This window comes from Pelobates fuscus, chromosome 11, assembly GCF_036172605.1.
Source record: "Pelobates fuscus isolate aPelFus1 chromosome 11, aPelFus1.pri, whole genome shotgun sequence".
NCBI classification, from domain to species: domain Eukaryota; kingdom Metazoa; phylum Chordata; class Amphibia; order Anura; family Pelobatidae; genus Pelobates; species Pelobates fuscus.
Window position 1 is genome coordinate 2,300,635 of NC_086327.1, and position 144,179 is coordinate 2,444,813.

The window sequence follows — 144,179 nt, forward strand, 5'->3', positions numbered from 1 at the left end:
GTTTACACTGGCTAACTGAGTGATGGCTGAGTTTACACTAGCTAACTGAGTGATGGCTGAGTTTACACTAGCTAACTGAGTGATGGCTGAGTTTACACTGACTAACTGAGATATGGCTGAGTTTACACTGACTAACTGAGAGATGGCTGAGTTTACACTGGCTAACTGAGTGATGACTGAGTTTACACTGGCTAACTGAGTGATGGCTGAGTTTACACTGGCTAACTGAGAGATGGCTGAGTTTACACTGGCTAACTGAGTGATGGCTGAGTTTACACTGGCTAACTGAGAGATGGCTGAGTTTACACTGGCTAACTGAGTGATGCTGAGTTTACATTGGCTAACTGAGTGATGGCTGAGTTTACACTGGCTAACTGAGTGATGCTGAGTTTACACTGGCTAACTGAGAGATGGCTGAGTTTACACTGGCTAACTGAGAGATGGCTGAGTTTACACTGGCTAACTGAGAGATGGCTGAGTTTACACTGGCTAACTGAGAGATGGCTGAGTTTACACTAGCTAACTGAGTGATGGCTGAGTTTACATTGGCTAATAACACCTTCGTGGGTGCTCTTGTGAAGATTAAAAATCATTTTATTTTTAATCTTCACAAGAGCACTTTAATCATGCACGTTTGGGGTAATTAAACCCCTCTCTTTTTGTTTGTAACTCTTCCTGTTTTCCACTTGGAGCGATATTTTGGTATGGATGAGTGTGAATGGCCATATGTTATTTTAGAAATAGCTGAAGCATAGAGCACCCACGAAGGTGTTATTAGGAGACTTAGGGAAAAGAAATAGCGGTCACTTCGTAGACCAAATGAATGAATGCTTCCATCCTCTGGTGTGGACGCTACGGAGTATATATAGATAGATTTCAAATGGGAGCTCAGTAATTACGGCACTTCCAACAAGCAGGAGAGGTCGCCATAAGCCCCCTAAGTTGTAATATACAGCCTCATCAAATTTATGGATAATAGATCTGTAGCATTGCAGTATTCAGCAGTATTACTATTATGTCTTATATCTTATGGAGGTCATCCTGTGAGTTTGCTTCATAGCAGGTTTTGATGGAAATCCAATTGTGACTACTTGGTGAACAATCCCCTTGTCAATATATATGAGCACCATAAATAAACTGACTATAATAGAAACACATTGCTACATTTAGACCTCACATAAGAAATTCAATGGAGAATACAAGTAGTTTCACTCACTAGTATCATTTTTTGTTATGTTTGCTGCTATTGTATCCTTTAGGAATATAAAGTCAATAAAGGATTACATTGTGTTGGATACACATGAGAACTGTATTCCTTCCCTCTATTCATACCAATTACCTCCAAGCCAGTCAATATGGTGTAATATGGTGTAATATGGTGTAATATGGTGTAAATAATGGATGTGCTTTTAATACCCATACCAGCACTGAGTATCTCCCCAGCTGGGGGCCACTACCTTCTCCTTGTTGTTTTTGTAATTCAACTACGGGTCCAAGCCTCTTGGTGGAGCTGGTACCACCACCCTGACCGCATTTCCCAGTTTCTGTTCTAATTTATTTTGGAAATAGAGATAGGAAATTTATATTTTTTTCTGTTCGATTACTGTGACTGGCCACAAAACATTTTATTTATCTCTCCATACTTACCAAAGCCGGGGTTCCTCCAGTTCCATTTATTCCCCGACTGGCTGTACCTGTTGTCCACTGGATGGTCCCATAGTTGAACAGAACAAACGTGGTATTCCCATTGGTGGTCAGAACTACTTGGAATGTGTTCGTCTGTTGCTACACACAGAAAGCTGGGGTAAATAAATGGCTGATTTTCAACTATTGACAAAATATTGACTTTATATTTTTACCTGGTTGACTAAAGAGCCATAATAAGCGACTCTGTCCCACGTGGCCACAAACAGCCATCGAGAAGTGAAGTCCGGGTAATTGAAGTAGGATCTGATATCAGACGTGACCCGTGATAGGAGGCTCAGATCTGTACTCTGACGATAATAAATATCTCCTGATATGTTATTGTTTACATCAGCCCAAAAAGGTGCCAAGAAGGGATTTCCAGACAATAAGGGGATGTCACTGGGCGTGAATGTATTAACCGGTTGGCTGAATGACAGCAATCCATTGTTATCAACCTGTTATAAATATTAACATAATATTAAATATGTTCTGCTTTCATGCCACCTGGAAGTCTTACTTTATACTCTGAATATAAAATTATTTTTAGTACGGGATCCCCAAGGAAGTACAATGAAAGGTCCTGGAGCTATTCTTTGGCATACGAGAACTCTGTATGAGATTCATTCTGCCTGATTTACTGAATAAAAGATCTCTAGCTGGTATACGTACATACAAATATGAGTACAAATTGCCAAACAGTGGTATCTGGGTGGAAAGTATTATTTGCGGTGATGATCCATCATCAGACAGTTGACTGGTTGTGTCAAGTGCTGGTCCATATGGATACAGGAGGCCTGTGGAGAGATTACCTGTTAGATTACATGGAAGATACAGCACTGGAATTCATTATCTGGCTATGTTTTGTTATTGCTTCAACCTGGCGTAGATAAAGGACCACTCCAGACACCATAGCAACTTCACCACGATTAATTTATTGTGGTGCAAAGAGGTTCCTAAGGGTTTAAACTGCTAATGAATAGTTTAACATAAAAATCTTCAAGACGGCACTCGATTGCTCTGCCCGTCTTCTTCCTAAGCAGATTTAAGGCTTCAATCCAAAAGCCTTGTAACAGGTGCCGATGATAGACTGAGAGCGTAAGCTGGCTCTACCAGCCAATCACTAGCTCCCCATTCAGAATAGTGAGTGAGCATGATATTTACACTTTTTGTTTACTGACTTTTCTGAATATGGAGCTAAGGAAAGTCTGAGAGTCCCTGATTGACGCCTTGGACCTGCTTAGAAAGTGGACGGGCACTGTTTGCAGTCTATAGACTTAAAACTTTCATTCACGGTCTTACTCATTAAGCTAAGATGGCACTCGGGACCTCCTTGCACCATAACAACTGAGCGAGCAGGCATGACTATGACATGAAAAGTTTGCCCAAAAAAAATCAAACAGGAACTGAATTGTGGAACTCTAAATGATTCAATATCTTTTCGCTTAGCTGTCTAATGTGAGTAAAGTGTATCCAAGATATAATGCAAACCAGCTCACAGAGTCACCAATCCTCGGATATTTATGTGGAGACTATTAAAGTATGTAAAGGGACACTGTGGAGGACCGCCATCACTAAGTATCATGCCCACTGCTCATTCGTGTGTTTCCCCTGTGCATTGTATGTTTCCCCATGTATTCCTATGTATTTCATGTAATATGCCCATTCGACTGTTCAGGAACGCCCATGCAAATGGAACCAGTTTGTCTCCCGAACGCAAACCACCCCGGTAACCCATTAGAATGTTCACACCAATATATCACAATGTTCAAACCTGCAACATAAGTGTGAAACCGCAAGGGAAGTAATTAATGAGTGCTTCCCTGGGTGGCCACTATTTGTATAGGCGAACACCAAACAGGAAGAGCATTTGTATCCCGAAAGTGGAGGCAGCCACCAGAGAGCTGTGTGAGCTCCAGCGGAGGCCCTGGTACTGTGAGTCGGGTACACAGCCACAGAGGTCCAGTTGGCCGCCTGGAAGTCCAATCAGGAAGAAGGAGAGCCCATTCAAACTGGGTTTGTGCAATTTTTCTGATGCAAAATAGAACAAAAAAAAAAGGTTGCGCCTAAAATATACAGTAAAACATATAAGAGTGTATATAATAAATAATATAAAATAATACAATTTAATATTGAATATTAAATGAAATATAAATGGATAATTGGCAATAGTCCAAAGCACTTATCATAAGTCCATAATGGTAGATGCCGTGTATAAGAACAGGGATCCTGAGGCGTAAAATGGGGTGTGTCTTCACAAATGGGTACTTGCAATCCAGGGAGGTAATATGTGAAGAAAAAAACAAGAGGAACTCCAATGGCACAGTATATAGATGAATAAAATGGTAAATAAAATAAAATAAAAGTAGTCTTACTCACACTTTTCAGAGCTAGAACCTAGCTCTGATATAACGCACGTGAAGTGGAATAATCCCCACTCAAGGATATGCGGCGTAATATTGATTGGCGAGTATCTGGCTCAGATTCAACGTCCAAGTTGGTATTATTCGACCCAGGGAGATAAAATAAAGTATATAGTGCTCTCTGTATAGTAATTAAAAGGTATAAAAAGAGAATAAATATACTACTCACAGTACATAGAGCAGGCTTGTACTGCTCAATGTAGGCGCTTGGGTGGTATCATCCCCACCTAAGGATTCTTTAGGCTTCTCGTCAGGTAGATAGTATATGTATAGTCCGGTGAAAAAGAAATCAAAATGGCTATAAAATGTTTTATGCCAAAGTATTTTCTTTATTGTAAAATAATAAAATTAATATCTAAACGCGTTTCGCCGCAAGGGCTTCTTCAAGTAGATAATAGTAAAAGAGGGACACACCTGACATACAATGGTTTATATAAGATACAGTAATGTTTGTAATTTTGAAAATCCCGCCAAAATGACGTCATCAGTAGCATAATATAAAGATACAAATAATATAAAGATACAAATAATATAAAGATACAAATAATATAAAGATACAAATAATATAAAGATACAAATAATATAAAGATACAAATAATATAAAGATACAAATAATATAAAGATACAAATAATATAAAGATACAAATAATATAAAGATACAAATAATATAAAGATACAAATAATATAAAGATACAAATAATATAAAGATACAAATAATATAAAGATACAAATAATATAAAGATACAAATAATATAAAGATACAAATAATATAAAGATACAAATAATATAAAGATACAAATAATATAAAGATACAAATAATATAAAGATACAAATAATATAAAGATACAAATAATATAAAGATACAAATCAAATAGCTGAATAAAACATAAATTATTGTACATATAAAGCATATAATATGGGTACATTCATTTAAACACAAAAACGAAGGTTTAAAAGACTTAAAATAACTATTTAAAAATAACTATTTAAAAATGATCACGTGACGCGCAGCTAAACAGCACTTCCGCGTCACGTGATCGCAATGTGGAACGCATGTTACATTAGAGGTGGCTATTTAGTCTGATCAGGAAAAGATAAGTAAAGCTGTTTGCACAACCACAAAGACCGCAGGAACGGTGGCTCAGGAGATAAGCTATCTGCCTGCATAAGGGCTTCTGATGGGTCGGCACCAGTGAGCGCTGATTGTTTGCTGCAGGGAGCAAGAGACCAATCAGAGAAGATGCACGCTTTCAAAAAAGGTTTCACACCCTTTCTACTCATTAGGTGGCGAATAGTTCCTGGCGAACATAGCGTGTTGGCGTTCGCCACGGCGGGCGAACACATGCGCGGTTCGATCCGCCCCCTATTCGTCATCATTGAGTAAACTTTGACCCTGTGCCTCACGGTCAGCAGACACATTCCAGCAAATTAACAGCAGACCCTCCCTTCCAGACCCTCCCACCTCCTGTACAGCATCTATTTTAGATTCATTCTGAAGCTGCATGCTTAGTGAGAGGAGGGAAAGTGTAGCTGCTGCTCATTCGATAGGGAAATTGATAGCTAGGCTAGGGTATTCAGTGTCCACTACAGTCCTGAAGGACTCATCTGATCTCTGCTGTAAGGACAGCACCCCAAAAAGTCCTTTTTAGGGCTAGAACATCAGTCTGCTTTTTATTTTTTTTTATTTTTTTTATGTGTAATGTAATTGTAGTTGCCTGCCTGCCAGCTTCTGTGTCAGGCTCACAGTGGATACTGTGCCCACTTGCCCAGTGCCACCACTCATATCTGGTGTCACAATAGCTTAAGCTTGCATTTAAAAACAAAAAATTTTTTTTCACTGTAATAGATTGAATAGCAGTTAGTTGTATGCCAGCTTCTGTGTCAGGCTCACAGTGGATAATGTGCCCACTTGCCCAGTGCCACCACTCATATCTGGTGTCACAATAGCTTAAGCTTGCATTTAAAAAAAAAAAAATTCACTGTAATAGATTGAATAGCAGTTAGTTGTCTGCCGGCTTTTGTGTCAGGCTCACAGTGGATATTGTGCCCACTTGGCCAGTGCAACCACTCATATCTGGTGTCACAATAGCTTAAGCTTGCATTTAAAAACAAAACATTTTTTTCACTGTAATAGACTGAATAGCAGTTAGTTGTCTGCCAGCTTCTGTGTCAGGCTCACAGTGGATACTGTGCCAACTTGCCCAGTGCCACCACTCATATCTGGTGTCACTATAGCGTGCCTTTAAAAAGCAAAAAGGTTTTTCACTGTAAGCTAATAGCAGTCAGTGTCCTTCAAGCGGGTGTCAGGTCTTCAGCGTGCACTTTGCCACTCATATCTGGTGTCACAATAGCGTGCCTTTAAAAAGCAAAACAGTTTTTCACTGTAAGCTAATAGCAGTCAGTGTACTTCAAGTGGGTGTCAGGCCTTCAGCGTGTACTCTGCCAACCTCTGCAAGTGCACTTTGCCACTCATATCTGGTGTCACTATAGCGTGCCTTTAAAAAGCAAAAAAGTTTTTCACTGTAAGCTAATAGCAGTCAGTGTCCTTCAAGCGGGTGTCAGGCCTTCAGCGTGCACTTTGCCACTCACATCTGGTGTCACTATAGCGTGCCTTTAAAAAGCAAAAACGTTTTTCACTGTAAGCTAATAGCAGTCAGTGTCCTTCAAGCGGGTGTCAGGCCTTCAGCGTGCACTTTGCCACTCATATCTGGTGTCACAATAGCGTGCCTTTAAAAAGCAAAAATGTTTTTCACTGTAAGCTAATAGCAGTCAGTGTACTTCAAGTGGGTGTCAGGCCTTCAGCGTGTACTCTGCCAACCTCTGCAAGTGCACTTTGCCACTCATATCTGGTGTCACAATAGCGTATCTTTAAAAAGCAAAACAGTTTTTCACTGTAAGCTAATAGCAGTCAGTGTACTTCAAGTGGATGTCAGTGTCAGGATCGGGACAGGGATCCAACACGCAGAGTACAAAGAGTAGCAGATACGTATACCGGACCTTAGAATGGCCGGACTTAACGTAAAACTACGTATAGAATGGTCAGGGACAAGCCGAGGTCGAGGGAACGAGAAGACAGGTAAGCGAGAGACAAGCCGGATCAAGGATAACAGAGAAGACAGGTAAGTAATAACAAAGCCAGGTCAGAACCAAAAGACAAGAGAAAACAAGAGCACTGTGTGACTAGGCTGGCTAGAACCACGACAGGGCAATGAGCAAATGCTGAGAGCTCCCTTAAATACCCTGGTTCTAGAGACTAATCACGCCTCCGCCGAGACCTGATTCGTGTCCGGGATTTGACTGACAGGTCGGGCTAGAATAGCGTCATGACGTCGACTATTGAGCGTCACGTTACAAAAAGGCATAGTTCTCTCGCGGCCGGCGTTTACATGCGCGAGGGGACCGCGAGGAACGGGAGAATCATGCCGTCTGGATGGAAAAACGTCTAAGTCTCTACCCGTCTCAGGGGTAGAGACTACAGGTACCCTGACAGTACCCCCCCTCTCAGAAACGCCCACCGGGCGGAAGGAACCGGGACGAGATGGAAAGCGGGAATGAAAAGCCCTGCGAAGACGAGGAGCATGGACATCCTCCTGTGGTACCCAGGTCCTCTCTTCTGGACCATATCCCTTCCAGTCAACCAGGTATTGGATTTTCCCCCGGGAGATTCGAGAATCGATGATGGAGTTGATTTCGTACTCCTCCTGACCCTCAACCTGAACAGAGTGAGGAGAGGAGACCTTGGAGGAGAATCTGTTACAGATCAGGGGTTTTAGCAAGGAAACATGAAAGGAATTAGGAATACGTAAGGCAGAGGGGAGCGCTAGGCGATACGCAACAGGATTAATTCGATTCAGGATCCTATAGGGTCCAATGTAGCGAGGAGCGAATTTCATAGACGGTACTTTCAAACGAATGTTTCTAGTACTCAACCATACCCTATCACCAGGGACAAAACTAGGAGCCGGCCTTCTGCGTTTGTCAGCGTGTTTTTTATACAGTATAGAATTATGTAGGAGAATTTGTCGAGTCTGATCCCACAACTTCTTCAGATTGGCAACATGAGTATCAACCGACGGTACCCCCTGGGAAGAAGGAACCGAGGGAAGAATGGAAGGATGAAAACCATAATTCATGAAAAAGGGGCTAGAGCGAGTTGAATCGCAAACAAGATTATTGTGTGCGAACTCTGCCCAAGGAATCAGACCGACCCAATCGTCCTGGTGTTCAGAAACAAAACAACGCAGATATTGTTCAATCTTTTGATTGGTACGTTCAGCGGCTCCGTTAGACTGAGGGTGATAAGCAGAAGAAAAATTCAATTTAATGCCTAGTTGAGAACAGAATGATCTCCAGAAACGTGAAACAAACTGGGAACCTCTATCAGAAGTAATCTCGGAAGGTATCCCATGTAAGCGAAAGATCTCTTTAGCAAAAATCTCCGCTAATTCAGGTGAAGTCGGAAGTTTAGGTAAAGGCACGAAATGAGCCATCTTGGTAAACCTATCCACCACTGTGAGAATAACAGTGTGCTTTTTCGAAACAGGCAAATCCACAATAAAATCCATCGCCAAACAGGACCAAGGTTTTTCTGGAACTTCCAGGGGATGTAAGAGACCACAAGGAAGCGAATGAGGTAGTTTAGTCTTAGTACAGACCTCACAGGCTCCGATAAAATCCTTAATATCCCTCCGTAAAGAAGGCCACCAGAAATCCTTAGAGATCAAGGAATATGTTTTGCGAACGCCCGGATGACCAGCCACCTTACTCTCGTGAAGACACTGTAAGAGCTCCAGTTGGAGTTCAGGAGGAACAAAGTGTCTAGACGCAGGAGTCAGTCTAGGTGCCAGATGCTGCAAGCTCCTGATCTGATCAAGAAGCGGAGAATGGATTTTGAGAGTTGTGTTAGCGATGATATTACACTTAGGTACTATAGAGGATAAAACCGGCTCAGATATGGCAGAAGGTTCATGTTGGCGAGACAAGGCATCAGCTTTAGAATTCTTAGAACCAGGCCTATATGTGAGTATGTAATTGAAGTGAGTGAGGAATATAGACCAACGGGCCTGTCTCGATGATAATCGTTTAGCCTCCCCAATATAGGATAAGTTTTTATGATCCGTCAAAATGGTAACAGGATGCAAAGTCCCCTCCAATAGATGTCTCCACTCCTTTAAAGCCATGATAACCGCTAGGAGTTCCCTGTCACCAATGTCATATCTGCTCTCAGTACCCGATAATTTTTTGGAAAAATACCCACATGGATGTAATGGTTTATCCACACCCAACCTTTGGGACAGGATGGCACCTATACCCGTCTCAGAAGCGTCAACTTCGAGTAGGAAAGGCAGAGTAGTATCAGGGTGAACTAAAATTGGTGCGGAAGCAAACAGCTCCTTGAGAGTCTTAAAAGCCAGAAGTGCTTCAGTAGACCAATTCTTAGTGTCAGCCCCTTGTCTGGTCATATTGGTGATAGGAGCAATAATAGAGGAGTAACCCTTAATGAAACGTCTGTAATAATTAGAGAAACCAATAAATCTCTGAATGGCCTTGAGACCCTTAGGTAAAGGCCAATCTAAAATGGATTGGAGTTTCTCCGGATCCATTTCAAACCCCTCTCCAGAAATCACGTGTGGCGAAACCAACCTCGCCACTGGGCCCTGGAGAAGCCTGTTTGCTAGCCTCCTACCTACTGACTATGGCCCCTGGGTTATTTGGGGCACATTGTACTGTATATTGCTGCTACTGGCCCTTTTAACAGCATCTATGGACATATTGGGACTTTTGGGACTACTGTCCCTTTAAGACTGTGATACATATTCTAGTGTACTGCCTGTAATATTATATGTGTATTAAGTTTAACCTGGGATATGTATGCAGCATTCATCTGATTGTTCGGTAGAATCACTCCATTTATTATATTGAGTGAAACTACCGAACAACCAGACCACCCAGGAATAAGTGTGCCTCCAATTACAGTTTGCAACAATGTTGCAAACGGGTAATTGGCAATCCGTGTAATGTATTCTTTGTCCTCTGGGTGGCCGCCATTCGGGAAACAAACACGTGGCGGCGGCCATCTTAAACTACCGAACAGCGGTGTTTTGCCGTCGAGTGTCTGGAACTAAAATCGGACACTTGACTAGGCAAACACCGCTGAGACCTCCATACTTCCAGAAATTCGTATGGAAACTACCGAATGACCCGCCGTTCGGTAGAAAGAACCCCACAAACAAGGGAATTCATTCAAACCCTCTCCAGGCTCTATAACAAAGGCAATTCGTCTGTTTTCATTCCCTTGTTTGTGACCGACCGCAGGGCCAAAATGCATGGAACTGTTTTCGGATACTTTACCCATGCGGTCGGTCAAATCTTTGGAACCCCATATCTCCCGAACCATTCATCCGAATTACTTGAATTTTGGATATGTTGTCCCCCTGAATAAGGGCTATCCAGCGATGCTGGATTTAAAGGTGTACCCCCGGGTTTTGGGGTACATCCAGAACTTGGCTGAAAAAGTGTACCGGATAATTGAGTTTAATGTTATCTGAGGGGAGGGGATGTGTGGGCTGAACCATGTATGTGATTGGTTATTTTATGCCTCCCCCTGGGTGTGGCCTGTATGTGGATTAGGGTAATAAAAGCCAGGCTGGATGAGCCAGTCCAGAGTTCCTGTTTTACCCTCAAAGTGATGTGTCGTCTCATTATTGGGGGAAGGATTTAATGTATGCTGTTCCAGTTGACTGCTAGGAGTACAAGCCTATTCGTATGGTTCCTATTCAATGGTCTACAGCATTCATACGCTTGGGAGAATTTAAAGGTTTCTCGTATTCGGTGATTATGGTGTCTGCCAGAGTGCTTGGAGTCCTCAGGAAGCGCTAGGAGCATCCATTAACGGAGGTACCAAGTCGGGGTGCCAGGTGATCCGTTACATTGGTGGCAGCGGTGGGATGGCGTCCTAGTGCGAGGTAAAGCAGCTCGGAGACACAGTACGTTTGGATTTACAAATTGAGGGCAACGCTAGCAGTCGTGCAGCGCCCCTGGGAGCAGACTAGTATGGAAGGTTCTGGCTCTGGAGATGATTGGCTGGCCGAGGTGAGGCAGCGAGTGGCCGAGTATGGGGATGATATACCCATGGAGACACGCCGGGTGATCTGGAACCAGGTCATGGCCGAGCGAAACACAAGGCTGGACCGAGAATTCCGGTTGGCGAAAGAGAGGAAGTATGCTCAGCAGCAGGAGCGTTACAGCAGCCGAGTAGAGGCTGCATCCGAGGAGGTTAGCCGTCTTTCCCTGAGGCGGCGGGAGGAACCCGAAGTGGGGGTCCTCATAGACTGGTCCTGTGAGGAACCACAACAGGCAGGTAGAGATGGGACCAAGGTCTCTCCACCGGGCCCACCGGGATGCTGGGCAGCCGGCCCAGATCCCCAGCAGCAGCCAGAGTTGCCAGGTGGGGAAGCAGGTGGCCCTTACTCACAAATGTTGAGGGGCCTCACGGATTGGTCCTGGGAAGACCCACAGATGGCAGGTGGAGATGGGACTGCGGTCTCTCTACCGGCCCTACAGGGATGCTGGGCAGTCGGCCCAGATCCCCAGCGGCAGTGTGCGTTACAGGGAGCTGAAGGTGCCGTTCTTGCTCCCCAGCGGCAGTCTACGGTGCAGGGAGAGGAGCCTGTTATCCCCTCTCCCCAGTGGCTGAAGGTGTGTAAGGGAGAGGAGTTTGTTATTCCCTCTCCCCAGCGGCAGCGCAGCTCACCAAGGGGAGACAGTAAGCCCCTCACCAGCGCAGATGGGACCGGGGTCTCTGCGCCCTGCCTACAGGGAGTACAGAGGGTCAGCCCTGCTCCCCAGCTGCTGAAAGTGTGTAAAGGAGAGGAGTTTGTTACCCCCTCTCCCCAGCGGCAGCTTAGCACACCAAGGGGAGACAGTAAGCCCCACACCAGTGCAGATGGGACCGTGGTCTCTGCGCCCGAGTTACAGGGGGCAGAGGTAGTGGGTCCAACCCCCCAGCAGCAGCGTGATTTATTGGGAATTGGGAGCCCAGTCTCCACTCCCCAGCGGCAGTGTGATTTGTTGGGAATTGGGAGCCCAGTCTCCATTCCCCAGCGGCAGTGTGAATTGCAGGGAATTGGGAGCCCAGTCCCCATTCCCCAGCGGCAGGCTGAGTTACAGGGGGCAGAGGTAGTTGGTCCTACCCCCCAGCAGCAGAGTGATATGCCGGGAAGGCAGTGTGAAGTGCAGGGAGAGGAGAGCAGCGTCCTCCCTCCCCAGCGGAAGGCTGAGTTACAGGGGGCAGAGGTAGTTGGTCCTACCCCCCAGCAGCAGCGTGATTTTTTGGGAATAGAGAGCCCAGTCTCTATTCCCCAGCAGCAGGACACTGAATTGGGAGGAGAGACAGTCGGTCTCCCTCCACAAAGACTGAAAGTAGGCATGGGAGAGGAGATTGTTACCACCTCTCCCCAGCGGCAGCTTAATGTACCAGGGGGAGACTGTAAGCCCCACACCTGTGCAGATGGGACCGTGGTCTCTGCACTTCCAGCACAGGGGGTAGGGACGGTCGGTCCTGCCCCCCACAACAGGGCTGTTTAGCCAAAGGGGAGACAGTCTGTCTCCAGCAGCAGAGCTGTGTAACTAAAGGGGAGACAGTCGGTCTCCAGCAGCAGAGCTGTGTAACTCAAGGGGAGACAGTCGGTCTCCAGCAGCAGAGCTGCGCAGCTAAAGGGGAGGCAGTAGGTCTCCAGCAAGGCTCCAACCAGACTACTCCCGTAGTAGTGCTGGCACCAGTCTGCCCACTCTGCCCACTCAGCAACCCACCAAAACAGCCTACCAGTCCCCCACACAGCCGGGGTGAGGCACCTGGACCTGGACAAGTTTTTCCATTACTCAGGTGTAGTAACCATTCATTGTGGGTGGACTGTACTGCTGTTTCTGTTTTGTGGGTGGGCTGCTGGACTAACAAGGGCACTGACCGGCAAGAGGTCAGGTACCCTGTTAGTCTGTTTGGAAAAGGGGAGAAATGTGGCGAAACCAACCTCGCCACTGGGCCCTGGAGAAGCCTGTTTGCTAGCCTCCTACCTACTGACTATGGCCCCTGGGTTATTTGGGGCACATTGTACTGTATATTGCTGCTACTGGCCCTTTTAACAGCATCTATGGACATATTGGGACTTTTGGGACTACTGTCCCTTTAAGACTGTGATACATATTCTAGTGTACTGCCTGTAATATTATATGTGTATTAAGTTTAACCTGGGATATGTATGCAGCAGAGAACAAAAGGCATTACAGTATACTCATAGTGCCCATAACGAGTATTGAACGCAGTCTTCCACTCATGTCCCTGCTGAATTCTCACCAAGTTATAAGCACCTCTGAGGTCTAACTTAGTGAAAATCTTGGAACCCTTTAATCGATCAAAAAGCTCGGTGATCAAGGGGATCGGATAGGCATTTCTAATGGTTATCTTGTTCAAACCTCGGTAGTCAATGCAAGGTCTTAAAGAACCATCCTTCTTTTTAACAAAAAAAAATCCAGCCCCAGCAGGGGAGGAGGATCTCCTAATGAACCCTTTGTCTAGGTTTTCACGAATATACTCCTCTAAGACTAAGTTCTCATTCGTAGACAAAGGGTATACATGGCCCCTGGGAGGCATAGTACCAGGAAGTAAATTAATTTTGCAATCAAAAGGCCTGTGTGGTGGTAAGGTATTTCCTTTGTCAAATACGGCCTTTAAATCTAGATACAAGGACGGTATCTGTACTTTAGTAGAGTCGGTAGAGTTATTAAGTGTGTTAACAATACAAAGGGGTGACACTCTCTTTAAACATCTCTCTTGACAACCCTGACCCCACGAGACTATTTCCCCTGATTTCCAATCTATAATGGGGTTATGTCTCTTCAGCCAGGAGTATCCCAGGACTATGGGAACAGAAGGAGATGAAATGAGTAGTAGAGATATCTCCTCCTTGTGTAGAATACCAGTAGTTAAGTTAAGAGGTGTGGTCTCCCGGAAAATCACAGGCTCAACTAAAGGTCTACCATCTATGGCCTCAACAGCCAAAGGTGTCTTCCTTAACTGGGATGGGATAGCGTGTTTGGTGAGAAAAACTTGGTCGATAAAGCTCTCAGCAGCTCCGGAGTCTATCAATGCCACAGTCTCTAAAGTTCCCTTCTCCCAAGTTAAAGAGACAGGTAATAGAAGCCTATGTTCTTTGTAGTTATGAGTAGAGGACAAAATAGAAACACCCAAGGCCTGTCCTCTAGAGAAACTTAGGTGCGAGCGTTTCCCGGGCGATTGGGACAATTCAAACGTAAGTGACCTCTGACTCCACAATACATACACAGTCCCTCCCTTCTCCTGTACTGTCTCTCCTCTTCTGAGAGGCGAGTAAGGCCTATCTGCATAGGTTCTGGAAACTGTGGAGTTTTGGTTTCAGGACTTTGAAATGAAGGAGCTAGTCTAAAGGAAGGTCTACCGGTTCTATCTCGAGTGTTCTGCCTCTCTCTGAGACGTTCGTCAATGCGAGAGATAAAGGAAATTAAGTCCTCCAAATTCTCGGGAAGCTCTCTCGTCGCTACCTCGTCAAGTATTACATCGGATAATCCGTTTAAAAATACGTCTATATAAGCCTGTTCATTCCACTTAACCTCTGCCGCCAAAGACCTGAACTCTAGTGCGTAATCCACAAGTGTTCGGTTCTCTTGTCTAAGGCGCAACAGTAATCTAGCTGCATTGACCTTTCTGCCAGGGGGGTCAAAAGTTCTTCTAAAAGCAGCTACAAAGGCATTATAGTTATAGACTAATGGATTATCATTCTCCCACAATGGATTAGCCCATCTCAGAGCCTTCTCAATGAGTAAGGTGATAATAAATCCCACCTTTGCCCTATCAGTAGGGTAGGAACGGGGTTGTAGCTCGAAATGGATACTGATCTGGTTCAAAAAGCCACGACACCTTTCAGGAGAACCAGCATAACGTACAGGTGGGGTAACTCGGGAAGAAGCACCTACAGTGGCTACCTCTAGCCCTGAACTCACAGGAGGAATAGAAGTATTACGCATCTCCTCAGGTGGATTATTAGGACGTGATAGTAACGCCTGTAGTGCTAGTGCCATCTGATCCATTCTATGATCCATGGCGTCAAACCTAGGATCAGGAGAACCAAGCTGACAGTTTGTACCTGCAGGATCCATTGGCCCTGTCGTAATGTCAGGATCGGGACAGGGATCCAACACGCAGAGTACAAAGAGTAGCAGATACGTATACCGGACCTTAGAATGGCCGGACTTAACGTAAAACTACGTATAGAATGGTCAGGGACAAGCCGAGGTCGAGGGAACGAGAAGACAGGTAAGCGAGAGACAAGCCGGATCAAGGATAACAGAGAAGACAGGTAAGTAATAACAAAGCCAGGTCAGAACCAAAAGACAAGAGAAAACAAGAGCACTGTGTGACTAGGCTGGCTAGAACCACGACAGGGCAATGGGCAAATGCTGAGAGCTCCCTTAAATACCCTGGTTCTAGAGACTAATCACGCCTCTGCCGAGACCTGATTCGTGTCCGGGATTTGACTGACAGGTCGGGCTAGAATAGCGTCATGACGTCGACTATTGAGCGTCACGTTACAAAAAGGCATAGTTCTCTCGCGGCCGGCGTTTACATGCGTGAGGGGACCGCGAGGAACGGGAGAATCATGCCGTCTGGATGGAAAAACGTCTAAGTCTCTACCCGTCTCAGGGGTAGAGACTACAGGTACCCTGACAGTCAGGCCTTCAGCGTGTACTCTGCCAACCTCTGCAAGTGCACTTTGCCACTCATATCTGGTGTCACAATAGCATGCCTTTAAAAAGCAAAAACGTTTTTCACCGTAAGCTAATAGCAGTCAGTGTCCTTCAAGTGGGTGTCAGGCCTTCAGCGTGTACTCTGCCAACCTCTGCAAGTGCACTTTGCCACTCATATCTGGTGTCACTATAGCGTGCCTTTAAAAAGCAAAAAAAGTTTTTCACTGTAAGCTAATAGCAGTCAGTGTTCTTAAAGCGGGTGTCAGGCCTTCAGCGTGTACTCTGCCAACCTCTGCAAGTGCACTTTGCCACTCATATCTGGTGTCACTATAGCGTGCCTTTAAAAAGCAAAAAAATGTTTTTCACTATAAGCTAATAGCAGTCAGTGTCCTTAAAGCGGGTGTCAGGCCTTCAGCGTGTACTCTGCCAACCTCTGCAAGTGCACTTTGCCACTCATATCTGGTCTCACAGTAGCAAAAAAAAATGACAGGCAGAGGCAGGCCACCCCGCAGGGGCCATCGTGGTCATGGTGCTGTGATTCCCTTTGGCCCTAGAATAATGCCCAGTTTTCAGAGGCCACGTACCCTGAACTTGAAAAGTTCTGAGGACATAGTTGACTGACATAGTTGATTAATTATGTAATTTTGAGTTATGTCATTTTTTATAGAGACCCCTTTTTTCTTGTTGAGTTTTATTCCCTATAGAGGATGATATATTTATATTTATATATATATTTTTTTATTGTACTATTATATGTTTTATTATGTGGTTTTTATTATATAATATAGATACTTTTACTGTAGGGGCTAATTCTCTGTGTTATCCCCTTTCTTGTATTTCCATAGGATGTGCTGATTTACATTTTTACATTTAGGAGATCATCCCCTTTTTTCTAAATGTGGTTTTGTTGATGGAATATTTCTTTTATGTGATATGGAAGCTTTCATTTACATATGACTGTATTTACTTGGTGTATGATCATTTCTTAGATTGGCTTATAATATGTATTTAGGTATGTGCTATAGAATATATTTTTTAAAGAATTGCAGGACTATATCGGATGCTTTAACCCCTTAAGGACCAAACTTCTGGAATAAAAGGGAATTATGACATGTCACACATGTCATGTGTCCTTAAGGGGTTAAAATGGAGGGATATCGGACTTTTAATATGAACATTATGAGACTAAAATGCCGATTGGATCACGGCCTGAGGACATCTGATATATAATACGTACTTTAGTGGGAGGAGAATATGCTCGTTTGAGAAAGCCCCAAGAGGCGGGGCGAAACGCGTCACGTGACCACGTGATCGACGCACACGGAAGTGATCGGGAAATAGCCACCGGCGAGAGGCACCATTCTGAACAGGAGAAAGACTAAAGTTTTATCTTTTTCATTACTTCAGATCCCTATATGGTGTTGTGAGCTTGCGGTGGACTCTACCGTTTTTTTTTATATTTTGCTGTTTGGAGCTAGTTTTATGTGAATAAATTTCTTGCGTCTGACACAGTGGTCACTAAGAGCTTTTCTTCGGATCCCACGTACCCAAGGGGCTGATCCTCCCTGGGCATGATAGCCGTGAGTGGGGCTTATACCACTCTATACTTGTGAGTTTTTTATCTTCAGGGATATTTATATATGTATTTATATTTTTAACTTTATTGCACTAGGAGTGCCTCCTGTTGTCCCCCCTCCCTGCTTTTTGTCTCCCTCATTACAGTACCCAGCTGCAATTACTGGCAGGCTATAAGTATATACGTGTCAGTGTTTGGGTTTACACATTTGTTCTGGGTTTCTATTAATACCACTGTTTGCATATTGAGAGTCACTTTAATAGTTTGGAGGTGTCTCTATATGTTTTATGCGCACTAGCACTTTTCTCTTTTTTTTTTATTATTGTGTACCATTTTACCAGGGTATATTGTTGGTGCTGCTGCTTTTATCTATTGTCTATTTTTAAAGATTTTGCGCCAATTTATCTTACTTGTATACCATAGTTGACTGGCTAACACAGGACACCCAATCTTCTACAGCTTCCGCTCGGAACCTTGACGCACCATCCTCCTCCAGCTTAGCTTCGGGCACCTCTCAAGATACCACTCACCCGCCTGCCGCCACCACCAACACTAGCACCACAGCCGCTTCACTTAATATGTCAGGGGAGTTATTCACACATCCGTTTGAAGAAATTAGTGATGCGCAACCATTATTGCCAGAGGATGTAGATAACAGGGATATGTCTCAGTCAGGTAGCATTACACACATGGACGTACGGTGTGATGATGATGATGTTGTACCCACTGCTGCTTACTTTGCTGAGTTGTCAGATACAAGTGAAGCGGTTGATGATGACGATGTGTCCATGGATGTCACGTGGGTGCCCGCTCGGCAAGAAGAAGAACAGGGCGAAAGTTCAGATGGGGAGACAGAGAGGAGGAGGAGGAGGAGACGAGTTGGAAGCAGGGGGAGGTCGTCGCAAGGAGCTAGTGGCACAGTCAGACAGCATGCATCGACACCCGGGGTCAGCCCGACAGCACACCAATCAAAGCATGCTGTGTCCACCAACAGAATGCCGTCATTGCAGAGCTCAGCAGTGTGGCATTTTTTGTGTGTGTCTGCCTCTGACAACAGCGATGCCATTTGCAACCTGTGCCAAAAGAAACTGAGCGTAGGCACATGATCTCACATCACAAACGCCTATGGTATCAACACATGAGTACAAGCAACACACAAACTCAAAGCCGCCATCCTCCTCCTGGTCCAGCATCTTCAGCCACGTCAACCACTGCTGTCCTCCTTGCCCCCTCTCAACCATCCGCCACTCCGTCTCTCGCCTTGAGCAGTTCCTGCTTATCTGCCCACAGTTAGGTGTCTGTCAAGGACATGTTTGAGCGTAAGAAGCCAATGTCAGAAAGTCACCCCCTTGCCCAGCGACTGACAGCTGGCTTGTCTGAACTATTAGCCCACCAGCTTTTACCATACAAGCTGGTGGAGTCTGAGGCGTTCAAAAAATTTGTGGCTATTGGGATGCCTCAGCGGAAGGTACTCAATTGTGCAAAAGGAAGTAATGGCATGTCACACAGTGTTGGGGCAAGGGTCCATCTGACCACTGATACCTGGTCTGCAAAGCATGGTCAGGGCAGGTATATCACCTACACTGCGCATTGGGTAAACCTGCTGACGGCTGCCAAGCATGGAATGCTCTGCTCTGCAGAGGAGTTGGTGACACCGCCACGACTTGCAGGCAGGCCTGCTGCCACCTCCTCTACTCCTCCTACTCCATCCTCTTCCATAACCCTTTGTAGGGGGAACAGTCCCTATTCTTCTCTGTGTCAGTGTGTATCAGGGATCCTTAGGATAGGTGTCAATCCATATCTGCCAAGTGACCCTATGTAGGGGGACCAGTCCCTATTCTGCTCTGTGTCAGTGTGTATCAGGGTCTCTGAGGACAGGTGTCAATCCATATGGCAAGGTGTCAATATGTCCTATGTCAGGTGTCAATCCATATCCATTGTGATTTAGGAATGTTAGGTGATTTATGCCCTTTATGGATTAAAACCAGTCTCTGCATCAACTGTGTAATTTTCCATGCGAGCTTTGCCATGGATCCCCCTCTGGCATGCCACAGTCCAGGTGTTAGTCCCCTTGAAACAACTTTTCCATCACTTTTGTGGCCAGAAAGAGTCCCTGGTTTTAAATTTCGCCTGCCCACTGAAGTCAATGGCGGTTCGCCCGGTTCGCCAGTTCGCGAACGTTTGCGGAAATTCCCGTTCGCCGTTCGCGAACCGAAAATTTGGTGTTCGCGACATCACTACTCTCATCCCTGAGCACTGATTGGGATGATTAGATTTGCGCCCTTTTTTCAGATTAGCTGTTGCTTGGTTTGGGCGTAAAGTTTGAATTCACTGGACTTAACAAATCGTTGCTGTGGAACTGATTTCGGGGATGTACAGAGCCTCGACTTTATACAATGGTTTCTCAGGCTCTGTAAATCTGATAGCTCCACTATTTGCAGGGATCCTAGCTGGGACCTGGGGCTATTCAAGGATGTATGTTTTATGTGTGCCCCATTTCCTTTCCGTTTCCTGCCCCATATACAGTATGTAATGTGTTTTACTGTTTGTAATATGTTTTAATGTATGCTACTGTGTCCTGTCAGTATCTCCCAGAGCGGGAGATGGTTATCTGTAACCCATCCACCTTCTCCTGCCTGAAACCAAGGGAAGTGTGTTGAAAGAGTGGAGACCCCCTGCGGGGGTCTGTGCTTAAAAGCTGTGTGTACCAATAAAGGATTGTCAGTGTTTTTAACTCCAAAACTCTGTGGGGTACAGTTACTGGGGGTAAAATTGATGCCTGCTTGTTGTAAGGGTTCCTGAATGGCTGAAGGAAGGGAATAAGCGGAGGTAACCGGCATAATCAAACCATTGTAATGTATATATTATACAGTATTACAGCTCAATTCTCTGCCATTTAGGAGTTAAATCACTCTGTTTATACATCCTTAGGCACACCTCCCTGCATGTGACTCACACAACCTTCCTAAACACTTCCTGTAAAGAGTCATTTAAAGTCACAGCCAAGGGAGATGTGGCTAGAGCTGCATAAACAAATCAAAAATGATTTAACTCCTAAATGGCAGAGGATTGAGCAGTGAGACTGCAGGGACATGATCTATACACAAACTGCTTCATTAAGAATGAGTTGCTTTGGTTACTATAGTGTCCCTTTAAACAAAGCCACCTATCTGCCTATATTTATATAGCATTCTTACTTTCATATATAACAGTAATTATAGCAATCTATAAAATCAAATTAAAATGTTAAATAAATACATGTTACCATTTCCGAATATTTGTTGTGTAACTGTGTTGATCTGGATTATTGTGAGATGCGTCGTGCTGATAGTTGCTTCACTAGCAAGAACCGTAGAAAGACTCTGAGTTTCTGTTATCTCAGCCATACTAATCGTAGCTTCAGTGCTACCAGGTCTTGTGAAATTTGTTTGTTCTTCTGTCATCCAGCTGTCTGAGGCAGCCCTTGTCTGTGTAGAGGTTTCCCTTTCTGTTGTTGAATAATCGGTTGTCTTTTGATTGGTAACATCCTGATCTGGATTAGATGGAGTGATAACAAGAGTTGTGAAATCTGTATTGTCCTCCGTTATCCAGCTGTCTGAGGATGAAGTGGTTTGTTTAGAGGTTTCCTGTTCTGTTGGGATGTTTGTACTTGTTAGAACAGATTGACTTGTTTCAGTTTCCCCCATCATTACAGCTGTAACTGTCTGATTTGTAAATGTGGCTGGGTTAGAAACCGTAGCGATTTCTGATATCCACTGTGGCGTTGTGTCAGTCATAGGAGCACTGTCCATCGAAATTTCAGAAATATCTAAATAAAAGAGAATTCAGAAATTGAATACAGCACCGATAATCATTGTTCGTTCAATACAATCTGGACCTCATTCACACTCAGTTTTACATTATTGCTACGCACAGAAACTCATCATTATGTTATGCTTTGCAATGTAAAACCATTTTCCAGCTAGCTCTAGTGACATTTCCAACCTTTCATGCATTACTGGCAGAGGCCTTTTTTGCACTTTAACATGTTTGTTCCCCTGTACTTTCACAGTTTATCGTTAGGTACACGCATATATATTATACTTTGTCTATTTTAAAGGACAGGCAGGGGTTTCTGATACCTGTATGTTAACATGAAACTAAATAAGATATGAATAAATTGAAAAAAAACGAAAGAAAAAAAACACACTTTTTCATTATTATGCTTATAATAATTTCTACACACAAGTTTAAGTAGAAAAACAAGTTAAAGATACACTATAGTGACCAAAGCAACGTTAGCCTAATTAATCAGTTTTGGTGTACAGATCATGCCGCTGCTGTCTCACTGCTCAATTCTCTGCCATTTAGGAGTTAAATCACGTTGTTTATTCAGCCATAGTCACACCTCCTGGCATTTGACTTGCACAGCCCACCTAAACACTTCCTGTAAAGAGACCGCTAATGTTTAAACTTCCTTTATTACAAATTCTGCTTAATTTAGAATTTCATTTATCTTAATAAATTGCTAGACCGTGTAGGATCCTCCTGTGTGTGATTAAAGTTTAATCTACAGAGCAGGAGATAAAAACTTTTAAAGTGAGTTACATCTGATTGAAAATGAAGCCATTGTCAGTCACAGCCAGGGTGGCTAGAGCTGCATAAACAGAAACAAAAGCGATTTAACTACTAAATGGCAGAGAACTGTGCAGTGAGACTGCAGGGGCATGATCTATACACCAAAACTGCTTCATTATGTTAAAGTTGTTTTGGTGCATATAGTGTCCCGTTAAAATGTATTCATGTCTAGGTCTTGATCGACGGGCACCCCGACTGGGTACCTCCATTGAAGGATGCTCCTAGCGCTTCCTGAGGACTCCAAGCACTGCAGCAGACACCACAACCACCGAACCGGAGAAGCATGCGAATGCTCTCAAGCATATGAATACTGTAAACAGCTGAACAGGAAAAGCATTCAATCAGCTTACACTCCTGGCAATCAGCATACAATGCAATTCCCCCAATAACGAGACGACACTTCGTTTTGAGGTCAAAGCAGAACTGACTGTACTGGCACATACAGCCTCTTTTATTTCCAATCCACAAACATAGTACTGCCCACAGCGTTTTACAGAACAACCAATCAATCCGTACAATACACACAGACACTCCCACACAAAATCCTCCCCTCTGCCTGTGATATGATTACTGAACACAATGGTTAATATAATTATCACAGGCAGAGAAATACAGTTTTTACCAAATATTAATAACTTCCAAAATATACATGTCACAAACATAAAAATCACATATTCGAACTTAGCACACTTTAATTATAAACATAGTCAAAATTCAGTCAATTCCATCTAGGGGTTAAAAAGTTAAGGGAAAGTCCTATTTGACCAAATGAAGCATGGCTTTTCTGCCCAAAACCAGTTCCACAGAGTCTTCTATCCTGGAGATAATTGGGAAGTAATTCAATTATCTCCAAGGACAGAGGCAACACTCCATTAGCCACATGGTAGCAAAATACAATAAAATACATGAAAAAAAATATATAACTGTGCAGCTATTGCATAAAACATATACATTCAACATATCCCCAGATAGCTTAGATCTGAGTGCACATTATGACTGAATGGCGCTCAGATCACACACATACAGTTCAATTGCCATGGAGCCAAAGTCTTTCACATAGTCTTTCGTTATACGAATGGGCTCCATGGCATAACTATCTGGGGTAAACCTGCTCACATAGGGAAAGTACAGAATGACTCGGCTTTTGGGTCTTTGCAGGGGAAAATCAAGCATTTTAACATGGGGCCATAGTCACAGGGCAGGAGGCTGGCAATCAGTATTCTCCAATGCCCAGTGGCGAGGCTGGTTTCGCCACAGTCCCCTGTTCCAGCTAGGAAGCGGTCCTTTGGCAGAGGTACCCAGTTGGGGTTTTGACTCATTATTATATACCGATCTAAATATTTAGACAGACATTTTTTCTGTCACGATTTCATGTTACTACTGTGTTTTTTGCACATATGATTAGACAAAGGTCTCTAAAAACGTATGAACGGGACCTTTCAATGAGTATACATTGATATTTATTTACCAGGCTAGTTTTTTACAATCCTCTCTTTGATCAGCAACTCGCTTTGTTACATTGTTTAGATACTATAACGTTTGTCTTTTATATCTAGACACAGATTCAGAGTCTATGTAGCTAACGCTACTTTCATACAGCCACGGAGGATCTGAATTTGGACATACCTTAGTTGTTTATTAACGATTTTGTAAATACTTTAGTTAATTATTTATCATGTGCATACTTTGGTTGATATAGATTTATATTTCTGTCCATATCACAGATTATAAATCTAGTGATTTGCAAAATATTTTTCTGCATACATCACCAGGTTAAGGTCTCTGGATACCTTAGAAAGGACGTTCTTTCTTTACTTTGTTTGTTATATACTTTAGTTGATCACTTTCACTCTTAACAGATTTTAAGCTCGTTATTAAAAGTTATATTTGAATTATATTTAGGGCACTAATTTCTCTATTTTTTTCACTACTTCAGGTGGAAGAGGTTTCCAATCACAATTTTATTCCACACCATAACTTTCTTGGTTTGTGACGGACAGACAGACTGACAGACATACGAACGATAGAGAGATTGATTAGAACGATCGATCTAAAGTCTCCTGTGCTCTTTATGTAAATGATGTTTCTGTTTTATTTATTTATTTATTTATTGTAGTTCTGGATGACCTAGCTCTTTGAAACGTTATTTCTATGTGTCTGTTAAAATGCTTCTTGCTCTCTGTCAGAAGTAGTGGAGTAGTGGAGGTAAGGAGAGGGGCCTGGCGAACCCGCGGTATCAAATCAAACTGTTCTAATATGGTTTAACTATGATAGATGGGTGGCACCTTAGCCACTACAGCATGTTGCGGTAGTTATGGTTCGTGGAGTGTCCCATGTATGTGGAATATGTGATAATATTTATAGGTGTGCATAGGGCCATAAAATAAGAGCATAGATCAGACTAAGACTAACAAATATTGGTCATAATAATTCTTCTAGAAGCAAATCAGTATCCCTTATAACTATTATGAAATCTATTTAAAGAAGATAATTTGAAAGTGATGCCTTATCACACAGTTATACAGGAAATGAAAAGGAGAACTAAATACACTAAACATGTGTTTATAAACATGTACCAATCTCATATAGATATATGTATATTGGTGTCTTGATGTAGTAACAGCCAAGACTGATCATAGATCGAATCTCATGGTGAGAGGTGGACATTATTTGAGGCCATTCACAGGAAGCTTGCTGAGATCAGTTTTGATGGCACATTTTAATCATAGACAGGGAAGTGGCGATTAAAGTCACTCTACGTATACGTGGGGGGCAGTGGCAGAACCTTCAGAAGGGAGACGTGATGTAATTTACTGTCCCTTTAGACAGTGAACTTGCCCACGGTTCTGTAGGAGAAATTAGCCTGTGCTAACCGCTCACTGGCTAATTAATTAGGACTTTCAGTTATTGAGTTAATGGTTGATTAGCCTGTCGAGTTTTTTTTTTATTACACAGTATCTTTTGTCTCAATGTACATTTCCCCTCTAGATTGTAAGCTCATGGGCAAGGCTGTCTTTTCCTCATGTTTCAATGTGCCAAATTATTTATCCACTGTTTGTATAATTACCAATTTTATATTTGTATACATTGTGAATGAGAGCTTTACATAAGGCAATTTCCACGGGCATGTACACCTGTCACATTTAATTATAACTTCAACATTGTTCTATGGTTTGTTTTTACATCAGTGATGTGTGCATCAAGTTCTTAGGACAGGTAGAAGCATATTGTTCCATAGCTACATTAAATTGAATAACTATAATTAATATGTACGGAGCTGGTGAAATGAAAGCAGTAAACACAGGCGTGAAAGTAGGACCTGACATTGACTTACCTAGAAGAAGTATCAATATAATGGCTAAAACAACCATTGTAATCAGCAACTGGTGGCAATGGGTCACAGAGAAACCGTTAGACTTGGAATTTCACCTGTTACACATGAGAAACAAGTGGGAATCAACACATTTCTACACATATCCGGCATATTTGTACATTTATGTGCTTTTACGTTGCATTGACATCACATTAGGAATAAATGTTATTAAGGCCAAACCTGTTCTTTATTTATTGCAAATAATGAATATATCACAATATTATATAATATATATCACGAGGGCATATCATTTAAGAAGAAAGTCATATTGTAAACAAAATCTTAAAGTTGACAAACTATTTTCCAACCTGCTGTTTTGTCTAAATATTGTTTGTTTTAAAGACAGTTGTGTCTGTTCCAGAACTCTCTGTAAAGCCAATAAGTGGAATAGAACGCTGGACTATGGGAACATATTAAATAAAAATGGGTGTCAGCAGCAGAAGGTAAAAGGGGTGAAGTGTATATATACATCATAGCATGGACTTTGTACATTTTCTTTCATATGACTCAAAATGACTAAATTCTGAATTAAAAAATAAATAAAACCCAAACATCAAAATTTAGGCAAAATAGCTCATCTGAAAAAAACAAGTCTCCCACTCCGCTATGGTCACAGCTGGAAGATTTAGCTAGAAGTTTTCCAGTTGAATTTATTTTCATATAAGTCCAAGTTTAGTGAATAGCCCTGGTAAACATTAGGACAAAATAACTGATCTGGAAAAAATCACAAATTCTGTGATAATTCAACACTGCAGTTCGGCGTTCAGTGAGTAACCTGGTGGTGTCTGCTCCAGGATTGATGACTTACCTTGACGTGTTTAACTCCAGCTTTTCCAGGTGTCAGGAATAGCTGATGCCTAACACGCAGAACTTAAGTAAATATAAAGGAAAATCCTAAGATGTATTACTGGGCCTTAGAATGGCCGGATTTAACGTATAAACGAAAAAAACACAAGACAGGATCAAGACAAGAACCCAGAAATAACAGAAACTATGAACAAGCAACGAGTCAAGGAATGGAGATATCAGAATAGTCAGGAGCCAAGCCAAAGGTCAAGGAATACAGAGATCGGATAGTCAGAAGGAAAGCCAAGGTCAAGGAGTACATAGATCGGATAGTCAGAAGGAAAGCCAAGGTCAAATACACTAGAATCAATACCAGGAACGCGCTCTCGGATAACCACAATGGGAACCACGACAGGGCACAGGGAAATGGACAAAACAGGTTTATATAGTCTAAGGTGCTCCCTGATTGGCTGCAGGGAAGCATGTGGTCTATAATGAAATGGCACTTTAAGGGTTAACTAGTAAAACCCTTAAATTCAACAAAGCTGCAGCGGCCGGCGTCTCTAATGATTACAGACCTGGTTGCTGTGAAATGAGGATGAGCCACCACCAGGAGAGAATGATGGGCGGCATTCCCATTACCACGTGGGAATGCCGCTGGACCGAGATGTGCCCACTATTCCAGTCCGCTCCCGGGCATGAGCGGACCCAGTGGGCGTCTGCAAGACAGTTATGAATCTGGCGGCATTCCCCTTGATGTGTAGGAATGCCGCAGCAACGATGCGCGCCCGCAGGGACCCATACCGCTCTCTGGCAGGACCGGACCCGGCGGGTGGCGTGACACCAGGACTTTGTGACCATTTACAACTAATTAATGAAACTCCTGAATTAAAACATCATGATATTCCCTAATGGTTTCCCATCTGCTATCATTAAGTTTTGTTTTGCTTGACGAACATCATACCCTTCTCAGTTAATAACAGTTCCTGGAGATATTAGAACGCTTTGAGGTAAATAACGAGCAATGTGTGAAATATAATTACCATTCTCAGACAAAATGTATCTCTGTGGAAGTCAATATCGAGCTGCTCACTCTGGTCATTTCAAGGAAGAGAAGGAAAAAAGTTTTCTTTGCTCTGTGTCTTCAACTGTCACATTGTCACCGTAGACTATCTGTCCAATCCTTGACGATGTTCTTTTACCAAGAATGTCATGTCTACAAACCCTTCCCTCTAAATACCTGAAATACAGCATACGTAATAGTAACCTTAACACGGCTTACAATGAACACGAGCAGTGTATTCTTCCTCTTAACTCATTGAGTGCAACAGGGGTCGAGTTACATGGTTTTAGGGAGAAACCAGCAGAAAACTCGTGTTTCTCTACAAATCACATTTTTACCTAGTTTGTCTTAACTGTGAGCTGTGATGACAACAATGCAACTATGGCAAGAATCTTTCCAATTCTTCGTCTTCATGTTTGCAAGGACTTTGAGTTTGCATTCAGATCAGTCATTTTATTGTATGTATGCTGTGTTTAAGGTATTTACATAGAAATGAGTTATTAATCATAAAATAAAAGCTGGAACAGCAGACACAGGGGTTAAATCTTCCTTCCCTCCAATAACAGGACGAAACACAGTTTGGAGGTTTAAGCACTGAACTCTCTTTATTGCAAACAGGCTTCTTTTATGCACAGACCTCCGGAGGGTGTCTCCATTCAACACAACACAATTCCAGGCAGGAGGGGGCTGGGTTACAGATAACCATCTCCCATTCTGGGTGATACCAACAGCACACAGGGTTACACCTTCAGACACATTACATACAGCAGGGTAAACTTTGGGGCTCAGCGCCCCGGGAAGGGTAGGGGTCACACAGCTAAAACATATATTGTTAGATAGCCCAGGGTCCCCTCTGGGATCCCTGCACATAGCGGGGCTATCGGGTGTACAGAGCCTGAGATACCAGAATCTAAAGTCTGGGGCTCGAGGCTCTGTACATGCCCAAAATCAGTTCCACAGTGTAGCTTGGTTTGGTCCGGTGAATTTAAACTATAGCTCCGTTGGGAGCGGGTAGGACGGTCCCCGACATGGGGACTGAAAACAGGATGCGCAGGCCAGTTCGGGATGCAAATGCTGCCCCTGGTGGGTGTTCTTTATACGGACCAGTGGCCACACAGTGTAATCACGCACCGCTTGTTCTCTTGCAATCTCGTTAGTGAGGTTTGAACATGCCAACTAAACATTCTAAATGGAGTATCGGGGTGGTCCGATTCAACAAGGGAAAATCATAAAAATACACATTGGGGACACAAAATGTAGAACCAAAACATCTGAATATTCAGTGGTCATGACACTTATTGGTGGTGTCCCGCCACACTGTGATAATACAGTGAGCTGTAATAATACACCTAGCTGTAATAATAAAATGAGCTTTAATAATACAATAAGCTGTAGTAATACAATTATTATTAATATTATTATTTATATAGAGTCACCAGATTCTGTAGCGCTGTACAATGAGCTGTAATGATGCAATAAGCCATAATACAATAAGCTGTAATAATACAATAAACTGTAATAATGCAATAAGCTGTAATAATACAAAAGCTGTAATAATAAAATGAGCTGTAATAATACAAAAGCTGTAATAATAAAATGAGCTGTAATAATACAATTAGCTGTAATAATACAATAAGCTGTAATAATAAAATGAGCTGTAATAATACAATTAGCTGTAATAATACAATAAGCTGTAATAATACAATTAGCTGTAATAATACAATAAGCTGTAATAATAAAATGAGCTGTAATAATACAATTAGCTGTAATAATACAATAAGCTGTAATAATACAATGAACTGTAATAATACAATAAGCTGTAATAATAAAATGAGCTGTAATAATACAATTAGCTGTAATAATACAATAAGCTGTAATAATACAATGAGCTGTAATGATTCAATAAGCCATAATACAATAAACTGTAATAATGCAATAAACTGTAAACATACCCTGAGCTGGGATATCAGCTGTAACAGTTGTAATAATACACCAGATTAGAATATTGTTTAGAGAGTATATGATCTACAAGAACGGTTATGCAATGCAACACCTTTCTGCTGATACTGTGTTATCTGTCTCCTAACAAGTTCATCTAAGTGATACATTTGTAAAGCCATGAGATACAAGTCACAGTTATAGTGATACGAGGCCCACGTCATCGTTTTATTAACCACAATGGTGCATACCATAAATATTTGGTGATTTGGGTCTTTTATAAGAATTAAATATTAGCGGCAATTTTAAAAAATACTTACAAATAATTTTCAATATTTCTTGAAAATTCCAAATGGTTTATCTACAGAAGGCTCCATTAAATGATATGGGTAATGTTGTAGACAAATCATTTGAAAAGTTTAATCAAACTGTTAAATCATTTGAAAAAATATTGAATTGAGACATATAATTGTTAATATTTGTTTTGATATTGTTTTAATATTGTGTATATTTTTCTCCAATGAAAGCGTCAGCCATGTTTGTTTTTTAATGTAACTTTGGAAGTGTTAGCACAATCTGTAGGTTTCACATGATTGACAACTGATAGATGTTTTATGGTCATTTATTGTCCTCTGACAGTTGACTAAACTATTTAGAGACACAGTTGAAAATAGATCCTTGTTATGTTTGTTGTTAAAGCACCCACAAGCAAACTGCTAATTGGAAGGTCCAGTGGTAATAATTTATTTTAATTAGACTGCCCACCTAACAAACTGTCTACAGTGAAATCCAAAGATTGTGAGCAACAGAACCACGACAAGGTCCTTCCATTTTCTGTTGAAAAATATTGGTGGAGCTTCACTCCTGGTCCTCTTCAAGGACTTTGCTAACTAGTTAAAATACCTTCGTACTAACCATTGCCAGGAATTATGGTACACAAGCCACAAGGTAACACATTGATCGGAAGACAAAATAGAAAATTGATTACTCACAGGATCTTCCAGGACCTTCAATGGGTATGTAAGCATGAGAAAATGAGCTCTTTGTGATTCCCGAAGACATGTTATTGATCATGAATCCTTAGTGGAATAATGTCAAGAGATTGTGGACACAATGAGCTAAAAACAACGTCTTAGTTAGATAGAAAATAAAGACAAAATACAAAGATGACACATTTTCCGATCTATTTCATGTATTTTTCTGTTACGTTTTACTTACCAGAAACTTCTTCATGGACAGAACACATTTACTTCTTCTAAAACAATCATATTTAAAATAATACAATATAAGGACACTGAGTACAAAAAGTATTTGTGATTTTTACATGTTCATTATTTGTAGTTACGGTAATATTTCATTAGAAAACACCAGCCAAAACTCTTGTTTTACAGATCAGCTTTTAACGTCTAGTAAAATGATACTTCCTTTATAAAATGAAAGAACTTACATCACTTGCAACATCAAAGGAGAGACACGGTAAATGGATAAACTAATCAATAAACGGAAGAATACAAGGAAGCTTTGTAATGTGACCATTATTGGAAGGTTCAGTATAAAACAAACAATTTAACAACAAATGTTTAAATAAATAAATGTATTTTCCCTTACCCACAATCCCGTCCGGGTCCTCGGGATGCAGTTTATCCACTTTGAAAGCCCAACGTCCTTGAAAATGACAATTACTTCCAAATGCCAGATTGCTGATATTTGTGGTGAGTGACTCCGGCACCATGTAGTAACCTGTTTTATTTCCACTGTTAAATCCAACCTAGCGAACATCAAATCCCATTAACCACGTTACCTCCATGACTTCCAAACTTGTATTATTGAAGTTAATACCCAACACACAACTTGTGAGTAATATCAAGATAAAAGTTCCTCTTCCTAAATAGATTAATGGGAACTTGTGTTTTATTCAATGTGTGTGTGAGACCCTCAATGCATGTTTAAACGCTAATGTGTGAAGTGCATTACGTTCTAAATCAGGGGTGTCCAATAGATAGATCCCCAGATGTTTTAAAACTACACCATGATGCCTTGTCATTCTAAAGGTAAGCAAAGACATGCAAAGCATCATGGGAGTTGTAGTTCTACAACAAGCATGTCAAACTCAAAGTCTAGCACGGGCCAAATAAACAAGGTCTAAGTTTATGTGGGGCGCAAAAAAAAACCCTAATTTTCATAGAAACGTAGGTTTATTTTGAAAAGTACAGTATAAAAAAAACAGCATACCCCACTATTAAATCCAAGCCCCCCATATACCAAATCCCAGCCCCCCTTCTACTAACTCCCAGTCCCCCCTATATTAAATCCCAGCGCCCCATATACCAAATCCCAGTCCCCCCTCTACTAAACATCAGCACCCCCACTATTAAATCCCAGCCCCCCATATACCAAATCCCAGTCCCTCCTCTATTAAATCCCATCCCCCCTTCTACTAACTCCCAATCCCCCCTCTATTAAATCCCAGCCCCCATATACCAAATCCCAGTCCCCCCTCTACTAAACATCAGCAACCCTCTCTACTAAATCCCAGTTCCCCTCTATTAAATCCCAGCCCCTATATACCAAATCCCAGTCCCTCCTCTATTAAATCCCAGCCCCCCATATACCAAATCCCAGTCCCCCTCTCTATTAAATCCCAGCTCCCCCATATACCAAATCCCAGTACCCCCCTCTACTAAACACCAACCCCTCCTCTATCCAGCTGCCAGTATGCGACTCTGCAGTCCAGGCTCTGGTATACCCCAAATGGTACACCCTGTGCCAAAGCGGTTCCTCACGCTACTTCTTGAAACCCTGTGAAGGTGGAGCATGTCGATGTCATGTTGGAATGTGACGTGGCATTGTTTGCCTCCGTGTACCTCCAGGTCATCCAGTTTCCAGCCGCGGCCTTCGCAACACTGACCGACACACACAGACTCACTGACACACACACACACTCACTGACAGACACACACACAGACTCACTAAAAAACACACATACACACACACACAGACAGAAACACAGACACTCACTGATACATACACACAGACACACATACAGACACAAACACACAGACACACATACACACAGACACATACACACAGACAGACAAACACTCAATGACACACAGACACATACACACATACTCACTGACATACACACACACAGACAGACACACACTCACTCACTGACAGACACACACACACACATTTACACATTCTTGCACACACTTCATTGTATTTATCCCTACGGTCCAGTGGGTATCTTCTATGTGGAGGTCTCCTTCCTGCTGCTCACTGCTTCCTCACGTGCACAGTCCCTCACGCGGCACCCAGCATTACTACAGACGGCACGCGTGAGGGTGCAGTGAGGAGCAGGAAAACTGAGCTGCTCCAGCGACCTGAGTCCCAGCTGGGTAAATCTTAGCAGAGTAGGCAATGTGGAGAAAGCAGGTGCCTACTCTGCTTTAACACTAAGCATGTACTCGCAGAGATTAAATTAATTTGTAATATAGACACCCTTACTCCAAAAGGTCTAAACGTAGACTTTGAGATTACCTCATATATAATTATACAAAAAATTGTGTCATTTCTCTTATATATGTATATAATTTTATTCTGATATGTATTATGTATTTTATATATTTTAATATGTGTTTATACATTTATATTTATATATGTGTGTGTGTGTGTGTACATATATGAATCAAGTTTGAATTAATAATTTATTTATTGTCTCTCTTTTTAATTTCCTTTTTTTCTGTTTTTATAGGTTTTTACTAAGTAATACCTACTGTCTTTTTTGATATAAAAGGATAAAGTCTCTCTTTTTCCTGAATTTCCTGAAATATTTTAATAGATATGTTCCCATTGTACAGCGCCAAGGAATGTGATGGCGCTATGTAAATAATAAAATAATAATATTAAAATGTATATATGTATTATTGAAGTGTTTTCATTTTAAGCAGGATGTATTTATTTTTCTATTTGCCCACCTATGTGGGAACGTTATGGACTCCTCCCGGCACACTTGCGTCATGAAGCAAATGTGGAGACGTCATGACATTACCGATGATGAAAGCGGAAATGAACAGAATAGACACCAGGACAGAGAATGCAGTACTGGCGTCAGAACAAAAACGGAAGTGGGAGGAGCTGACCGCTGAAAAAAAAAGCGCCAATTCCGGAGCTATTTAAAGACTGGAATTCTAAGTATGGATTATGCACTTTTGCAAAAGGCTTTAGCCGAAACGCGTCAAGTGTTCATGTTTTATGCAGTGGACTCTTTATTGTGGATTTTACCAGCTGTTTTTTTCCCGATATCCTGCATCCTGGATTATCTATGGGAATAATATAAGAACATCAGAAAAAACTGCCGGCACTTTTATCCTGAGACCATCTCCATTTATCCATTCAACGCCTTTTACTCCGAGCCAGCTTTGTTAAATGAATTAGCAGCATGTGAGTGAGACCAATTTAATTTTTTTTTTCAAATTATCCATATGGTATTACCCTATGTTTTTTCCTGTCTTTTTCCATTTACAGGGACATCTATTTTACATGAGTGGTAATATGTATACTTTTTAGTGTGCTCTCACCATTTTCTGTTGCTATTGTATTGCACTTTTGTGTGGTGGAGTGATCCACATCGGTGATTGTAGCACCTCATTTATTTGGGTTAACCAATCCTTATTTTCTATTTATTGTAATGTACTCGCGGTTCGCAGGACCGCAAAGATGTCCATTGTGGTCCGCATGTGGCCCGTGGGCCGCGAGTTCGACATGCTTGTCCTACAACATCTGGGGATCTATCTTTTGGGCACCCCTGCTCTAAATCCTTTCTCCAATTTCCTGCTTGGAATGAAAGCAGACTTTTCCAACTCCTATTTAACTGGCTTTTGATTGAGTTTCAGTGTTACTGACTGTGACGAACTGAGCCTCTCACGTGTTCTTGGAGGGGCCTGCTGGCCAGCCTCTTACCAAAACACTATGGGCCCTTTAAAAAACTATGTGAACAGACTTGGTTCGTGGGATTTTATATTCGGTCCGGGAACCGAACAGCCGCATGAACCAGAGACCACCCTGGAGCTTGTTAAGCCTAATTGCTACTTTGTAGCAATTTCCACCGCAATGTTCTAAGTGTTTGTCTGGGTGGCTGCAATTCCTATGGACGACCACAAGGTGGTGGCCATTGTAGCGGAACGCTGGTCTCTCACAGACTATTTCCCCTGGTAGTCCAGGTGTGGTTCAGGAACAAGTAGTAACCCCAGGAGAAACATCCACAGTAGTAGAATAATCCAACAGCGTAGCAAGCACAATCAGCAGTCAAATCCAATAATATCCCATCACCTTTCCCAATAACTGGACGACACACAGTATTAGGAGCAGAACTGACTGTACTGGCACATACAGCCTCTTTTATTCACAATCCACAAACACAGTACTGCCCACCGGGTTTTGAAATACAACCAATCAATCCGTACAATACACATAGACACTCCCACACAAAATCCTCCCCTCTGCCTGTGATATGATTACTGAACACAATGGTTAATATAATTATCACAGGCAGAGAAATACAGTTTTTACTAAATATTAATAACTTTCAAAATATACATGCATATAAATATACACAAACATAAAAATCACATATTCGAACTCAGCACACTTTAATTATAAACATAGTCAAAACTCAGCCAATTCCATTCAGGGGTTAAAAAGTTAGCTGGAGGTCCCTTTTTGACCGACCGCAAAAAGGCTGAAAAAATTACTGAGTCTCTGCGGCTGCAAAATCATTGTGGAAGAAGGTAAGGCTCAGCAGTGTTTGTGTAGCTGATTTCAGTTCCATGAACTTGGCTCCACACACCACTGACCGCATTGAATGAAAAAAGATGGCCGCCGCCACGTGTTGGTTTGCACGAACTGCGGCCACCCAGCGTTCGGCAATTTACCTACAGCAGGCTTCCAGCCTGGGAGGTAAATTGCCTGCACACTTCCAGTTCTGGGTGGTCCACCTGTGCAGTGAATGGCTCGGTAAGCCCCAATTACCGAACCATAAAGGAAAAAGCCATTTAAAAGTTATTTCCAAAGTCTGGGGACACTGGGGACACTGTCTTAAATGAGCAGTGCCCCAAACAAGTCTGGGGACACTGGGAACACAGTCTTAAAGGGGCCTTGTCCCAAATAGGTCTGGGGACACAGATTTAAAGGGGCATTGTCCCAAATTTTCTCCATGCCCCAAAATGGTTCTTGAAGGGCTAGCAGCACCATACAAATCTAATATGCCCAAATATTGTACTTAAAGGGCCATATCTTCCCGGGACCATAATCACTGGGTAGGAAGTGGGCCAGCAGCCCCCTCCAAGAATACATGGCAAACTCCGTTAAAGGGGCGAGTTTGCTACAGCCATCTTGTTCGCATGAACTCAGGCAACGGTGTTTGGGCATGAATCTCATGGAACTGAAAACGGACACAAAAACTCCCGAACACTGCTGGACTTCCAGCATAGCCTGCGGTCGGTTCCAGACCACTTGGAAAAGCACTGTTCAGGGGAAACATTCCCACGAACAAGGGGATCACGCTCCAGGGTAAGACTATTGACTCTGTTCGGTAGTTTATTCATTTTTAAACTACCGAACTAGACCAACCGCAAGCCCGGATTCTCTGAAACTGTTTTGGACATGGGACCATGTGGGCGGTCAGTTAAAATTACTTCCAGTAAATTACTGAACCCCTGAACTGATTTGGGTGATTTTGGGATATGTTGGTCACCCAGATCGGGGTTATTAGGGGATGTGACTTTTGTGGGGGTTTTGTGTGTTTTAAGGTATTTTGGGGGTTTGTAAAAAAAATATATATTTTCTGTGCTTGGAGATAATTGGATTAGATTAGTACAGTTCCTGATCCAATTATCTCCCAGGCACATTTTGTATGGGAGTGTCCTGGATCTGAAAGCCAATGTGATTGTGTATTTATTTCTACTGTGGTTTACTCTCAGGTTCAGGGGGGAGTGCCCCTTGCAAGGGGACTGTCATAAGAGGCCAGTGTGGCTGCCATTAAAGTTTTACCCTTCATGTTTGCGGGATTGGAGAGCGATATTCACACTCTGGGGATTGCTATAATCACTGTACTCCCTTGGATCACAACACTTGCTCTTAGAAAGCAGCCTACTTCGCTCTCTGGACAAGGAGAGGTCTACCCACTGGAAGATGGATCCTGGTCTTGGGTCCAGGGTGGGTGGAGGACAGCGAGACCCCAACCAAGCTGTGGCGGTTTGTGGGGTTTATTGTGATTATGGTGTCCGGTGCGGTGCTTATCGTGCTCGCAAGTACTAGGAAGCAGCGATTGACTGAGGTACCCGGTCGGGGTGCCAGGCGGTCCGTCACACTGACATTTTAACTAATTTGCTTTTCAGTGCATAAAATATTCTATGGAACTCCAAAGTAAGGCATGTCAGTTTATTGCCTTCCCAAAGTGGAGAACATTACACAAATTAACTGGTTTTGATTCATGGTTTTTCATGCTGGATCACTTACCAAAGCACTATGACCTACAACATGTTCTGTAGGCCACTGCAAATCTTTATAGTTAAACAGCACAAATGTCAGGGATCCATCCGTTATCAGGGCCACTTGGAAGGTGTTCACCTAAAGGATGCAGAACATAATATATGATGCAATCGGCCAGTCGTACGCAGTATACCAACCAAAGAGAGCATGAAGTAATAGTATGGGTACGATGCTGGTCATTAAATCTATGCCATGTCTATACAATAATTAAGATTTTAAACTATTTTATATTTAGTCTTTAGCATTTATAGTTTGTTTACAGAACTATAGAGAGAATATAAAGAGAATTGCACATATGAAATAAAGAAAATCTGGAGAAATAGCAACTTGAATAAAAACTGTACAATTCTCCACAATGCCTCATGAATATTCGGATTAATGAGGAATGTCTTCACACTCTCACCCCTCTGCCTAAAATTATAATAAAAATTATATATGTACATGTGTCCTTACCGCTGTAATAGTTGTTTGGAAATATGCCACACTGTCCCATGTCACCACAAATATCCACTTGGCAAGGAAGTTATGGTTGTGAAAGTAGGTCCTAATATCAGACGTTGCGAGGTCCAGTAAGTCTTGGTCTGTGCTCTCGCTGTAGAAGATCTCACCTCCTTCTGCAGTGTTTATATCAGACCAAAAGGGTGCTATAAAAGTGACCTCATTAAGCAGAGGGAGTTTTTTAGGTTTGAGTAAGCGAAACGGCTTGTTGACGGAGAAGAACCCGTTGGTGCTCAGCTGTTGGATGAGAAGAATGACAGAAAAAAAGTCAACTCTTGTTTTTTAATGCAAAATATGAATATATACCTAGATCTATCTGCCCCACCACCCATACATCCGTCCTTGATCGCCCACACTATTTTAATTGATATGTAATACATTTTATGAAGAACTCTATCCTTAAAGTGTACAACAAATTCACGTTAGACGTTACATTGATGATTGCTTCCTTATTTGGAAAGGAACAGAGACTGACCTGTTATGCTTCCTAACATATATTAATACCAACAATTTCAATCTTTCTTTTACATACAAATACAATCGTACTAATATAGATTTTTGGGGGACTTAGTGCTGTATACAGATCATCAGATTTTAAAATCCAAGACTTTTTTCAAGAGTGTGGAAGTGAACAGCTTTATCTGGACCTCCAGCTGTTACTACCCCCTCTTGGCCCATCAAGTGTCCCATATAGTCAATTTTTAAGAGTCAAAAAGAACTGCTCAGATCCAGGAGTGTGTAGATCACAGCTAGAGAAGGTGAAACAATTCATTGATAAAATCTATGACATACATCTTTTGGACACAGTTCTAGAGAAAGTGGAAGATATAGACAGTTCCACATTCTTGGAAAATAAAAATAAAACCAAAAATAAGGAGCCATTGGAAAGATTTAATAATTCCCTTTGCCCTGTGGTATTCAATTACAGTGCCCAAACACATCTTCTAAAAAAGAGTATCTTCAGACACTGGCATTTGTTACGCCAAGATCCTGTATTGGCGCCCCATCTACCCGAGAAACCAAGGGTGATATTTAGAGGGGCACCAACAATATAAAGCAAGCTAGTACATAGCCGTAAAAACCCTACTTTAAGCAAAAAAAATTTAAATACAGAAAAAGGCTTCTTCAAATGTGGTAGATGCTATGTATGTAAACTGACAAGCTCCACACAAGGTAAAACAACTACATCTCAATCCTCTGTTACAGGGTGCATGTTCAACATAAAATATTGCATTACTTGCAACACTAAGCAGGTCATTTCAATGTTGGGTTGCCCATGCGGCCTACAATATGTGGGCCAAACAAAGAGAATAATGAAGATCAGGTTAAGGGAACATGCTTATAATATCAAAAGGGGATTTGAAAAGCATTCTTTATCACATCACTTTAAGACTCACCGCAATAGTAACCCAGCCCTACTTTCATATTGTGGTATTCAGAAAGTATGCATACCTTGGAGAGGAGGAGAATTAAGTAAAAAATGTACGTACCAAGAGATGCACTGGATTTTTAATTTGAGAACTCTAGCTCATTCAGGGCTCAACGCTGAATTAGAGTTGGTAAATATTTTGTAACGTCATGCCCCTACCTCATACGACATTGGTTGCCATAATCTAGTATTATTTCACTACTTTACCAAACACATAGCATGGATATCTACTCGATTTTTTTATGTTCCTTCACAGATTTCCTTAGACACCCGATATCTCTATAATTTATTGGTACCCTTACCCTTTCCACTATATACGGGTTTCGACCAGAAGGGGGCATTATATGAATAAGACCGCTCCAAAGGGAATCTAAGACACAGAGTGTGGATTTAACATCCATATAAAAACCCACACGCAGTAGATTGGGTTAACAATCAGCATTTTTTTTCTATCACAACTTTGGTTTTGATTAGTAACTTTGATCCAACATCACTTTATGTTTTCGGAAAACTACATAGTGTATCTAAATTCACTCACTCTTTTGGATGTTCTCAGTGATGCTGAATCTGATTATTATCATTATCTTTTTCACTCTGTGTAAATTAAGACGAAGAGGAAGTGCCATATGTAGATAAATGAGAATGTTTTGAGCATACATGAAAAACCATTTAGGCAAATTATCCTGTTCCTAACCAGATCTATCCCTGGTAGGTAATAATCAAAGGCTCAAGATATTTTGCATTGGTCCGATATATCCCCCCCAATAAGAAGGGGGATAATATTACTTATTACAAAGTACTGCATTTTCTTTGAAGAAGGTGTTATCGGTTTCTACTAGACAAGGATACTATCTCCTCAGTACGGGAGGTCCCAAGAAAACAATTTAATGATCAACTTAATACAATGTATACAAGGAGTAATTATCTAGTTTCATTATCCACTTTCATGCATATTGAGAAGTAAACACACAACCTCTACAAAATGTATTACAAGATAACCTACACAAAAATATATGATTTAACTATCCATCACAGCTAATCTGATTTTGAAATATATACCAAAAGAAACAAGATCGGTACCAGCTTCAGTGAAAAACACTAACAGAAAACAATGTATAAAGGAAATCACTCCAACAAATAATTTGAATCACTATTTTGGACGTTTTGTGTTTATTCCGTTCCATCTGGTTCGATTTTTATATCGATTATATTTAATATACTATGCACATTCCCAGTTTTCGGTATGTATATTTTGTATATTGTATTCTATGTATAGAGTTATTCTGCTCTATAAACATATCGTATGCAGCAATGTTACAAGTGTTCCAAAACAGAACTTTAAACCAAAGGTTTGTCTCTTTAAGAGATTATTAATGCCGCTTTGAAAGCACAGTATATAACTGCTCAGAAGTGGCCGCTGCACCTATCTTGAAAAAGCCCATTTCAAAAAGGCGAAACACGTTGATGGTGCATCTGGTGACCACACACAAGTGTTAACAAATGGAGATTTGGTATCAGATATTACTGTAGGTGAAAGTTTAGGATCCAGTGATCATCAGTCAGTGTGGTTTAATATAAGAACAGTGACTGAGTCACACCACACAAAAACAAAAGTTTTAGACTTTAGAAAAACAGACTTTTCTAAAATTAGAATATGTGTAAAGGAGTCATTATCAGACTGGAGCAATTTATATGGAGTCCAAAATAAATGGGATTATTTAAAAGTTGCACTACTGAAGGCAACAGAAAATTGCATTAGGCTTGTCAGTAAAAGCAAAAAATTCAAGAAACCACTGTGGTACTCCGCAGATGTGGCCAAAATAGTAAAAAACAAAAAGTTAGCATTTAGTAATTATAAAAAAAACCAGAGTGAGGAAGACAGAATGACCTATAAGATTAGGCAGAAAGAGGCTAAGCAAGTTATAAGAGCTTCCAAATCCCACACAGAAGAGAAAATAGCACAGTCAGTAAAAAAGGGGGACAAAACTTTTTTTAGATACATAAATGAGAAAAGAAAAGTAAAACAAGGATTAGTTAGATTAAAAACAAAAGAAGGAAGGTATGTAGATGAGGATAAAGGTCTAGCTGACTGCCTCAATGAATATTTTTGTTCGGTATTTACAGATGAAAATGAAGGAAAGGGACCTCTGTTAACAAAAAGGATAAATGAGTCATTTATTACACGTGAGTTTACAGAGGAAGAGGTTCTATTTCAACTGTCAAAAGTAAAGACAAATAAGTCAATGGGACCTGATGGAATACACCCAAAGCTATTAAAAGAGCTTAGTGGTGTACTAGCAAAACCATTAACAGATTTATTTAACCAATCATTGATAACAGGAGTAGTCCCAGAAGATTGGAAGTTAGCGAATGTTGTGCCCATTCACAAGAAAGGTAATAGGGAGGAGTCGGGCAACTATAGGCCAGTAAGCCTTACTTCAGTAGTGGGGAAAGTGATGGAAACCATGTTAAAGGATAGGATTGTTGAACATCTAAAAACACATGGATTTCAAGACCAGAGACAACATGGGTTTACTTCAGGGAGATCATGCCAAACTAATCTTATTGATTTTTTTGATTGGGTAACTAAAATTATAGATCAGGGTGGTGCAGTAGACATTGCTTACTTAGATTTCAGTAAGGCTTTTGACACTGTTGCACATAGAAGGCTTATCAATAAACTACAATCTTTGAGTTTGGATTCGAATATTGTTGAATGGGTAAGGCAGTGGCTGAGTGACAGGCAACAGAGGGTTGTAGTCAATGGAGTATATTCGAAGCTTGGGCTTGTCACCAGTGGGGTACCTCAGGGATCTGTACTTGGACCCATTCTCTTTAATATTTTTATTAGTGATATTGCAGAAGGTCTTGATGGTAAGGTGTGTCTTTTTGCGGATGATACTAAGATATGTAACAGGGTTGATGTTCCAGGAGGGATAAGCCAAATGGAAAATGATTTAGGTAAACTAGAAAAATGGTCAGAGTTGTGGCAACTGACATTTAATGTGGATAAGTGCAAGATAATGCATCTTGGACGTAAAAACCCAAGGGCAGAGTACAGAATATTTGATAGAGTCCTAACCTCAACATCTGAGGAAAGGGATTTAGGGGTGATTATTTCTGAGGACTTAAAGGTAGGCAGACAATGTAATAGAGCAGCAGGAAATGCTAGCAGAATGCTTGGTTGTATAGGGAGAGGTATTAGCAGTAGAAAGAGGGAAGTGCTCATGCCATTGTACAGAACACTGGTGAGACCTCACTTGGAGTACTGTACACAGTACTGGAGACCCTATCTTCAGAAGGATATTGATACCTTAGAGAGAGTTCAGAGAAGGGCTACTAAACTGGTTCATGGATTGCAGGATAAAACTTACCAGGAAAGGTTGAAGGATCTTAACATGTATAGCTTGGAGGAAAGACGAGACAGGGGGGATATGATAGAAACATTTAAATACATAAAGGGAATCAACACAGTAAAGGAGGAGACTATATTTAAAAGAAGAAAAACTACCACAACAAGAGGACATAGTCTTAAATTAGAGGGACAAAGGTTTAAAAATAATACCAGGAAGTATTACTTTACTGAGAGGGTAGTGGATGCATGGAATAGCCTTCCAGCTGAAGTGGTAGAGGTTAACACAGTAAAGGAGTTTAAGCATGCGTGGGATAGGCATAAGGCTATCCTAACTATAAGATAAGGCCAGGGACTAATGAAAGTATTTAGAAAACTGGGCAGACTAGATGGGCCGAATGGTTCTTATCTGCCGTCACATTCTATGTTTCTATGTTCTATGTTTGGCCTCTCAGCGAGAGATACCCTTGGTGGTCCTACTGGTGTAGACAGTCGGCTCAAGTGCACAGAGCAGACGCTATCTCTTCCCAAGGAACTGGTAACCTTTTGCCTGACTGACTCAAGTGTACCCTTTGCTGTTTTAGTGGTACTTAGAAATAAGCACCACTGTTTTATCTTGTAAGAGTTTCTTATTTGGGGGGTTTTATAGGGGTGAATTAAATCTACAGTGTTACACTATATTATTGTTTCCTTAAATTCAAGGTATATTCATCAAACATCGTGTTACAATACAGAAGTGGACACCCTGCATCATCGCTGATGTCAATGCAGTTACATTGATACCCATTTAGGAACTCGGATTTTACAAGTTTGATGGTAACAGCCTGGTGAATATCTCACAGTGGAGGATTTACTAAGCGTTGAATGCTACTTTACCAACAAGATTGAACAGCTAAGGAAAAAATTATGCCCCCTTTGTTCCTCCCTCTCGATACCACACCTGAACCATACCTTCCCCACCCTATTGGCCTTTTCCCAGCTACTGAACAGGAGGTGGCTGCGCTTCTCTTCTCCTCTCATCCCATCACCTGTCTGCTTGATCCTGCACCATCCTTAACACACATCCTCAACTGCACTCTTTCATCTGGTTTTGTCCCTGCTCCCCTTAAGCATACTACTGTCGTACCCATCCTAGAAAAGCCATCCCTAAATCCGTCTTCCCCTTCCAACTACCATCCCATATCCCTGCTTCCTTTATTCTCAAAGCTTCTAGAAAGACTCAATACTCTTCAATCTCACTTCTCGTGGTTCTCCTCCTATCTCTCCCAACGTCTGCTCAGTGTCCCTTTCTGTTCTCTCTTTATACTGCCTCTGTTGGCAAACTCATTAACTCCTTTGGATTCCGCTACCATCTGTATGCTGACGACACCCAGATGTATCTCCCCTGATCTCTTGCCCATGGTCCTACAATGTGTCACTGCTTGCTGTTCTTCAATCACCGATTGGATGAACACAATCTCTCTAAAACTGAGCTTCTAATTTTTCCTCCTCATAATGCTGATCCTCCTCCTTCACTTTCCCTGAAAGTTGATGGTACTTGCATTAGTCCATCCTTGCAAGCTCATTGTCTTGGCATTATCTTTAATCCTGGCCTCACCTTTGCACCTCAAACCTGTCGATTCTACCTTAAAAACACTGCATTCGCCCTTTTCTCACACAAGATGCTGAGAACGAGCTTGTTCAATCTCTTGCATGGATTACTGTAACTCTCTCCTAGTTGGTCTCTCCAGCTGTACTGTCCAGCTACAATCTGTTTTAGCATTTTAGAGCACTGGGACAATTTTGCACTTGGGTACAACCTGTATAGTCATGATGGATTGCACCTAAACGGGAGAAGGTCTGCTGTGCTGGGGGATAGGATGGCTAGAAGGTTGGAGGAGATTTTAAACTAGTGATGGGGGCGACATAAAAATCTACAAAATGGGGGCGGGGCCTGACCAGCATAGCCGACAGACGTGTGTTTGGTGAGCTCCTCACACAAACTACACGAAACCAGCCACAGATGAGAATGGTGCCCTGAGACACGCCGCAATCTCCCGCTCCTGGGCCGCAGGAGCGGGATATATACTTTTTTCTTCCTCTTCATATTGTAGGTTGACCTCTGTAGGTTGAGCCACTAAGGAAGTTATACACGGGGAGGAATTCAATTATAAGACCCACTCTAAGGGATCTATCTCTCCATATACCTTATCATGATGAATTACTAATGTGCTTGCCTACCTATCTACCATTAAGAGCAGCTGGAATTCCTTCCACTTGTTTAATTATATAGGTTTGAGTCCTGATTCAGACTACAGGGAGGACACTTTGTCTGTTCAGTGTCTCTCCCATTATAGCAGTTCTGAACTACTTTTGCAGGCACTCTTTACCTATACTTTCTCTATGCCAATCTGTCTACAGTCTAACCTCTAGACATTTATACTGGGCTAACTATCCTATAGTACCCTCCATATTGACACTCATTTATGTTCTATTAAGCTGATCTAGTTCCACAAGCTAGCCTTTAGCCCAAGACTCATACCCAGTGTAAATAGCACTTCTTTCTTCACAGCTCTTTGAACCATTTTTTCACTTTACTTAGGGTGTATGTATTATTTTTTGGTTAGTCACCACTGACTTTTTATTATACATTGTTCTATTAAAGATGTATTGTTTTGTATCCCTTACATCAAGGGATTTATACCAGGGACTTGTACTATATACTATTATACATGGGCACACCCTCGGTTATCGGATTTTGGAGGTGAACCTGTTGCTCTCCCTCCTAAAAGCCCTGACCTGTGGGTACTTTTTCTATTAACTTTCCCCATTGAATCCTCCACACTGTAACAAACTGTTTAGCCCTTTCCCCTTCCAGTAACCAGACAACACATTGTTCTGGGAGTAAACGCTGGGATGTTTTAACCTAGCCAGATGACCTGCTTTTATGGAATTTAGACACAGACAAACATGCCCATTACACTCCCACACAAAACAGGATAATGGAACATTTTAGCAATGAAGAAAGGTTAACAAATTTAAACCTATTTAGTTTAGAAAAACGTTGCCTCAGAGGGGATATGATAACATTATACAAATATATTCGGGGCCAATACAAACCACTGTGTGGAAATCTATTCATAAACAGGACTTTACATAGGACACGGGTCATGCGTTTAAACTGGAAGAAAGAAGATTTAGTCTAAGGCAAAATAACATTTTTTTTTACAGTAAGATCAATAAGGAGTGGTTTTATCAGAGTCCGTACAGATGTTTAAACAGCGTCAACTAAATGCATACTTGCAAAAACTTTATATTTAATAATATAATTTTTTTAGCTATAGGGTAATAGCTTCTTGATCCAGGGACAAATCTGACTGCCATTCTGGGGTCAAGAGGGAATTTTTTTCCTAGTTTTTTTACAAAATTGGAAGTTCTTCAAACTGGGTTTTGTTGCCTTCTTTTCGATCATTAGCAGATGTGAGGAAGACTGAACTTGATGGACACATTTAGACTGGAAGAAAGGAGATTTATTTATTTTTGCTACAGTAAGAGCAATAAGGATGTGGTTTTACCAGAGTCTGCACAGAGGTTTAAACAGCAACTGGAGAAATACTTAAGCACAATTATGGAGGAACCGCTGCCTGTTTGAGGATGTCTTCTTTCTGCTACAATGTGTTTTCCTGTATTTTTGTGTATTGTGCCCGCTCCCCATTCGGGAGTGCTCCCACAAAGGGAATCCATTTGCCTCCCGAACAGGGACTACCCCGTACCGTATTTAGAATGCTAGGTTACAACGTTCACACTTCGTAACATAAGGGGGAAACCAGAAACCACAAGGGAAACAATTAATGAGGGCTCCCCTGGTTGTCTGCCATTCGTACAGACAAACGCCAGCCAGGGGGAGCCTTCCTAGATTGTTTCCTGACTCTTTCGTCTCACGAACAATGACCTCCCTGGTGCCCCATTAGAACATTCACACCAATTAGTCAGAACATTCGCGCTTGCAACATGGGTGTGAAACCGCAAGGGAAGTAATTAATCAGTGGCTGCCATTCATACAGACGAATGCCAGCCTGGGGGATCATGCATACCCCAAAAGGAGACTCTTTCCTCTTCTGGGTTTCACATCGGGACCTTATGAATAGGTAATAGTCGGGGGAAGTACTGCCGTGAGAGTCCCTGAGGTTGGTGTTTACACTTTTGGGGCCCTGGCTAGTTTGGCGGGATTTTCTGTGCCTGGGAGACAAAGAGACAATCTATTTTCCTGCGCCTTGGCTCCCAGGCACAGAGGCTCCTAGGAAGAAGACACCCTGTCACTTTGGGTGACACCCTCGCCTGAGTGGCAGGCTTTCCATAATTGTGAACAACCCCCCCCCCCCCCCCCGTTCCTGCAGGTATGGAGGATTCTGGATTATAACCCCTGGTTGTGTGTGTGGAAGACCCCTTGCATGGGGTTATGCATAAAAGCCATGTGTGGCCAATAAAATTGTGTTGTACCTCCAGGACTGTGTGTTGTCCAGTAAATGGGGGGAAATGGATCTCTTTATACTCTAAATGGTTCCTGACCGGCTAAAAGAAGGAAATTAGCAGAGGTAACAGGTTGGGTTACCCTGGGTCTGCTACAACAATATACAGGGATATAAATTCTAATTAGTTGGATAATAGCTTCTTGATCCAAGGAGACATCTGGCTGCAATTCTGGGGATAGTAAGGATTTTTTTTTTTTTTTTAAGTGCCTCAAACTGGACATTTGCCTTCTTTTGGACCAACAGCAAAAACTGATGTGAGAAAGGCAGAACGTGATGGACATGTCTCTCTTCAGCCTATGTAACTATGTAGTGTGTTTTATATGTGTAGCCCAACAGAGCCATGATTTGTTTTACAAGTATATATATATATGTATAGGTATATACACACACACACCAGGGTAATTTTGGTTAAGTACAATACTTACATAGAGAGTGGAATAATTTTGCCCAAACAGTGGAAATGCTCTTGACAGATTTAAAAACACATATCCGTCATCTACTTTTGGGACGACACTGTCTCTCATAGATCCATATGAATACAGAAGATCTACAGGAAAATAACACATTTTAGAGACCTATATAGATTATAACAAATGCATCTCATTACTGATTAGATTAATTTGTAAAAGAAAAACTTTTATTAAATCTCCATAAATGGGGCATGCTGCGAATGGCCAATACACACGTTCATTATATCAGGTAGTTGCATGAAATAAGTGTTTCAACGTTCAGCCAGATTTTCAGCCTCATCATACTGAGTTTGGCAAATCATATTACATCGTAACATACAGTCAGGTCCATAAATATTGGGACATCGACACAATTCTAATCTTTTTGGCTCTATACACCAGCACAATGGATTTGAAATGAAATGAACAAGATGTGCTTTAACTGCAGACTTTCAGCTTTAATTTGAGGGTATTTACATCCAAATCAGGTGAACGGTGTAGGAATTACAACAGTTTGTATATGTGCCTCACACTTTTCAAGGCACCAAAAGTAATGGGACAATTGGCTGCTCAGCTGTTCCATGGCCAGGTGTGTGTTATTCCCTCATTATCCCATTTACAAGGAGCAGATAAAAGGTCCAGAGTTAATTTCAAGTGTGCTATTTGCATTTGGAATCTGTTGCTGTCAACTCTCAATATGAGATCCAAAGAGCTGTCACTATCAGTGAAGCAAGCCATCATTAGGCTGAAAAAAACAAACAACCCCATCAGAGAGATAGCAAAAACATTAGGTGTGGCCAAATCAACTGTTTGAAACATCCCTAAAAAGAAAGAACGCACCGGTGAGCTCAGCAACACCAAAAGACCCGGAAGACCACGTAAAACAACTGTGGTGGATGACCGAAGAATTATTTTCCTGGTGAAGAAAACACCCTTCACAACAGTTTGCCAGATCAAGAACACTCTCCAGGAGGTAAGTGTATGTGTGTCAAAGTCAACAATCAAGAGAAGACTTCACCAGAGTGAATACACCACAAGATGTAAACCATTGGTGAGCCTCAAAAACAGGAAGGGCAGATTAGAGTTTGCCAAACAAACTTTCACAGATTCACAGTTCTGGAACAACATCCTATGGACAGATGAGACCAAGATCTACTTGTACCACAGTGATGGGAAGAGAAGAGTATGGAGAAGGAAAGGAACTGCTCATGATCCAAAGCATACCACCTCATCAGTGAAGCATGGCGGTGGTAGTGTCATGGCGTGGGCATGTATGGCTGCCAATGGAACTGGTTCTCTTGTATTTATTGATGATGTGACTGCTGACAAAAGCAGCAGGATGAATTCTGAAGTGTTTCGGGCAATATTATCTGCTCATATTCAGCCAAATGCTTCAGAACTCATTGGACGGCGCTTCACAGTGCAGATGGACAATGACCCGAAGCATACTGCAAAAGCAAGGAAAGAGTTTTTTAAGGGAAAGAAGTAGAATGTTATGCAATGGCCAAGTCAATCGCCTGACCTGAATCCGATTGAGCGTGCATTTCACTTGATGAAGACAAAACTGAAGGAAAAATGCCCCAAGAACAAGCAGGAACTGAAGACAGTTGCAGTAGAGGCCTGGCAGAGCATCACCAGGGATGAAACCCAGCGTCTGGTGATGTCTATGCGTTCCAGACTTCAGGCTGTAATTGACTGCAAAGGATTTGCAACCAAGTATTAAAAAGTGAAAGTTTGATTTATGACTGTTAATCTGTCCCATTACTTTTGGTCCTTTAAAAAGTGGGAGGCACATTTACAAACTGTTGTAATTCCTACACCATGTAAATACCCTCAAATCAAAGCTCAAAGTCTGAAGTTAAAGGACATCTTGTTTGTTTCATTTCAAACCCATTGTGTTGGTGTATAGCGCCAAAAAGATTTGAATTGTGTAGATGTCCCAATATTTATGGACCTGACTGTACATGATGACTCACACTGTCGAGATTTTGACAATGCTGCTTCTGTTAATGGCCCATGGAAGTGCAATCATCTTGCCTACACTAAGAAAGACTTACATTTTTAGCAAAATGTTTACCTATAAGTTGATAGATGTCAGTGATTGATTGACACTTACCTTTGGTGCAATACATGTGTAGGGTCCATTTTTACAAATATGGTAAATTTTTCAAAAAATGCAGAATAATTGGTGCTCTGCCTATGGAGTTGTCTTCCTGTCTACAAATCATGGAAATTCTGGTCTCTTATCTAGTCTGTTATTTAAAGGGACACTATAGTCACCTGAACCACTTCAGCTTAATGAGGTTGTTCAGGTGAGAACTATAGCTCCCTGCAGCCTTTCTCATGTAAACACTGTATTTTCTGAGAAAATACAGTGTTTACATTGAAAGCTAGGAACACATCCAGTTGCAGTCACTCAGAATGCAGTCACTCAGAATGCCACCAGAGGGTCTTCGGAGTTGATGGAGGCATAATATGCCTCCATCCACTCAGATCTGCTGTCAGCAGAGCACAGGGAAGCACTGTGCACAGCATCCTGTGATTCAGTATCTCCTCCCTCTGCATGCAGACACTGAACTTTCCTCATAGAGATTCATTGATTCAATTCATCTCTATGAGGAGATGCTGATTGGCCAGGGCTGTGTTTGAATCATGCTGGCTCTGCCCCTGATCTGCCTCCTTGTCAGTCTCAGGATATCCTATGGGGAAGCACTGTGATTGGATCAGGGTATCACATGTCAGCAGGCTGCTTGTTTTTCTGAGTCTAACAGCATGCAGATTTAAAGCTTCTGGCTTGAATACAGTAAGATTTTTACTACATTTAAGGAGGCATGAGGGGCCCAGGGGGGCTAGATGGTGGTGTTAACACTATAGGGCCAGAAATACATGTAGTTGCACTGGTGACTATAGTGTCCCTTTAACCTCTCCCCAGTTTATATTGATTTAGGATCTCTTTCCAATTGGTAATCTTATTCACACATGAGTTTATTTACTAAACATCTATTTGTTGCGAAATGAAAACCAATTTTCAAAACAAAATTCAAATAGTGAAATTGAAAAATTCAGCTGATTTAAGATATTTTCCAAATCTGCTATAGTTACAGCTTGGGTAAGTCACCACACATGTTTCAATCCAGTTTTCCTTTTAATACAATTCAGTTTTAGTGAATAAAGCCAATCAGAGAGGCCATACTGTGATTTATATACTCTGTTAGGTATGACTTTATAATCGGCAGCCATTCATGATCATTGGCCATGCCACCATTTCAAAAGCTCTAGCCGTTTTAAATCCAATTCTATTTTTCTAGTTTATTGCTGCAAAGCTGCTATAAACTTTTATAAAGACAGAATAAAATATTATGCATGATTTATTTGTTAATTCTAGTGTTCTGTTGCATCTACAAACAGATGTTCTCTAAAAGGGGAAGTGTATGTCCAGCAAGATGCTTTGAGAAAGTAACAGAAATATATTCTGCAAGCTGTTCAAATATTATAGGTTATGAAACTATGTCTACAATGAAATGAAAGATGTACCGTTATATCTTTATAAAGTAGTTATCTCCCAAATTACCAAGTGATGTCTACCTTTGGTCATGCCCTGTCTACATTGTGACCATGAACTCATTTTTCTGTCAATAATCCAAAATATTTGCTAAATTGCTGACTCTAAGTAAAATGATGTAGTGCTAAGTAATTATCTTCTGTTTTTATATATAAACAGTGATTATTATTATTATTATTATTATTATTATTATTATTATTATTATTTGAAGCTGTGACAGATAGCCTGTTATTGCCTGGCCATCAGACTTGTAACCTTGTAACAATTGAACTTGCAAACCTTTAACTCTAACATACGAATTGGAAAATGAACAGCCCTTTTAATTTGTTCGTATAACCGAACAAACTCATACAAGAGACCACCCAGACCAGTGGTGTGCTGCCAATTGGCTCATTGACTCTGTGCCAAACCGCAACTTCAACGTTCTAATTGGTTCACTGGGTGGCTGTCTATTCGTATGCACGAACATGTGGTGGCGGCTAATTTGTTTTTGTCTAACGAGTCCAGCGGGATTTGGTCGTCGAGTGTCTGCAACTATTTTCGGACACTCAAACTCTCGAACACCAATGAGACTTCCAGGACCACTTAGATTTGTGAACATTCATACGAAAGAGGCGGCGTTCGGTAAAAGCATTACACGAACGAGGCGGCACACGGCCATTCAATTCATGAAGACTGATGGGAATGGTTGTTCAGTATTTTTAAACCTACAAAGAGGGACCGGCCGCACCAGGTGAACGCATGGAACTATTTTGGGCAAGAGCCTTGTGTGTGGCTGGGCAGAAATGGGACTTCCATCCATCTCCCGAACCCCTGAACCGATTTGCATGATTTTTTTAATACAGTTGCAAGAAAAAGTATGTGAACCCTATGGAATGATATTGATTTCTGCACAAATTGGTCATAAAATGTGATCTGATCATCATCTAAGTCAAAACAATAGACAATCACAGTCTGCTTAAACTAAAAACACACAAAGAATGAAATGTTGCAATGTTTTTATTGAACACACCATGTAAACATTCACAGTGCAGGTGGAAAAAGTATGTGAACCCCTAGACTAATGACATCTCCAAGAGCTAATTGGAGTGAGATGTCAGCCAACTGGAGTCAAATCAATGAGATGAGTGTTGGTTACAGCTACCCTGCCCTATAAAAACACACACACACCAGTTCTGGGTTTGCTTTTTTTTTTTTTTTTTTTTTTTTTTTAATTCTTTATTTTTATTGTGCATTGTGATAAATACAGACAGGCTCATGGTGCCCCAACAGCAATCCTCGAGCGTTTTTCAAGCGTAACAGTAGGAGCAATTAGATAATAGGCACATTTTTGTAAAATAACCATAACATGACAATCAAATTCGTTAAGACTTCGCTTTGGTGTGAATATTAGTTTAGTAGCTCTCGTTAACATTGCAGCAGGTTATAGTGCAATAGAGCATATAGATATCCCGTTTGCTCTACGCTGTACATTATAAATATTACGTTTGATTACACATAACCACGTAGTAGTAGTTTAGTAGTTCTCGCCAACAGTGTAGCAGATTGTGCCTCGGTGAGGCTAGTGAAAACCCTATTTGCTCTGAGCTGTACTGCGCTATCCTGTCTAGCAGTTGCACCGTTAAACAACCTCGAATGGCATGAGAGGGTGCGCAATAAATGCTGCAAAAAAGAATACAAAGAAAATAAAAAATATGTTGGACTAAGTGGAGAGACCAAAAATGATGAGTAACTAAGTAACTTAGACGTATAACAAGTATATACATGAGTGGGTTGAGAAATTTCAGCACTAGTGGGGCTAGCTAGTTAGGTTAGTAAGAAGATTTACTGTGAGGACATGCCTCACTGTGCAAGTGCTGTCTATCCTATACATCGTTATGGTCTACATTTGAGCTGTACTATATAGGGCTTAACTGGCTCTAGCTAGCTTTTAAGTGTTCTATTTTTGCTTGCATGTAAGCAGAGTATGAACCAACAGTTCACCTGCCACACCAGCTGGTGTGTAAGCATTCAACAGCATTAGCACATACAATTTTTATGTGAGAAGTGAGACATAGTGAGATAAAGGAATAACCGCACATTCAGTTTTAAACAGAGTTAAAAATAGAAACATGCAAACACAAACCTATAATGCATAACTTGTTCAGAGTCTACTGATGAAAGAATGTAGAAGCAAGCAGTTGCCTATATTAAGCACTGTCCATGTTCGGCTCAAATAGCCGCCTAAACGTATGGTGCGGTACACATATATGGCAGAAGTAATACATTAGTCAAGCATCGAGTGGCGATGATACATCATATCTTTAACATTAAAGCAGAATATATATCATGCTTAGTAGGTAAATGCTGAGTAGTGCTAGCTAAGGAGTACAAGAAACGAAAATAAGGCTAAGTTGTCATAGGCAATGGCAGGTAATATAAAGTATACACGTTTGGTGGAACGTCTCGGTTCCGGAGTCGTATATGTACATCATGAAGTAAAGGTGAGCTAGTGGGACCTTATACCATTGTGAAATCGTCGGTGAGTGAGGGACGGTCACCTTGGTAAGGGCATGGTAGGGAGCTAGGGATCTCGAAGCTGTATTATGTTGGGACCACAAATTTAGTAGTCATGTTGAGTCTGCGTCAGGTAGTTATGTGCGGCTTCGTGTGTTCCCTATGTATCCAGGTACGGTCTCGCGGTGTGTGTGGGCAAGAAGAGTATGCTGTTATCTCGTGCTTTTTTTTGGGGGGTAAGGGGGGGTATAGGGTGTCAGTAAGCCGGTTCTGTTGGCTGTCCTGGGCCGTGGCAATGTCCCCCCTGTACCTGTCAAAGCTGCGACTGCAGGTGTCACCAGTACATAAAAAAAAACAAAAAAAAGAAAAAACAGACAGTACAATACTCAGAACAGTCAGTCCCAAGGTCCGTGACTCTTGCAGAAACATTGTGCTGATATGCGAGTAAGTGCGTTATCTGTGGATGTGAGCATCTTCGGCCCAGTGGAGTTGGCCTCTGTAGGCATGCCATTTACTGTTGTCAAGGTTGTGGGCTCGGCGTCGGCCTTTCTCGTGGGATGAACGGCGTGCTGGTGGCTGGGTCTCCCATTCCGTGTTGGGGTTCTTGAGGTAGGTCGGCTGGTATGTCTGGCAGCCCAAGTTTCGTCAGAAGCACGGGTGCCTCCGCCTCTGATGTTATCTTGTGGGTAGTGTCATTATGTGGAACCAGTAGAGATCTTTGTGGGCCCCATCGATAGGACACCCCTAGAGTACGTAGGTGGTTGGTGAGTCGTGACAGTGTCCTGCGCCATTGTAAAGTGGCCCGGGTTAAATCCTGATAGAACGACAATTGGGCCGATTCAAACTTAAGGGGTGTTTTACCTCTGGTTGCAGCCAGGAGTTGGGTTTTGTTGCGTGTGGAGGCGAATCTAAGTATGACATCTCTAGCGGGTGTAGTAGACGACCTGGGGTTCGCCGGGAGTCTGTATATGCTGTCCAGCTCCATTTTCCGGCATACTACTGGTGGCAGGATGGTGGCTAAGAGTCTGCGGACGTAGTGCGGCAGGTCTTCAGCCTGAATAGAAGCGGGTATGCCATGGATTTTTACATGGTTTCGCCTGGCCTGGTCTTCCTGAGTGGACAGCTGCAGCGTTAGATTCTGCTGCGCGGCTTGTAGGTGAAGCATGGCATTTTTCATGTCTGCCATATCGGTTTGGAGATCTGAGATGTCAAGTTCCGTTGTTTGGACGCGTTCTGTGACATTGTGCATGTCTGTTTTCAGGCGCCCCACGTCTGCGGCCAGCGTTTTTTGTATGTCCTGTATCCAATTCTGGAGGTCTTGCTTGGTGGCAAAAGTAGAGTCTCCCAGAGTTGTGTTTGGTACTGGCATTATTGGAGCCTGGTCCGTTTGGGTCGAGGTGTGAGCCGGTGAGTGAGACGGCTGCGCCTGCCTTTGTAGCAAGGTGCCTATGTCTTGTGTAGCGGAGGGGCCCGTGAGGGTTTTCTGGCTGCGCTTCCCCATGAGTTCGGGAGCCTCCTGCGGGTACAGGTAAAAGTCGCTGTCCGGGTCTGAGTCACCTTGTGTGTAGGCGCCAAGAAATTGCTCAAGGCCATGGATGCTCGGTGCGTGGTAGGCCCTAGGCTTGCGTTTAGCGCCTCCGGACTTCGGGGTGTATCGAAAAGGCATCTGCCGGTTCGCTGTATGGACCTGATCACGGTTCCGATGTGCTGAGGTTCGGATGGCGGGTATTTTCCAGGATATTCGCGGATTGAGAGTGTCAAGGTGGGAGCCCGCAGTAATGGCGTCCGCTCAGCTTCAGGTCCCGGCCCCGCCCCCCTCTGGGTTTGCTTTTCACAAGCATTGCCTGATGTGAATGATGCCTTGCACAAAATAACTCTCAGAAGACCTACGATTAAAGTTGTTGACTTGCATTAAGCTGGAAAGGGTTATAAAAGTATCTCCAAAAGCCTTGCTGTTCATCAGTCCACGGTAAGACAAATTGTCTATAAATGGAGAAAGTTCAGCACTGCTGCTACTCTCCCTAGGAGTGGCCATCCTGTAAAGATGACTGCAAGAGCACAGCGCAGACTGCTCAATGAGGTGAAGAAGAATCCTAGAGTGTCAGCTAAAGACTTACAAAAGTCACTGGCAAATGCTAACATCCCTGTTAGCGAATCTACAATACGTAAAACACTAAACAAGAATGGATTTCATGGGAGGATACCACAGAGGAAGCCACTGCTGTCCAAACAAAACATTGCTGCACATTTACAGTTTGCACAAGAGCACCTGGATGTTCCACAGCAGTACTGCTAAAATATTCTCTGGACAGATGAAACCAAAGTTGAGTTGTTTGGAAGAAACACACAACACTATGTGTGGCGAAAAAAAAAAGGCACAGCACACCAACATCAAAACCTCATCCCAACTGTGAAGTATGGTGGTGGGGGCATCAAGGTTTGGGGCTGCTTTGCTGCGTCAGGGCCTGGACGGATTGCTATCATCGAAGGAAAAATTAATTCCCAAGTTTATCAAGACATTTTGCAGGAGAACTTAAGGCCATCTGTCTACCAGCTGAAGCTTAACAGAAGATGGGTGTTGTAACAGGACAATGACCCAAAGCATAGAAGTAAATAAACAACAGAATGGCTTAAACTGAAGAAAATACGCCTTCTGAAGTGGCCCAGTCAGAGTCCTGACCTCAACCCGATTGAGATGCTGTGGCATGACCTCAAGAAAGCGATTCACACCAGACATCCCAAGAATATTGCTGAACTGAAACCGTTCTGGAAAGAGGAATGGTCAATAATTACTCCTGACCGTTGTGCACGTCTGACCTGTAACTACAGGAAACGTTTGGTTGAAGTTATTGCTGCCAAAGGAGGTTCTACCAGTTATTAATTCCAAGGGTTCACATACTTTTTCCACCTGCACTGTGAATGTTTACATGGTGTGTTCAATAAAAACATGGCAACATTTCATTCTTTGTGTGTTTTTAGTTTAAGCAGACTGTGATTGTCTATAGTTGTGACTTAGATGATGATCAGATCACATTTTATGACCAATTTGTGCAGAAATCCATATCATTCCAAAGGGTTCACATACTTTTTCTTGCAACTGTATGTTGGCCCCCTAATTATGCCCTTTCAGAAAATTTATGGGAATTGGATGTATAATTTTAATGTTTCCAAAAATGTGTAAAAAGTTCATTTTTTCGCTTGGAGATAATTGAGTTGATACAGTAATTAACTCAATTATCTCCCAAGCAGAGCGGAGGAATTTACAGTAATGAATGAGAGTGTTAACTGTGTGACTCTAAACCATTGGCTGTTGAATTAATTTTTCGGTGGACCCACAAGGTCAACACGGGTGGTAACCTTGTGGGAAAGGTTGCATAAAAGGCCAGCCTGGCACATTAAACCTTCAGATCTGCTTTACCCCCAATACGTAGCCTCGTCTCGTTATTGTAGGGGACCTGCAACTAAGGTCACTTATTCTGGCAGTTATTAAACCCCTTTTTAAAGACAGAGCCTCGAAAGGGCAAATGGTCACACCGTTTCCATTCATTCCCACTTGACTTCTACGTTGCCTTAAAGGAACAGTATACAAACATATTTTCATTATTTAGGTGAATGGCCCCAGTCTGTCCAAATGGGAAAGGTGTTTTTACTTACATTTTCTCCCACGCTGTGCCGGTCTGGCTCTTACTCCATTCTTGATGATCTCAGTCAATTGCTCATGCGGGGCAACACAGCACATTGCGCCAAACAGCATATCCTCATAGAGATGCATTGAATAAATGTGGATAATATGTGGAACATTCAGCGCCTCCATTCCTTATCATACTGAGTTTGGCAGATCATATTATATCATAAGATACATGATGAATCACACTGTAGCAGAACCCCTTTTTGCTGTCCAATATATTCCCTTTTATTATTGGCACTTGAGAGTTTTCCTGTGCCTGGACTAAACAGAATTACCTACAACCATATGGGGCTATACTTTGTTCGGTATAAAGAAGTACAAACTTGCATGGGAACGGCTATATTCACCATTCAAACTAAACTACCGAACAACCGGACCACACTGGTGTGAAGTGTGGCTGTAATTTTCCTCCCTGCTGGCTCGTTAAATTCCCTTATTCAAACGCACGAACACTCTGCTATATTCCCTGGGTGGCCGCTATTTCGGCAGCCGAACAAGTGGTGACGGCCATCTTCGATGCACGAACAGCGGTGTTTGGTCGTCGAATGTCTGGAACTCAAATCGGACACTCGACTAACCGAACACCGCTAAGACCTCCAGGGCTGCAGAAAGTGCCGACCAAAACTCACGAACGGCCCACCGTTCGGTAGGATGAATCCCACAAACCAGGGGATTCATCGGAATGCTGACTTAGCACTGGATGGCATACACTTTCGGGACTTTTGCTACACGAACCAAGACCGACCGCAGGGCCAAAACTCATGGAACTATTTTCGAATACTTTACCCATGCGGTCGGTCAAATCTTTACCTTCCCATAACTCCCAAACCCCTGGTCTGATCTGGGTGATTTTTGGATATGTTCCTCACCCAGATCAGATATTTAAAGGTGTACCCCCCATATTTGGGTACATCCAAGAATTGGAGAAAAGTGTGCACTGTATAATTATGTTAACTATTAATCTAAGGGGAGGAGATGTGTGGGAGGTAACGTCTATGGGATTGGTTACTGTACTAATTATGGTGAGACCCTCCCTTGCATGGGAGAATCTCATAAACGCAGGAATTGTTTCATTAAACCCCAATTCTACTCCTGATACTGTGTGTCGTCCAGTTATTGGGAAAGGTGATGGGATATCCTTGGATTATATTGCTGATTGTGCTGATTGTGCTGGATTTATTATTTGTTCCTACATTATTTTAACATACCAGTGGAGTTAAGATGTGGGAAATCAGCTCTCCGCTGTACACACTTTCAAGGTTTTGACAATGCTGCTTTTTTAAATGGCTTATTGAAGTGCAATCATCTGATCTACAGGAAGCACCTCTAGTGGACGTCTGAGTGACTGCAACTAGAGGTGTTACTAGACAGCAATGTAAACACTGTATTTTCTCTAAAAGGGCAGTGTTTACACTGCTAAGAGTTCAGGGACAGGCTATAGACACCAAAGCCACTACCTGAAGCCTGGTGGTTCAATGTGTCAACATAAAATGTTAATTATTTCAGTATGGTTCAAGTCCACAACATTATCATCTTTAGAACTGAAATGAAACAGTGTTCTCTGTGGCAGAACAATACATGGGTGTCCCAGAAGATTTGTGCCACAGCAAGAGTTGGGACGTACACTAAATGGTGTGTTTCATTGTCATATTCGAACAAATGGGGTAATGGTAAAATGCTAAATATTATTCATCAGTGTTTGTACTATTATATTTATATCACTATCATAATCGTTGGCTGCCTGAGGCTGTCTGTAGTATAATATTAGATGGAGCTCTGCTATTGAGTATTTCACTGTGAGGTATACAAGGACAGATAATTTGCACATGTAATTCCTTACCTTCAGGTCCTAACAGTGTTGTTGGGATTGTGGTTGGTTCAGGGGTTGCTTCAGTGGTTGCTACAGCGGTTGCTACAGCGGTTGCTACAGCGGTTGTGGTTGGTTCAGGGATTGTTGCAGTAGTTGTGTTTGGTTCAGGGATTGTGGTTGTTTCAGAGGTTGCTTCAGTGGTTGTGGTTGGTTCAGGGATTGTGGTTGTTTCAGAGGTTGCTTCAGTGGTTGTGGTTGGTTCAGAGGTTGCTTCAGTGGTTGTGGTTGGTTCAGGGGTTGCTTCATTGGTTGTGGTTGGTTCAGGGGTTGTTGCAGTGGTTGTGGTTGGTTCAGGGGTTGCTTCATTGGTTGTGGTTGGTTCAGGGGTTGTTGCAGTGGTTGTGGTTGGTTCAGGGGTTGCTTCAGTGGTTGTGGTTGGTTCAGGGGTTGCTTCATTGGTTGTGGTTGGTTCAGAGGTTGCTTCAGTGGTTGTGGTTGGTGCAGAGGCTGCTTCAGTGATTGTGGTTGTGGTTGGTTCAGGGGTTGCTTCATTGGTTGTGGTTGGTGCAGAGGCTGCTTCAGTGATTGTGGTTGGTTCAGGGGTTGCTTCATTGGTTGTGGTTGTGGTTGGTTCAGGGGTTGCTTCATTGGTTGTGGTTGGTTCAGGGGTTGTTGCAGTGGTTGTGGTTGGTTCAGGGGTTGCTTCAGTGGTTGTGGTTGGTTCAGGGGTTGCTTCATTGGTTGTGGTTGGTTCAGAGGTTGCTTCAGTGGTTGTGGTGGTTTCAGGGATTAAGGTGAGTTCAGGGATTGTGTTTGTTGTAGTGGTTGTGGTTGGTTCAGGGATTGTGTTTGTTGTAGGGCTTGTTGCAGTTGTTGTGCTTGGTGAAGGACTTGTTGGATTTATAGTAGTTTCATCTAAAAAAAATAAAAATAGAATCATTATTAACATGTTTGTCTTACTTTGTAAGGAGGAATTTTCTGTTTTAATTTATAAAGTGGTTAAAATACAGAGGAGGAGGGTGTGAGTATTGGGGCTAATAGAGCGGGGCATGACCCGGTTAATGAAATGTAAGGAGAGGAGCCAGCTCTAAGCCAATGTAGATGGAAATAGATAGTATAAAACTTAACTTTTAATATATAAACAAAAAAGAGAGAAAAATAAATACAATAAAAAAAGATGTGATAAAGGTGAAGACAATCTCAAAAGTGACCACTGGGTGGAGACAACACCTAATAAAATGCTTATTGACAATTTAAAATTATCTCTGTAATAGAAAGTGTGAGAGTAGATCAATATCAGCTCACTGAGTCTGCTGTAGTTGGCTACACTATTGGCACACTATGTTACAAAGGACAGGGTAAATAGATGTCAGCTCGCAATGCCCGCTGTGGTTTGCTACACTATTGGCACACTATGTTACAAAGGACAGGGTAAATAGATATCAGCTCGCAATGCCCGCTGTGGATTGCTACACTATTGGCATACTATGTTACAAAGGACAAGGTAAATAGATATCAGCTCACAATGCCCGCTGTGGATTGCTACACTATTGGCATACTATGTTACAAAGGATAGGGTAAATAGATATCAGCTCACTATGACCGCTGTGGATTGCTACACTATTGGCACACTATGTTACAAAGGACAGGGTAAATAGATATCAGCTCACTATGCCCGCTGTGGATTGCTACACTATTGGCACACTATGTTACAAAGGACAGGGTAAATAGATATCAGCTCACAATGCCCGCTGTGGATTGCTACACTATTGGCATACTATGTTACAAAGGACAGGGTAAATAGATATCAGCTCACAATGCCCGCTGTGGATTGCTACACTATTGGCATACTATGTTACAAAGGACAGGGTAAATAGATATCAGCTCACAATGCCCGCTGTGGGTTGCTACACTATTGGCACACTATGTTACAAAGGACAGGGTAAATAGATATCAGCTCACTATGCCCGCTGTGGATTGATACACTATTGGCATACTATGTTACAAAGGACAGGGTAAATAGATATCAGCTCACAATGCCCGCTGTGGATTGCTACACTATTGGCACACTATGTTACAAAGGACAGGGTAAATAGATATCAGTTTGCAATGCCCGCTGTGGATTGCTACACTATTGGCACACTATGTTACAAAGGACAGGGTAAATAGATATCAGCTTGCAATGCCCGCTGTGGTTTGCTACACTATTGGCATACTATGTTACAAAGGACTGGGTAAATAGATATCAGCTCGCTATGCCCGCTGTGGATTGCTACACTATTGGCACACTATGTTATAAAGGACAGGGTAAATAGATATCAGCTCGCAATGCCCGCTGTGGATTGCTACACTATTGGCATACTATGTTACAAAGGACAGGGTAAATAGATATCAGCTCGCTATGCCCGCTGTGGATTGCTACACTATTGGCACACTATGTTACAAAGGACAGGGTAAATAGATATCAGCTCACAATGCCCGCTGTGGATTGCTACACTATTGGCATACTATGTTACAAAGGACAGGGTAAATAGATATCAGCTCACAATGCCCGCTGTGGATTGCTACACTATTGGCACACTATGTTACAAAGGACAGGGTAAATAGATGTCAGCTCGCTATGCCCGCTGTGGATTGCTACACTATTGGCACACTATGTTACAAAGGACAGGGAAAATAGATAACACGTGGCGGCGGCCATCTTTAACTACCGAACAGCGGTGTTTTGCCGTCGAGCGTCTGGAACTAAAATCGGACACTCGACTAGGCAAACACCGCTGAGACCTCCAGACTTCCAGAAATTCGTATAGACACTACCGAATGACCCGCCGTTCGGTAGAAAGAAACGTACGAATTAGGGGATTCATGCGAATCCCCCTTAGTCTCTATAACACCAGTAATTCGTCTGTTTCATTCACTTGTTTGTGACCGACCGCAGGGCCAAAATGCATGGAACTGTTTTCGGATACTTTACCCATGCGGTCGGTCAATACTTTAAAGTCCCATAACTCCCGAACCGTTTATCCGAATGGGCTGATTTTAACATATGTTGTTCCCCCAGACTAGGGCTATCTGGAGATATTGGATTTGTGGATGTACCCCAAGTATTTAGGGTACATCCAAAACTTGGGTAAAACTATGTCCCTGTTAATTGTGTTAACAGATATGTTGGAGGGAGGAGATGTGTGGGTTGTACCTTAAACTGGATTGGTGTACTGTAAACCCCTCCCTTGCATGGGAGAATCTCATATAAGCCTGTGTGTGAATAAATCAGTGTTGTTGCTGTTTAACCCTGAAGCTGGAGTGTGTCTCTTTCTTGGGGGGAAAGGGGACTGTATGCCGACTGCCAGGAGTGTAAGCTATTCGTATTGCTTTTCCTGTTCGGCTGCTTCCAGGGTTCGTGTGTCTGCTGTTCGAGAGTTGGTGAATCCGTGCAGTTTGGGAGTTCGGGAACTTGGTGCTTATAGTAGATGCTGGTCTATGGAAAAGGGGATTATCGCCTAAACTGGGTTTTATCCTCTTGTAAGTGAAACGGTCCGTTACATACACTATTGGCACACTATGTTACAAAGGACAGGGTAAATAGATATCAGCTCGCTATGCCCACTGTGGATTGCTACACTATTGGCACACTATGTTACAAAGGACAGGGTAAATAGATATCAGCTCGCTATGCCCGCTGTGGATTGCTACACTATTGGCACACTATGTTACAAAGGACAGGGTAAATAGATATCAGCTCGCAATGCCCGCTGTGGATTGCTACACTATTGGCATACTATGTTACAAAGGACAGGGTAAATAGATATCAGCTCGCTATGCCCACTGTGGATTGCTACACTATTGGCACACTATGTTACAAAGGACAGGGTAAAAAGATATCAGCTCGCAATGCCCGCTGTGGTTTGCTACACTATTGGCACACTATGTTACAAAGGACAGGGTAAATAGATATCAGCTCGCTATGCCCGCTGTGGATTGCTACACTATTGGCACACTATGTTACAAAGGACAGGGTAAATAGATATCAGCTTGCAATGCCCGCTGTGGTTTGCTACACTATTGGCACACTATGTTACAAAGGACAGGGTAAATAGATATCAGCTCGCAATGCCCGCTGTGGATTGCTACACTATTGGCACACTATGTTACAAAGGACAGGGTAAATAGATATCAGCTCGCAATGCCCGCTGTGGTTTGCTACACTATTGGCACACTATGTTACAAAGGACAGGGTAAATAGATATCAGCTCGCAATGCCCGCTGTGGATTGCTACACTATTGGCATACTATGTTACAAAGGACAGGGTAAATAGATATCAGCTCGCAATGCCCGCTGTGGATTGCTACACTATTGGCACACTATGTTACAAAGGACAGGGTATATAGATATCAGCTCGCAATGTCCGCTGTGGATTGCTACACTATTGGCACACTATGTTACAAAGGACAAGGTAAATAGATATCAGCTCGCTATGCCCGCTGTGGATTGCTACACTATTGGCACACTATGTTACAAAGGACAGGGTAAATAGATATCAGCTCGCAATGTCCGCTGTGGATTGCTACACTATTGGCACACTATGTTACAAAGGACAAGGTAAATAGATATCAGCTCGCTATGCCCGCTGTGGATTGCTACACTATTGGCACACGATGTTACAAAGGACAGGGTAAATAGATATCAGCTCGCTATGCCCGCTGTGGATTGCTACACTATTGGCATACTATGTTACAAAGGACAGGGTAAATAGATATCAGCTCGCTATGCCCGCTGTGGATTGCTACACTATTGGCATACTATGTTACAAAGGACAGGGTAAATAGATATCAGCTCACAATGCCCGCTGTGGATTGCTACACTATTAACACACTATGTTACAAAGGACAAGGTAAATAGATATCAGCTCGCAATACCCGCTGTGGATTGCTACACTATTGACATACTATGTTACAAAGGACAGGGTAAATAGATATCAGCTCGCTATGCCCACTGTGGATTGCTACACTATTGGCACACTATGTTACAAAGGACAAGGTAAATAGATATCAGCTCGCAATGCCCGCTGTGGATTGCTACACTATTGGCATACTATGTTACAAAGGACAGGGTAAATAGATATCAGCTCGTAATGCCCTCTGTGGATTGCTACACTATTGGCACACTATGTTACAAAGGACAAGGTAAATAGATATCAGCTCGCAATGCCCGCTGTGGATTGCTACACTATTGGCATACTATGTTACAAAGGACAGGGTAAATAGATATCAGCTTCGCTATGCCCGCTGTGGTTTGCTACACTATTAGCACACTATGTTACAAAGGACAGGGTAAATACATGTCAGCTCGCTATGCCCGCTGTGGTTTGCTACACCATTGGCATACTATGTTACAAAGGACAGGGTAAATAGATATCAGCTCGCTATGCCCGCTGTGGATTGCTACACTATTGGCACACTATGTTACAAAGGACAGGGTAAATAGATATCAGCTCGCAATGCCCGCTGTGGATTGCTACACTATTGGCATACTATGTTACAAAGGACAGGGTAAATAGATATCAGCTCGCAATGCCCACTGTGGATTGCTACACTATTGGCACACTATGTTACAAAGGACAGGGTAAATAGATATCAGCTCGCAATGCCCGCTGTGGATTGCTACACTATTGGCACACGATGTTACAAAGGACAGGGTAAATAGATATCAGCTCGCAATGCCCGCTGTGGATTGCTACACTATTGGCACACTTTGTTACAAAGGACAGGGTAAATAGATATCAGCTCACAATGCCTGCTGTGGATTGCTACACTATTGGCACACTATGTTACAAAGGACAGGGTAAATAGATATCAGCTCGCTATGCCCGCTGTGGATTGCTAAACTATTGGCACACTATGTTACAAAGGACAGGGTAAATAGATATCAGCTCGCTATGCCCGCTGTGGATTGCTACACTATTGGCACACTATGTTACAAAGGACAGGGTAAATAGATATCAGCTCGCAATGCCCGCTGTGGATTGCTACACTATTGGCACACTATGTTACAAAGGACAGGGTAAATAGATATCAGCTCGCAATGCCCGCTGTGGATTGCTACACTATTGGCACACTATGTTACAAAGGACAAGGTAAATAGATATCAGCTCGCTATGCCCGCTGTGGATTGCTACACTATTGGCACACTATGTTACAAAGGACAGGGTAAATAGATATCAGCTCGCTATGCCCACTGTGGATTGCTACACTATTGGCACACTATGTTACAAAGGACAGGGTAAATAGATATCAGCTCGCTATGCCCACTGTGGATTGCTACACTATTGGCACACTATGTTACAAAGGACAGGGTAAATAGATATCAGCTCGCTATGCCCGCTGTAGTTGTCTACACTATTGGCATACTATGTTACAAAGGACAGGGTAAATAGATATCAGCTCGCTATGCCCGCTGTAGTTGTCTACACTATTGGCATACTATGTTACAAAGGACAGGGTAAATAGATATCAGCTCGCTATGCCCGCTGTAGTTGGCTACACTATTGGCACACTATGTTACAAAGGACAGAGTAAATAGATATCAGCTCACAATGCCCGCTGTGGATTGCTACACTATTGGCACACTATGTTACAAAGGACAAGGTAAATATATATCAGCTCGCAATGCCCGCTGTGGATTGCTACACTATTGGCATACTATGTTACAAAGGGCAGGGTAAATAGATATCAGCTCGCTATGCCCGCTGTGCATTGCTACACTATTGGCATACTATGTTACAAAGGACAGGGTAAATAGATATCAGCTCGCAATGCCCGCTGTGGTTTGCTACACTATTGGCACACTATGTTACAAAGGACAGAGTAAATAGATATCAGCTCGCAATGCCCGCTGTGCATTGCTACACTATTGGCATACTATGTTACAAAGGACAGGGTAAATAGATATCAGCTCGCTATGCCCGCTGTGGATTGCTACACTATTGGCACACTATGTTACAAAGGACAGGGTAAATAGATATCAGCTCACAATGCCCGCTGTGGATTGCTACACTATTGGCACACTATGTTACAAAGGACAAGGTAAATAGATATCAGCTCGCAATGCCCGCTGTGCATTGCTACACTATTGGCATACTATGTTACAAAGGACAGGGTAAATAGATATCAGCTCGCTATGCCCGCTGTGGATTGCTACACTATTGGCACACTATGTTACAAAGGACAGGGTAAATAGATATCAGCTCGCAATGCCCGTTGTGGATTGCTACACTATTGGCACACTATGTTACAAAGGACAGGGTAAATAGATATCAGCTCGCTATGCCCGCTGTGGATTGCTACACTATTGGCACACTATGTTACAAAGGACAGGGTAAATAGATATCAGCTCGCTATGCCTGCTGTGGATTGCTACACTATTGGCATACTATGTTACAAAGGACAGGGTAAATAGATATCAGCTCGCAATGCCCGCTGTGGATTGCTACACTATTGGCACACTATGTTACAAAGGACAGGGTAAATAGATATCAGCTCGCTATGCCCACTGTGGATTGCTACACTATTGGCACACTATGTTACAAAGGACAGGGTAAATAGATATCAGCTCGCTATGCCCGCTGTAGTTGTCTACACTATTGGCATACTATGTTACAAAGGACAGGGTAAATAGATATCAGCTCGCTATGCCCGCTGTAGTTGTCTACACTATTGGCATACTATGTTACAAAGGACAGGGTAAATAGATATCAGCTCGCTATGCCCGCTGTGGATTGCTACACTATTGGCACACTATGTTACAAAGGACAGGGTAAATAGATATCAGCTCGCAATGCCCGCTGTGGTTTGCTACACTATTGGCACACTATGTTACAAAGGACAGGGTAAATAGATATCAGCTCGCAATGCCCGCTGTGGATTGCTACACTATTGGCACACTATGTTACAAAGGACAGGGTAAATAGATATCAGCTCGCAATGCCCGCTGTGGTTTGCTACACTATTGGCACACTATGTTACAAAGGACAGGGTAAATAGATATCAGCTCGCAATGCCCGCTGTGGATTGCTACACTATTGGCATACTATGTTACAAAGGACAGGGTAAATAGATATCAGCTCGCAATGCCCGCTGTGGATTGCTACACTATTGGCACACTATGTTACAAAGGACAGGGTATATAGATATCAGCTCGCAATGTCCGCTGTGGATTGCTACACTATTGGCACACTATGTTACAAAGGACAAGGTAAATAGATATCAGCTCGCTATGCCCGCTGTGGATTGCTACACTATTGGCACACTATGTTACAAAGGACAGGGTAAATAGATATCAGCTCGCAATGTCCGCTGTGGATTGCTACACTATTGGCACACTATGTTACAAAGGACAAGGTAAATAGATATCAGCTCGCTATGCCCGCTGTGGATTGCTACACTATTGGCACACGATGTTACAAAGGACAGGGTAAATAGATATCAGCTCGCTATGCCCGCTGTGGATTGCTACACTATTGGCATACTATGTTACAAAGGACAGGGTAAATAGATATCAGCTCGCTATGCCCGCTGTGGATTGCTACACTATTGGCATACTATGTTACAAAGGACAGGGTAAATAGATATCAGCTCACAATGCCCGCTGTGGATTGCTACACTATTAACACACTATGTTACAAAGGACAAGGTAAATAGATATCAGCTCGCAATACCCGCTGTGGATTGCTACACTATTGACATACTATGTTACAAAGGACAGGGTAAATAGATATCAGCTCGTAATGCCCACTGTGGATTGCTACACTATTGGCACACTATGTTACAAAGGACAAGGTAAATAGATATCAGCTCGCAATGCCCGCTGTGGATTGCTACACTATTGGCATACTATGTTACAAAGGACAGGGTAAATAGATATCAGCTCGTAATGCCCTCTGTGGATTGCTACACTATTGGCACACTATGTTACAAAGGACAAGGTAAATAGATATCAGCTCGCAATGCCCGCTGTGGATTGCTACACTATTGGCATACTATGTTACAAAGGACAGGGTAAATAGATATCAGCTTCGCTATGCCCGCTGTGGTTTGCTACACTATTAGCACACTATGTTACAAAGGACAGGGTAAATACATGTCAGCTCGCTATGCCCGCTGTGGTTTGCTACACCATTGGCATACTATGTTACAAAGGACAGGGTAAATAGATATCAGCTCGCTATGCCCGCTGTGGATTGCTACACTATTGGCACACTATGTTACAAAGGACAGGGTAAATAGATATCAGCTCGCAATGCCCGCTGTGGATTGCTACACTATTGGCATACTATGTTACAAAGGACAGGGTAAATAGATATCAGCTCGCAATGCCCACTGTGGATTGCTACACTATTGGCACACTATGTTACAAAGGACAGGGTAAATAGATATCAGCTCGCAATGCCCGCTGTGGATTGCTACACTATTGGCACACGATGTTACAAAGGACAGGGTAAATAGATATCAGCTCGCAATGCCCGCTGTGGATTGCTACACTATTGGCACACTTTGTTACAAAGGACAGGGTAAATAGATATCAGCTCACAATGCCTGCTGTGGATTGCTACACTATTGGCACACTATGTTACAAAGGACAGGGTAAATAGATATCAGCTCGCTATGCCCGCTGTGGATTGCTAAACTATTGGCACACTATGTTACAAAGGACAGGGTAAATAGATATCAGCTCGCTATGCCCGCTGTGGATTGCTACACTATTGGCACACTATGTTACAAAGGACAGGGTAAATAGATATCAGCTCGCAATGCCCGCTGTGGATTGCTACACTATTGGCACACTATGTTACAAAGGACAGGGTAAATAGATATCAGCTCGCAATGCCCGCTGTGGATTGCTACACTATTGGCACACTATGTTACAAAGGACAAGGTAAATAGATATCAGCTCGCTATGCCCGCTGTGGATTGCTACACTATTGGCACACTATGTTACAAAGGACAGGGTAAATAGATATCAGCTCGCTATGCCCACTGTGGATTGCTACACTATTGGCACACTATGTTACAAAGGACAGGGTAAATAGATATCAGCTCGCTATGCCCACTGTGGATTGCTACACTATTGGCACACTATGTTACAAAGGACAGGGTAAATAGATATCAGCTCGCTATGCCCGCTGTAGTTGTCTACACTATTGGCATACTATGTTACAAAGGACAGGGTAAATAGATATCAGCTCGCTATGCCCGCTGTAGTTGTCTACACTATTGGCATACTATGTTACAAAGGACAGGGTAAATAGATATCAGCTCGCTATGCCCGCTGTAGTTGGCTACACTATTGGCACACTATGTTACAAAGGACAGAGTAAATAGATATCAGCTCACAATGCCCGCTGTGGATTGCTACACTATTGGCACACTATGTTACAAAGGACAAGGTAAATATATATCAGCTCGCAATGCCCGCTGTGGATTGCTACACTATTGGCATACTATGTTACAAAGGGCAGGGTAAATAGATATCAGCTCGCTATGCCCGCTGTGCATTGCTACACTATTGGCATACTATGTTACAAAGGACAGGGTAAATAGATATCAGCTCGCAATGCCCGCTGTGGTTTGCTACACTATTGGCACACTATGTTACAAAGGACAGAGTAAATAGATATCAGCTCGCAATGCCCGCTGTGCATTGCTACACTATTGGCATACTATGTTACAAAGGACAGGGTAAATAGATATCAGCTCGCTATGCCCGCTGTGGATTGCTACACTATTGGCACACTATGTTACAAAGGACAGGGTAAATAGATATCAGCTCACAATGCCCGCTGTGGATTGCTACACTATTGGCACACTATGTTACAAAGGACAAGGTAAATAGATATCAGCTCGCAATGCCCGCTGTGCATTGCTACACTATTGGCATACTATGTTACAAAGGACAGGGTAAATAGATATCAGCTCGCTATGCCCGCTGTGGATTGCTACACTATTGGCACACTATGTTACAAAGGACAGGGTAAATAGATATCAGCTCGCAATGCCCGTTGTGGATTGCTACACTATTGGCACACTATGTTACAAAGGACAGGGTAAATAGATATCAGCTCGCTATGCCCGCTGTGGATTGCTACACTATTGGCACACTATGTTACAAAGGACAGGGTAAATAGATATCAGCTCGCTATGCCTGCTGTGGATTGCTACACTATTGGCATACTATGTTACAAAGGACAGGGTAAATAGATATCAGCTCGCAATGCCCGCTGTGGATTGCTACACTATTGGCACACTATGTTACAAAGGACAGGGTAAATAGATATCAGCTCGCTATGCCCACTGTGGATTGCTACACTATTGGCACACTATGTTACAAAGGACAGGGTAAATAGATATCAGCTCGCTATGCCCGCTGTAGTTGTCTACACTATTGGCATACTATGTTACAAAGGACAGGGTAAATAGATATCAGCTCGCTATGCCCGCTGTAGTTGTCTACACTATTGGCATACTATGTTACAAAGGACAGGGTAAATAGATATCAGCTCGCTATGCCCGCTGTGGATTGCTACACTATTGGCACACTATGTTACAAAGGACAGGGTAAATAGATATCAGTTTGCAATGCCCGCTGTGGATTGCTACACTATTGGCACACTATGTTACAAAGGACAGGGTAAATAGATATCAGCTTGCAATGCCCGCTGTGGTTTGCTACACTATTGGCATACTATGTTACAAAGGACTGGGTAAATAGATATCAGCTCGCTATGCCCGCTGTGGATTGCTACACTATTGGCACACTATGTTATAAAGGACAGGGTAAATAGATATCAGCTCGCAATGCCCGCTGTGGATTGCTACACTATTGGCATACTATGTTACAAAGGACAGGGTAAATAGATATCAGCTCGCTATGCCCGCTGTGGATTGCTACACTATTGGCACACTATGTTACAAAGGACAGGGTAAATAGATATCAGCTCACAATGCCCGCTGTGGATTGCTACACTATTGGCATACTATGTTACAAAGGACAGGGTAAATAGATATCAGCTCACAATGCCCGCTGTGGATTGCTACACTATTGGCACACTATGTTACAAAGGACAGGGTAAATAGATGTCAGCTCGCTATGCCCGCTGTGGATTGCTACACTATTGGCACACTATGTTACAAAGGACAGGGTAAATAGATATCAGCTTGCAATGCCTGCTGTGGATTGCTACACTATTGGCACACTATGTTACAAAGGACAGGGTAAATAGATATCAGCTCACAATGCCCACTGTGGATTGCTACACTATTGGCACACTATGTTACAAAGGACAGGGTAAATAGATATCAGCTCGCTATGCCCGCTGTGGATTGCTACACTATTGGCACACTATGTTACAAAGGACAGGGTAAATAGATATCAGCTCGCAATGCCCGCTGTGGATTGCTACACTATTGGCACACTATGTTACAAAGGACAGGGTAAATAGATATCAGCTTGCAATGCCTGCTGTGGATTGCTACACTATTGGCACACTATGTTACAAAGGACAAGGTAAATAGATATCAGCTCGCTATGCCCGCTGTGGATTGCTACACTATTGGCACACTATGTTACAAAGGACAGGGAAAATAGATAACACGTGGCGGCGGCCATCTTTAACTACCGAACAGCGGTGTTTTGCCGTCGAGCGTCTGGAACTAAAATCGGACACTCGACTAGGCAAACACCGCTGAGACCTCCAGACTTCCAGAAATTCGTATAGACACTACCGAATGACCCGCCGTTCGGTAGAAAGAAACGTACGAATTAGGGGATTCATGCGAATCCCCCTTAGTCTCTATAACACCAGTAATTCGTCTGTTTCATTCACTTGTTTGTGACCGACCGCAGGGCCAAAATGCATGGAACTGTTTTCGGATACTTTACCCATGCGGTCGGTCAATACTTTAAAGTCCCATAACTCCCGAACCGTTTATCCGAATGGGCTGATTTTAACATATGTTGTTCCCCCAGACTAGGGCTATCTGGAGATATTGGATTTGTGGATGTACCCCAAGTATTTAGGGTACATCCAAAACTTGGGTAAAACTATGTCCCTGTTAATTGTGTTAACAGATATGTTGGAGGGAGGAGATGTGTGGGTTGTACCTTAAACTGGATTGGTGTACTGTAAACCCCTCCCTTGCATGGGAGAATCTCATATAAGCCTGTGTGTGAATAAATCAGTGTTGTTGCTGTTTAACCCTGAAGCTGGAGTGTGTCTCTTTCTTGGGGGGAAAGGGGACTGTATGCCGACTGCCAGGAGTGTAAGCTGTTCGTATTGCTTTTCCTGTTCGGCTGCTTCCAGGGTTCGTGTGTCTGCTGTTCGAGAGTTGGTGAATCCGTGCAGTTTGGGAGTTCGGGAACTTGGTGCTTATAGTAGCTGCTGGTCTATGGAAAAGGGGATTATCGCCTAAACTGGGTTTTATCCTCTTGTAAGTGAAACGGTCCGTTACATACACTATTGGCACACTATGTTACAAAGGACAGGGTAAATAGATATCAGCTCGCTATGCCCACTGTGGATTGCTACACTATTGGCACACTATGTTACAAAGGACAGGGTAAATAGATATCAGCTCGCTATGCCCGCTGTGGATTGCTACACTATTGGCACACTATGTTACAAAGGACAGGGTAAATAGATATCAGCTCGCAATGCCCGCTGTGGATTGCTACACTATTGGCATACTATGTTACAAAGGACAGGGTAAATAGATATCAGCTCGCTATGCCCACTGTGGATTGCTACACTATTGGCACACTATGTTACAAAGGACAGGGTAAATAGATATCAGCTCGCAATGCCCGCTGTGGTTTGCTACACTATTGGCACACTATGTTACAAAGGACAGGGTAAATAGATATCAGCTCGCTATGCCCGCTGTGGATTGCTACACTATTGGCACACTATGTTACAAAGGACAGGGTAAATAGATATCAGCTCGCAATGCCCGCTGTGGTTTGCTACACTATTGGCACACTATGTTACAAAGGACAGGGTAAATAGATATCAGCTCGCAATGCCCGCTGTGGATTGCTACACTATTGGCACACTATGTTACAAAGGACAGGGTAAATAGATATCAGCTCGCAATGCCCGCTGTGGTTTGCTACACTATTGGCACACTATGTTACAAAGGACAGGGTAAATAGATATCAGCTCGCAATGCCCGCTGTGGATTGCTACACTATTGGCATACTATGTTACAAAGGACAGGGTAAATAGATATCAGCTCGCAATGCCCGCTGTGGATTGCTAAACTATTGGCACACTATGTTACAAAGGACAGGGTAAATAGATATCAGCTCGCTATGCCCGCTGTGGATTGCTACACTATTGGCACACTATGTTACAAAGGACAGGGTAAATAGATATCAGCTCGCAATGCCCGCTGTGGATTGCTACACTATTGGCACACTATGTTACAAAGGACAGGGTAAATAGATATCAGCTCGCAATGCCCGCTGTGGATTGCTACACTATTGGCACACTATGTTACAAAGGACAAGGTAAATAGATATCAGCTCGCTATGCCCGCTGTGGATTGCTACACTATTGGCACACTATGTTACAAAGGACAGGGTAAATAGATATCAGCTCGCTATGCCCACTGTGGATTGCTACACTATTGGCACACTATGTTACAAAGGACAGGGTAAATAGATATCAGCTCGCTATGCCCACTGTGGATTGCTACACTATTGGCACACTATGTTACAAAGGACAGGGTAAATAGATATCAGCTCGCTATGCCCGCTGTAGTTGTCTACACTATTGGCATACTATGTTACAAAGGACAGGGTAAATAGATATCAGCTCGCTATGCCCGCTGTAGTTGTCTACACTATTGGCATACTATGTTACAAAGGACAGGGTAAATAGATATCAGCTCGCTATGCCCGCTGTAGTTGGCTACACTATTGGCACAATATGTTACAAAGGACAGAGTAAATAGATATCAGCTCACAATGCCCGCTGTGGATTGCTACACTATTGGCACACTATGTTACAAAGGACAAGGTAAATATATATCAGCTCGCAATGCCCGCTGTGGATTGCTACACTATTGGCATACTATGTTACAAAGGGCAGGGTAAATAGATATCAGCTCGCTATGCCCGCTGTGCATTGCTACACTATTGGCATACTATGTTACAAAGGACAGGGTAAATAGATATCAGCTCGCAATGCCCGCTGTGGTTTGCTACACTATTGGCACACTATGTTACAAAGGACAGAGTAAATAGATATCAGCTCGCAATGCCCGCTGTGCATTGCTACACTATTGGCATACTATGTTACAAAGGACAGGGTAAATAGATATCAGCTCGCTATGCCCGCTGTGGATTGCTACACTATTGGCACACTATGTTACAAAGGACAGGGTAAATAGATATCAGCTCACAATGCCCGCTGTGGATTGCTACACTATTGGCACACTATGTTACAAAGGACAAGGTAAATAGATATCAGCTCGCAATGCCCGCTGTGCATTGCTACACTATTGGCATACTATGTTACAAAGGACAGGGTAAATAGATATCAGCTCGCTATGCCCGCTGTGGATTGCTACACTATTGGCACACTATGTTACAAAGGACAGGGTAAATAGATATCAGCTCGCAATGCCCGTTGTGGATTGCTACACTATTGGCACACTATGTTACAAAGGACAGGGTAAATAGATATCAGCTCGCTATGCCCGCTGTGGATTGCTACACTATTGGCACACTATGTTACAAAGGACAGGGTAAATAGATATCAGCTCGCTATGCCTGCTGTGGATTGCTACACTATTGGCATACTATGTTACAAAGGACAGGGTAAATAGATATCAGCTCGCAATGCCCGCTGTGGATTGCTACACTATTGGCACACTATGTTACAAAGGACAGGGTAAATAGATATCAGCTCGCTATGCCCACTGTGGATTGCTACACTATTGGCACACTATGTTACAAAGGACAGGGTAAATAGATATCAGCTCGCTATGCCCGCTGTAGTTGTCTACACTATTGGCATACTATGTTACAAAGGACAGGGTAAATAGATATCAGCTCGCTATGCCCGCTGTAGTTGTCTACACTATTGGCATACTATGTTACAAAGGACAGGGTAAATAGATATCAGCTCGCTATGCCCGCTGTAGTTGGCTACACTATTGGCACACTATGTTACAAAGGACAGAGTAAATAGATATCAGCTCACAATGCCCGCTGTGGATTGCTACACTATTGGCACACTATGTTACAAAGGACAAGGTAAATATATATCAGCTCGCAATGCCCGCTGTGGATTGCTACACTATTGGCATACTATGTTACAAAGGGCAGGGTAAATAGATATCAGCTCGCTATGCCCGCTGTGCATTGCAACACTATTGGCATACTATGTTACAAAGGACAGGGTAAATAGATATCAGCTCGCAATGCCCGCTGTGGTTTGCTACACTATTGGCACACTATGTTACAAAGGACAGAGTAAATTGATATCAGCTCGCAATGCCCGCTGTGCATTGCTACACTATTGGCATACTATGTTACAAAGGACAGGGTAAATAGATATCAGCTCGCTATGCCCGCTGTGGATTGCTACACTAACGGCACACTATGTTACAAAGGACAGGGTAAATAGATATCAGCTCACAATGCCCGCTGTGGATTGCTACACTATTGGCACACTATATTACAAAGGACAAGGTAAATAGATATCAGCTCGCAATGCCCGCTGTGCATTGCTACACTATTGGCATACTATGTTACAAAGGACAGGGTAAATAGATATCAGCTCACAATGCCCGCTGTGGATTGCTACACTATTGGCACACTATGTTACAAAGGACAAGGTAAATATATATCAGCTCGCAATGCCCGCTGTGCATTGCTACACTATTGGCATACTATGTTACAAAGGACAGGGTAAATAGATATCAGCTCGCTATGCCCGCTGTGGATTGCTACACTATTGGCACACTATGTTACAAAGGACAGGGTAAATAGATATCAGCTCGCTATGCCCGCTGTGGATTGCTACACTATTGGCACACTATGTTACAAAGGACAGGGTAAATAGATATCAGCTCGCTATGCCCGCTGTGGATTGCTACACTATTGGCACACTATGTTACAAAGGACAGGGTAAATAGATATCAGCTCGCAATGCCCGCTGTGGATTGCTACACTATTGGCACACTATGTTATAAAGGACAGGGTAAATAGATATCAGCTCGCAATGTCCGCTGTGGATTGCTACACTATTGGCATACTATGTTACAAAGGACAGGGTAAATAGATATCAGCTCACAATGCCCGCTGTGCATTGCTACACTATTGGCATACTATGTTACAAAGGACAGGGTAAATAGATATCAGCTCGCAATGCCCGCTGTGGATTGCTACACTATTGGCACACTATGTTACAAAGGACAGGGTAAATAGATATCAGCTCGCAATGCCCGCTGTGGATTGCTACACTATTGGCATACTATGTTACAAAGGACAGGGTAAATAGATATCAGCTCGCAATGCCCGCTGTGGATTGCTACACTATTGGCACACTATGTTACAAAGGACAGGGTAAATAGATATCAGCTCGCAATGCCCGCTGTGGTTTGCTACACTATTGGCACACTATGTTACAAAGGACAGGGTAAATAGATATCAGCTCGCAATGCCCGCTGTGGATTGCTACACTATTGGCACACTATGTTACAAAGGACAGGGTAAATAGATATCAGCTCGCAATGCCCGCTGTGGATTGCTACACTATTGGCACACTATGTTACAAAGGACAGGGTATATAGATATCAGCTCGCAATGTCCGCTGTGGATTGCTACACTATTGGCACACTATGTTACAAAGGACAAGGTAAATAGATATCAGCTCGCTATGCCCGCTGTGGATTGCTACACTATTGGCACACTATGTTACAAAGGACAGGGTAAATAGATATCAGCTCGCAATGTCCGCTGTGGATTGCTACACTATTGGCACACTATGTTACAAAGGACAAGGTAAATAGATATCAGCTCGCTATGCCCGCTGTGGATTGTTACACTATTGGCACACGATGTTACAAAGGACAGGGTAAATAGATATCAGCTCGCTATGCCCGCTGTGGATTGCTACACTATTGGCATACTATGTTACAAAGGACAGGGTAAATAGATATCAGCTTGCTATGCCCGCTGTGGATTGCTACACTATTGGCATACTATGTTACAAAGGACAGGGTAAATAGATATCAGCTCACAATGCCCGCTGTGGATTGCTACACTATTAACACACTATGTTACAAAGGACAAGGTAAATAGATATCAGCTCGCAATACCCGCTGTGGATTGCTACACTATTGACATACTATGTTACAAAGGACAGGGTAAATAGATATCAGCTCGTAATGCCCGCTGTGGATTGCTACACTATTAACACACTATGTTACAAAGGACAAGGTAAATAGATATCAGCTCGCAATACCCGCTGTGGATTGCTACACTATTGACATACTATGTTACAAAGGACAGGGTAAATAGATATCAGCTCGCAATGCCCGCTGTGGATTGCTACACTATTGGCATACTATGTTACAAAGGACAGGGTAAATAGATATCAGCTTCGCTATGCCCGCTGTGGTTTGCTACACTATTAGCACACTATGTTACAAAGGACAGGGTAAATACATGTCAGCTCGCTATGCCCGCTGTGGTTTGCTACACCATTGGCATACTATGTTACAAAGGACAGGGTAAATAGATATCAGCTCGCTATGCCCGCTGTGGATTGCTACACTATTGGCACACTATGTTACAAAGGACAGGGTAAATAGATATCAGCTCGCAATGCCCGCTGTGGATTGCTACACTATTGGCATACTATGTTACAAAGGACAGGGTAAATAGATATCAGCTCGCAATGCCCACTGTGGATTGCTACACTATTGGCACACTATGTTACAAAGGACAGGGTAAATAGATATCAGCTCGCAATGCCCGCTGTGGATTGCTACACTATTGGCACACGATGTTACAAAGGACAGGGTAAATAGATATCAGCTCGCAATGCCCGCTGTGGATTGCTACACTATTGGCACACTTTGTTACAAAGGACAGGGTAAATAGATATCAGCTCGCAATGCCTGCTGTGGATTGCTACACTATTGGCACACTATGTTACAAAGGACAGGGTAAATAGATATCAGCTCGCTATGCCCGCTGTGGATTGCTACACTATTGGCACACTATGTTACAAAGGACAGGGTAAATAGATATCAGCTCTTTATGCCCGCTGTGGATTGCTACACTATTGGCACACTATGTTACAAAGGACAGGGTAAATAGATATCAGCTCGCAATGCCCGCTGTGGATTGCTACACTATTGGCACACTATGTTACAAAGGACAGGGTAAATAGATATCAGCTCGCAATGCCCGCTGTGGATTGCTACACTATTGGCACACTATGTTACAAAGGACAAGGTAAATAGATATCAGCTCGCTATGCCCGCTGTGGATTGCTACACTATTGGCACACTATGTTACAAAGGACAGGGTAAATAGATATCAGCTCGCTATGCCCACTGTGGATTGCTACACTATTGGCACACTATGTTACAAAGGACAGGGTAAATAGATATCAGCTCGCTATGCCCACTGTGGATTGCTACACTATTGGCACACTATGTTACAAAGGACAGGGTAAATAGATATCAGCTCGCTATGCCCGCTGTAGTTGTCTACACTATTGGCATACTATGTTACAAAGGACAGGGTAAATAGATATTAGCTCGCTATGCCCGCTGTAGTTGGCTACACTATTGGCACACTATGTTACAAAGGACAGAGTAAATAGATATCAGCTCACAATGCCCGCTGTGGATTGCTACACTATTGGCACACTATGTTACAAAGGACAAGGTAAATATATATCAGCTCGCAATGCCCGCTGTGGATTGCTACACTATTGGCATACTATGTTACAAAGGACAGGGTAAATAGATATCAGCTCGCTATGCCCGCTGTAGTTGTCTACACTATTGGCATACTATGTTACAAAGGACAGGGTAAATAGATATCAGCTCGCTATGCCCGCTGTAGTTGTCTACACTATTGGCATACTATGTTACAAAGGACAGGGTAAATAGATATCAGCTCGCTATGCCCGCTGTAGTTGGCTACACTATTGGCACACTATGTAACAAAGGACAGAGTAAATAGATATCAGCTCACAATGCCCGCTGTGGATTGCTACACTATTGGCACACTATGTTACAAAGGACAAGGTAAATATATATCAGCTCGCAATGCCCGCTGTGGATTGCTACACTATTGGCATACTATGTTACAAAGGGCAGGGTAAATAGATATCAGCTCGCTATGCCCGCTGTGCATTGCTACACTATTGGCATACTATGTTACAAAGGACAGGGTAAATAGATATCAGCTCGCAATGCCCGCTGTGGTTTGCTACACTATTGGCACACTATGTTACAAAGGACAGAGTAAATAGATATCAGCTCGCAATGCCCGCTGTGCATTGCTACACTATTGGCATACTATGTTACAAAGGACAGGGTAAATAGATATCAGCTCGCTATGCCCGCTGTGGATTGCTACACTATTGGCACACTATGTTACAAAGGACAGGGTAAATAGATATCAGCTCACAATGCCCGCTGTGGATTGCTACACTATTGGCACACTATGTTACAAAGGACAAGGTAAATAGATATCAGCTCGCAATGCCCGCTGTGCATTGCTACACTATTGGCATACTATGTTACAAAGGACAGGGTAAATAGATATCAGCTCGCTATGCCCGCTGTGGATTGCTACACTATTGGCACACTATGTTACAAAGGACAGGGTAAATAGATATCAGCTCGCTATGCCCGCTGTGGATTGCTACACTATTGGCACACTATGTTACAAAGGACAGGGTAAATAGATATCAGCTCGCAATGCCCGTTGTGGATTGCTACACTATTGGCACACTATGTTACAAAGGACAGGGTAAATAGATATCAGCTCGCTATGCCCGCTGTGGATTGCTACACTATTGGCACACTATGTTACAAAGGACAGGGTAAATAGATATCAGCTCGCTATGCCTGCTGTGGATTGCTACACTATTGGCATACTATGTTACAAAGGACAGGGTAAATAGATATCAGCTCGCAATGCCCGCTGTGGATTGCTACACTATTGGCACACTATGTTACAAAGGACAGGGTAAATAGATATCAGCTCGCTATGCCCACTGTGGATTGCTACACTATTGGCACACTATGTTACAAAGGACAGGGTAAATAGATATCAGCTCGCTATGCCCGCTGTAGTTGTCTACACTATTGGCATACTATGTTACAAAGGACAGGGTAAATAGATATCAGCTCGCTATGCCCGCTGTAGTTGTCTACACTATTGGCATACTATGTTACAAAGGACAGGGTAAATAGATATCAGCTCGCTATGCCCGCTGTAGTTGGCTACACTATTGGCACACTATGTTACAAAGGACAGAGTAAATAGATATCAGCTCACAATGCCCGCTGTGGATTGCTACACTATTGGCACACTATGTTACAAAGGACAAGGTAAATATATATCAGCTCGCAATGCCCGCTGTGGATTGCTACACTATTGGCATACTATGTTACAAAGGGCAGGGTAAATAGATATCAGCTCGCTATGCCCGCTGTGCATTGCAACACTATTGGCATACTATGTTACAAAGGACAGGGTAAATAGATATCAGCTCGCAATGCCCGCTGTGGTTTGCTACACTATTGGCACACTATGTTACAAAGGACAGAGTAAATAGATATCAGCTCGCAATGCCCGCTGTGCATTGCTACACTATTGGCATACTATGTTACAAAGGACAGGGTAAATAGATATCAGCTCGCTATGCCCGCTGTGGATTGCTACACTAACGGCACACTATGTTACAAAGGACAGGGTAAATAGATATCAGCTCACAATGCCCGCTGTGGATTGCTACACTATTGGCACACTATATTACAAAGGACAAGGTAAATAGATATCAGCTCGCAATGCCCGCTGTGCATTGCTACACTATTGGCATACTATGTTACAAAGGACAGGGTAAATAGATATCAGCTCGCTATGCCCGCTGTGGATTGCTACACTATTGGCACACTATGTTACAAAGGACAGGGTAAATAGATATCAGCTCGCAATGCCCGCTGTGGATTGCTACACTATTGGCACACTATGTTACAAAGGACAGGGTAAATAGATATCAGCTCGCTATGCCCGCTGTGGATTGCTACACTATTGGCACACTATGTTACAAAGGACAGGGTAAATAGATATCAGCTCGCTATGCCTGCTGTGGATTGCTACACTATTGGCATACTATGTTACAAAGGACAGGGTAAATAGATATCAGCTCGCAATGCCCGCTGTGGATTGCTACACTATTGGCATACTATGTTACAAAGGACAGGGTAAATAGATATCAGCTCGCTATGCCCGCTGTGGATTGCTACACTATTGGCACACTATGTTACAAAGGACAGGGTAAATAGATATCAGCTCGCTATGCCCGCTGTGGATTGCTACACTATTGGCACACTATGTTACATCGGACAGGGTAAATAGATATTAGCTTGCAATGCCCACTGTGGATTGTTACACTATTGGCACACTATGTTACAAAGGACAGGGTAAATAGATATCAGCTCGCAATGCCCACTGTGAATTGCTACACTATTGGCATACTATGTTACAAAGGGCAGGGTAAATAGATATCAGCTCGCTATGCCCGCTGTGGATTGCTACACTATTGGCATTCTATGTTACAAAGGGCAGGGTAAATAGATATCAGCTCGCAATGCCCACTGTGGATTGCTACACTATTGGCATACTATGTTACAAAGGGCAGGGTAAATAGATATCAGCTCGCAATGCCCGCTGTGGATTGCTACACTATTGGCATACTATGTTACAAAGGACAGGGTAAATAGATATCAGCTCGCAATGCCCACTGTGGATTGCTACACTATTGGCACACTATGTTACAACGGACAGGGTAAATAGATATTAGCTTGCAATGCCCACTGTGGATTGTTAAACTATTGGCAAACTATGTTACAAAGGACAGGGTAAATAGATATCAGTTTGCAATGCCCGCTGTGGGTTGCTACACTATTGGCACACTATGTTACAAAGGACAGGGTAAATAGATATCAGCTCACTATGCCCGCTGTGGATTGCTACACTATTGGCATACTATGTTACAAAGGGCAGGGTAAATAGATATCAGCTCGCAATGCCCACTGTGGATTGCTACACTATTGGCATACTATGTTACAAAGGGCAGGGTAAATAGATATCAGCTTGCAATGCCCGCTGTGGATTGCTACACTATTGGCATACTATGTTACAAAGGACAGGGTAAATAGATATCAGCTCGCAATGCCCACTGTGGATTGCTACACTATTGGCACACTATGTTACAACGGACAGGGTAAATAGATATTAGCTTGCAATGCCCACTGTGGATTGTTACACTATTGGCACAATATGTTACAAAGGACAGGGTAAATAGATATCAGTTTGCAATGCCCGCTGTGGATTGCTACACTATTGGCATACTATGTTACAAAGGACAGGGTAAGTAGATATCAGCTCGCTATGCCCGCTGTGGTTTGCTACACTATTGGCACACTATGTTACAAAGGACAGGGTAAATAGATATCAGCTCGCTATGCCCACTGTGGATTGCTACACTATTGGCATACTATGTTACAAAGGACAGGGTAAATAGATGTCAGCTCGCTATGCCCGCTATTGGCACACTATTTACAAAGGACAGGGTAAATAGATATCAGCTCGCTATGCCCGCTGTGATTTGCTATACTATTGGCACACTATGTTACAAAGGACATGGTAAATAGATATCAGCTCGCAATGCCCGCTGTGGATTGCTTCACTATTGGCATACTATGTTACAAAGGACAGGGTAAATAGATATCAGCTTGCAATTCCCGCTGTGGTTTGCAACACTATTGGCACACTATGTTACAAAGGACAAGGTAAATAGATATCAGCTCGCTATGCCCGCTGTGGATTGCTACACTATTGGCACACTATGTTACAAAGGACAGGGTAAATAGATATCAGCTCGCAATGCCCGCTGTGGATTGCTACACTATTGGCACACTATGTTACAAAGGACAGGGTAAATAGATATCAGCTCGCTATGCCCGCTGTGGATTGCTACACTATTGGCACACTATGTTACAAAGGACAGGGTAAAAAGATATCAGCTCACTATGCCCGCTGTGGATTGATACACTATTGGCATACTATGTTACAAAGGACAGGGTAAATAGATATCAGCTCGCAATGCCCGCTGTGGATTGCTACACTATTGGCACACTATGTTTCAAAGGACAGGGTAAATAGATATCAGCTCGCAATGCCCGCTGTGGATTGCTACACTATTGGCACACTATGTTACAAAGGACAGGGTAAATAGATATCAGCTCGCTATGCCCGCTGTGGATTGCTACACTATTGGCATACTATGTTACCTAGGACAGGGTAAATAGATATCAGCTTGCTATTCCCGCTGTGGATTGCTACACTATTGGCACACTATGTTACAAAGGACAGGGTAAATAGATATCAGCTCACTATGCCCGCTGTGGATTGCTACACTATTGGCATACTATGTTACAAAGGGCAGGGTAAATAGATATCAGCTCGCAATGCCCACTGTGGATTGCTACACTATTGGCATACTATGTTACAAAGGGCAGGGTAAATAGATATCAGCTTGCAATGCCCGCTGTGGATTGCTACACTATTGGCATACTATGTTACAAAGGACAGGGTAAATAGATATCAGCTCGCAATGCCCACTGTGGATTGCTACACTATTGGCACACTATGTTACAACGGACAGGGTAAATAGATATTAGCTTGCAATGCCCACTGTGGATTGTTACACTATTGGCACAATATGTTACAAAGGACAGGGTAAATAGATATCAGTTTGCAATGCCCGCTGTGGATTGCTACACTATTGGCATACTATGTTACAAAGGACAGGGTAAGTAGATATCAGCTCGCTATGCCCGCTGTGGTTTGCTACACTATTGGCACACTATGTTACAAAGGACAGGGTAAATAGATATCAGCTCGCTATGCCCACTGTGGATTGCTACACTATTGGCATACTATGTTACAAAGGACAGGGTAAATAGATGTCAGCTCGCTATGCCCGCTATTGGCACACTATTTACAAAGGACAGGGTAAATAGATATCAGCTCGCTATGCCCGCTGTGGTTTGCTATACTATTGGCACACTATGTTACAAAGGACAGGGTAAATAGATATCAGCTCGCAATGCCCGCTGTGGATTGCTTCACTATTGGCATACTATGTTACAAAGGACAGGGTAAATAGATATCAGCTTGCAATGCCCGCTGTGGTTTGCAACACTATTGGCACACTATGTTACAAAGGACAAGGTAAATAGATATCAGCTCGCTATGCCCGCTGTGGATTGCTACACTATTGGCACACTATGTTACAAAGGACAGGGTAAATAGATATCAGCTTGCAATGCCCGCTGTGGATTGCTACACTATTGGCACACTATGTTACAAAGGACAGGGTAAATAGATATCAGCTCGCTATGCCCGCTGTGGATTGCTACACTATTGGCACACTATGTTACAAAGGACAGGGTAAAAAGATATCAGCTCACTATGCCCGCTGTGGATTGATACACTATTGGCATACTATGTTACAAAGGACAGGGTAAATAGATATCAGCTCGCAATGCCCGCTGTGGATTGCTACACTATTGGCACACTATGTTTCAAAGGACAGGGTAAATAGATATCAGCTCGCAATGCCCGCTGTGGATTGCTACACTATTGGCACACTATGTTACAAAGGACAGGGTAAATAGATATCAGCTCGCTATGCCCGCTGTGGATTGCTACACTATTGGCATACTATGTTACCTAGGACAGGGTAAATAGATATCAGCTTGCTATGCCCGCTGTGGATTGCTACACTATTGGCACACTATGTTACAAAGGACAGGGTAAATAGATATCAGCTCACTATGCCCGCTGTGGATTGCTACACTATTGGCATACTATGTTACAAAGGGCAGGGTAAATAGATATCAGCTCGCAATGCCCACTGTGGATTGCTACACTATTGGCATACTATGTTACAAAGGGCAGGGTAAATAGATATCAGCTTGCAATGCCCGCTGTGGATTGCTACACTATTGGCATACTATGTTACAAAGGACAGGGTAAATAGATATCAGCTCGCAATGCCCACTGTGGATTGCTACACTATTGGCACACTATGTTACAACGGACAGGGTAAATAGATATTAGCTTGCAATGCCCACTGTGGATTGTTACACTATTGGCACAATATGTTACAAAGGACAGGGTAAATAGATATCAGCTCACAATGCCCGCTGTGGATTGCTACACTATTGGCACACTATGTTACAAAGGACAGGGTAAATAGATGTCAGCTCGCTATGCCCGCTGTGGATTGCTACACTATTGGCACACTATGTTACAAAGGACAGGGTAAATAGATATCAGCTCGCTATGCCCGCTGTGGATTGCTACACTATTGGCACACTATGTTACAAAGGACAGGGTAAATAGATATCAGCTCGCTATGCCCGCTGTGGATTGCTACACTATTGGCACACTATGTTACAAAGGACAGGGTAAATAGATATCAGCTCGCAATGCCCGCTGTGGATTGCTACACTATTGGCACACTATGTTACAAAGGACAAGGTAAATAGATATCAGCTTGCAATGCCCGCTGTGGATTGCTACACTATTGGCACACTATGTTACAAAGGACAAGGTAAATAGATGTTCCCCAATTCCCACTATATTCCACCCACCCAACTAAATCACAAATTAATGAAAGAAAATATAAAAATGTAGGGTTACTAAAAAAATAAAATATAACCCTTGAGGGTAAAAAAGTAAAGTAAAAGTTAATTACTGTAATCTGTATATTGATCACTGCTGGCATTGATCAGTCAGCAGGGAAAAGGGTTATTTTTTTATTTTTTTTTTAAAACACAGGGTAAAGGGGATTTGGAATCTCTTCACACAATTTAATCTCTTCAGGGACACAAAGTAACCACAATCTGTCTCTCTCTACTTTAAAACCCCACAGGAGGTGGAGGGAGGCGGCTCTGATATCCCAGGCTGTGACTGGCTGTCACTGCGATCATGTGTGCTGGGACATCGCGATTTGCTGCTGCTGGTCTGCCCCTGACTCGGAGATACCCAGCAACAAAGTTAACTCCGCGATCGCCGACACCACGGCAATCTGGGCTTAATTTTAACGCATGATGGACTGGGTCTGTCATCCGGCGTTAGGTGTTTCCCCAGGATGACGGACCCGGTCTGTCATTCGTCATTAAGGGGTTAAATTGTGGTGCATTATGCAGCTGTGCTTTTACTGCCCTATACTGTGGTGCCTTTAACTTTTGTGACTTTTGCACCTAGTTGCCTTTTAATCACCCATTAACTATCCACTTACTTCAGGTGGAAGGGGTTTTCATCCACACTTTTTCCCCACTACAACTCCGTTGGTATATATACACACAGGACTAACCATTTCCACCTTCCACCAGAGATAGCACGGTGCTTGACATTTTAGTGTATGTTTATATATCTATCAAATACATTAGCGGTATGTAATGTAAATGGAATTCTGTATAGATAGGTCACACTGATTGTTAATGAGCACGTTTTGATATCCCATGCCCCCATCAGTTCCAATTTAGAAATGACTTCATTGTTCCTCTAGTCTTTTTAATGTACGTGACTGCACTAGCATTGAAACATTTTCACCAACCAGTATTCCCAGGTTCAGGAACGAGTTTGTCCACTCTGAAGACCCATCGTCCGGGATATTTTACGTTACTTGTCGATGTCACATTTAGGATGGTTGGGGACAATGACCCCGGGATTTGATAAAATCCGGTTTCCATGCCGCTGTTCAGACCGGCCTGTAGAAGATAGAATCTCTGTTATGAAGTCTCCTGATCCCAGAATGGAGCATATGATGTATTCGATTTTATAATGAATTGTGTGGATGAAAAATTCCACTTAATTAATAATGAATATAATACTGCATATCCTGATGTGCTAATTTCTTACCCTCATTACCCCTGGCATGTCGACTTTTGGAATTCACTTTGTGACAAATCGAATGTTGGCCAAATTTTGGAAGATTAGGCAATTCGGAAGTGGACAAATTTATGAATTGCCCCAAACACAAAAGCAAAACAATTCTGATCCGTAAAGAAATAAAGATCGAAATGAGGGAGAGGTCTTGTTTGAGTTTGACCTTTCAGCTGTTTAGAAGATATCTCCCTAATTTGGTATCCTGTGTAGCACATGCAGATACATATCTCAGACAATCTATATACAAATATAACATACATTCTATATACAAATATCACATACATTCTATATACAAATATCACATACATTCTATATACAAATATCACACACATTCTATATACAAATATCACATACATTCTATATACAAATATCACATACATTCTATATACAAATATCACATACATTCTATATACAAATATCACACACATTCTATATACAAATATCACATACATTCTATATACAAATATCACATACATTCTATATACAAATATCACACACATTCTATATACAAATATCACATACATTCTATATACAAATATCACACACATTCTATATACAAATATCACATCCATTCTATATACAAATATCACATACATTCTATATACAAATATCACACACATTCTATATACAAATATCACATACATTCTATATACAAATATCACACACATTGTATATACAAATATCACATCCATTCTATATACAAATATCACATACATTCTATATAGAAATATCACATCCATTCTATATACAAATATCACATACATTGTATATACAAATATCACATACATTCTATATACAAATATCACATACATTGTATATACAAATATCACACACATTCTATATACATATCTCAGACAGTTTATATACAAATATCACACACATTCTATATACAAATATCACATACATTGTATATACAAATATCACATACATTCTATATACAAATATCACATACATTCTATATACAAATATCACATCCATTCTATATACAAATATCACACACATTCTATATACAAATATCACATACATTCTATATACAAATATCACACACATTCTATATACAAATATCACATACATTCTATATACAAATATCACACACATTCTATATACAAATATCACACACATTCTATATACAAATATCACATACATTCTATATACAAATATCACATACATTCTATATATAATTATCACATCCATTCTATATACAAATATCACACACATTCTATATACAAATATCACATCCATTCTATATACAAATATCACACACATTCTATATACAAATATCACATACATTGTATATACATATCTCAGACAGTCTATATACAATTATCACACACATTCTATATACAAATATCACATACATTCTATATACAATTATCACACACATTCTATATACATATCTCAGACAGTTTATATACAATTATCACATACATTCTATATACAAATATCACATACATTCTATATACAAATATCACATACATTGTATATACAAATATCACACACATTCTATATACAAATATCACACACATTCTATATACAAATATCACACACATTCTATATACAAATATCACATACATTCTATATACAAATATCACATACATTCTATATACAAATATCACATACATTCTATATACAAATATCACATACATTCTATATATAATTATCACATCCATTCTATATACAATTATCACATACATTCTATATACAAATATCACATACATTCTATATACAAATATCACATCCATTCTATATACAAATATCACACACATTGTATATACAAATATCACACACATTCTATATACAAATATCACATCCATTCTATATACAAATATCACACACATTCTATATACAAATATCACATACATTCTATATACAATTATCACACACAGTCTATATACAAATATCACACACATTCTATATACAAATATCACATCCATTCTATATACAAATATCACACACATTCTATATACAAATATCACACACATTCTATATACAAATATCACATACATTCTATATACAAATATCACACACATTCTATATACAAATATCACATACATTGTATATACATATCTCAGACAGTCTATATACAATTATCACACACATTCTATATACATATCTCAGACAGTCTATATACAAATATCACACACATTCTATATACAAATATCACATACATTCTATATACAATTATCACACACATTCTATATACATATCTCAGACAGTTTATATACAAATATCACACACAGTCTATATACAAATATAACATACATTCTATATACAAATATCACATACATTCTATATACAAATATCACATACATTCTATATACAAATATCACATACATTGTATATACAAATATCACACACATTCTATATACAAATATCACACACATTCTATATACAATTATCACATCCATTCTATATACAAATATCACATACATTGTATATACAAATATCACATACATTCTATATACAAATATCACATACATTCTATATACAAATATCACACACATTCTATATACAAATATCACACACATTCTATATACAAATATCACATACATTGTATATACAAATATCACATCCATTCTATATACAATTATCACACACATTCTATATACAAATTTCACATCCATTCTATATACAAATATCACACACATTCTATATACATATCTCAGACAGTCTATATACAAATATCACATCCATTCTATATACAAATATCACATACATTGTATATACAAATATCACACACATTCTATATACATATCTCAGACATTCTATATACAAATATCACATCCATTCTATATACAAATATCACATACATTCTATATACAAATTTCACACACATTCTATATACAAATATCACACACATTCTATATACATATCTCAGACAGTCTATATACAATTATCACACACAGTCTATATACAAATATCACATACATTCTATATACAAATATCACACACATTCTATATACAAATATCACATACATTCTATATACAAATTTCACACACATTCTATATACAAATATCACACACATTCTATATACATATCTCAGACAGTCTATATACAATTATCACACACAGTCTATATACAAATATCACACACATTCTATATACAAATATCACATACATTCTATATACAAATATCACACACATTCTATATACAAATATCACATACATTCTATATACAATTATCACATACATTCTATATACAAATATCACATACATTCTATATACAAATATCACATACATTCTATATACAAATATCACATACAGTCTTTATACAAATATCACACACATTCTATATACATATCTCAGACAGTCTATATACAATTATCACACACAGTCTATATACAAATATCACACACATTCTATATACAAATATCACATACATTCTATATACAAATATCACACACATTCTATATACAAATATCACATACATTCTATATACAATTATCACATACATTCTATATACAAATATCACATACATTCTATATACAAATATCACACACATTCTATATACAAATATCACATACATTCTATATACAAATTTCACACACATTCTATATACAAATATCACACACATTCTATATACATATCTCAGACAGTCTATATACAAATATCACACACAGTCTATATACAAATATCACATACATTCTATATACAAATTTCACACACATTCTATATACAAATATCACACACATTCTATATACATATCTCAGACAGTCTATATACAAATATCACACACAGTCTATATACATATCTCAGACAGTCTATATACAAATATCACAAACATATATTATATGTTTGTCATTTTAGCATACCTGGGCGTGCTTGTTTTTTATATATATGAATATGTATTTACAGTTGTTGGTGTGTATGTGTACTTGTTTATTTATTTTTCCTTGTATATTTTACTTTTTCTTGCCCTGGATGCTAAAGCTAGCTGTTTCCAGCCCCCACTCAACATCGCTGACTTGTTAACTTAATAACTCTATATGTTTGAGTTAACCTCTACCCTGAGCTACGATACAGGCTTTAACACCTATTGTTCATCAGGGGTAGATTTGAAACATTGTTTGCTTGCTTTCTATATATTTCTGTGTTATTTACTGCAATTTGATTTGCAGGATCAAGCCCGTTTTTGGGTACACATTAGCACAGATCCAGTTAGTTCCCCCTAGTGGACATCGTTGGTAAACATCCTGTGAACAGCTATACGCTTCAAGCCTTCCTAGGTGTCTCTGAGGATCTTTTTGGTATACCTTTGACCTATTCTTTCTCCACTTCTGACACCCCTCCCCCTCTTGTGATTTTGGCAATTTTTGCATTAATTAGACATACCGCGTATTTGTACTCCAAGCATTTTAATAAAGGGAATTCCCAGTATCTCAGCATTGGTATACGTAGGTAATTCCTTAATAAATTATTAATTTAATTGGGACTCACTTTCCTTTACTCTATCATGCTTCAGCTCTATACATACGTGTCACTCTGAGGGAACACATTTTTAGCTTTTAAGAATTTAAATTTAAAATGGATTCCAACTTAAACTGTCCATTATTTATAGTAAGAATCCATAGGCCACGCCCCTTCTTTTAAATCCTCCATTCACAAACCCTCTTTTCTATATGCCTGCCTCCCAGCTCTGTCAGGGCCCATTCCACTCCATGGGCTTCAGAACTGTTCTCCATTGCCCACCCCTCCCCAGGTTCTTTATTCCATTTATGGATAGAATCTCACACACAATTATAGATAATTAGAAATGACCAGTGGCGTACACACAATCCATAGGGCCCAGGTGCAAAACTGATCTGTGTCCCCCCTTGACTTCGCCCACCCCCTTGCCTCCCATCTCTCCCCCGATCTGTGCCCCCCCGATACATACATACAGACACAGACATACATAGAGACACACACAGACACCCCACTGACAGACACATACATACAGACACACACACACATACATACACGCAGACACAGATAGACACACATACATACACACCACCGGCAGACATACACACAGGCATATACAGAGACACATACACACAGACACACATACAGACACAAACACAAAGACACACATACACGCAGACACATACACGCAGACACATACACACAGACACAGACATACATAGAGACACACACAGACACCCCACTGACAGACAGACACATACATACATACAGACACACACATACACAGATAGACACACATACATACACACCACCGGCAGACATACACACAGGCACATACATACACACATATACAGAGACACACATACAGACACAAACACAAAGACACACATACACGCAGACACATACACACAGACAGACACATACACACACACACACAGCGACACACATACATACAGAGACACACAAATACAGACACATACATACAGAGACACACATACATACACATACATACAGAGACACACACACATACAGACACATACATATACAAAATGATTCCTGTTTCCTACCTTTTGTGACTTTCCCTGGGGTCCAGTGGGGGCTCAGCCTGATGGGAGTCAGAGTTCCCACTCTGTCTCCCTCCTCCTTCCTGCCACGCGGGCTCTGATAGCTGGGAGGAGTGACCGGGGAGTCACTTCCTCCCAGCAGTGATGTGATCACAGGGGGCCTGACGAGGCCCCTTGAAAATCCATCTACATTGATAACAGCATGGGCCACCCAATGGACCCCTTGGATGGCGGCCCTGGTGGTTTTCCGCACAGGCCGGCGCCGGGGCCACAAAAGATGGTGGCAGGACCCACGGTTGCAGGGGTCCGCAGGGCAGCCGGGCCCCCTGGAGTGATGGGCCCAGTCGCAGCAGCGACCACGGTGTAGGCCACTGGAAATGACAGATGCAAACACTACCTGCAATCAGAACACTCCTGCCCTCCCTTAACCCCTAACATTCAGTCCTCATTCTCCTTACTTCTGCCCATTCTGCTTTCTCACAGTATTTACTCATCTGAGCAATGTTCTATCTTCTCCTCCTTTCCTTTTCTCTCCTCTCCCTCAGCATCAAAATATCTCCTTCACCCACTTCCCTCAACAACACAATCACACCCACATTAATCCATCTCTGCTACACTCCCCTCTTCTCTCAGCTCATGCCCTGCCCTCATTTCTCTATTCTCTCTCTCCTGCTCCCACCCAATCTCATCCTAGACCCCACCCATACAAAAACCCATTCACACCTCCTGTCACTTTCTCTCCTCCTGCTTCTGGCAGCTGGTGATGTCTCTCCCAACCTAGGCCCTTCACCTCACCTGCTCACACTAAAACAACCAAAAACCACACAAACCTCATCCAAATACCCTGCAGTTTATCCTACTTTACCAACGTTCCGTGTGCACTCTGCATGTATGCTCATTGAGCAGGTGTCACGATACCTTACCTTTATCCCACGGACCCACGAGGTGTAGCTCCAGGTGCGACTCCTCCAGTCGATGGCACGGCATGTCAGACGCCGGCCACTCCACGCACGCCCCTTGTTATGACACGGCGCTGGCATGCGTGCCGACGTCATAGCGGCTATGCCGTGAAAATTCTAAATATTCCATGCTCCCTGACATTTTGGGGGCATGGATTTAAAGCAATAGATGCTCCACTATAAAGGGGCAGCTTTTGCCCTTGTTTAGTGCCCTATTGTGGTTCATTGTTTGTTCCCTCTAGTGCTAGCTTTATTCTCTCGGCTTGTGATTTTTGACTATTCTTCGTTCTGGTATCCTGACTCGGCTCATTTTCTCGTTCATCCTGTTATCTGGTTCCATGACTCGGCTATTCCTTATCGTTATCCTGATATCCCTTATCCCGGATAACCCTTATCCTTGGCTATCCTCGACTATTCTATCTATATTAAACCCGGCCATTCTAAGGTCCGGTAATACGTTGGATTATACTCTGCGTGTTTGGGTCACTTGTCGTGACAGCAGGACCTCAACCCTTCTGTTCCTGTGCGTCAATTTGTCTGGTTACAATTACGTGTCTGTTAGTCCACCCATTGTACAGCGCTATGGAATTTGCTGGCGCTATATAAATAATAAAATAATATTAATATACATATATCACATACATTCTATATACATATATCAGACATTCTACTTACATATATTACAGACATAATATATGCATATATCACATACTGTCTATATATATATATATATATATATATATATATTATTAATGTTATTATTATTATTATTATTATTATTATTATTATTATTATTATTATTATTATTATTATTACAACAGAATCCGTAGAGCTTTACAATATTATGAGAGGGGGATTTAACTATAAATAGGACAATTACAAGAAAACTTACAGGAACGATAGGTTGAAGAGGACCCTGCTCAAATGAGCTTACAGTCTATAGGAGGTGGGGTATAAAACACAATAGGACAGGAAATAGCAATCAAATAAGGCAGGAGTGAAGCAGAGCTGCCCTTCAGGAGAGAGCAAGGGACAGGTGTGTGAGGTAGAGGTTACTCTGGGAGGCCATAAGCTATCCTAAAGAGATAGGTTTTAAGGCACGTATTAATTGATTGAAAACTAAGGGAGAGTCTGATAGTGGTAGGCAGGCTATTCCATAGGAAGGAAGCCGTCTGCGAGAAGTCCTGCAAGCATGAGTTGGAATATCAGTCTGGCGGCAGCATTCATTACAGACTGTAGGGGTGCAATACGGCACTTGGGAAGACCAATTAGAAGAGAGTTACAATAATCCATGTGGGAAATTAATAGAGCCTGGACAAGCTCCTTGGTAGCATCTGGTGTAAGAAAGGGGCGGATGGGGGATGTGTTTTTAAGATGGTAGATTTGGCAACATACTGGATGTGAGGCTCAAAGGTGAGGCCAGAATCAAGTATGAGGCCAAGACAGTGTGCTTGCTGTGTTATTTACTGCAATTTGATTTGCAGGACCAAGCCCGTTTTGGGGTACTTATTAGCACAGATCCAATTAGTCCCCCCTTGTGGATATCATTAGTAAACATCCTGTGAAGAGCTATACACTTCAAGCCTTCATAGGTGTCTCTGAGGATCTTTTTGGTATCCTTTTACTATACCACCATCTTGAAGGGAGACCAAAAGAGGAGGATCGGTATTAGGAGGAGGAAAGACAAGGAGCTCAGTTTTGGAGAGATTGATTTTCAGAAAGCGGGAGGACATCCAGTCAGAGATGGAAGAAAGGCAAGCACTGACATGTTGCAAGACAGCAGTGGAGAGGCCCAGGGAGGAGAGATAAATCTCGGTGTCATCAGCATACAGGTGGTAGTGGAATCCAAATGAGGTAATGAGTTTGCCAAGAGAGGCTGTATAAAGAGAAAATAAGAGACCAAGGACATAGCCTTGGGGTACTACAACTGAGACGGGACAAGGGGAGGAGGTATCACTAGAAAAGGAGACACTGAATGAGCGTTGGGAGGGTTAAGAGGAAATCCAGAGTCACAGAGACTGAGTGATTGAAAGGTTTGAAGAAGGAGAATATGAAAGGCAGCATTGAGGTCAGAAAAATTAGTATGGAGTGGCCTTTGGATTTAGCTGCGATTAGGTCATTAGTAACTTTGATAAGCGCAGTCTCAGTAGAGTGGAGAGGGTGGAAGCCAGATTGAGGAGGATCAAGGAGAGAGTTGGAATTTTGCAAGTGAGACATACAGTTAAACACAAGTCTTTCCAGAAGCTTTGTGGAAAAAGGGAGCAGGGATATGGGACGATAGTGAGAGGTGGAGGATGGGTCAAGAGATGTTTTTTTCAGGATAGGTCAGATAAGGTCAGGTCAGAGATCTGATGAGGTGAGATGGGACAGGATTGAGCGGGCAAGTGGTGAGGCGAGAGGAAAGGAGAAGCACAGCCACCTCTTTTTCAGTAGCTGGGGAGAAAGTCTGAAGGGTAGGAAAGGCATGATCTACGTATGGTTGAGAAAGAGAACGGCAAGGTGGGGAGAATTATTTTCTTAGCTGTTCAATCTTGTCGGTAAAGTAGCATTCAAAGCTAGCAGCTGTAAGGTTAGTTTGGGGGGGGTGACCATAGCAGGGAAAAGACGAAAGTTAAAGGTGGCTGGGATTGCGTGGGCATGAACTAATGAAAGAGAAAAGGTATGACTGTTTGGCGAGGGCAAGGGCTGCGCTGTATGAATGCAATATGAATCTATAATGGAGATAATTTTCCTGCGTGCAAGATTTCCTCCAGGAGCGATCAGCACCAGTGGCGGATCCAGGGGGGGCAACGGGGCAATTGCCCCCCCCCCCGAGATTCTCCCCTGCCGGCTAATGCAGGGCTGGCATTGTCCAAGTGCAAGCCGGGAATGTGCCTGCGGACCAGGGAGATCAGAGCTCTCCCTCCCCGGTCCGCAGGCACTGTGCTGACAGCCGGCAGGGGAGGGATAGAGGACTCGGGAGCTGTTACCAGCAGCTCCTCCAGGTCCTCCTCTTACGAGATTTGGAGCGTTGCCGCGGTTACCACAGCAACGCTCCAAATCTCGCGAGAGTGAACTCTAGCCCTGGAGCGCGGGCTAGAGTTCACTCCTACCACTGGAACCACCAATGAATCCCCACTGGGACCACCAGGGAACGAAAGATGTTCCCCCTCCTCCCAGTAAAGGTAAGAAGGGAGGGGGGACATAAAATATATATATTCATTTTAATTAAATTTTAAAAACACACATATATAAAAAAGCCCCTCCCCCCTATCCTTCTTATCATACACACACGTCAAGGAAGAGGAGAGAGGAACAGGGGGTTGATAAATAACGGCAATGTTAGCAGAGAAGGGTTTGAAAAGGCGAATTGAATGAATTGCAAATGATGGGAAAGAGAGGGAAGGGAGGGTGGGTAGAGGTTTGAAGGTGCAGTGAGGTGAAAGGTGGAACCCTACACCACCACCTTTACATTCAGAGTGTCTTGGGTTGTGGTTACGTTGAAGACCACCAAAGGATAAAGATGCAGGAGTAGCAGTGTCAGAGGGGGAGAGCCATGTTTCTGTTAAGGCTAGTAAATTTAGGGAATGAGAGATGAAGAGGTTGTGGACAGCAGTGGATTTTGCAAAGTAAAATCCATGTTCCTACAAGGGTTTTTCTCTGTATTCTCCGTTCATTCAATGTTTGTTTAGTTGTAAAATGTGCAATATATATTTTTTACAAAATATATATTTTTATATATATTTATTATAGTATATATATATATATTTATCAAAAATATAATGAGACATTTTAAAACTCACAAAAATAAATTTGTGTAACATACAGTTAGCGGCAGCCCTGTTCTTACGAATTAGGCTTCCGGTCAGTGCCTGTGACTCCCTTGGCAGGAATATTTAATAAAGTGAGAAGTCAAAGTGAATTTCAAATTTAAAGCCAGAGTACTCAAGGAAAAAGCAGAGCTGACTTAGAGGTTTTTCAATTTCCGCTGTTTAAAACTCACTTTGAATTAACTTTGAATTGTCACTTTAGTAAATAACTCTGTTAGTCTTTGCTCTGCTGAAAACACCAACAGATGTTGAGATCTCCAGGGGTGTGCCGAACGATTCAGTCCTATGATGTGCGCTAAATTCAGGCAGGACTCAGCTTGTCTCCTCCCCCGCTGAGCTAAGTATGGACACTGTCACTGGAGTACGGTGTGTCCATAAGGTCACTGTTAATGAATGAGAGGGTGGTGTATTCCAACCTTCTGGCGCTTACTGACCAATGTAAAATCTCATTGTAATAACTCACAGAAAGATGGACCAATGGAAAATCTCATTGTAATAACTCATAGAAATATAGACCAATGTAAAATATCATTGTAATAACTCACAGAAAGATAGACCAATGTAAAATCTCATTGTAATAACTCACAGAAAGATAGACCAAAGTAAAATCTAATTGTAATAACTCACAGAAAGATAGACCAAAGTAAAATCTCATTGTAATAACTCATAGAAAGATAGACCAATGTAAAATCTCATTGTAATAACTCACAGAAAGATAGACCAATGTAAAATCTCATTGTAATAACTCACAGAAAGATATACCAAAGTAAAATCTCATTGTAATAACTCACAGAAAGATATACCAAAGTAAAATCTCATTGTAATAACTCACAGAAAGATATACCAAAGTAAAATCTCATTGTAATAACTCACAGAAAGATATACCAAAGTAAAATCTCATTGTAATAACTCATAGAAATATAGACCAAAGTAAAATCTCATTGTAGTAACTCATAGAAAGATGGACCAATGGAAAATCTCATTGTAATAACTCACAGAAAGATAGACCAATGTAAAATCTCATCGTAATAACTCATAGAAAGATAGACCAATGTAAAATCTCATTGTAATAACTCACAGAAAGATAGACCAATGGAAAATCTCATTGTAGTAACTCATAGAAAGATGGACCAATGTAAAATCTCATTGTAATAACTCACAGAAAGATAGACCAATGTAAAATCTCATTGTAATAACTCATAGAAAGATAGACCAATGTAAAATCTCATTGTAATAACTCACAGAAAGATAGACCAATGTAAAATCTAATTGTAATAACTCACAGAAAGATGGACCAATGTAAAATCTAATTGTAATAACTCACAGAAAGATAGACCAAAGTAAAATCTCATTGTAATAACTCACATAAAGATGGACCAATGTAAAATCTCATTGTAATAACTCACATAAAGATGGACCAATGGAAAATCTCATTGTAATAACTCACAGAAAGATAGACCAATGTAAAATCTCATCGTAATAACTCATAGAAAGATAGACCAATGTAAAGTCTCATTGTAATAACTCACAGAAAGATAGACCAATGTAAAATCTCATTGTAATAACTCACATAAAGATGGACCAATGGAAAATCTCATTGTAGTAACTCATAGAAAGATAGACCAATGTAAAATCTAATTGTAATAACTCACAGAAAGATAGACCAATGTAAAATCTAATTGTAATAACTCACAGCAAGATGGACCAATGGAAAATCTCATCGTAATAACTCATAGAAAGATGGACCAATGGAAAATCTCATTGTAGTAACTCATAAAAAGATGGACCAATGGAAAATCTCATTGTAGTAACTCATAAAAAGATGGACCAATGTAAAATCTCATTGTAATAACTCACAGAAAGATAGACCAATGTAAAATCTCATTGTAATAACTCACATAAAGATGGACCAATGGAAAATCTCATTGTAGTAACTCATAGAAAGATAGACCAATGTAAAATCTCATTGTAATAACTCACAGAAAGATAGACCAATGTAAAATCTAATTGTAATAACTCACAGAACGATGGACAAATGGAAAATCTAATTGTAATAACTCATAGAAAGATGGACCAATGGAAAATCTAATTGTCATAACTGATAGAAAGATAGACCAATGTAAAATCTCATTGTAGTAACTCATAAAAAGATGGACCAATGTAAAATCTCATCGTAATAACTCACAGAAAGATAGACCAATGTAAAATCTCATTGTAATAACTCATAGAAAGATAGACCAATGTAAAATCTCATTGTAATAACTCATAGAAAGATAGACCAATGTAAAATCTCATTGTAATAATTCATAGAAAGATTGACCAATGTAAAATCTAATTGTAATAACTCACAGAAAGATGGACCAATGTGAAATCTCATTGTAATAACTCAGAACGATAGACCAATATAAAATCTAATTGTAATAACTCATAGAAAGATAGACCAATGTAAAATCTAATTGTAATAACTCACAGAAAGATGGACCAATGTAAAATCTCATTGTAATAACTCACAGAAAGATAGACCAATGTAAAATCTCATTGTAATAACTCAGAACGATAGACCAATGTAAAATCTCATTGTAATAACTCACAGAAAGATAGACCAATGTAAAATATCATTGTAATAACTCAGAACGATAGACCAATGTAAAATCTCATTTTAATAACTCATAGAAAGATAGACCAATGTAAAATCTCATTGTAATAACTCACAGAAAGATAGACCAATGTAAAATCTCATTGTAATAACTCAGAACGATAGACCAATGTAAAATCTCATTTTAATAACTCATAGAAAGATAGACCAATGTAAAATATCATTGTAATAACTCACAGAAAGATAGACCAATGTAAAATCTCATTGTAATAACTCAGAACGATAGACCAATGTAAAATCTCATTGTAATAACTCACAGAAAGATAGACCAATGTAAAGTCTCATTGTAATAACTCACAGAAAGATAGACCAATGTAAAGTCTCATTGTAATAACTCACAGAAAGATAGACCAATGTAAAATCTCATTGTAATAACTCACAGAAATATAGACCCATGTAAAATCTCATTGTAATAACTCAGAACGATAGACCAATGTAAAATCTCATTGTAATAACTCATAGAAAGATAGACCAATGTAAAATCTCATTGTAATAACTCACAGAAAGATATACCAATGTAAAATCTCATTGTAATAACAGGATAATGGCTGACTTCTGACTGCCATTTTCGTATTATAAAGAATGTTTCCTTTATTTTTGTCACAAGTGACATTTCTTTTTAATCAACAGCAAAAACTGTCTTAAAATTCAGAATTTGATTGAGCTTTCTATAATACTATGTAAATGAGGATGGAAAGCTTACTAATGCTGGGATTCCCCCGAGGCCTGTCTCACTGTCTCCACCACTGCTGGTTCCAGTCGTCCAGGTGATGTTCTCGTAGTTGAAGAGAACAAAAGTAGCTCTCCAATCTGTGATCAAGACAACTTGAAATGTGTTCACCTGTTGGTAAAGAATGTTACGTGTTACTGCTGATTGGATTCAGTGATACATTCTGTGTAAGAGGCACAGACCACTTTAAATATATGGTGTGTGTACCATTTCCAAAATACAATTTCACATACAGCACATGCATATAGAAATGCAACATGTTTAACTCAATAAGAAAAATTGGAACTTCAAATGTCAGCCACTGATTGTGAGGTTTGTCATGTTTAATAAATTGTATGTTTTAATCACTTGCAAAGCCCTTTGCCTGAAAGCCATCAGCAAAGTTTTCAATAAAGTTTCTTCAGTAAAATCATTTTATAATACCGATAAGTGGAAGCCTCAATATTGTATAATGGATCCTTCTATTGTTTTATTGATTGTCTACTCTTTAATGGACCATTAAAGGCACCAAGGCAACGAATTCTCGATGAAGCTTGATTGACCCCTGCAGTCGGAAACAATGTGTCCATCGCAGGGCTTAACGTACAATGCATAGTTTAGCTACAAATCAGTTTATTTTTCATTTCCAGTTTGTCTCAATTAATACATTTCTGTAGAACATTTAAACCTCATGGATCAGTTCTCTGTAATCCATGTGTGAAATATTGTGAGTACACCTGCTATTCATCGTATGGAGATTGGTTCGCAGTGCTTGCCCCTGTGGCTTGGTATGGTTTTACTATTGCTGTGCTATTCATCGTATGGAGATTGGTTCGCAGTGCTTGCCCCTGTGGCTTGGTATGGTTTTACTATTGCTGTGCTATTCATCGTATGGAGATTGGTTCGCAGTGCTTGCCCCTGTGGCTTGGTATGGTTTTACTATTGCTGTGCTATTCATCGTATGGAGATTGGTTCGCAGTGCTTGCCCCTGTGGCTTGGTATCGTTTTACTATTGCTGTGCTATTCATCGTATGGAGATTGGTTTGCAGTGCTTGCCTCTGTGGCTTGGTATGGTTTTACTATTGCTGTGCTATTCATCGTATGGAGATTGGTTCGCAGTGCTTGCCCCTGTGGCTTGGTATGGTTTTACTATTGCTGTGCTATTCATCGTATGGAGATTGGTTCGCAGTGCTTGCCCCTGTGGCTTGGTATGGTTTTACTATTGCTGTGCTATTCATCGTATGGAGATTGGTTCGCAGTGCTTGCCCCTGTGGCTTGGTATGGTTTTACTATTGCTGTGCTATTCATCGTATGGAGATTGGTTCGCAGTGCTTGCCCCTGTGGCTTGGTATGGTTTTACTATTGCTGTGCTATTCATCGTATGGAGATTGGTTCGCAGTGCTTGCCCCTGTGGCTTGGTATGGTTTTACTATTGCTGTGCTATTCATTGTGTGGAGATTGGTTCGCAGTGCTTGCCCCTGTGGCTTGGTATGGTTTTACTATTGCTGTGCTATTCATCGTATGGAGATTGGTTCGCAGTGCTTGCCCCTGTGGCTTGGTATGGTTTTACTATTGCTGTGCTATTCATCGTATGGAGATTGGTTCGCAGTGCTTGCCCCTGTGGCTTGGTATGGTTTTACTATTGCTGTGCTATTCATCGTATGGAGATTGGTTCGCAGTGCTTGCCCCTGTGGCTTGGTATGGTTTTACTATTGCTGTGCTATTCATCGTGTGGAGATTGGTTCGCAGTGCTTGCCCCTGTGGCTTGGTATGGTTTTACTATTGCTGTGCTATTCATCGTATGGAGATTGGTTCGCAGTGCTTGCCCCTGTGGCTTGGTATGGTTTTACTATTGCTGTGCTATTCATCGTATGGAGATTGGTTCGCAGTGCTTGCCCCTGTGGCTTGGTATGGTTTTACTATTGCTGTGCTATTCATCGTGTGGAGATTGGTTCGCAGTGCTTGCCCCTGTGGCTTGGTATGGTTTTACTATTGCTGTGCTATTCATTGTGTGGAGATTGGTTCGCAGTGCTTGCCCCTGTGGCTTGGTATGGTTTTACTATTGCTGTGCTATTCATCGTATGGAGATTGGTTCGCAGTGCTTGCCCCTGTGGCATGGTATGGTTTTACTATAGCTGTGCTATTCATCGTATGGAGATTGGTTCGCAGTGCTTGCCCCTGTGGCTTGGTATGGTTTTACTATTGCTGTGCTATTCATCGTGTGGAGATTGGTTCGCAGTGCTTGCCCCTGTGGCTTGGTATGGTTTTACTATTGCTGTGCTATTCATCGTATGGAGATTGGTTCGCAGTGCTTGCCCCTGTGGCTTGGTATGGTTTTACTATTGCTGTGCTATTCATTGTGTGGAGATTGGTTCGCAGTGCTTGCCCCTGTGGCTTGGTATGGTTTTACTATTGCTGTGCTATTCATCGTGTGGAGATTGGTTCGCAGTGCTTGCCCCTGTGGCTTGGTATGGTTTTACTATTGCTGTGCTATTCATTGTGTGGAGATTGGTTCGCAGTGCTTGCCCCTGTGGCTTGGTATGGTTTTACTATTGCTGTGCTATTCATTGTGTGGAGATTGGTTTGCAGTGCTTGCCCCTGTGGCTTGGTATGGTTTTACTATTGCTGTGCTATTCATCGTATGGAGATTGGTTCGCAGTGCTTGCCCCTGTGGCTTGGTATGGTTTTACTATTGCTGTGCTATTCATCGTATGGAGATTGGTTCGCAGTGCTTGCCCCTGTGGCTTGGTATGGTTTTACTATTGCTGTGCTATTCATCGTATGGAGATTGGTTTGCAGTGCTTGCCCCTGTGGCTTGGTATGGTTTTACTATTGCTGTGCTATTCATCGTATGGAGATTGGTTCGCAGTGCTTGCCCCTGTGGCTTGGTATGGTTTTACTATTGCTGTGCTATTCATCGTATGGAGATTGGTTCGCAGTGCTTGCCCCTGTGGCTTGGTATGGTTTTACTATTGCTGTGCTATTCATCGTATGGAGATTGGTTCGCAGTGCTTGCCCCTGTGGCTTGGTATGGTTTTACTATTGCTGTACACATTAATTATATTATCATGTTTATATTAAACTCCTTTTATTCTGTCTCCTTCAAATGGAAATTAGTTGCAACAACTCATCTGCATATTGTGCATTATATATATATATGTCACAACTGCTACTAGGACCGACAAACAAAATATTATTTTGATCTGTACATTTGCTTGTGCTTCTTCTTAGAGCTGATTCACACAGTACAAAGGTGTTTAGTGCTAATCTAGTGAGAGTTGGTCCAGGGCACTCTGCTCCTACTTGGGTGAAAGATCTGGGGAAAAAATAATTATTTTTAAACATGTTGACCTTTAAATGTTGACTTTAAAATGTTGCCATCACTACCAAGCCTACCAACAGCCTCTGGTGCGGCAGTCCCGATTAGTTTCTTTGGTGTCCCAAATCTTGAGCACAGGATATTAGATGTACAAAAGATAAGAAGAAGAGACAGCGCTGGTTAACCAGCAGGCAGCAACCTTTTAAAGGGAATCCCTCCAAACCCTTTTAGAACAAGAAGAGTGAACGACAAAAATAAAAGCAAGGGCTGCTTGCTCTTATTTTTGTCTTTCACTCAATATTAGATGTGCTTGAGCTGTGAAGTGGGCACTAAGACCACACAGGGAGCTCTTCAGCAGCACTTCCCGCACGTCCGTCAGTAAATGGGTAAATCTGTTCATTATTGACTTCACCTGTGACACTGACAGTCACATCACTGCCCCCCCCCCCCCCCCCATTCCCCTCTCCCCTTAACTGGCTGCAATATAAAATAGGAGCACATCCAATAAAATTAATTGGTTATATATCTACCTGCAGGGAGAAAAAAGGGGATATATTGAAACAGGCATAATATAAATAGAGCGCTCAATGCACTTGTATTTATATTATGTCTTTTTATATTTATATTATCCTTTTTATATTTATATTATGCCTTTTTATGTTTATATTATCCTTTTTATATTTATATTATGCCTTTTTATGTTTAGATTATCCTTTTTATGTTTATATTATCCTTTTTATATTTATATTATGCCTTTTTATGTTTATATTATCCTTTTTATGTTTATATTATCCTTTTTATATTTATATTATCCTTTTTATGTTTATATTATCATTTTTATATTTATATTATGTCTTTTTATATTTATATTATCCATTTTATATTTATATTATCCCTTTTTATGTTTATATTATCCTTTTTATGTTTATATTATCCTTTTTATATTTATATTATCCTTTTTATGTTTATATCATCCCTTTTTATATTTATATTATGCCTTTTTATGTTTATATTATCCCTTTTTATATTTATATTATCCCTTTTTATATTTATATTATCCTTTTTATGTTTATATTATCCTTTTTATATTTGTATTATCCTTTTTATGTTTATATTATCATTTTTATATTTATATTATGTCTTTTTATATTTATATTATCCATTTTATATTTATATTATCCCTTTTTATGTTTATATTATCCTTTTTATGTTTATATTATCCCTTTTTATATTTATATTATCCTTTTTATGTTTATATCATCCCTTTTTTTTTTTTTTTTAAATTCTTTATTTTTCGTGCAAAAGTTAATATTACAAGCTTTCATGCTTTGCCACAACAGCAGTAGCACGTACCAAGTTAAACAAGATTTTACAATTGTGGCACAGGATATAGTTGCACATTTTTTTTTTTTAAGATAGTCAAGAAGAAATAAACGTTAGGGAAAGGTAGGAGTAGATAAACATGCTAAGACATTGCTTTATAGATTTGAGTCGAGGACAAATGGTTCAGAACAGGTCTGATATGCTACCAATAGTTAATACACAGGATATGAGCAGTAATTGAACTAATGGCATGCTTAACAACATAGATTAGTAAAATGCAGGTTATATCAGACAGCGTTAGGTGTAGATAGATCCTCATTTTTTAGATTGGCCACCAGGGGGCAGCGATCCACTAAGCTTGCCGGGTAATGCTTATTTTCAGGCATAGACAGGTGCAATTGTTTGCACTGGAGTGATGAAAACGTCTGTGTTACATACATAAACGGTAGTAAAAAGTCAGTGCAAAACACAAGTATATACAATACTCTGCGGGATTTTCATTCTGTGTGGTTAGCCTCCGCTTAATTGCTGCTTCAGCTGTGCTGGGTCGGCTGGCTTCTCAGCCCTCTTTAGGTTGCTTGTGTTTCCCGCTGGGTGCTAGCTTGTGTCTGTATTTGCGATTTTCTGGTCATGTGTGAGTTCTCTGTTGTGCCTTGCTTGCATCAGCCTCGGGTACCTGAGGGAGCCTGCGTGCTGTGCCCGCTCTGTGTGAGCAAAGTGGGAGTCCAGGTAAGAACCCCTTGGTCTGCCGATTGCACGGGGAGCTGCAGCTTCAGTTGGATGTGAGCACTTTCTCCGTTTAGGAATGGGCGCGGCGGCCATTTTGGAATTTGCCGTGCGGTCCTGCTTTGATTCCCTTGCCGCTTGGATTATGAGTGCGGTCACTGCCTCTCTCCGGTGGGGTCCGGGATAACCCCCCCGGCCCACAGGGGGGGGATCAGGGCCCTTAGTAGGCGCATGAGACGACCCGCCGGACCAAGCGCGGGAGATCGGCCGTTTCTCCCGCCAGGGCCTCGCGGCAGGCCTCAATCCCGCTTGCCCAGTGGTCCGCTCTGCTGTCAGGACGGGGGCTGAGATTGGCACCGCAAGTGACTTTTTGTGTCCTCCTTGCCTTCCTGTGGTCCCCGCTCGCCAAACGGAGGCATAAAAGGGGAATTTCTGCCTGATTGTTTGTAATTTCTTTGCGGAGCCGGGGCGCCCCACATCCTTCCCGCTCGGCGGTCAGGCCCCGCCCCCCTATATCATCCCTTTTTATATTTATATTATGCCTTTTTATGTTTATATTATCCCTTTTTATATTTATATTATCCTTTTTATGTTTATATTATCCCTTTTTATATTTGTATTATCCTTTTTATATTTGTATTATCCTTTTTATATTTATATTATCCATTTTATGTTTATATTATCATTTTTATATTTATATTATGTATTTTTATATTTATATTATCCATTTTATATTTATATTATCCTTTTTATGTTTATATTATCCCTTTTTATATTTATATTATCCTTTTTATGTTTATATTATCCCTTTTTATATTTGTATTATCCTTTTTATATTTGTATTATCCTTTTTATATTTATATTATCCATTTTATGTTTATATTATCATTTTTATATTTATATTATGTATTTTTATATTTATATTATCCATTTTATATTTATATTATCCTTTTTATGTTTATATTATCCCTTTTTATATTTATATTATCCTTTTTATGTTTATATTATCCCTTTTTTAAAATTATATTATCCCTTTTCAAAATTATATTATCCTTTTTTATATTTATATTATCCCTTTTTAAATTTATATTATCCTTTTTATATTTATATTATGCATTTTTTCACTGATGATGTACACCAGTATCTAAAGAATGGAAGTACTTGAAAATACCAGCACTGGGAGAAGGTGACTTCGCCGAAACACGTCTGCTGACTGCACAGGCTCTTTAACTATTTTGTTTTGGGTAACTAACAGGTGGTGAGTGATACCAACTGTGGACTCTCCTTTGGAAGTTTCACTACCACTATACTTTTAGTACCCATTTTGTTAGTATTGTTACTTGTTTATTTGAATTCTATACAATAAATTGTTTTAAACTGAGGATCCATCATAAGTTATTTTGGAACATTTAGCCATTTGTGGCACCTTAGAGCCTATTACATAGAGCCTTGTATGGCTGTGGGTCGTGTGAGTGGAACTCCAACCCCACCTTTTATTTCTATATGTCTTTTTTACGGTTTGCACTATGTTTCTTTGCATTGTCTGCTTTTAGGCTACCTGCGGTAACCTGCGTTTTCCATCTCTAAGGATATACGTTTGTATTGATATTTTACTCCTTGGGTCACAGGTTTTTTTCCTGGCTAGTATACACACTATAATTTGCTTTATGTTTTACTGAGTGTTGGGGAATCACTTGTTTCTACTAGTTTGACACATTATTATCCCATTTTGAAGTGCCTAAAACACTTGATTGTTTCCTTTTCGTACATTAAAAATAGGTCTAGGTCAATGTGATCTTGATAATGATTGATGAAGTTAGATTTTGGTGCGGTTTGTGGTGCCAGCACTGGGTGAAGTTAGTTTTTATTGATCGGAATGTTTCTAGCTATTTCACTGGTGATGATATTGGTGACTGTAATGCACGTATCAAGTGTTTCCTGCCGGACACACAACATGTTACTCCATCAGAGACATTGAGGTCATCAGCCAGTCTAGAAGAAGAGTTCTGCTCTGGTTACATTTCTTTGCAGAGGGGGTCATTCAGTCATTGCGAGCAATCAGTTGACACGTTCATCCAATGAATGAATGGCAGGATTGGCATTGGTGTCACCAGCACTGCAGAAGCTGGATGTTGTAAGCTTCTTACATGGGAGAACTAGCATCTGGCTGGGACCCAGCTAAGAGGGCAAACCATTGTATAATGGCACTGTGACGGACCGCTGGCACTCCAACGAGTACCTCCGGCAATCGATGCTCCTAGTGCTTGCCGAGGACTCCAAGCACTCCACCAGACACCATAAGCACTGCAGACCCCACAACCAGCGATGTAGCTGCACCGGGGTCTCGCCGTCCTTCACCCACCCTGGACTCACGACCAGGATCCAGCTTCCAGTGGGCAGACCTCTCCTACTCCATAGAGTGTAGCAGGAACAAGCTCTTACAAGAGCTTATACTCAGGGGAGTATTGTGATTATAGCAATCCCCAAGAGTGTAGTTATCCCATCCCCCAAACATGAGCCAAGGCTTCAAGAAAGGGTCAAGCAGGTCTGTTTAATGTAAGCCAGTACTCACAATGTATACAATTCCTTAGGCCAGAGGCACACCCCCTGGGCCTGATGGAAAACAGGCACACAAACCAATCAGAACAATACAACAATGTCCGACACTCCCACCTACAGCAAACAAGCCCTCCCCTCTGCCTGGGATATAATTAAAGCAGCTAATACAATAACCTAATCATCTACAGGCAGAAAAACCACACATATTCCCCAAAGTCCAAAAAACACCTCAAAACACAACATATTCCACATGTACAGCCCTGGATAGCCCTGATCTGGGCGAACAACATATCCAAAAATCACCCAGATCGGAGCTGGGGTTCAAGAAATTCTTGGAAGTCACATTTGACCGACTGCACGCACATTTTGAGGCCCAAAACAGTTCCAGAGAATTTGACTGGTCTATCTCCAAGGTTAAGTTCTGTTCAATAAGACGAACAGAAACCGTTCATGCAAATGTCAATGTTAAAGTGCCGTTCGTATTGTCGAACAGCGTTCGACCCCAGTCGAAGTGTTGAAGTCTGGAGAAGGTACAGTTCAGTGGTGTTTGTGCCGTCATGTGTCTGATTTGAGTTCCATGAACTCGACGACCAAACACCGCTGAACGCGTTCGACTGAATTAAAATGGCCACCGCCATGTGTTCATTTGTAGAATGGTGGCCACTTTGACTACTTCGGCACTTTGGCTGTTATCCGAAGTGCCACTTCAAAGTTGTAGAACTGCTCCAATATAATTTAAAGGGGCAGAAAGTGTATTTAAAGATCCAATAAGCCCAAATAGAGCTTTTAAAGGGCAATACATCCCAGGGGCCATAGTCAAAGGGCAAGAGGCTGGCAAGCAGGCCTCTCCAAGTACAAGTGGTGAGGTGTAGCAGTACTTACCCTTTCCAGGGGCCGGCCGGGGTCCTCTGTTCGAGCCGCGCGCGGTCCTGCTGCTGCACGAGCCGCGCGCGGCTCATCCGACGGCTGTATCAGGAAGGCGGGCAGTGACCGCAAGAAGCAGTCACGTGTCCTGCCTGACTCTAAGAGCGCGCCGCGGGTCTCGGGCGCGCTCCTAAAGGGACAGTGGGAGCCTAAATTGGCAAAGGTCTCCCATTGGCCCCTGTCATGCCACACTCCCCATACACTTACCTTTTTGGGGCGTGGATATGACAGGGGCCAATCAAAATAGATGCTTAGGTATATATACTCACCTTCTTCCCTTAGTTCCTTGCCCTATCGTGGTTTCTGTTACAGTTCCCTTTAGCGCTTGTTTTGTTCAGTTGTGTTCCTTCCTATTGACCTTGGCTTTGTTTCTGACTACGTTATCTCTTTATCCTTATCTGTTCTGTTTGCCGGCTTGCTGTTTACTGTGTACCAGACCCCGGCTAGTCCTAGTTTACGCTGTCTCTTTGTGCCCTTGACCTCGGATTGTTCCTGACTCTGTCTCCTCTCATATACGCCGAGTCCGGCCATTCTAAGGTCTGGTAGACGTATCTCTCCTCTGTCTTGTCTTCTGTTGAATTGAATCCTGCATGTTGGGGTATATTACCGTTACATGAGGTTACTTTCACCACAGGCACCAGGATACTTCTACCATCATAACTACAACAGCAGGATATTGGTAATGATGTTTGGAGTAACCATTTCAGCTTATTACCTTATTTTCTAGAAGAACATATTATGGAAGTACACTTAGTTTATCAGCAGTAAAGGAGTAGCAATATTTTCTTGAATTATTATTCCAAAGTATCATATTTTTTACAGTTATTCTTTTAGTAAAATGTACTGATTAATAGACGGTTACAGTCATCGGAATATGTACCTTGTCAGACTCTGATCCAGAATAGGCCACTTTGTCCCATGTTGCCACAAATACCCATTGTGCAGAGAAATCCAAGAGGTGGAAGTAAGATTTCACGTCATTCGTTGCCTGTTCCAGAAGCCGGCTATCTGTACTTTCACGGTAATATATGTTACCTGCTCTTGTATTATCCACATCTGACCAAAACGGTGCAGCAAAAGCAACCCCTTTAAGGAAGGGAAGATCTACAGGTGTGTATTCAACAAACGGCTCATCAAATGACAACACACCATTATTGTCCACCTGTTGAATTAAAGTAAAGGATCACGAATCAAATCTATGCAGTCTTTTTCCATAATAAAAAGTGAAGTAGAATTAATTAAACTAATCATGGGGATCTACAATAATGACAGCATTTAGTATTAATTCCCTGCTCAACAGTTTTGTTTGAAAAAACACATTATTATTCAAGCTTTGTGACAGTAAGACTTAAAATCTACTTTTGTATACTTACATAAAGAGAAGAATAGTAAGTTCCGAAGACAGGTATCGCACTCGAAGGAGTTATTGGTGGAGAAAACCCATCATCACGTTCTTGACTGACCTGATCAATTTCTGGCCCAAAAGGATAGAGATGATCTGAGGATTGGAAATAAATGGTGTAGTTCACAGTTTGAAAGTGATATGCCATTAGTTTCTATGGTTATTACTCCAATTGTAGAAATTTGACCCAGAAATTACCATTTTAATATAATTCTTTCTATTCGTGATATTTTTTTTTTCTATATTTTTTTTTTTTATCAGGTCTTCCTTCTCATGTTTATCTTTTGAGCTACCACTTATCCCTGGAGTTCTATTCCTCCCTTAGCCTCATGTCTTAAAAAAAAACTTACAATTCATCTAATTACAACCAGCCTACACCTTCCAAATGTTGACACTGTTATCAAACTATTTCATATTCAGTTTTCACAGGCTATGATTGCCTTCCAAGTCCAAATATGATGAACTGAACCTGCCCCCAAAGACTCCTTCTATCATAATTACTACAATAAAATATGGTGGATATGGTATTTGGAGTGACCCTTTAAATCTTGCATTCATTACTTAACAAAACACCAATTACAAAGATACAAATTAGTAGAGGTAGAATTGATACTAACATTTAGCATGGAAAGTGCTAGATATTAGATCGCAACAGATAAAATTAAATATTTAAAAGTGCTCTTTTTAAAAATATCTTAAGAAAATTAAACCACATAAAAGATGCAAAGATACAACCTCCGTGGCTGTGCCATTTATGGATATGTATTTGCACTGTGCAAAGAGGAATTAGTGAAATTGTTTTCATTGAACTGTAAAACAAATTGAGCGTTAGACATGTGCAATTTGTTTTCGTCCGAATTAAAATTCGGCCGAATTTCGGCAATTCGGACATTTGGATGCTGCCGAATTTCCGAGGTGCCAACCGAATTGCTGAAGTGCTGAATTGCCGAAGTCCCAAATAGCTGAAGTTCCAAATTTCATAGGTGACGAACCGAACCAAAATGCCGAAGTGGCAAATTTCGTAAGTGCCGAAGTGCTTCGGATTTCTGAAAAGTGGCAAAAAAGAAGTGAGGCGGAAAATTAAGGGAATGATGACAGGAATCGAACCCTACCCCTAACCCTAGCCCAAACCCTACCCCTAACCCTGCCCCTAAACCTAGCCTAACCCTAGGCCTATCCCTGCATCTAACCCTACCCCTAAAAAAACCCTAGCTCTAACCCTAACCTAACCCTACCCCTAATCTTACACCTAAACCTAACCTTACCCCTAACCCTAACCAAACCCGTAACCCTACCCGTAACCCTACCCTAACCTTACCCCTAACCTTACCCCTAACCCTACCCCTAACCCTACCCCTAACCTTACTCCTAACCCTACACCTAACCCTACCCCTAACTCTAACCCTAACCATACCCCTAACCCTAACTTAAGCCTAACCCTACCCCTAACCCTATGCCTAACTCTTAGGTCAGGGCTAGGGTTATGGGTATGGTTAGGGTTAGAGGTAGGGTTAGAGTTAGGGGTAGGGTTAGGGGTTAGGGTTATGGTAGGGGAGGGGTTAGGGGTAGGGTTAGGGAATTGCCAAACTCTCGAATTCCCGAAGTGTAGAATTCCCGAAGTGCTGAAGTCCCAAATTTCCAAAGTCCCGAATTTCGGAAGTACCGAACCGAAGTGCCGAATTGTCGAAGTCCCGAATTTCAGAAGTGCCGAACCAAAGTGCCGAAGTCCCAAATTGCCGAAGTCCCAAATCGAACCAAATTTTTTTGCCCATGCACATTCTAATTGAGCATGTAATATAACATATAAACACACACAAAAAAATAACTACCTTTTATTGGGGGAACAGTTGTTGTTATTGGAGGAACAGTTGTGGTTGTTGGAGGAACAGTTGTGGTTGTTGGAGGAACAGTTGTGGTTGTTGGAGGAACAGTTGTGGCTGTTGGAGGAACTGTTGTGGTTGATGGGGGAACCGTTGTGGTTGTTTGGGGAACAGTTGTGGATGTTGGAGGATTAGTTGTTTCAATAGTTGTAGTGGTTGGAGGAACAATTGTGATTGTTGTAGTAACATTTGTAGTGGTGAGAGGAACAGTTGTTTCTATAGTTGTAGTGGTGGGAGGAACAGTTGTTTCTACAGTTGTGGTTGTTTGAGAAATAGTGGTTTCTGCAGTTGTAGTGGTTGAAGGAACAGTTGTTTCTATATGTGTAGTGGTTGAAGCAAAAGTTATAGTATTGGGAGGAACAGTTGTTTCTATTGTTGTGGTGGTTAGAAGAACAGCTGTGGTTGTTGAAGGAACAGTTGTTTCTACAGTTGTAGTGGTGAGAGGAACAGTTGTTCCTATAATTGTAGTTGTTGGAGGAACAGTTGTTTCTACAGTTGTAGTGGTTTGGAAAACAGTTGTTGGAGGAACAGTTGAGGTTGTTGGAGGAACAGTTGTAGTGGTTGGAGGAACAGTTGTTTCTACAGTTGTGGTTGATAGAGGAACATTTGTGGTTGTTGCAGGAGCAGTTGTGGTTGTTGGAGAAGCAGTGTTGTCTACAGTTGTAGTGGTGGGATTAATAGTTGTTCCTATAATTGTAGTGGTTGGAGAAACAGTTGTTTCTACAATTGTAGTGATTGGAAGAACAGTTGCGGTTGTTGGAAGAAAAGTTGTAGTGGTGGGAGGAACAGTTGTTTCTACAGTTGTGATTGTTGGAGGAACAGTGGTTTCAACAGTTGTGGTTGTTTGAGAAAGAGTTGTTTCTATAGCTGTAGTGGTTAGAGCAACAGTTGTTTCTATAGTTGTAGTGGTGGGAGGAACTGTCGTTTCTGCAGTTGTGGTTGTTTGAGGAACAGTGGTTTCTATAGTTGTTGTTATTGGAATAACTGTTGTTTCTACAGTTATAGTGGTAGGAGGAACAGTTGTGGTTGTTGGAGGAACAGTGGTTTCTATAGCCGTAGTGGTGGGAGGAACAGTTGTTTCTACAGTTGTGGTTCTTTGAAGAACAGTTGTTTCTATAGTTGTTGTTATTGGAGCAACAGTTGTTTCTACAGTTGTAGTGGTTGGAGGAACAGTTGTTGTTGTTGGAGGAACAGTGGTTTCTACAGTTGTGGTTATTGGAGAAACGGTTGTTTCCTCAGTTGAAGTTGTTGGAGGAACAGTTGTTTCTATAGTTGTAGATGTTGGAGCAACAGTTGTGGTTATTAGAGGAACACTGGTTTCTACAGTTGTGGTTGTTGGAGGAACGGTTGTTTCCTCAGTTGGGGTTGTGGGAGGAACAGTTGTTTCTATAGTTGTAGTGGTGGGAGGAACAGTTGTTTCTGCAATTGTGGTTGCTTGAAGAACAGTTGTTTGTATAGCTGTAGTGGTGGGTGGAACAGTTGTTTCTACAGTTGTGGTTGTTTGAGGAACAGTTGTTTCTATAGTTGTAGTGGTGTGAGGAACAGTTGTTTCTGTAGTTGTAGTTGTTGGAGCAACAGTTATGGTTGTTAGAGGAACAGTTGTTTCTTCAGATGTGGTTGTTGGAGGAATGGTTGTTTCCTCAGTTGTGGTTGTTGGAGGAAAAGTTGTTTCTATAGTTGTAGTGGTGGTAGGAACAGTTGTTTCTATAGTTGTGGTTCTTGGAGGAACAGTGGTTTCAACAGTTGTGGTTGTTGGAGAAACAGTGGTTTCTATAGCTCTAGTGGTTGGAGTAACAGTTGTGGTTGTTAGAGGAACAGTTGTTTCTATAGTTGTAGTGGTGGGAGGAACAGTTGTTTCTGCAGTTGTGGTTGTTTGAGGAATAGTGGTTTCTATAGTTGTTGTTATTGGAGGAACTGTTGTTTCTACAGTTGTAGTGGTTGGAGGAACAGTTGTGGTTGTTGGAGGAACAGGGGTTTCTATAGTTGTTGTTATTGGAGGAACTGTTATTTCTACAGTTGTAGTGGTTGGAGGAACAGTTGTGGTTGTTAGAGGAACAGTGGTTTCTACAGTTGTGGTTATTTGAGGAACAGTTGTTTCTACAACTGTAGCAGTTGTAAGAACAGTTGCTGTTGGAGAAACAGTTGAGGTTGTTGGAGGAGCAGGTGGCTGGGCAAGAGCTGTTGTTGTAGTAGCATTTGGAGTTATATCTATCGTGGTTGTAGTAGTCGCTAAAGTCGTGGTAGTTGTACAAACACCTGAAATAGTAAAAAGATAATTGTGGCATTTAACAAAAAATAGAAACATTGAATTCCTCTTTTGGAAAAATGTATCTCAAACCAAAACGTTGTTTATGTTCATGAGACAGTGAGCTGCTATTACTGTAACCTCAATGATTGATTTTGTTATATGTAAACTACAAAAAACAACATTTATCGTCACATAATATATGGATATATTGTTGGTAAATATGTGACTTACGGAGTGATAGCGCGAGTATCGTGATGAGATACATCTCTGGAATGTCAATGGGACTCTCACCATTGAAGCAAGTCCTGCTCTACCTGAAACAGGGAAGTAATATGTTAGACTGTATAGTGAGCATTATATAAATATAGAAATATTGATTAACCCCTTCCTTTCCAGCCTGATGTATATCCAAGCGCTACAAGGGAATTAGCGGAGGAAATCGGTTGGGTTACCTGGGGATCCACAGGTAACCCAACCGATTTCCTCCGCTAATTCCCTTCCTTCAGCCGCTCAGGAACCCTTACAACAACCAGGCATCCATTTCCCTCCCAGTAACTGGATGACACACAGTCCTGAAGGTAAAACAATGACTGACTGTTTATTTCTTCACATCTTGGAGACCCCCTACATGGGGTCTCCAACACAAAACAACAGGGGTTTCACTCCCAAGAAGCTGAGAGGGGAGGATGAGAGAGGGACACAGCAGCCCATGCATCCTGAGCTGGCAGCATCTCTGTGTCCACGTCCTGCTGTGACAGGAAAAGGGAGGCGGAAGAGGGAGAGGCACAGAGCAATACACTTTACTAAACTCTACTTTACAGAGCTGCTCCTTCCCTTCCCCCCTTTGTTGACCAACAGCTGCATATACAGGCACAATACATGAAAGGCATAAAAATACATGGGAAAACACACATAATATAAAGAGGGAAATTCACGAACAAGCAGTGGGCATGGTCAGGGCCGCCATCTGGGGGTGACAACCATAACGGTTGTCATGGGCCTGGCGGTCCTGGGGGGCCCGGACTGCTTTGGTAGTCCAGGGCCCCACAATTACTCTCTGCACCTATATATAGCGATGATCGCTATATGTAGGTGCAGCCGCGGGCCCACCCGGCTTCCTATACTTGCAGAGTGGGCCCAGTGGACTGCATCTGTACTTTACAGCATTTCCCTCGCTCTAACTCCCGAGAGACATGCGGCCGTTAGAGCGTGGCCATGGATTACCATGGCCACGCTCCACGAGGCGTGCACACCACATCTTGCGGGAAATGCTGTAAAGTACAGATGCAGTCCGCTGGGCCGCCTCTGCAAGTATAGGGAGCCGGGGGCCCCACAATGCCACCGGACCACCAGGGATCATGGAATCTTCCCCTCCTCCCTGAACCAGGTAAGAAACAGGGAGGGGGGAATTACAGTTATTACATTATGTGCATACACTAGTAAACTCACACACACACTGCATCCACTACACTAACACGCGCTGCATCCACTACACTGACACTTACTGCATCCACTACACTGACACTCACTCTGCATTCATTACACTAACACACACTCTGCATTCACTACACTAACACACACTGCATCCACTACACGAACATACACTGCATCCACTACACTGACACACACTCTGCATTCACTACACAAACACAGACTGCATACACTACACTAACACACACACTGCATACACTACACTAACACACACACTGCATTCACTACACTAACACACACACTGCATCCCCAACACTAACACACACTACATTCATTGCACTAACACACACTCTGCATTCACTACACTGACACACACTCTGCATTCATTACACTAACACACACTCTGCATTCATTACACTAACACACACTCTGCATTCATTACACTAACACACACTCTGCATTCATTGCACTGACACACACTCTGCATTCATTACACTAACACACATTGCATTAATTACACTGACACACACTCTGCATTCACTTCACTGACACACACTATGTATTCAGTACACTGACACACACTCCGTATTCAGTACACTGACACACACTCTGCATTCAGTAAACTAACACACATTCTGCATTCACCAAACTAACACACACTCTGCATTCACTACACTAACACACACACTACATCCACTACACTAACACACACCCTGCATTCACTACACTAACACACACTCTGCATTCACTACACTAACAAACACTCCGCATTCACTACACTAACACATACTCTGCATTCACTACACTGACACACACACTACATCCAGAACACTAACACACACTCTGCATTCACTACATTAACACACACACTGCATCCACTACACTAACACACACACTGCATTCATTACACTGACACACACTCTGCATTCATTACACTAACACACACTCTGCATTCACCAAACTAACACACACTCTGCATTCAATACACTAACACACACACACTGCATCCACTACACTAACACACACTCTACATTCACTACACTGACACACACTCTGCATTCATTACACTGACACACACTCGGCATTCATTACACTAACACACACACTGCATTCATTACACTGACAAACCCTCTCCATTCATTACACTAACACACATTGCAATCATTACACTGACACACACACACTGCAAGCATTACACTAACACACACTCTGCATCCACTACACTGACACACCCTCTGCATTCACTACACTGACACACACTCTGCATTCACTACACTGACACACACTCTGTATTCAGTACACTGACACACACTCTGCATTCAGTACACTAACACACACTCTGCATTCACTACACTAACACACACTCTGCATTCACTACACTAACACACACACTGCAGTCATTACACTGACACACACTCTGTATTCAATACACTGACACACACTCTGCATTCAGTACACTAACATACACTTTGCATTCACCAAACTAACACACACTCTGCATTCACTACACTAACACACACTCTGCATTCACTACACTAACACACACTCTGCATCCACTACACTAACACACACTGCATTCACTACACTGACACACTCTGCATTCACTACAATAACACACACTCTGCATTCACTACACTGACACACTCTGCATTCACTACAATAACACACACTCTGCATTCACTACAATAACACGCACTCTGCATTCATTACATTAACACACACTGCAATACTTACACTGACACACACACACTGCAATCATTACACTAACACACACTCTGGATTCATTACACTAACACACACTGCATCCATAACACTAACAGACACTCTGCATTGACTACACTAACACACACACTGCATCCACTACACTAACACACACACCGCATTCATTACACTAACACACACACTGCAATCATTACACTGACACACACACTGCATCCACTACACTAGCACACACTCTGCATTCATTACACTTACACACACACTGCATTCATTACACTACACTAACACACACTCTGCATTCATTACACTAACACACACTCTGCATTAACTACACTAATACACACAATGCATTCATTACACTGACACACACACTGCAATCATTACACTAACACACACTCTGCATTCATTACACTAACACACACTCTGCAATCATTACACTAACACACACTCTGCATTCATTGCGGGGGGGAGGCCGTCCGGGCGTGGAGGGTCGGGGGGGGGTGAGGGGAGCCCAGACCTTGTGCTTTGTCAGGGGCCGCAAAATTTCTGGTGGCGGCCCTGGGCATGATATTCAATGATGGGGTTCCGCCCCACAAGCCAACCTTTGTTTTGAATTTCAAAGTTACCAAAAAACTATATGTGACTTGTAAAGCACACTTAGAAGGAAATGTAACATTTCCTTCTGTCTTCATGTATGTTGTGTAAAAACACACCTCCAGTGGCAGCTAGACGGACTGATTAGAGGAATTACCTCTTTATCGAAGGTTTTCACTTTTAACATCTTTACGTTCAACATGATGAAAGCAAATGCATCCGACGCTCCCTGCATTTCCTTCCTTCATTTTTAGAGAGCAGCAATTGCTGTGCAGTCACCCTATATTGACAATGCTCCTCTATGGGGTAGTTATTGGGTAGTAAGGGTTTGTTTCATAGCATGTTTATATATTATTTTTAAATCAAGGTGAAGGCCCGGTAATTGAAATATTCATGGGAAGCCCGTGTAACGGAACCTTCCGTTAATGGACACTTCCTCGCTTACGCCGAGGACCACAAGCACCGCACTGGACACCACAACCACCGCAGCTTAACTGGTACTCGCCATCTTCCGTCCACCCTGGATCAGCTTCTGTCCTCCAGGACCGTGTGGGGAAGACCTCTCCTCCAGGAGAGCATATCAGGAACAAGCTCTTAAAAGAGCTAAGTGATTAAAGCTCAAGGGAGTATGCAGAGCATAGCAATCCCCAGTGTGATTATAGCAGTTCCCTCCAATAACGAGACAAGGCTACTAGTGTTGTCGCGAACCCGAAATTTTCGGTTCGCGAACGGCGAACGCGAACTTCCGCAAATGTTCGCGAACCGGCGAACCGCGCGAACCGCCATTGACTTCAATGGGCAGGCGAATTTTAAAATCAACAGGGACTCTTTCTGGCCACAAAAGTGATGGAAAAGTTGTTTCAAGGGGACTAACACCTGGACTGTGGCATGCCGGAGGGGGATCCATGGCAAAACTCCCATGGAAACTGCACAGTTGATGCAGAGTCTGCTTTTAATCCATAAAGGGCAGAAATCACCTAACATTGACACCTGTCCTCAAAGCCCCTGATACACACTGACACAGAGCAGAATAGAGACTGTTCCCCGTCCTCAGAGACCATGATACACACTGACACAGAGCAGAATAGAGACTGTTCCCCCTACATAGGGTCACTTGGCAGATATGGATTGACACCTGTCCTCAAAACCCCTGATACACACTGACACAGAGCAGAATAGGGACTGTTCCCCCTACATAGGGTCACTTGGCAGATATGGATTGACACCTGTCCTCAAAACCCCTGATACACACTGACACAGAGCAGAATAGAGACTGTTCCCTGTCCACAGAGACCATGATACACACTGACACAGAGCAGAATAGAGACTCTCCCCCCTACATAGGGTCACTTGGCAGGTATGGATTGACACCTGTCCTCAAAGCCCCTGATACACACTGACACAGAGCAGAATAGAGACTGTTCCCTGTCCACAGAGACCATGATACACACTGACACAGAGCAGAATAGAGACTGTTCACCGTCCACAGAGACCATGATACACACTGACACAGAGCAGAATAGAGACTGTTCCCCGTCCACAGAGACCATGATACACACTGACACAGAGCAGAATAGAGACTGTTCCCCGTCCACAGAGTCCATGATACACACTGACACAGAGCAGAATAGAGACTGTTCCCCGTCCACAGAGACCATGATACACACTGACACAGAGCAGAATAGAGACTGTTCCCCGTCCACAGAGACCATGATACACACTGACACAGAGCAGAATAGGGACTGTTACCCCTACATAGGGTCACTTGGCAGGTATGGATTGACACCTGTCCTCAAAGCGCATGATACACACTGGGGGGAGCTACTGTCCTCCCCAACCCCTGCGCGGTGGGTGGGGGCCATAAATCACAATGGGGGGACCTACTGTCCTCCCCCCCTCGGCCCCCACCCCTGCGCGGTGGGTGGGGGCCATAAATCACAATGGGGGGGCCTACTTTCCTCCCCCCCGGCCCCCATCCCTGCGCGGTGGGTGGGGGGCATAAATCACAATGGGACGGACCTACTGATAGGAGTGGAGTATTGTTCATATCAGTTTAATACCTTCCGCGTCTCCTATCAGTGGACGTGTATATGGCAGCCATTTTAGGAACCGCACACCTGGGACCCGAGCAAGGTCACCTCGTTCAAGCTGCTCTGGTTCCTTGATGAGCCAGCTGCCCGTGAGTTAACATGTCCCGTGGAGAAGCACTCTGTCCTGTAAAGCCTCACCACAAAAAAATTAAATAAATAACAGCACTCGGAGTGGTGAGTTTAGTAAATGTTCATATCAGTTTAATACCTTCCGCGTCTCCTATCAGTGGACATGTATATGGCAGCCATTTTAGGAACCGCACACCTGGGACCCGAGCAAGGTCACCTCTTTCAACAGGCGACATGATTTGGCCCTGTAAAACTATCCTGGATATTCTCTACAATTTCTATGGATATGGCATTGATTTATGTAACAGGGAGATGGAAGAAGATGCTTGGTCGGTCCTCTTACTTGAAATTTGGGGCACTGCGCGGGCAAGCTAATGTGCCACCAGATAGGAGTGGTGAGTTTAGTATTGTTCATATCAGTTTAATACCTTCCGCGTCTCCTATCAGTGGACGTGTAAATGGCAGAGATTTTTAATTGTTGAATCACCTCCCCTTTTTAGGCCAAGGTGGGAAGATGCTTAGACCACTGGTATATTGGTGCCATCTTGGAGGATTTTTTTTTGGTTTGGTTTTTGAAGCCACAGTGCTGCACCAGTGGGCCTAAAAATTAGGCATGTACACATGCCTGAAAAATTTGGTATTGTTGCAGCCGCTGCTGTAGCAGCGGCCAGAAAAATTGATGTTTGTTTCACAGGCAGAAAGTGCCCTAAAACATGGCGGCTTGAACCCTATATGGTGGCGGATAAGTCACGCAAGTCAAACGTCATTCAGAGCTAAAATACAGCAGCGTGTGGACCATTTTTAGCCCAAGGCAGCTCATCTCATCAGGCCTTTTTTAATCGAATGTATCGCCCAGTGTCAGTCCCTTCGGGATCCATCCCTCATTCATCTTAATAAAGGTGAGGTAATCTAGACTTTTTTGACCTAGGTGACTTCTCTTCTCAGTGACAATACCTCCTGCTGCACTGAAGGTCCTTTCTGACAGGACACTTGAAGCGGGGCAGGCCAGAAGTTCTATCGCAAATTGGGATAGCTCAGGCCACAGGTCAAGCCTGCACACCCAGTAGTCAAGGGGTTCATCGCTCCTCAGAGTGTCGATATCTGCAGTTAAGGCGAGGTAGTCTGCTACCTGTCGGTCGAGTCGCTCTCTGAGGGTGGATCCCAAAGGGCTGTGGCGATGCATAGGACTTAAAAAGGTCCGCATGTCCTCCATCAACAACACGTCTTTAAAGCGTCCTGTCCTTGCCGGCGTGGTCGTGGGAGGAGGAGGAGGAGGATGACTTCCACCTCTCCCCCTGTTAGATTCCCGTTGTGCTGTGACATCACCCTTATACGCTGTGTAAAGCATACTTTTTAATTTATTTTGCAAATGCTGCATCCTTTCCGACTTGTTGTAATTCGGTAACATTTCCGCCACTTTCTGCTTATACCGGGGGTCTAGTAGCGTGGACACCCAGTACAGGTCGTTCTCCTTCAGCCTTTTTATACGAGGGTCCCTCAACAGGCAGGACAGCATGAAAGACCCCATTTGCACAAGGTTGGATGCCGAGCTACTCATTTCCCGTTCCTCCTCCTCACTGATGTCATTGAAGGTATGTTCTTCCCCCCAGCCACGTACAACACCACGGGTACCAGATAGGTGACAACGAGCACCCTGGGATGCCTGTTGTGTTTGGTCTTGCTCCTCCTCCTCCTCAAAGCTACAATCCTCCTCTGACTCCTCTTCCTCACAATCCTCTTCCAGCGTTGCCGCAGGTCCAGCAAGCGATGCTGATAAGGCTGTTTCTGGTGGTGATGGTGACCACAACTCTTCCTCTTCCTCTTCACGCTCATCTACAGCCTGATCCAGCACTCTTCGCAGGGCACGCTCCAGGAAGAAAACAAATGGTATGATGTCTCTGATGGTGCCTTCGTTGCGACTGACTAGGTTTGTCACCTCCTCAAAAGGACGCATGAGCCTACAGGCATTGCGCATGAGCGTCCAGTAACGTGGCAAAAAAATTCCCAGCTCCCCAGAGGCTGTCCTAGCACCCCGGTCATACAAATATTCATTAACAGCTTTTTCTTGTTGGAGCAGGCGGTCGAACATTAGGAGTGTTGAATTCCAACGTGTAGGGCTGTCGCAAATCAAGCGCCTCACTGGCATGTTGTTTCGCCGCTGGATATCGGCAAAGTGAGCCATGGCCGTGTAGGAACGCCTGAAATGGCCACACACCTTCCTGGCCTGCTTCAGGACGTCCTGTAAGCCTGTGTACTTATGCACAAAGCGTTGTACGATCAGATTACACACATGTGCCATGCACGGCACATGTGTCAACTTGCCCAACTTCAATGCCGCTATCAAATTTTTCCGTTGTCACACACCACTTTGCCGATATCCAGTTGCTGCGGAGTCAGCCACTTTTCCACCTGTGCGTTCAGGGCGGACAGGAGTGCTTGTCCGGTGTGACTCTCTTCTTTCAAGCAAGTCAAACCCAAGACGGCGTGACACTGCCGTATCCGGGATGTGGAATAGTACCTGGGGAGCTGGGGGGGTGCCGTTGATGTGGAGCAAGACGCAGCGGCACAAGAGGACTCAGCCGAGGAGGTTATGGAAGAGGATGGAGTAGGAGGAGTAGAGGAGGTGGCAGCAGGACTGTCTGCAATTCATGGCGGTGTCACCAACTCCTCTGCAATGCCACGCATTCCTTGCTTGTCAGCCGTCAGCAGGTTTACCCAATGCGCAGTGTAGGTGATATACCTGCCCTGACCATGCTTTGCAGACCAGGTATCAGTGGTCAGATGGACCCTTGCCCCAACACTGTGTGCCAGACATGCCATGACTTCCTTTTGCACAATCGAGTACAAGTTGGGGATTGCCTTTTGTGAAAAGAAATTCCGTCCGGGTACCTTCCACTGCGGTGTACCAATAGCTACAAATTTTTTGAACGCCTCAGACTCAACCAGATTGTATGGTAAAAGCTGGCGGGATAATAGTTCGGACAAGCCAGCTGTCAGACGCTGGGCAAGGGGGTGACTTGGTGACATTGGCTTCTTACGCTCAAACATGTCCTTGACAGACACATGACTGTGGGCAGATGAGCGGGAACTGCTCAAGGCGGGAGACGGAGTGGCGGATGGTTGAGAGGTGGCAAGAAGGACAGCAGTGGTTGATGTGGCTGAAGATGCTGGACCAGGAGGAGGATGGCGGCTTAAAGTAGGCGTGCTGCTTGTACTCATGTGTTGATCCCATAGGCGTTTGTGATGTGAGATCATGTGCCTACGCAAAGCAGTTGTACCTAGGTGGGTGTTGGACCTCCCACAACTCAGTTTCCTTTGGCACAGGTTGAAAATGTCAGAGGCAGACACACAAAAAAATGCCACACTGCTGAGCTCTGCAATGACGGCATTCTGGTGGTGGACACAGCATGCGTAGATTGGCGTGCTGTCGGGCTGACCCCGGGTGCCGATGCATGCTGTCTGACTGTGCCACTAGCTCCTTGCGACGACCCCCCCCCCTGCTTCCAACTCGTCTCCTCCTCCTCTCTGTCTCCCCATCTGAACTTTCGCCCTGTTCTTCTTCTTGCCGAGCGGGCACCCACGTGACATCCATGGACGCATCGTCATCATCAACCGCTTCGCTTGTATCTGACAACTCAGAAAAGGAAGCAGCAGCGGGTACAACATCATCATCATCATCACACCGTACCTCCATGTGTTTAATGCTGCCTGCCTGAGACATATCCCTGTTATCTACATCCTCTAGCAATAATGGTTGCGCATCACTCATTTCTTCAAACGGGTGTGTGAATAACTCCTCTGACATACCAAGTAAAGCGGCTGTGGTGCTAGTTTTGGTGGTGGCGGCAGGCGGGTGAGTGGTATCTTGAGAGGTGCCTGAAGCTAAGCTGGAGGAGGATGGTGCGTCAAGGTTCCGAGCGGAGGCTGTACAAGATTGGGTGTCCTGTGTTAGCCAGTCAACTATGTCCTCAGAACTTTTCAAGTTCAGGGTACGTGGCTTCTGAAAACTGGGCATTATTGTAGGGCAAAAGGGAATCACAGCACCACGACCACGACGGCCCCTGCGGGTTGGCCTGCCTCTGCCTGTCATTTTTTTAGGGATTAGTGGTACTATGCGTGCAAGCTACTGTGAGACCAGATATGATTGGCAATGTGAACTGTAACAGTTCTGCAGAGCACACACTGTAGGCCTGACAGAGCCGCTTGAAGACAAGTAACTGCTATTCAATCTACAGGGAGTGCAGAATTATTAGGCAAGTTGTATTTTTGAGGATTAATTTTATTATTGAACAACAACCATGTTCTCAATGAACCCAAAAAACTCATTAATATCAAAGCTGAATATTTTTGGAAGTAGTTTTTAGTTTGTTTTTAGTTTTAGCTATTTTAGGGGGATATCTGTGTGTGCAGGTGACTATTACTGTGCATAATTATTAGGCAACTTAACAAAAAACAAATATATACCCATTTCAATTATTTATTTTTACCAGTGAAACCAATATAACATCTCAACATTCACAAATATACATTTCTGACATTCAAAAACATAACAAAAACAAATCAGTGACCAATATAGCCACCTTTCTTTGCAAGGACACTCAAAAGCCTGCCATCCATGGATTCTGTCAGTGTTTTGATCTGTTCACCATCAACATTGCGTGCAGCAGCAACCACAGCCTCCCAGACACTGTTCAGAGAGGTGTATTGTTTTCCCTCCTTGTAAATCTCACATTTGATGATGGACCACAGGTTCTCAATGGGGTTCAGATCAGGTGAACAAGGAGGCCATGTCATTAGATTTTCTTCTTTTATACCCTTTCTTGCCAGCCACGCTGTGGAGTACTTGGACGCGTGTGATGGAGCATTGTCCTGCATGAAAATCATGTTTTTCTTGAAGGATGCAGACTTCTTCCTGTACCACTGCTTGAAGAAGGTGTCTTCCAGAAACTGGCAGTAGGACTGGGAGTTGAGCTTGACTCCATCCTCAACCCGAAAAGGCCCCACAAGCTCATCTTTGATGATACCAGCCCAAACCAGTACTCCACCTCCACCTTGCTGGCGTCTGAGTCGGACTGGAGCTCTCTGCCCTTTACCAATCCAGCCACGGGCCCATCCATCTGGCCCATCAAGACTCACTCTCATTTCATCAGTCCATAAAACCTTAGAAAAATCAGTCTTGAGATATTTCTTGGCCCAGTCTTGACGTTTCAGCTTGTATGTCTTGTTCAGTGGTGGTCGTCTTCCAGCCTTTCTTACCTTGGCCATGTCTCTGAGTATTGCACACCTTGTGCTTTTGGGCACTCCAGTGATGTTGCAGCTCTGAAATATGGCCAAACTGGTGGCAAGTGGCATCTTGGCAGCTGCACGCTTGACTTTTCTCAGTTCATGGGCAGTTATTTTGCGCCTTGGTTTCTCCACACGCTTCTTGCGACCCTGTTGACTATTTTGAATGAAACGCTTGATTGTTCGATGATCACGCTTCAGAAGCTTTGCAATTTTAAGAGTGCTGCATCCCTCTGCAAGATATCTCACTATTTTTGACTTTTCTGAGCCTGTCAAGTCCTTCTTTTGACCCATTTTGCCAAAGGAAAGGAAGTTGCCTAATAATTATGCACACCTGATATAGGGTGTTGATGTCATTAGACCACACCCCTTCTCATTACAGAGATGCACATGACCTAATATGCTTAATTGGTAGTAGGCTTTCGAGCCTATACAGCTTGGAATAAGACAACATGCATAAAGAGGATGATGTGGTCAAAATACTAATTTGCCTAATAATTCTGCACTCCCTGTATAACAGTGAAAAATAAATTTTGTTTTTAAAAGCACGCTATAGAGACACCAGATATGATTGGCAGTGTGCACTGGAACAGTTCTGCAGAGCACACACTGTAGGCCTGACAGAGCCGCTTGAAGACAAGTAACTGCTATTCAATCTATAACAGTGAAAAATAAATTTTGGTTTTAAAAGCACGCTATAGAGACACCAGATATGATTGGCAGTGTGCACTGGAACAGTTCTGCAGAGCACACACTGTAGGCCTGACAGAGCTGCTTGAAGACAAGTAACTGCTATTCAATCTATAACAGTGAAAAATAAATTTTGGTTTTAAAAGCACGCTATAGAGACACCAGATATGATTGGCAATGTGCACTTGAACAGTTCTGCAGAGCACACACTGTAGGCCTGACAGAGCCGCTTGAAGACAAGTAACTGCTATTCAATCTATAACAGTGAAAAATAAATTTTGGTTTTAAAAGCACGCTATAGAGACACCAGATATGATTGGCAATGTGCACTGGAACAGTTCTGCAGAGCACACACTGTAGGCCTGACAGAGCCGCTTGAAGACAAGTAACTGCTATTCAATCTATAACAGTGAAAAATAAATTTTGGTTTTAAAAGCACGCTATAGAGACACCAGATATGATTGGCAATGTGCACTGGAACAGTTCTGCAGAGCACACGCTGAAGGAAGGACTGACAGAGCCGCTTGAAGACAAGTAACTGCTATTCAATCTATAACAGTGAAAAATAAATTTTGGTTTTAAAAGCACGCTATAGAGACACCAGATATGATTGGCAATGTGCACTGGAACAGTTCTGCAGAGCACACGCTGAAGGAAGGACTGACAGAGCCGCTTGAAGACAAGTAACTGCTATTCAATCTTTAACAGTGAAAAATAAATTTTGGTTTTAAAAGCACGCTATAGAGACACCAGATATGATTGGCAATGTGCACTTGAACAGTTCTGCAGAGCACACACTGTAGGCCTGACAGAGCCGCTTGAAGACAAGTAACTGCTATTCAATCTATAACAGTGAAAAATAAATTTTGGTTTTAAAAGCACGCTATAGAGACACCAGATATGATTGGCAATGTGCACTGGAACAGTTCTGCAGAGCACACGCTGAAGGAAGGACTGACAGAGCCGCTTGAAGACAAGTAACTGCTATTCAATCTATAACAGTGAAAAATAAATTTTGGTTTTAAAAGCACGCTATAGAGACACCAGATATGATTGGCAATGTGCACTGGAACAGTTCTGCAGAGTACACTCTGAAGGAAGGACTGACAGAACCGCTTGAAGGACACTGACTGGCTACTATTAGCTTACACTAGAAACCTTTTTTCTTTGTAAAAGCACGCTATAGAGACACCAGATATGATTGGCAATGTGCACTGGAACAGTTCTGCAGAGCACACGCTGAAGGAAGGACTGACAGAGCCGCTTGAAGGACACTGACTGGCTGCTATTAGCTTACACTAGAAACCTTTTTTCTTTGTAAAAGCATGCTATAGAGACACCAGATATGATTGGCAATGTGCACTGGAACAGTTCTGCAGAGCACACTCTGAAGGAAGGACTGACAGAACCGCTTGAAGGACACTGACTGGCTGCTATTAGCTTACACTAGAAACCTTTTTTCTTTGCAAAAGCACGCTATAGAGACACCAGATATGATTGGCAATGTGCACTGGAACAGTTCTGCAGAGCACACGCTGAAGGAAGGACTGACAGAGCCGCTTGAAGGACACTGACTGGCTGCTATTAGCTTACACTAGAAACCTTTTTTCTTTGTAAAAGCACGCTAAAGAGACACCAGATATGATTGGCAACTGTCAAAGCACGCTGGCACAAGACAACTAACTGCTCTTCTATTACAGTGAAAAAAAAATATTTATTTTAAATGTAAAGCTTAACCTATTGTTAAAACAGATATGAGTGGTGGCACTGACTGTGCAAATGGGCAAGGCATCCAACCTGACACAGAAGCTGGCAGGCAGGCAACTGCTCTTCTATTACAGTGAAAAAAAAAATATTTATTTTAAATGTAAAGCTTAACCTATTGTTAAAACAGATATGAGTGGTGGCACTCACTGTGCAAATGGGCAAGGCATCCAACCTGACACAGAAGCTGGCAGGCAGGCAACTGCTCTTCTATTACAGTGAAAAAAAAATATTTATTTTAAATGTAAAGCTTAACCTATTGTTAAAACAGATATGAGTGGTGGCACTGGGCAAGTAGGCACAGTATCCAATGTGAACCTCACACAGAAGCTGGCAGGCAGGCAGGCACCTGCAATTACATTTCACAGGAAAAAAAAAAAAAAAGCAGCCTGATGTTATAGCCCTAAAAAGGGCTTTTTGGGGTGCTGTCCTTACAGCAGAGATCAGATGAGTCCTTCAGGATTGTAGTGGACACTGAATACCCTAGCCTAGCTATCAATTTCCCTATCTAATCAGCAGCAGCTAAACTTTCCCTCCTCTCACTAAGCATGCAGCTTCAGAATGAATCGAAAATGGATGCTGGGAGGGAGGTTGGAGGGTGTGGAAGGGAGGGAGTGCTGCTGATTGGCTGGAATGTGTCTGCTGACCGAGAGGCACAGGGTCAAAGTTTGCCCAATGATGACGAATAGGGGGCGGATCGAACTGCGCATGTGTCCGCCCGCCGTGGCGAACGCGAACACGCTAAGTTCGCCGGGAACTGTTCGCCGGCGGACAGTTCGGTACATCACTAAAGGCTACGTATTGAGGGTCAAGAAGATCTCATTTACTTGGCACCAAAGGACCTTCTTTTATGCAGGTTTTCCCTACATAGGACCACCCACAGGGTTTTACAGAACAACCAATAACACACGTACATTACAGAAAACGCTCCCAGCAATTACACACAAAATCGGCTGCATCCGAAGTGCCAATTTAAAGCTGCAGAACTGCTCCAATACAATTTAAAGGGGCAGCAAGAGTCTTTTAAAATCCAATCTGCTAAAATAGTCTTTAACAGGCAATATCTTCCAGGGGCCATAGTCTTAAAGGGGCATTGTTCTCCAAAGTCACAATGTGCCCACAGACGGTTCTTAAAGGGCCATACACAGTCCAATAAAAGTCCATAAGCCTAAATGCCGGTTTCAGAGGGTACAATATCCCCGGGGCCACAGTCGCAGGGTAGGAGGCTGGCAAGCAGGCCTCTCCAGGACAAAGTGGCAAAGGGCACTTCGTCACACACCGTAATGCTATTAATAACCCCTTGAGCAGTGTGGGTTTCTCTTACCTACTTGTAATTTACAGACGGCAGGGTCTCCCCGACGCAGCTTCCTCTCCTCTAAGCTTTCTGTCTCTAGTAATGATCTCCGGTCACCGACTCTGTGAAAGAAGCTGTGGGACGCAGTGAGCAGGGACGGTAATCACGGCAATTCCCCAGCAATGCGTCTTTATGGACTGAGGCAGCTAGCCGTCATGGTGGTCTGACTGACATCGGACACAATGTGTCATTTTCTCTAAAATCAGCCCTTTTTATAAAGTCATACCGAGGGGGCGTTCGGTTATCTCCTAAATCCAGCTGAAATGCTTCAAGGTTTTAGAGAGTTAATGAAAAACTCATAATTATGTTTAATGTATTCATATTGACGTTCTAATCATTAGATCACAGATAATCATTATTTTATCTCTTTATTTCTATATCAGCACTTTGCTCTCTCACTTTTACTATATCTCTTATTTATTTATTTATTTATTTATTTATTAAATATTTTACCAGGAAAGATACATTGAGATTTCTCTCGTTTTCAAGTATGTCCTGCTCTTTTCATTCTTCTCTCTCTTACTCTCTCACTTTTATTCTCTCTTCTTTACTCTCTATCTTACTTTCACTCCCTTTCTTACTCTCTCTCTCTCTCTTTCTCTTACTTTATTTAAAGGAACACTATTGTCACCTAAATTACTTTAGCTAAATAAAGCAGTTTTAGTGTACAGATCATTCCCCTGCAATTTCACTGCTCAATTCACGGTCATTTAGGAGTTAAATCACTTTGTTTCTGTTTAGGCAGCCCTAGCCACACCTCCCCTGGCTATGATTGACAGAGCCTGCACGAAAAAACAAACTGGTTTCACTTTCAAACAGATGTAATTTACCTTAAATAATTGTATCTCAATCTCTAAATGGAACTTTAATCACATACAGGAGGCTCTTGCAGGGTCTAGCAAGCTATTAACATAGCAGGGGATAAGAAAATCTTAATTAAACAGAACTTGCAATAAAGAAAGCCTAAATAGGGCTCTCTTTACAGGAAGTGTTTATGGAAGGCTGTGCAGGTCACATGCATGGAGGTGTGACTAGGGTTCATAAACAAAAGGGATTTAACTCCTAAATGGCAGAGGATTGAGCAGTGAGGCTGCAGGGGCATGTTCTATACACCAAAACTGCTTCATTAAGCTAAAGTTGTTCAGGTGACTATAGTGTCCCTTTAACTCTCTCTCTCTTGCTCTCATTCTCTATCTTTCACTTTCACTCTCTCTCTATCATACTCTTTCACTTACTCTCTGTGGCGGGACCACTACCTGCTAGTGAATTGCTGGTCCCGTATTTTCCCCTATATTGTATGTATTCTTATGTTTTACATACTTCCCGTTCGGGAGTCAACATACGAATGAGTTCTGTTCGACTTTTAAACAAGCACCACCTCGATACCCCATTTAGAATGTTTGTTTGGAACGTTCACACCTCGTTAGAATGTTCTCACTAGTTAACGAGGTGTGTAAACCACAAACTGCAAGGGAAGACTTGGAGTGTTCCGACCCTGGGCCCATTCATTAGATGAAAACCCATCCAGGGGGAGCATTCACGGATTGCTTCCCAACCCGTTCGGTTACTGAATGGGGACCTCCCCAGTGCCTCTTGGAGTGTTTACACCATGCAATTAGAAAGTTGGCAATTTGCAACATATAGTGTGAAATCACAAGGAAAGTAACTAATGAGTGCTTCCCTGGGTGGCCACCGTTCGTATTTGTGTCCCGAACGAGAACGCTTCCCTTGCCTGGTTTCACCCAGGTATCCCACGAACGGAGGCAGTTACCGTTCAGGGGGGATCCCTAAGATTGGTGGGAACACTCTCTTGGGGCCAATGGCGATTTAGTGAACTTTCTGGGCCTGGGAAAATTAAAACCACCCTAAGGTGCAGGTATCCAGGAGCTTGAAAATAGAAACTATCTAACAATAATTTAGAGGAAATATAGTATATATGGCTTCAGACATATAGTAATATACACAAAATTATAAACCAGAATTCAAATTAGCATAAATTGGCAATATATACAAGAATTCTATGTGTCTCACAATGGGATTACAATTCCGTACTAGAATAGATTGTCCCAAGTAAATGGTTATTATTCCATACTCTGTAACTAATCCTTGTATTACTTTGTATCACAAGTAGCTATGACTCGGCCTGTAGTGATAGTGCCAGGTAAACAAAGCACCTATGAATATAATATACTTAAAATATATATAGAATTTTAAGAAAGATACAGAGTCCGAAATTAGAACAAATGGCAATTTAGTATAGATGGACTGAATGCCTAAATAAACAGTCACCTTGAAACAATGTTCACTGTAAAACTAAATTGATAGATACAAATATACAACATTTATTTTGATAAAAAATTGTTTAAAATATAAAAATAACGGTGAAATATTGAGGTAGGAGTACAGTCTATTATACGAAGAAAATGAAAAGAATTAACCTAGGGCCAAAATTTAGATATCACAAGGTAGAGGGCACAAAAAAGGGGGGTAACCCCTAAATGGTGAATATCATAGAGAATAAACAAAAAAAGAAAAAAATGCCATTCTACCTGTGTATGATTTACTGAGAAGATTATAGGCTTAAAAAGTAACTTTTAATAAATAAATCTAAAATAAAAAATATATTAAAGAAAAATAATAATAATATGAACAGCAGGAGTGAGTGGAGACTATACAGTGAGTAAAACTCTGACTACTTATACAAGCTATCAAAGTGTATACATAATAACACTAATGCTGAAGCAATACTGTTTTGCTATAATATAACATCAGGGTATTCCCAAGTAATAAAAGTGATACTATATTATATATCACTAATAGCTGTAACAAGAGGGGGAGATAAGACGACTGCTAAACCAGTGCTGTCAATAGTTAAAAGATTTATGGATAAGTAAATCCCTACATGATAGTACAACTAACGACATGGGTTAGCTCCACATACAATAATTGATAATGTTCTATGGTGCTTACCCTCAGAAAGATCCAAGATAATGGGTCAGCTAAGACCGATTTCTGACAGACGGCGATTAGCCAGTTAAATATCACAAAAGCTGCCTAGATCATAGCAGCGTATTGATAATAAATAAAGGTTGCTGTCAAGCAGTAAAGTGTAAAATAAGGGGTTGCTGACCTGGCTCCGTTTTTTCTCCAAGATACCTAGCAGTATATTATAGTGTAACAACAGCTGCCTGCACTGAGTTATCTTATGCTTGACCACAGTGGAGCACAAAGTAGTGAAGAAAAAAAGTGGAAAACACTCTCAATTAGCATATAGTATTGAATACAACCTGGATATAATGACCAGAGTGGTACTATAGGAATGTAGGAAAATCTAAAATGATAAAAAGTACAAATCATAGCATAATACTGTATAAATTAAATAATAAAGGAGTGGAGTTGGTATTGAACTCACAAACCCCTGGGGTATGTCTAATGGTAGGCGGCTTGATAGTAGATTCAAATATGTAAATAACCTCAAAGAAATGGAAAAAGGGAGCCGTACATGGTGAAATACGTAAAAAAGTAACAAAGCGTATTTATTAGTTGCACTTACAGACAAAGAAGTGTAGTAGGCATGTATCCACTTCAAGTGGAACTCAGCGTGATGAATAAAAAACGATTTTCAGCTTGCAAAGATGGGACAAGCAGGGAATAATAAAAAGCATAAAATAATACAGGAACAACAAAGAGTCCGTCATCCAACGCGTTTCGTCCGAATAGAATAGCAAGGACTTCTTCAGGGAAGGAAGAAAAAGCACAAAGTAGTAGCTCACCTGTGAAGGACTGCTGACAGGCAGCAGTTAACCGGTTAAAAGTCACACAAGTTGCCTAAGTGCTAGCTGCATCTAAATAATAGGTCAAAGTGTAAAGAGAGGGTTTGCAAACAGTTTTTAACAGGTTGTCCTAGGTAACAGAAAATATACAGACAGTGACAGAGGAAGGCGTATAGAATAAAGATTCCTGAGTCTTGTGCCTTCGAGGGCACCCCTTAATAAAATGCCTGGTCTTATCAATCTCCCCCCATAAACATAATAAAGGAAAAAGAAAGAGAAATAAAGTATGTACAGAGTACATCAAATTAGTGTTAAGAGTCTCCAATATGCACTCCTGAGATGCTGGACATGAATGAACTTGATGTCGGTAATTTAGCAATTGATAAGCAGAGAGTTAGGTGCCGACACCAATAATGTGTCAGTATGTGTCCAGAGCCCCTGACGTGCACGTTTCGCCAGTGAAGCTCATCATATTGGAGACTCTTAACACTAATTTTATGTGCTCTGTACATACTTTATTTCTCTTTCTTTTTCCTTTATTATGTTTATGGGGGGAGATTGATAAGACCAGGCATTTTATTAAGGGGTGCCCTCGAAGGCACAAGACTCAGGAATCTTTATTCTATACGCCTTCCTCTGTCACTGTCTGTATATTTTCTGTTACCTAGGACAACCTGTTCCAAACTGTTTGCAAACCCTCTCTTTATACTTTGACCTATTATTTAGATGCAGCTAGCACTTAGGCAACTTGTGTGACTTTTAACCGGTTAACTGCTGCCTGTCAGCAGTCCTTCACAGGTGAGCTACTACTTTGTGCTCCACTGTGGTCAAGCATAAGATAACTCAGTGCAGGCAGCCGTTGTTACACTAGAATATACTGCTAGGTATCTTGGAGAAAAAATGGAGCCAGGTCAGCAACCCCTTATTTTACACTTTACTGCTTGACAGCAACCTTTATTTATTATCAATACGCTGCTATGATCTAGGCAGCTTTTGTGATATTTAACTGGCTAATCGCCGTCTGTCAGAAATCGGTCTTAGCTGACCCATTATCTTGGATCTTTCTGAGGGTAAGCACCATAGAACATTATCAATTATTGTATGTGGAGCTAACCCATGTCGTTAGTTGTACTATCATGTAGGGATTTACTTATCCATAAATCTTTTAACTATTGACAGCACTGGTTTAGCAGTCGTCTTATCTCCCCCCTCTTGTTACAGCTATTAGTGATATATAATATAGTATCACTTCTATTACTTGGGAATACACTGATGTTATATTGTAGCAAAACAGTATTGCTTCAGCATTAGTGTTATTATGTATACACTTTTACAGCTTGTATAAGTAGTCAGAGTTTTACTCACTGTATAGTCTCCACCCACTCCTGTTGTTCATATGATTTTTCTTTAATATATTTTTATTTTAGATTTATTTATTAAAAGTTACTTTTTAAGCCTATAATCTTCTCAGTAAATCATACACAGGTAGAATGGCATTTTTTTCTTTTTTTTGTTTAGGAGTACAGTCTATTATGTCTCAGATGGATAAACGTTCATAACCTGTGATCCAGACCCGGATGGGTTTGGATTGAGATAGCAAATCCTTCTCTTCTCCCTTCTTGCAGCCGGTGAGACGGTGTCTGAGTCCCTGTACCCTCCGCCTCAGACTTCACAGCTCCACCCCTTGATGTGAGGTCTGAGGCTTTCCTTTGGTAGCTTCAGAATTTATTTCTGGGCCTTGGAGCCCAGGAGGCAGGAATCCCTGGTACAGAGGGTCCTAGGAAGAAGACCCTTTGGCATGGAACGTGAGAAACCCTATATTTGGGTGTCAAGAACTGGGGACAAAGGGACTGGAGGTCCTGTCCCATGCACAGGCCCCTGGGAGGGGGAGGACCAAGGGAGGGTGGCGTGAACAAGGGACAAAGAGACTGGGGTTCCGGTTTCGTTGTGCGACCCCCAGGAGAGTGAGGACCCTAGAAGGGGACATTGTCTTCATGTGTGTTCCACCCCTTGCATGTGGAAAGTATAAAGCCTCCTGTGGCCAATAAAGTTGTTGTTTTACCCCTGGAGCTGTGTGCTGTCCAGGTACTGGGAAAATTGGTCCCTCCCTTCCTTACTAGCGAGACTAACCAGCCGGGTTAACCAGGACCCGCTACACTCTCTCTAACTCCTTCTCTCACTTTCACTCCCTATCTTACTCTCTCTCTCTCTCTCTCTCTCTTACTTTCTCTCTCTCTTACACTCTCTGTTTCACTCTCTCTCTCACTTTCACTCCCTATCTTACACACACACTCTCTCTCTCTCTCTCTCTCTCGTACACTCTCTGTTTCACTCTCTCTCTTACTTACTCTCTCTATATATCTTATTCTCTCTCTTACTACCACTCTCTTTCTTACTCTCTCTTACTAACTCTTTCTCTTTCTCCTTGGGCAGACTAGATGGGCCGAATGGTTCTTATTTGCCATCACATTCTATGTTTCTATGTTTCTCTCTCCCTATCTCTCTCTCTCTCTCAGCCTCTCTCTCTCCCTATCTCTCGCTCAGTCTCTCTCTCTATCTCCCTATCTCTCTCTCTCTCTATCTCCCTATATCTCTCTCTCTCTCAGTCTCTCTCTCTGTCTCTCTCTCTCCCTATCTCTTGCTCAGTCTCTCTCTCTCTCTCTCCCTATCTCTCTCTGTCTCTGTCTCTCCCAGTCTCTCTCTCTCTCCCTATCTCACTCTGTCTCTCTCTCAGTCTCTCTCTCTCTCTCCCTATCTCTCGCTCAGTCTCTATCTCTCAGTCTCTCTCTCTCTCCCTATCTCTCTCTCTCTCTGTCTCTCTCTCAGTCTCTTTCTCTCCCTATCTCTTGCTCAGTCTCTCTCTCTCTCTCTGTCTCTCTCAGTGTCTCTCTCTCTCAGTCTCTCTCTCTCTCCCTATCGCTCGCTCAGTCTCTCTCTCTCTCTCTCTCTCTCTCTGTCTCTCTCTCTGTCTCTCTCTCTCTTTCTCTCTCTCTCCCTATCTCTCGCTCAGTCTCTCTCTCTCTCTCTCTCTCTCTCTCTCTCCCTATCTCTCTCTGTCTCTCTCTCAGTCTCTCTCTCTCCCAGTCTCTCTCTCTCTCTCTCTCCCTGTCTCTCTGTCTCTCTCTCTCAGTCTCTCTCTCTCTCTCTCTCTCTCTGTGTCTCTCTCTCTGTCTCTCTCTCTCTCCATATCTCTCGCTCAGTCTCTCTCTCTCTCCCTATCTCTCTGTCTCTCTCTCTCAGTCTCTCTCTCCCAGTCTCTCTCTCTCTCTCTCTCTCTCTCTGTCTCTATCTCTCAGTCTATCTCTCTCCCTATCTCTCGCTCAGTCTCTCTCTCTCTCTTTCCCTATCTCTCTCTCTCTTTCTCTCTGAATTTGAGGATGGCCGTGTACATGGAGTGTTTTCAAGATCAGATATTTTGGCATTTTATTTCTTTTTAGTAGATTTCAGGTTTTACTAAATAGCATTTTTTGTCTTCTCTTGCCATCTCCTCTCTCTATGTCTCGTCCTACGTTTCTCTCTCTCTTTTCAACTCTTTCTATTCCACTCTTTCCCTCTCTTTCAGACTCTTTCAGTCTCTCCCTCTCTCCCAGTCTTTCTCACTTTCAGACTCTCTCGGCCTCTCCCTCTCTTCCAATCTCTGTCAGCATCTCTCTCTCTTCCATACTATCTCAGTCACTCTCTTCCAATCAGTCTCTCTCTCTTCCACACTCTCTGTCTCTCCCTCTATCCCAGTATATCTCTCTTCCAGACTCTCTCAGTCTCTCTCTTCCAATCTCACTCAGTCTCTCTCTCTTCCACACTCTCTGTCTCTCTCCCTCTTCCACACTCTCTTAGTCTCTCCCTCTCTTCCAGACTCTCTCAGTCTCTCCTTCTCTCCCAGTCTCTCTCCCTCTTCCAGACTCTCTCAGTCTCTCCTTCTCTCCCAGTCTCTCTCCCTCTTCCAGACTCTTTCAGTCTCTCTCCCTCTTCCAGACTCTCTCAGTCTCTCCCTCTCTCCCAGTCTATCTTTCTCTCCCTCTCTTCCACTCTCTCAGTCTCTCCTTCTCTTCACTGTCTCTCAGTCTTTCTCTTTCACCCAGATTATTAGACTCTCCCTCTCCCCACTCTTTCTCTCTCTCTTTCTCTCTTTCACTCTCTCTCTCTCTCTCTCTCTATCTATCTATCTATCTCTCTCTCTCACAGACTCTCTGTCTCTCTCTCTGTTCCAGATTCATCCAGTATCTCCCTCTCTCCCTATCTCTCTCAGTCTCTCCCTCTTTTCCACTCTCTCAGTCTCTCTCTCCTCAACTCTCTCTCAGTCTCTCTGTTTTCCACATTTTCAGACTCTCCCTCTCTCCCAGACTCTCTCAGACTTACTCTGTTACAGTCTCTTTCAATATCTCCCTCTCTTCAAGACTCTCTCAGTCTCTCTCTCTCTCTGTTCCAGACTGTAGTGGAACACGTGTAACCTGACCAGTTACCTCTGCTAATTCCCTTACTTCAGCTGAACAGGAACCAGTTAGAATACAGAGACCCATATCCCCCCAGTAACTGGACGACACACAGTTCCGGAGGTACAACACCCACTTTACCCTAATGCGGGAAAGGCCCTTGTCCCATTGTCTCCAAAAGCCTGCCACCCAAACACAGGGTTTCCCACATCCGGGGACAGGGGGGTCTTCATCCCCAGAGCCTCAGTACTTGGGAGACCAAGCGCAGGAAAAAGGGACCGTCCCTTTGTCTCCCAGACACAGAGAGCCCAGGAAAAGAGCTGGTCCCTCTGTCCCAGTGGGCACCGCAAAGCCTGCCAAACTCACCAGTGCCCCAGAAGTGCCCATACCAATCTCACGGACCCTCGAAGCGGTACCTTCCTCAACCAGACTCCGCTCGCGAGGTCACTGCAAGGGAAGCGTCTCCTTTCGGGATGCAAATAGAGTATTAATAAACAATGATACCTTCTCAAAGCACTCTCTCCAGTAACAGACTCTTTCTCACTCTCTCTCTCTCTCGCTCTGTGACTTCATACACATAATGATGCATAAACGATGATACCTGTTTCATGCACTCTCTCCAGTAACCATCTCTCGATTGTTATAAGGAAATAGATTTTTTGCATTTTGTCCCTATTCTTTATTTTACATGCCTCCTCCTAGGGCATGTTAAAGGGTGTGATACTTAAATAGTGATAGGTATCTCAAATATTTCAAATTTAGTACAACGCTACCATTGTGTGTCAATCTTTATAAATGTTATGGGAATTTAAATACGTCAATGATATCTTAACAAGAGTTTATTATTAGAACCCTCTGAAGGTGTTGTGATATATTATTAGGGCTCTTGGTAGGTGGTGTGATATATAATTCGAGCCCTCGGCAGCTGGTGTGATATATTATTACAGCCCTTACATTTCTATGGGAATTTAAATATGTCAATGATATCTTAACAAGAGTTTATTATTAGAACAATCTGAAGGTGTTGTAATACATTATTAGGGCTCTTGGTAGGTGGTGTGATATATATTTCGAGCTCTCGGTAGCTGGTGTGATATATTATTACAGCCCTCTGAAGGTGGTGTGATGTATTATTTGGGCTCCCAGTAGGTGGTGTGATGTATAATTAAGGCCCTCGGTTGGTGGTGTGATATATTATTAGAGCCCTCGGTAGGTGGTGTGATATATTATTAGGACCCTTTGTTGGTGGTGTGATACATTATTAAGGCCCTTGGTAGGTGGTGTGATGTATTATTTGGACCCTCAGTATTAGGACCCTTTGTTGGTGGTGTGATGTATTATTTGGGCCCTCGGTAGGTGGTGTGATGTATTATTTGGGCCCATCAGTTGGTTGTGCTATATATTATTTGGGCCATTGGTTGGTGGTGTGATATAATATTAGAGCCCTCGGTAGATGGTGTGATATATTATTAGAGCCCTCGGTAGGTGGTGTGATATATTATTAGGACCGTTGGTTGGTATTATTAGGACCCTTGGTTGGTGGTGTGATATATTATTAGAGCCCTCGGTAGGTGGTATGATATATTATTAAGGGCCTTGGCAGGTGGTGTGATGTATTATTTGGACCCTCAGTAAGTGGTGTGATGTATTATTTGGGCCCTCTGTAGGTGGTGTGATGTATTATTTGGGCCCTCAGTTGGTTGTGCGATATATTATTTGGGCCATTTATTGGTGGTGTGATATAATATTAGAGCCCTCGGTAGATGGTGTGATATATTATTAGGGCCCTCGGTAGGTGGTGTGATTTATTATTTGGGCCCTCGGTAGGTTGTGTGATATATTATTAGGGCCCTCGGTAGGTGGTGTGATATGTTATTCAAACGGATGTTCTAATGAGCGTTCTAAATGGGCCATGGGGGTGGTCCACATTCGGGAGGTGAATGGATTATCTTCGTACGAATAGCAGCGTTCCGCCACAGTGTGATATATTATTTGGGCGCCCAAATAATATATTACACCAGCCACCGAGGGCCCTAATAATATATCACACAACCAACCGAGGGCCATAATAATATATCACACCTTGTTTGCATTATGAGAAGATAAGTATTTTCCAATCAGCGAGAAATGCTGAATAAAGCAGCAGATCCCACGTAAAGGGCACCTGTCATACCTAGAACAACGTATGCTCTTTTTAAAACTTTTTAAAACTTGCTACAAATGTAAAGATCACTTCACCTGTCTGACTCATCACATATTTATTTTATTCTGATTTCACGTAAAAAAATCAAAGATGTTTTAAATATTCTTGAGTTTGAATCCAGGCCCAGAGGAGGCGGGCTGAAAGCTAGCCGGATAGGAGGCATGTGTGGGTGTGGTGGGTGTAGGTGTCACAAGTTGGGGGTGTTGCTTAGGTTGGGGTTAGGGTGGGGTCATATAAAGAGCAGTCATTTTGTTCCCTTACCCCAGCCATCTTAGAAATAACGGCTGGTAACATCTTCCATCCCTCCCGCCCTTTGTGGTTGATTGTTGTCTTATTGTATATCTCTAACTTTCTTTCTTGTCACAGCCGGCGGGTATGGTCCTTGCCGAACCAGTTGGGAAACGGAGTACACTGGAAGAAGGAATGCTGGGTCTGGTCCCTCCCCTAACCTCGGAAAGGTTTTGGTAATTGGGTGTGCCCCACGTGCCATTAAAGGCAGCCAGGGGTTGGCATGTGGAATTGGAAGGCCAAGGTGAAGGCCAGTTATCTTGGACGAGGGGGGAGGGCAGGTACCCTGGAAGGGGGTACTCTAGAGTTGTTATGGTCCGGTTTGCAAGGACGAGTTTGAAGTAAAAAATATTGGTTTATATATTTATGCTTGTTATTTATAAATAAAGCTGTGGCCTGTTTTATACCACACTTATGTCTCCCGGGGAAACGGGTTTATGATTACAATGGAATCGCACCACACAATAACCACTACCTGCACACAAGCTTAGCAGACTAGTAGCCGGTCTGCTGATGGTGAATTCATCATATTATTTATTCAAACTCTGAGTGGTGCAGCCGGCCGGTGCTTAGAAGGGAGAATAAGTTGTTATTAGTGATTGGATGGTGCGAGTTATATATACATAGAATTTCAGAGACGGGATGACGTATAACTCGTTCACCAAATAGCTGGGGGTAAACTGGGAACTTATTCATTATTTACACACTTCTTATTGGCTTATTCATGTGAGAGAAAGAGAGCTAGACAGTCAGGTAGAAGGAGAGGGGGGAAGAGACAGACGGACAGAGAGGGGGAGAGAGACAGAGAGAGAGGGAGTGAGACAGAGAGCGAGAGGGGTGAGAAAAACAACAAGAAAGAGAATGCAAGGGGGACAGAGAGAGAGGGGGGAAGACAGAGGGCTGGAGAGAAACAGAGAGAGAGAGAGAGAGAGAGAGAGAGAGAGAGAGAGAGAAAGAGAGAGAGAGAGAGAGAAAGAGAGAGAGAATAAGAAAGTAACAGAAAGAGGGAGAGAGAGCATGAGAGAAAGAGAGACAGAGGGAGAGAGAGAGCATGAGAGAAACAGAGACAGAAGGGAGAGAGAGAGAGAGAGAGAGAGAGAGAGAGGGGAGAAAGAGCATGAGAGAAAGAGAGACAGAGGGGAGAGAGAGAGGATGAGAGAAAGAGAAACAGAGGGAGGGAGGGAGAGAGCATGAGAGAAACAGAGACAGAGGGCGAGAGAGAGCATGAGATAAACCAAGACAGAGGGGAGAGAGAGAGCATGAGAGAGAGAGAGAGAGAAGGGAGAGAGAGAGAGCATGAGAGCAAGAGAGACAGAGGGAGAGAGAGAACATGAGAGAAAGAGAGACAGAGGGGAGAGAGAGAGCATGAGAGAAAGAGAGACAGAGGGGAGGGAGAGATTGAAACAGAGACAGAGGGGAGAGAGAGAGCAGGAGAGAAAGAGAGACAGAGGGGAGAGAGAGAGAGAGACAGAGGGGGAGAGAGCATGAGAGAAAGAGAGACAGAGGGGGAGAGAGAGAGCATGAGAGAAAGAGAGACAGAGGGGAGAGAGAGCATGAGAGAAAGAGAGACAGAGGGGAGAGAGAGACAGAGACAGAGGAGAGAGAGCATGAGAGAAAGAGAGACAGAGGGGGAGAGAGAGAGCATGAGAGACAGAGGGGGAGAGAGAGAGCATGAGATAAACCAAGACAGAGGGGAGAGAGAGAGCATGAGAGAGAGAGAGAGAGAAGGGAGAGAGAGAGAGCATGAGAGCAAGAGAGACAGAGGGAGAGAGAGAACATGAGAGAAAGAGAGACAGAGGGGAGAGAGAGAGCATGAGAGAAAGAGAGACAGAGGGGAGGGAGAGATTGAAACAGAGACAGAGGGGAGAGAGAGAGCAGGAGAGAAAGAGAGACAGAGGGGAGAGAGAGAGAGAGACAGAGGGGGGAGAGAGCATGAGAGAAAGAGAGACAGAGGGGGAGAGAGAGAGCATGAGAGAAAGAGAGACAGAGGGGAGAGAGAGCATGAGAGAAAGAGAGACAGAGGGGAGAGAGAGACAGAGACAGAGGAGAGAGAGCATGAGAGAAAGAGAGACAGAGGGGGAGAGAGAGAGCATGAGAGACAGAGGGGGAGAGAGAGAGCATGAGAGACAGAGGGGGAGAGAGAGAGCATGAGAGACAGAGGGGAGAGAGAGAGCATGAGAGAAAGAGAGACAGAGGGAGAGAGAGAGCATGAGAGAAACAGAGGGGAGAGAGAGAGACAGAGGGAGAGAGAGAGCATGAGAGAAAGAGAGACAGAGGGGAGAGAGAGAGCATGAGAGAAAGAGAGACAGAGGGGTTTTAACTGTTTGCCAGCTGGTTGCTAACGCTGACGGGGGGGGGATAGTACTTATAGTAGAATGATAATTTGCAAACATGTTTCCATTCTGACATATCGGATGTTTTGTGAATAACCATGTATGGTGTTTAATTACTGAACACTGAATTGCAGTGAATTTAAAACTGAACCGTGAAATGGAGGTTAAATAATCAAGCTGTGACAAGAACCAGGAAAAATGGAATATAACTTTTATAAATTCATTTTATTAATTTTTCTGAATTTTAATTTTTCACCTAAATGTTGCAGTTCTGTTTCTAGTAAATACAGTTATATGTTTAGTGAGTAAGAATCTTCAATTAGTTTTACTTCCTTTGCAGTTTTTTTATAAACCACAATGAAGGCAAACAGATTGTAACCACAGGCAATAAGTCGTGTTCTTACAGACACTTCGAAACGTGTCTCTATATTCAGGGCCATTTAGAGGAATTCGGGGGTCCCAAACCCTCCCCCCTCCCCTCCCAACCCTCCTGCTTCCCCCCAACCCCCCCTTTGCTGCCCACCGCACGCACGCAAAGACTACAGGAACCACAGCATAGCCATAGAGTTTAACCCCTTCAGGACGGAGTCAATAGTACACGTTCTGATCAAAACAAAACGTAAACAAAAACTGGAATTTGCGCTATGTGTCTGTTCACCCGTAGTTCCCCTCTTTCATATTAAATGCACCCACACTTATTATATATCATTTTGTTCAGAGAAACAGGGCTTTCATTTCATATAAAATATTTGTATTTGAAACAATTTATTATGAATAAAATTAAAAAAAAACTGTGAGAAATTAGAATTTTTTTTTTAAATTTGTAGTTCCGCCTCACATTTTAGCTGTAAATGTCATAATACTGTTAGGTTTTACGGCAACAAAATGCACATATTTGTAATCAGCGATGTCTCACGAGTACAACAGTACCCCCCATTAACAGGTTTTATGGTGTTTTGGAAAGTTACAGGGTCAAATATAGAACGTTCCATTTTCAAATTGAAATTTGCCAGATTAGTAATGTTACCTTTGAGACGGTGTGGTAGCCCAGGAATGAGAATTACCCCCATAATGGCATACCATTTGAAAAAGTAGACAAGCCAAGGTATTGAACGTGGGGTATGTTTAGTTTTTTTTTGTAGCCACTTAGTCACAAACACTGGCCAAAGTTAGCGTTCATATTTGTTTTTGTGTGAAAAAAGCAAAAAACTAATATTTGGCCAGTGTTTGTGACTAAGTGGCTACTAAAAATGACTGGACATACCCCATTTGCAATACCTTGGGTTGTCTACTTTTGCAAATGGTATGCCA

The 144,179-nt window shown here is 42.2% G+C and overlaps 1 protein-coding gene across 1 annotated transcript; it reads right to left on the bottom strand.

Annotated features, from left to right (window-relative positions):
- Window positions 1-30,598: 30,598 nt before the first annotated feature.
- Window positions 30,599-115,161, bottom strand: LOC134577678 (mucin-2-like). Its single transcript, XM_063436539.1, has 11 exons — window positions 115,079-115,161; window positions 112,549-114,855; window positions 110,691-110,815; window positions 110,198-110,479; window positions 100,461-100,598; window positions 86,534-86,687; window positions 58,617-59,501; window positions 47,007-47,128; window positions 37,245-37,526; window positions 36,759-36,869; window positions 30,599-31,005 (listed from the first exon to the last, which is right to left on the bottom strand). The coding sequence occupies exons 1-11, from the start codon at window positions 115,110-115,112 to the stop codon at window positions 30,727-30,729; spliced, it is 4,719 nt and encodes a 1,572-aa protein (XP_063292609.1). The 5' UTR covers window positions 115,113-115,161; the 3' UTR covers window positions 30,599-30,726.
- Window positions 115,162-144,179: the final 29,018 nt, after the last annotated feature.

What these genes read in the sequence shown, in the direction of transcription:
- LOC134577678 (XM_063436539.1), bottom strand. Translation starts at nt 115,112, where the DNA reads ATGTATCTCATCACGATACTCGCGCTATCACTCC. An exon ending in GATACTCGCGCTATCACTCC is followed by an intron (nt 114,856 to 115,078) that starts GTAAGTCACATA and finishes TTACTATTTCAG; the next exon opens with GTGTTTGTACAACTACCACG. An exon ending in CTTACTATTCTTCTCTTTAT is followed by an intron (nt 110,480 to 110,690) that starts GTAAGTATACAA and finishes TTAATTCAACAG; the next exon opens with GTGGACAATAATGGTGTGTT.